At 44.5% G+C, this 142,796-nt stretch overlaps 2 protein-coding genes across 6 annotated transcripts; one reads left to right on the top strand and one right to left on the bottom strand.

Moving 5' to 3' along the window:
• Positions 1 to 1,082: 1,082 nt before the first annotated feature.
• On the top strand, positions 1,083 to 20,557 carry ATIC (5-aminoimidazole-4-carboxamide ribonucleotide formyltransferase/IMP cyclohydrolase). Its single transcript, XM_058840452.1, has 16 exons — positions 1,083 to 1,216; positions 1,679 to 1,805; positions 2,987 to 3,063; positions 4,044 to 4,110; positions 6,381 to 6,469; positions 7,718 to 7,869; positions 8,002 to 8,158; positions 9,352 to 9,477; positions 9,572 to 9,679; positions 10,899 to 10,984; positions 12,123 to 12,212; positions 13,010 to 13,138; positions 13,905 to 13,997; positions 18,639 to 18,821; positions 19,651 to 19,806; positions 20,236 to 20,557. Exons 1-16 carry the CDS (start codon positions 1,195 to 1,197, stop codon positions 20,353 to 20,355), a joined length of 1,782 nt encoding a protein of 593 aa, XP_058696435.1. The 5' UTR covers positions 1,083 to 1,194; the 3' UTR covers positions 20,356 to 20,557.
• On the bottom strand, positions 20,368 to 74,737 carry FN1 (fibronectin 1). 5 transcript variants are annotated; one of them, XM_058840450.1, is made up of 46 exons: positions 74,513 to 74,737; positions 74,158 to 74,286; positions 72,556 to 72,693; positions 70,634 to 70,765; positions 70,375 to 70,512; positions 68,119 to 68,277; positions 66,544 to 66,744; positions 65,890 to 66,069; positions 64,265 to 64,441; positions 63,677 to 63,829; positions 61,762 to 61,890; positions 60,126 to 60,269; positions 58,237 to 58,358; positions 56,843 to 57,020; positions 56,554 to 56,730; positions 54,865 to 54,993; positions 54,658 to 54,747; positions 53,939 to 54,133; positions 52,384 to 52,656; positions 49,173 to 49,439; positions 47,498 to 47,592; positions 47,018 to 47,186; positions 46,672 to 46,758; positions 45,718 to 45,909; positions 41,911 to 42,093; positions 40,547 to 40,636; positions 40,146 to 40,415; positions 39,669 to 39,785; positions 39,113 to 39,277; positions 38,305 to 38,460; positions 37,443 to 37,556; positions 35,543 to 35,812; positions 33,546 to 33,733; positions 32,412 to 32,499; positions 32,056 to 32,232; positions 31,740 to 31,829; positions 31,342 to 31,521; positions 30,727 to 30,816; positions 29,837 to 29,936; positions 29,470 to 29,701; positions 28,772 to 28,910; positions 27,752 to 27,916; positions 26,566 to 26,691; positions 25,889 to 25,995; positions 25,261 to 25,371; positions 24,103 to 24,966 (listed from the first exon to the last, which is right to left on the bottom strand). In XM_058840450.1, the coding sequence occupies exons 1-46, from the start codon at positions 74,667 to 74,669 to the stop codon at positions 24,892 to 24,894; spliced, it is 7,044 nt and encodes a 2,347-aa protein (XP_058696433.1). In that variant the 5' UTR covers positions 74,670 to 74,737; the 3' UTR covers positions 24,103 to 24,891. The 5 variants fall into 5 exon arrangements, with proteins under 5 accessions (XP_058696431.1, XP_058696433.1, XP_058696432.1 ...); XM_058840448.1 differs by lacking the exon at positions 24,103 to 24,966 and adding an exon at positions 20,368 to 24,061 and having other exon boundaries at positions 29,470 to 29,936; XM_058840449.1 differs by lacking the exon at positions 29,837 to 29,936 and having other exon boundaries at positions 29,470 to 29,804.
• Between the last annotated feature and the right edge of the window lie 68,059 nt (positions 74,738 to 142,796).

Here is a 142,796-nt window from a genome sequence, read left to right on the forward strand (position 1 = left end):
TTTGGTATTTCTGGTTGACTCTTCCTTACACAGACAGTACTGCCCAATCCCAGAGACTCACAAATCAAAACATCCAAGTGTCTGGGCCTTCCAGCTGCAGTTGCATTGCACTTCCCACCTTTTTGCCTGCAAGAGCTAAAAACTTCCATTTATTCCTTCTTTTTTAATGCTAGTGGAGAGCCTAATGCAGTCTGAGTGCTCTGGGAGCTGCAGGTGTACAATGAACACCTGTGTGGCCGATGAAAATGTGACAGAAGTACGCAGGGATGCCTCAGGGGCCTGCCTATGCTGACACAATTGCTGATTCAATATTACCAGGTGGGGACAAGGTTTGTGCTGCAAATTAACTGCAGAGTGCTCTATCTGCAAAGCACTGAGCTGCAGCTAAACCCTGCTGGGGTGTACAGGGGCACAGCACAGATTTTAACCATTTAAAGCTAACACGTACAGTCTATGCTACCTGTGAACCACAGGCTAGCAGGAAAACAAGCAAAGCTCTTTTGCAAGAAGTATCAGGAAATATGGAGACCCACAGAGGAAAAAGGTTCCCCCTGGTAGCTCCCTTTATGGAGACAACTAAAAAATAAATAAAGGAGTCGTTTTACTATTTGCAAAGTATTTTTTACCTCAGACTTGGTAAATGAGTGTTTTGCCTCCGCCCGTGTGGAAGCTCTGCGAGAGGACTTTCCATGGATGAAACTCCTGTCAGTAGTCCTGGAAAAAAATTAATGATCCTTACAGCACTTCCTTCCACTGTGAAGAGGTATTGCCTCGTCTGCACCTCATTTTTCACCTATGTACTAAACTGGGTTTCCCAGCACCTAAAATTCTGTATATGTGTGTGTGTCTCTGTATGCTCGGTGCGCCCACATCGTGCTCACACAGGCACTGAGCACAAGCGTGGCGGGAACACCCGCGATCCACGGCTCATCCTCACCCTCCAGGGCACCGCAGCCTCGCTGTCTCACCCCGAGGCCACGCGTGTGTCCCAAAAAACACGTGTGTCTGAAAAAACACGTGTGTCTCAAGAAACACATGCCCGCCACCCGACCCGGCCACCGCCGCCCCCCTCCATTCCCCGCCCCGCCCGGGCCGCCCCCTCCGGCTCCCGCCCCCGTGCGCCCAAATCCCGCCGGGCCGCGGCCGCTCGTTCTTTCCTTGCCTCCGCGCCCTCCTGCACCCACCGACGGCGCCATGGCCGCGCGGCAGCAGCTCGGTAACGCGGGGCGAGCGATGACCGCGGGGAGGGTGTCCCTGAGGGGTGTGGGGGGTGCCCTGCCGCCGCGGTGCCCCGCAATGGCCGCCGCTTCGCCTCGGCAGGGCGGCCCCGGAAGGCGCCTCAGCGCTGGTTCCCGCTCGGGGTGCCGGGGGCGGGCAGGCGCTGCTTGTGCCCCCCGGGCCGGCTGTCCCTCGTTCCCGGTGCGGGGCTCGGGGAGCGGAGAGGCGCTGAGGCGCCCGAGCCCGCGCTGGGTGCCCTGAGGCGCCCGCCCTGCGGCCGTGGGCTCGCCTGAGGGGCGGCTTCCCCTGAGGGGGACAGCGAGGCTCTGGTGCTCCCTTACCCCGACACCGCATACGCTCCTAAACTACGGAGCTTATAAAAGCTTCACTCGCTTAATCCTGTCGTTTTTTTCTGTTCCGCTGTTAAAACCTAAACACTCGTGCTCTTCCCGCCTGCCAGCTTTACTCAGCGTCTCTGACAAGACCAACCTGGTGGAATTTGCGAAGAGCCTGAATTCGCTTGGCCTGGGTTTAATTGCCTCCGGAGGAACAGCCAAATCCCTGAGGGATGCTGGCTTGCCTGTCAGGTACACACACTCCCCTGTACATCACCACCAAAAATGCTCTTTTGGGCCCTGAGGTTGCTTATATTGTTCTCTTTGTGAAGAAAACTGAGTGAAAACCGGTCTGAAAGCAAGTCTTCCCTTTGAAAAAAGAAAAGAAAACCCTGCCCCAAAGCAAACCTCAGGGCCTTTTTGTCCTGGGTTGGCTGAGGCTGATGAGTGTTACTGTGCAGAGAGGTGTTGAAGCTTTTTGTTGGGATTCTGCCTTGAGCCAGCTTTGTTTCCATGGGACAATCTGTTACTTTGATGTTCATAATCTGCCCTGAGTGCTACTCCTCACAGCCAGGTGAGAGCTGATCTTTGCCTGGTCCTGGGACAGCACTGATATGTGAGGAGCATGTTGAAGCTTGCTGGAGTTCACTGGTCACAAATAATTTTCCCAGCACAATCACTTAATGCAGACAGAGCCATTGAGTGTTGTGCATCCACTGTTGGAAAAAGGTCAGGTACAGTCACTGGCTGTTTTAGCCCATGAATCTGGGGAAATCTGTTCTGGTTTCTTCCATGCTGTGATTTAAAAAAGAGCTCTGGCCAAATAAAAACAGGTTTCAGTGCAATGGTGAAAAAAATGTCAATTATTTGGCAGGATAGGTGACTGACTCCATTTTTGCTCCCTGTGAATGTAGTGGTTGGCCCCTGAGACACATCAGCACAAATCTACACCACCCCCAGAGCTCACTGTTACCCAGCACTTGGTTGTGTCTCTCCAGCTTCCTTGGCTGTGCTGTCAGTGAAGCCTGAAGCGAAGGGTGCTTACATTTCCCCTTCTCTCATTATTATCACCCTAAAGAGTCACAAGGAGTGGTGAAACTAAGCTGGGAGGATGAGCACCTCCACATGGCCTTTCATTCTCTCTATAATCATTCTCTTCTATCATTCTTTTCCATTCTCCATTTTGACTTGGGGTCAAATCAAAATTACGTGCTTATTTTGGTTGTTCCAGTGTATTCAAGAAATAGCCGTACTGCTCAGTTGGGTGTGACCCACGAGCTCTGTTTTCAGCCATGGGAAAAGCAGTTGTTACCCCTTTGGCACAGGGAGGTTATGTAGCGAAATCTGTACAATTTCTTTGGTTTGGGTCATTCAGCCTCTAGATGAAGTCAGTATGGCACATCTGTTACTGTGCTGTTTTCTTCTTTGGGCAGAGATGTTTCGGACCTGACAGGCTTCCCTGAGATGCTGGGTGGGCGTGTGAAAACCCTTCATCCTGCAGTCCATGCTGGTATGTTTCTGCTAATACATCTTTCAGTCTGAAAGAGGGCAGGGAGGGTGGGAAGGAGTAGTTAACAGCTGCCTTTTTTACGGGTGGTGTGGAAGAACCGAGTAATGAGAACAGGTTTCCTCCGGGAACAGAAGGAGAGGTGAAAAGCCATGGGGTGAAGTGCAGGGTGGCTGAATTACCTCCTTGTTGCTATGCTGGCATGTCTGCAGTTAGCAGAGCTCTTTCCCCGGGGCTATATGTAACAGAGCTTCTCTGTAAATGCCTTTGCAGAGTCAGCTGCAGATGTGCTGGGGCAGGGAGCTCCACAGACCTGTGGGTGTGCAGCACAAGGAACACAACAGTGTAGGCTTTAGGGCTGATTTCTGCATGCTCTGATGTTCCCTGACTCGTCTTCAGCAGGGAGGATCTCTAAAAGCTGGTCTGCCTGCACATTAATCCATCTGCTCTTTTCATTTCCTGTTGCTGTGCTTGAGGTACCTCAAGTGGAACCTGTTGCCCATCGTACGTGAGGGCTGGAGACAATGCAGGACTGTGCTGTCACTCGCACTGTGCCAGCCTGTCAGCCTCATGTTTCTCTTGAGTTCTTAGACCCCACCAGCCACCTACACTGCTTCCCTTGTCTCATAGGGCAGGTGCCCTTTTTCTCCCCCATGAAGTCCTTGATGATGGTTTCAGTGTTTCAAGGGTAGCAAGCGAGTGCTTGGAATGTCCATTGTTGAGGTTGCTGGTCAGTATTTGGAATACTCTAGGATTTAGCTCTGGGGGAAGAACACCTGTTAGCATGGAATTTGAGCAGCCAAAGGTTCTGTAAAGTAGAATAAAGGAGCAGGGGCTGAGGGTGCTGTCTGAACTAAAATGAAAAAGTTAAGAGAGAAAGGCTCTGAGCACAGAAGCACAGTGTGAAGGGAGAGGTTGAATTAAAAACATCTGTTGGTAATTTAGTTATTTTTTAATGAAGATGCACTGTTTTTTGTAACTAGGCATCTTGGCTCGCAATATTCCAGAGGATAATGCTGATATGAAGAAACAGGATTTCAGCCTCGTAAGGTAAATGTTGGGCCCAGTCACCACCAAGGAAGGGGAGCAGCAGGGATTGTAAGCTCTACAGACCAGCAGATCTGCAGTCTCCTTTCTTTTCCCTGGCAGGACAGGCTATGGATTTAAAAATATAATTTTCTACAGGTGCCTCTTCACCACTTGTATTAAGAGAAAACTAAAACAAGAAAGTTACGTTGTGATTTCCACAGGGAACTCAGAGGTCTGAGTTTCTTCTGGGTCCCTGGGAATTCTGACACGTTATCCACAGTCAGGATAGGGCCATCTTACACGTGTTGCAGAGTTGAGTTCAGTACTTCTGAAGCTGGCTCATCTTCCTTCCCTCAGGTTGGTTCCACGTGTCTGATCAGATGGCAATTCCCGATTTTGAAATGCTTGCTTAGTAAATATACCCTTTGATATTTGCATAATGTTTACTGAGTTTCAACACATAAATAAAGAATAGACTTGGAAAATGGGTCAGGAACACAGCGTTTGTTCAGACAGAAAACACACAGATAAAGAGACAGAAAGCTTAAACTTTGAGAGCTGTCTTGGGAGCAAGTGAGCTGCATCCAGAAGCTGAAGTAACAGAGTTTGTGCACTAATGTACCAAAGTTTGGGGTTTTTTCCAGTTTTCTGTTAGAATGTGTTTACATAGTTGAGTCACACAGGGCAGTTGGGAGATGTATATAACTAACTGGTGTTAACACCCAGCTACTGCATGTGAATAACCAGTTGTACATCAGGGAGTAGCTCCTGGTTCAGAAACAAATGGCTGAGCTGGACATAGCAAGTTGTAGGTGTAGCCAGCGTTGGAGGTACAGTATGACTGTGGGCCAGAATGCATCTAGAGTTTTAAAATTACTTGTAGAAACTGATGGATGGATTTCTGGGCTGAATTTGAAAACCTGAAATTTAAAACCACAGGAATCCTCTTAGATGGCTCAGCAGTGGTGGCTCTTCAGAGCACACTGCATATTAAAGCAGGCTCTGCTGAATTGCAGGGGGTATAACATGCCCTTACATCAATGACTTATGATGCACTTGCATCCAGACTGATAATTTGGATTCAGGTTCTCTTGCAAAAAGCAAAAGTAGCTGATCCTCAGCAGGACTGCCTTTGCATAGTTGCATAAAATTTGCATATGCAAGTCAGTGAAGGAAAGCCTGATACCGATTGTCTTGGTTTGCACAGATAAAAGCGTTAGCAGTGTTAAAGTCCACAGATTCCTGATGGTTTGCTGCAGGTCAGGAGCATGAATGGATTGGGGGAGGAACGGGGCATTAGAAACAGAAGAGACAATGAAAGACATTGTAAGAAATTTAGAGACACGGGGGGGGTTCTGAAAGCCATACTGGAAACTTATCATCCCTTCTACTGGAGTTCACATGGAGTGGGAACAAAGGAATGCTGTAAGTTGGACACAAGGGTACTCATCACAGCAGTTCTCTGCCACACTGAGCACACCTTGGAGTTCGATACCTTCATGTACTCAGATCAAGAAAGAAAATTAATTCCATTGGATTAAAACCCCTGTTTGTGAGGGTCAGAACAAATCCCTCCTTTCACTGCAGTTGCTGTGGCCCCAGTAGGATGGGACTGGCAAGTTATTACATCATGCTTGCTGGAATACATGCTGCTTCTAGATCAGATGGAAAAACTAACTCCAGTAAGGTCTGGTCTTAGTTTGAGAGGGAAAAGTCAATTTTCTCCCCTGCTTTCATGTGCTGCAGAGGCTTTATGGCATTTGGGCTGCACACTCAGGTTCCATATATTGTTGGTATTTTAAAAGTCCAGAAGGTGACATGTAGGTCACTTTCTGTTCTTGGAAAAGTTGTGGAAAATTGGATTGATTGTACTTTGTTAGCAATGGACCTTTCTTGGATAGTTACTGTCTTTTGAGAATTGGTGGATGCCCATTTTCAGTATTGCTGAGAGCCCACTTTGAAGTCCTTTGAAATGGCTCAGGTTGTGCACCAAAATCACTAAACATTTATTATTTCAGGCACATCTATTTAAAGAAGCTCTTCCTTTAATCTGGTTGCTGTAGACTGTGGTTCTGACATTGTTTGATACACAGAGTTCAGCTGGAATGTCATAGAACACTACCATCACTTGCCCTTGGGCTGAGCACCACTCTTGGCCACAGGATTTTATGCTGGTCCCTGATCTGAGAGACGAGACCATAAAATCACTGGTGACATCTTGTGCTTTGCCAAGCCCAGTTTGGCACTTTTATTTCTTGCTGAATAACCCAGTTTTCCCCCTCAATCCTCAGAGTTGTAGTGTGCAATCTGTACCCCTTTGTGAAGACCGTGTCTTCTCCCGGTGTTACTGTACAGGATGCAGTGGAAAAGATTGATATTGGTAAGTTAAAGGGAGAGCAAATCTGCTTTCCAGACAGACTCTATGCTTCTGAACTCTGAGTGGTCTCAGTTCTTCTCTTTTTGTTTGGTGGTCTTTGCACACCTGTAAAGGAAGTCTGCTCGAGCTCAGGAGCTACAAGGAGCAGGCTGAAGGCATAGCTGGGTAAGCCTCCTTGCTTTTAAGCAATTAAATGGCAATAACAGGCTGGCAAGGCACGCTGCACGGGGGGCAAGTCATGCACTGCTGTAAAGAAGGGGCCTGAGGGCTCTGCTAGGAAAGGCCAGGTGGACCATGCTTCCTGCTGAAACATGGAGAGCAGACTAAACCTCTTCTGTAGCTTGACAGTGTAATAGAAATGTAAAAAAACCATGAGCTTTGGAGAGCAGAGCTGAGCCACTGAAAGTGCTCCGAGGATGGGTGAGAACTTCACTGCAGGAAGCCATTAGAAGGAAAGGGGTGAATGTGAGGGAGAGTACTCAGGAGCTGAGCTGGGAAGCACGGACACCTGCATTAGCATGTTTTCTCTTGCTGCTAGTTATTAACCCCAAAGGCTTGCTGTGCCTTCTCTGCAGCAGCTCTGCTTGGCAGCCTGTGAACAGCACGGGCACGGTTCTCTGCCATGTGGTTGGATTGGGATTGGATTTTCTTGCAGTAGTTTAGTCCAAATGATGCCCAGCAGAGCTCTCTATTAAATGTTTTATGGAGTAATACTCGCTCTGCGTGAACCAGTGCCAGCCTCTACTTTTCCTTTGCAGCAGCCTAGTATCCTGTATGATTTAAAGAGTTGCAAAGCAGTGCAGTCAAGACTGAAGGGAGAAGTGTGGCATTTTATCTCACACAGAGGACCTGGGCAAGATTCATTATTATTTGCAGGGACATTTGGGAACCTCTGTTGTGTGGCAGCGTGAAAGTAAATCTTTCTGCAGACCCAGTGTGCAGAGGATGGTGGTTAAGCCACTGTGGGGACAGACATCTTTGGGATGTGGCTGTGCTGTTGGAAGACATCCTTGCCCCAGTTGCATATCCTTTTCCCTCACCCCTGCAGCTCTGTCTGGGTCTGCCAAGCCCAGTCAGTGTGCACCTTCACCAGCAGATTGAGTCAAACTCACCAGCCTTGGGCATTTTGAAGAGCACTCTCACCCCTCTCTGTGCTGGAGGGAGGGGACACATTCATCTGGCACAAAGGATCAATGGTGCAGTCCCTTGTGTCCAGGAGGGAAGTGCTCCACGCCTGCCCCTCTCTTGCAGGGGGAGTGGCCTTGCTGCGGGCAGCTGCCAAGAACCACGCCCGTGTGACAGTCGTGTGTGACCCTGCAGACTACGCTGCGGTGGCCAAAGAGATGGCAGCGTCAAGGGACAAAGACACTGCCATGGAAACCCGGCGGCTGCTGGCACTCAAGGTTGGTCACGTTTTCCTGCCGTGAAGGGCTGGGCCAGGCTCGTGTTAAAAGAGGTTCTTTACATCTTTAAACATCACATCCTCTGTAAGTTGATGTTTCTAAGTTGACAAGTGTCCCCCATTGTGTCCCCAGGCTTTCACCCACACTGCTCAGTACGATGCAGCCATCTCTGACTACTTTAGGAAGGAGTACAGCAAGGGGGTGTCGCAGCTGCCCCTGAGGTACGGCATGAATCCTCACCAGAGTCCTGCTCAGCTCTACACCACGAGACCCAAACTGCCCCTGACAGGTGAGGCCTTGGGGCTGTGCTGGCCAGGAGGGAGCCCTGGGATAGCTGGGAATGGAGCTGGTTGGACATGTCTTTGAAACTGAAAGACCATGTTGTGCCTTAGTCCAGGGGATGGCCAGCAGTGTCTTCATAGCTGCTTTATTACTGAGTGGTGCTAACTTTGCAGTTAAAAGATGAGCTGTATGAGACAGGAAAGCTGCTTTGTTGAGCCCCACAAGACCAATTGCAGCTCTGTGTTCTCTGTTGCTGTAGGATTGTGTGTCCAGGATACTTTGAACAGATTTATGTAGTGTACTTTCTGCTTGACATTAGATCCAAACTTCGCAAAGGAAAACCTCATCATCCTTTTAAGATGTTTTTCTATTTGCCATTTTCCTTGTTTAGTATCTTCCCCATTTTTTTTGTGTCACTATTTACTCTCCCTAGAAACCAAGCTATTTTTCTCTAGGCCTGAATTGGTTGTGTTCCTTTTTTTGTCTTTCTTTGGTGGATTTGAGCAGAGGGTTATTACTTTGGGTTTGTAGAATGCTGCATCTGCTGATGGTGGTGGCAGGAAGGGATACTGGCCCCACTTGCAAATTTGGGACAGGTCTGATGTATCTCTCTGCCATTTTACAGGGTGTGCCACTTGCCACAGGATTGTTGTAGTGAGGGGAAACCCCTGTTTTGGAGGGAGAGTCTGGCTGCTCTTGTTCTTGAGGCTGCTTTGAATGTGTGTGGGCATTGTCCTGCTGAATAAGCAGTGAAACTTTGTGTTGCAGAATTTTTCCCATTTCAGCTCTGGGACTTCTTAGGAAGCTTTTCTGTTTCTGCACTGGAGGTTGATTTGCTTGCAAGTCTGCCTCCCGGTATGGCAGCAGAACAATGCTGTGCTCACTCCTTCTGGATGTGGATTATTGTTAAAATGATCTTTTCTCCTCCAGTCTTCTGCAATGCTCACAGTGCTGCCATGTCAGTACAAGCAGTTCTTCTTTCAGGGCCGGAGCAAAACGTTTTGAGAGCAGACCTTAAAATAGCCTTTTCTCTTGGTGTGGATTTCTGGGCACTCCACCAGTTGCTGAGGAGCCAGGGTCATTGAACAAGAAGAATTTGTAGTGATTTGAGTGCTCTGGGAGAAACCCTTTCTGCTGGCTCTCCAGGCTGTGGGGAGAGGGGTTTGCCTGCTTCAATGTGTCCATGTGCCGTGTTTGCAGTGGTGAATGGCTCTCCCGGGTTCATCAACCTCTGCGATGCCCTCAATGCCTGGCAGCTGGTGAAGGAGCTGAAGCAGGCGCTGGGCATTCCGGCCGCAGCCTCCTTCAAGCACGTCAGTCCCGCAGGTAGGGTGGGACGTGCTCCCCTCCCCCGGCTGTGTGGGCAGGTCCTGGGGCAGGCACCAGCAGCTGGAGTGCCCTGGCTCGTGTTTCCCACTAGGTGCTGCTGTTGGAGTTCCACTCAGCGAGGAGGAGGCCCAAGTGTGCATGGTGCACGACATGCACAAGACCCTGACGCCCTTGGCCTCTGCCTACGCCCGGAGCAGAGGTGAGGGCTCCGAATAATCACAGCAAACCAGCCTGTCCAAAGAGCTGAGCTCGGGGCTCAGTACCTGAGCAGCATCCTCAGCTCTTCCTGCTCTTCCCTTTGCACCACACTCCTCCTCCAGAGGGGTTTTCTCCATAAGGATCTTCCCGAATCCCTATTGGAAGTTGCTTTCCAAGAGAGCAGCCCTTGTATGTGGTTTGAAAGAGCAAAAACCACTTTGGATTCTGTTCCTTGGTGAATGTAGAAGACTTGTAAGATGATGTATTTTTAAATTTAGATTTGTACATACACACATACCTGTGTGGGGCTTTGACTAAAGAATCTGGATAAACAGCAGTGCTGGTAGCATGCTCAGCTTTAGGGTGCTCAGGAATATTTAACTTGAGATGTTTCTGTCTGGTATTTGGTGGGGTTTTCTTTAAAGCTTTTGTACTTCAGATCTCACCAAAAAAAAGCTAAAACAAGTAAACAAAACCAGTTTGCTTAGCTGAGATACTTCACTACATTTGTCATTTTCCAAGGTATTCCTAGAAAACTTGCACAGATTTCAAAAAACAAGGCAGACTTGATAAGGAGCATATTGGCTTGGGTTCATTCTTCACAGACCACCTTTGAATGTTGCTCTCACAAAACCATTGCATGATTGCTAAAAAAATAAAGCCTTAGAATGGCAGGGACAGAAGAATTGACCTTGCTGAGTAGTGGAGCATTTGTGATGGGAATTGATTTCACCTTAGCTATGCCATTAAATGGAAAATACTTACTTTAAAAAGAAAGAAGAATAAAAGTTGCTACATTTCTGGGTCTGCTTTCTTGCAGGAAAAGCCAGGTGGGAGTATAGCCATCTAAAAGCTTTCCTCTTTTTTTCCAACTGTCTCCCATCTAAAATCTTTCTGTGTGATCCTTGCCTCTCCTTGTCCTCTTGCCACCAAGGGTACAGCTGAGCTGCTTGCAGTGCTGGAGGTAGTCATTACAGAGTTAGAGCTTTGACAGAGGCAGTGAAGAAGGAAGAATATCTGAACTATGGGAATATATAAAGGTCCATGTGTTTGAGGTAGGATTTTTCATCCTTGTTGCTTTTATGGCCTCTTTTTTGGTTATTTTTGCTGTGGGATTAAAATCTTAGCTCTCACAGCAATTGACTGGACTGTAGGAGTGAAGAGTTTTCTTTGTCTGGTGTTGTAGAGTTTGGTAAATGAGTAAAATCAGGATTTTTCAGGTGCTGATCGGATGTCTTCTTTTGGTGACTTCATTGCCCTGTCTGATATCTGCGACGTGGCTACTGCCAAGATCATCTCCAGAGAGGTCAGTGACAGCAGCAAATCATTCCAGGGTATCAAGGAGAACCTTTTCACATGCAGCCATTGGTTTGTGACAGCCTTTTTGTTGGAAATTGACCCATTTTACCAGGAAGACTTTGACTGGGCCGTTTGTGTAATCCTCTGATCCAGAGTGCAGAATTTACACTGGTCTTTTGATGTGGGTTTTTTTTTTTCCCCCTACCAATTAGCACCTGGCTGTGTGCTGGAGCCTGTGAAATAGCAGAGCTGGCAACGCTGCTTTCCACAAGGTGCTAGCAAACCTCTGGAGAGGAGCCCTGGTTAGGCTGTCACAAGTGTCTGGTTGAGCAGCTGTCATGGGAGAAGTGAAGGACTGCAATGCTGATGGCCAGCCCCCTGCCCAAGGCAGGAATTTGGAAATAGATTGCTACCTGCCACTTAGATGTAGGCTTAGCCCCTTCCCAGGCTGTGCTTTTTCCTTAGAATCACAGAATCTTTTGGTTTGGAGCAGCCTGATCTAGTGGGAGGTGTCCTTGTCCACAGCAGGAGGATGAAGTGAGGTGGCCTTTTCCAAACCAACCCATTTTGTGATTTTATGATGTCAAACAAATGAAAGAACATATTCAGCTGGTTTGTGAGGGTAGCACTTGGTACAGTGCTGCTGAAAATGAAAAAAACCTTACCCACACTGTAAGGCACAAATGTGAAAGCTGTGTATCGCTTCACAGCACTGATGAATGTAAACTCTCAGATTCCATGCTCTTAACAGCTCTTTTTCCAGTGTTTTTGCTTCCTCAGGAGTATCACTGCTGAAATAAGGATTTATTGGATTTTAAAGCCATGTTTACTGTTAGGGCTGAGAAGTGGGGATGTCATGGTCAAGCTGTTTCCCCCTGGAGGAGGATATTACTTATTAGTTCCATTCTGATTAGAGGGATGTGGGGTGCTTTTTCCTAACTTCTGCCAAGAACTCACAATGCTATGCTGTTTTGTTTTTTTTCCCAGGACTGAAACCCATACTGTAACAGTGCTTTTGCTGTTGTAGGATACAGACAGACCCCAAGATAGGTGTCTTCAGTGAAGGAAAGTGGCTGGTGGAGATTTCAGGCTTAGACCCCATCTCATTTTTCTCTGGTAGAAGCTGAAATCTCGGTGTGTTGCAGGTGTCTGATGGTGTGGTGGCTCCTGGCTATGAGGAAGAAGCTCTCAAAATCCTTTCCAAAAAGAAGAATGGTGCTTACTGTGTCCTCCAGGTTTGTACCCCTGCTCCAGTCGTGGATGAAGCTGGAAGCACAGACACTTTGGACCTGAGATGATGCACCTTCACATGCTGTAGCCAGTATGCTTGTCAAACAATATTAATATTATGTGGTCAAGGCAGTGTCAGGTTGCCTTTCTAGTTACTGCAGGGATTGTTGGGAATCCAAAATCAGTTTTGGTGAACATGAATCATGGATCACAGATTGCTGTCAGGTTCTATTTCTGCTGTCTCTGAGAGACAAATGAGCAGAGAACCTCTCTGTAACATCACAAAAAGAAAATCCAAAGCTTAGCTGAAGTTGCAATTGTAGTGTAGCTGCCAGGGGAGCTGGAGAAGGTGGCTCAGGAGCTTCAGGCAAGAAAGAATGAAATTGCAGACAGTCATGGCAGCTGATTACCTCCTGGAATTCAATTAACTTTGCAAGGATGAGGTCATATTGGTGAAGCCTGCATCATCAGGGCTGAATGCAGAGCAGTGCTAAGGAAAGTTGGTCTAAAACATTTGATTGGATTAGGAAAAGCACATAAAGCATGTGCACGCTCCTCTTTAGTCACCTTAGTCTGGGTTGTTTCCTGTCTGAAGCCTCAGATAGGGCTCTCAAAAATCTGAATAAATAAATCATATTCACTGCTCCTGGAATTCCACAGAGGGCTGAGAGTTGTACCTTGAGACATGTAGGAAGCAGCTCCAGATATTCCTGCCTTCCTTTGGAAGGCTCTGTGTGTGTTTGCTACAAAGACCGTAGGTTTTGTTCCAAAAGTGTTTTATTGGCCTGTGTTTGGCTTTCAGATGGATCCTCACTATGAGCCCGATGACCTGGAGGTCCGAACCATCTATGGCCTGAACCTGATGCAGAAGAGGAACAACGCGGTCATCGACCGCTCGCTGTTCAAGAACATTGTCACCAAGAATAAAAACGTGAGTGTGGGAAATACATGAGCTTAATGACACCTGGAATGAGTGAACAGCTGTGCCTTCATCGAGGAATTTACCACTGGAGCTTTCCCATTGTCTCAGACTTTACCACAATGTTTGTAAATACTCTTTGGAAACAAGAAGCTGCTGTGTGCAGTTTTTTATGGTGAGACAGCCATGTGCTAAGGATCCATCACATCTCCTGACTCATTGTTTACATCACCCTTTTGTATACATGGTTTTGTATAAACTCTGGCCTGGCTGCTATTGCTCAGCAACTGGAGCCCACATCACCAGAAAGTTTTCAGTAATTTCTTTGTCTCGGATCTCATTGTCATTAGAAAAACAGACATTAATGAGCACATGATTAGTCACAGGCTCAGAAGCAGGTTCAGATATTGAGGTAATGAAAATAGTTTCCATAAATTAAGAATGGAACTTAAAAATAATACAGATTTTGGGAGCTGTTCTAATTGTTGTGGTCCTGTTTTTTGCCTGTGAGCACATCTGATGACAGTAAATGCAGAGTTTTTGGGCTTAAGGCCAGTGATGGAACCCAGTAAGATTGAGTCTTACCCCTGATCTCTCTGGGAGATCAGCTGCCAAACCAATCATTTATGGGTTTTAATCTAAACAAAATTTGCTGGTAATTGAACAAAACAGGGTATTTTTAGCTACCTTGTTTTCCCTGTGTGTGATTCAGTAGCTGTGATGGCTGGGGGTGTAGCATGGGTGTCAGGGTGGCACTGACAGTGGTGCTCTGTTCCAGCTGCCCGAGGCTGCTGTCCGAGACCTGATCGTGGCCAGCATCGCTCTCAAGTACACCCAGTCCAACTCTGTCTGCTACGCCAAGGATGGGCAGGTAGGAAACTGCAGCAGGACTGGGAAACCCTCCAGCACACAGGGAGCTGCTGAACAGGTCCAGAGGAGCTGCCCTGCACAGTGCTGTGCAGAACAGTTGTTTCTCAAGAGGCTGCTTCAAAACCTTGCTGTCATTTTTTCATGGTGGTGGCAGGGCTGGCTCTTTCTTTGGTGGGGTTGGAAAAGCTCTGAAGTGCTTCTGCACTGCAGCTTTGAGTCATTTCTTTCTAACTACTCTGTTCTTTAACATCATTTTTCTCAGGGAGTGTTGTAGTCAATGTAGAGCCTTTGGAAATTACAGTAGGTTTCTCAGCTGGTTTCTGACCAAATGCTTCTTTATTTTCACTTTTTCCATAGAAAGATGGGATAAGCTTTCTTATTTTCACCCTTCTGGGACAACAAAAATCTTCTGTTCTCCCTGATTATATTTTTTTTAAAAGCTGATGATGGATGTTGGAATTTATAGGGACATGATCAAATGTGCATATTGAGATTATGATTCATATGGTCACACAGTGGTTTTGGGCTAGAAAGGACCTCAAAGCTCATCTCATTCCACCCCCTGCCATGGCAGGGACACCTTCCACTGTCCCAGGTTTTTCCAAGCCCTGTCCAACTGGGCCTTGGACACTTGGAAGGGATGGGGCAGCCACAGCTTCCCTGAGCAACCTGTGCCAGGGCCTCACCACCCTCACAGGGAAGAATTTCTTTCTAGTATCTAACCTAAACTTACCCTCTTTCAGTTTGAATCTTGAATTTTAAAAATGTCCATTCTTTCCAAGTTGTCATCAGGTGTTCAGCCTAAATAGTTTACCTAAAAGTTGGTGTAAATGTATTGAAAGTTGTACTGTTAGCCAGCAGATCATTCTTGTAATGGTGCTGTTTAGCTGGCTCTTTGCTCTCCATGGAAGTTTTTCAGTAGGCTTGGATTACTTAAAAGAAATACAGAAGAAAAGTACAGAGAATGTTTTTGAGCTTGGTACATCATAAATGAGCAAAATGGATCAAAGAGTGAACCCTACAGGTAGAGACTGAGCTCGAGCTGCAGTGCTCTCCTTGCATTGGCGCTGATGTGTGTTTGTCAGGCTGTTTGTACAGCCTGAAAACGCTGCAGTGCTGTCTCACAGGACTTCCTGGGGTCGTGTGCTGTGTAGTTCCTCAGAAGATGTCTCTGGAGATCCAGCATTTGTCTTTTATTCTGCTTCATGTTAGGTTGTTTTTTGCTTTTAAATGATTCTCTGCACTCAGCAGTGTTAGATCTCATAGCCCCAGAACAAAGGTGTCGCTGTCTTTGCTGCTCTCCCCTCATCACAGCAGGAATTTCCAATTTCCCCGGTGCTTTTGCAAGTCTGGGCTGAGCGTGGTGCTGCAGATGTTTCCAGAGTGTGTGTGGTAATGGATGTACCATATGGAAGGGAGAGGGCAGGAGGGAGCAGGGAGAAGCAGCCTGGGCAGGCAGGGAGATTTAGCTGGCTGGGCTGCAGAAGTGGCTTGCAGATTTTCATGTGGGAAGCACCTTCCTCTTCCAGGATCTGACATGGTTTGGGTGGCATGAGCCAAGCCTGGGAAGTCCAGCTTGCATTCAGTCCCACTGATTTTGGTTTTCCAGGGGTTATTTCAGCCTCACAGCATCCCTAAGGAATGGGGATGCCTAGGAAAACTCTGGTGTATGAGACATCCGGAATGTTTAAGAGTCTGGCACCACTGGATTCAGGAGTGGATCAGCCCCTCCAGCAAGGCAGCTGTGTTAGTACATTCCAGGAAAGTCTGGAGTGGGAAGCATTTCTGGACCTGAGTGTCACTTAATTTGCAGGAAGCCAGCTGCCACTAATTGCAATAAACACTTCCACTTGTTCTGGCTGACTTTCAGCTTGTACCACGTTGATTTACACTTGCTTTAATGACACCATCATGTTTTAAATGAGCAATTTAAAATTATTATTTCTTTATTCTCTGTATGGTAGCATAGGAAAAACCTGTTAATTTACCTTATGCTTTCCCAGTGACTTCACTGTTTTGTTTATCTTCCCAGTGGTCAAGTCCTTTATTAGATTTTTATATTTCCAAGTGTCTTTGGGATTTTTGTTTTCATTCATGATCCAGGGAAAATCTGAGTAGACCCAGACCAGTCTGGATCATTTTGCAAGAGTCCTTTGGGCATTATCCATCTCATCCACTCCGTGCTGTTGCACAGCATTCCAGCCATGGATTGTGTTTGACTCTCCTGTGAACCAAAGTGTTTTTAGTCAAGTAATTCTTAATTTTCACCCAGTTTTTTTTTCTATTAAGTGATTTATTTTATTATTTTTTTCTACTCACCCTGTGCTGCTGTCTCCTTTCACTGCTCACACTTAATAGGCTCTGCTTAAGCACTTTTGGATTCCCAGGAGATTAAGCTCTGAAAGAAACATAATTAATTTTTGTGTAGGAGAGAGGGGGGGGAATGGCTCCTTTGTGGAGCATTTTGAGGTTTTGGCTGTGTTTTTGTGTGGGGGAAGGGGTTACCATGTGGGGCAGGGAGTGATGAGGTGTAGGAAGAAGGATTTTATAAAGTGGAAAAGACAGGGAATAGGTACAGGCCAGTGTGAGGGGAGATGCAGGTACGAGTCTAGAGGTTGTGTTATTAAATCAGAAGCTCAGCCTACTGATTTCTCTTCTTTAGACCAGAAATTCCAGGCTGGATTGAGGAAATCATCCCCAGCAGTGTTCCATCAAAAGCTGTGCTTTAAGAAAGGCAAAACAATGGCTTGAACCAACGTTACAGATAAACTTCTGTAGATGTGGGGGTGCTCGTGAAGAATTTACAGGCTGCATCACTTTGATCAACTGAAGTACAAAGTCCCTGCCATTTTGGAGTTTTCAAATACAAGCCAAAATTTAGTTATTCATCTCTTGACAAAATTTAGGTCACAGAAAACGTGAAATATTTTGAGTGGTTCACAGAGGAAAGGAAAAGGCTGTCTTTTAGAAAGTTCCTTGGATGCTGACAGGTAGCAGAGAACTCTGTTCCATCACAGGAGTGCCAGGCCACAGCTCACAAGGATGTGATGAAGATTGAGACACCTTTCTGGCTGGAAAAGGACACAGGGCATCCCAAATATTAGAAACTTGGCAATGTTTCATGGTATTTTGGCCCCTGCTAGCAGCACTCAGTCTGGGGTGCTCTCCAACATCTGCATCTCCAGCTAAAAATTCCTGCCTTAGCCTAACCTTGCTGGTCCCTCTCTGAAGGGCTGGGTGGCAGTTCCTGCTGTGCTGTGGGACACAGCCAGCCCTCTCCTCTGTGCAGGGAGGGAGGATGAACCTCTGTGGGAGTGATAACACATCAGTGTGCAGCTGCTGTCGAGCTCCTTTGGGGTTCAGGGTCCCCTGCAAGTTTAAGTGGGTGGGTTGAGAGCAGAGGTTGGACATCAGCAGTGTTTGTCAGGGTGCCACTAAGGTGTAAGAAACTGAATCTGTTCAGTGTTCATGCTACCACAAATATCCCTGTGGGTTTATTGCACACTGATGACTTCAGTTATGGCTCAGCAGATTATATCTGATAGCAGCCCAAGCCTTTCATTTGCTCCTTGGGGAAACAGGATCCAGCAGAACGTTTTATGGTTCTGGTAAGAGGTGAAGTCACTGTGCCTTGATGAATGGGAAGACAAATGAGTCATTTCTTTGAGGGCAGCCTGCAACTTATGGCTTTACCATCTGTCCCAGTCTGAGCTGGGAATTCTGAGGCACTGGCCAGCACCTGGAGCCTCAGCACCATGTCCCTGGAGAACAGTCTGGGGAACAGCTCAGCTGTGGCTGAGCAGGAAATGATGGCAGAGTCTTGTTTCCTGTCAGGTCTCTGGATTGAAGTGGCAGGAGCTCTCTGTAGGAAGCGGGACCCCAGGATGGACAAAAGTTACCAGCCCAAGTGTGACATCCCTGGTGGTTGGGTCTGGCTGCAGAAGCTAAGCCAGTGTTGTATTTTCATAGCAGCTTGCTTGAGATGGAACCACTGTGGATTTTGTTTATGTATGTGATAGAGATCAAGCACAAGTGCTATTAAATAGGGCTAGCAGCAGCTATTTCAGAAAGCCTGGATTCTGGCAGGTGGCAGCATAGGGCACGTGTGGTAGCTCCAGGGCTTTGACAATTCACAGGATGTAATGGTGCCACTGACCAGCATTCCTGAGTGAGCAGTGGGTTTACTTCCTTATCAGCCTGGCCAGACAAGCTGCACCTCTCAGCTGATGTGGTTAAGCTGTGTGTGCCTGACTCAGCGGAGAGATGATGGTGTGTGGGTGACTTGGGCTCAGACATTAACACTCTGACTTGAAGTGCCCCTTTCCAGAAGAGGCAGGAAGCCAGAATTGTATCACTCTCCTGGGGTTAAGGGTTTGACAGCTGGGGCTGTGGTGTTCAGAAGGGTGAAAGAACATAAATCTTTTGAGCGTGAGTGTCAGCTCAAAGGAGCTGTAGAAGTTAGCAGTGCAGACAGCTGGCCCTGTAAGCAATTGACAGGATGGGGAATGCAGGCGTTTCCCAAATTACCCCCACTAATTACCTACACTTTCTCCTGTTGGCTGAGGAGCAGCAGAACTGGGGGAGGTCTTTCCTAGCAGCCTGTGTGTACTGCAGCTCTGATGTTGTTGTCCCCGTGCTGCAGGTGATCGGGATGGGCGCGGGGCAGCAGTCGCGGATCCACTGCACGCGCCTGGCTGGGGACAAGGCCAACAACTGGTGGCTGCGGCACCACCCCCGCGTGCTGGCCATGAAGTTCAAGGCCGGTGTGAAGAGGGCTGAGATCTCCAACGCCATCGATCAGTACGTCACCGACACCATCGGAGAGGTGAGGGCTGCCCACGCCTTCCCCTGCAGCTCAGCTCCTGCCAAACCAGGCCTTTGTGGAGCGCTTAGAGCTGCTGGCTGTTGTAAGGGGTGACTCCAGAGATCCTGGGCCCAGGATGGTGATCCCCCAAGGTCATTTACTGGCCCCGTGGCAAAGTGTCCTGGTGTGCCCCTCCCATGCTGCACCCACAGCCCCTGGAGCTGCATCCTGCCCTGTGCCTCAGTGAGCAGCTTGGCTTCAGCTCCTGGTTCTTCCCAGCAGTGAGGATGATGGGGTAAAGCTCCAGCTGATGTTCCAGTTCTCCCTGCCCTGTCACTGGCACCTCCTCACATAGAGCTGTTTGTTTGTGTGGCACTTTGGATTCTCAGAATCCCTCTGACCTCCCCATTACGAAATAGCATGTCCTTTTTAAGTATCAAAAGCCAAGAGCTGGATTAGGAGTCTTGTGAATCACTGTGTGAGCAGTTGCTTGTTTAAAGGGGTAAGAACTGGATCAGTTGCTGTTTCAGAAGGTGAATCATAAACAGAGCTGCTGTAGGTCATGGGTTAAGTCATCTCCCAGATGCCTGCTGGCATCCATAAATTCCAAGGCAGAGCATCTTGGAATTCAAGAAGGGAGAGAAGGAATCCCTCAGGTGCTGTGGTGAGGAGAGGAGAGGAGTTAAAAGGATGCAGAAAGAGCTGATGGTGGTAGTGGTGGTGTTTTAAACCCCCTGGTATGAAGTTCCCAGCAGCAGAGTCACGGAGCAAGGACCATCACTCATCCCCCTGGCAGGGAAGTGCTGGCAGCCGTGTGCTCTGGGGCTGAGCTGGCATCTCATGCCTGCAGGATGAGGACCTGGTGAAGTGGCAGGCCCTGTTTGAAGAGGTGCCCAAGCAGCTGACGGAAGCAGAGAAGAAGCAGTGGATTGCCAAGCTGTCTGCTGTGTCCCTCAGCTCCGATGCCTTCTTCCCTTTTAGGGATAACGTCGACAGAGCCAAGCGGGTAAGGTCATGGCAGGGCCAGGTGGCTCCAGGGGAGTGGCTGTGCAGCCTGAGCTTTTCATTTTGTGTGCTCTGCTGAGCAAATCCCTGCACTGGGATAGCAGATCCTGGGAAGGATGTTCCTGGTGGTTACTGCTCTCACAGGGACAGTAATTACCCAGTCATTACTCAGTTTGTCGATTTGGGATGAACAGAGGATTAAAGTTGATTAAACCATTTAGGAATATCAAGCCAAGGCTTCCAGAGGAGCCATTTTTGGGTTATTTCTGAGCAGCAGAGAGAACTTCCTGCTCCCTTAAGGAGCAGCTTTGGGGATGGAAGCCTTTGTTCAGTGGGATGTGGATGAAGGACTGGGACTGCCAGCTTCTTCTGAGGGGGATTTTGGGTTTCCATCCTCTGATCCTTGCACTCCTCCTCCCTGTCTGTGCAGAGTGGAGTGCAGTTCATCGCTGCCCCGTCGGGCTCAGCTGCCGACGACGTCGTGATCGAGGCCTGCAACGAGCTGGGGATCACCCTCATCCACACCAACCTCCGTCTCTTCCACCACTGAGCCCTCCCTGGGCACAGCCTCACCAGCAGCCAGGACCTGAATGTCACTGGTGCAACTGGGAGGCTCCTGCAGCCTGTGCTTAGCAAGAGCTGGTCACTGTGAAGAGGCCTTTCCCTGTGTTCAGGGAGAAGGAAGTGGTACAGATTGGCTTCCAGTGTAGAAAATCAGTGTCTTTTGCAAATAAACATACAGTTGTTAGCTATGTCCTGTCTGTGTGGTCCCTGTCACACAAATTTAGGAAAAAGGTTTATTTTTGAGGTAGTTTTTATTGGTCCAGACTTTACTAATTCATTAGATGACCTGTGGAAGGGTGTGAAAGCCTGGCTTCTGCTCAGCTTCTCGTGGAACTGATAACAATCTGTGTTGTCCTGGTTTTTGGAGTCAGCAGGTGTTTCTAATCCATTATCCTCTTCCCTGGGAGGAGAGGGGAGCAGGTCCTTTGCACGAGGCACTCTGGGCTTTGGTGCTCTCAATCCTGCCCTACACTCTGTGCTTTGACAGTGCTTCACTGCTTTCTCCAGGGTAGGAGACCCATTGACAGGTCAGCCCCATACTGGGAGCAGAGTTCACAGGCTGGAATGGGGGAAGTGTCTGGAGCCACTTCCCTTTTCTGCTGTCTGCATTAAGCAGATTTGAACTCTTGAAGTTTGGGAAAAAGCAAAGTGAAAATCTGCAGCACGGTGAGAGAAGTGAAGGATGAGCCCAGACACATTTTTCCTGGCAATCACTGCGCCCATTTCAAAGGGGTTTTCTCTTTTTGGTTCCATTTTATGAAATCTGTTCAGTTTTGCCCAGATGCAGCCCAAAGTTTTTCAATAAACACTTCTGTAGGCTGAGCAGGGAGTGTGCACGTGTGCCCTTGGCTCAAGCTGGGCTGCCCAGGTGGGAGATGGACCTGGGAGGGGGGAAATTTGGGGTGTGCTGCTGGCTCTGCTGCTGCCTTGCTGTGACTGTGGCCATGGCTTTCATTTTACCTGTTTGATCCAGACTGGTTCAAATGGAGCAAAGCAAAGAGACATTTCCTAGGTGAGTTATTTAAGAGACCATAATCCACACACTGGTTTCCCTTTAACACTGTCATTCCATCTGCCCCTGCTCCAGCCTGAAAGGGAGCAGATTCCTCTCTTTCCTGATCTCTACAGTGAATTATTTTGTCTTTTCTGATCTCTACAGTGGATTCTTTCCAAGTGGATTAGACAAGACAGGGTAAGAGAGCATTCTGCCTTTTTGGTGTGGATTAAGACAGCAATCCAAAATAAAAATTGTCCATTTTTTCCTGGCTGGCCCCTTTGCTGTGCTAACCCAAACCCTGCCCTCTGACTTTTCCGTGCTGCTGCTTCCCATGAATTGTTACTGCTTGGAGTTTCACTTTAAAAGTTGGGGTTTGGGACTCTTCCACAGACAAGAATCCACAGTGTTCCCTAAATGTCTTCCCTGTGCTGCTGTTGTGGCTGGAACTGGCACAGACCCTGCCACGAGGTTCTCTGGGGAATCTCTGTCCATTCTTCACCTGCATCTTCCACAGCACTTCCACAGCTAAAACAGAGCTGGCAGTAAGAATCTGGCAGCTCCTGTTCTGTGTATTCCCCTGATCCTTTCTTTGCTGTCCTTGGGGCACTGTTGGTTTTACTGAAGGGAGTTAATAGGTACTGATGTTCCAGGTGAGGTCTGCACAAGACAGGAAATGTCTACCTCTGCTGTCTTACTTGTGCTGCATGACTTGCACACATCTCAGCACCTGCACAGGGATGGTTTTGCCTCCTGCTGTGCCTGTGGTAAGGTTAAAGGACAGACAGGAGTTGTCAGAGGGGGAAAACTGGATTGGTTAATGTCCCAAAGAAGAGTTCTTGACGATCCTGCCTTGCTTGAGTGGATAAAAGTTGAGAAAAATCTCTGGTCTGGTTCCAGGTGTGAGGTGACTTCACAGGAATGTCTCTGGGAATGGTTTGTCCCCTGGGCTGCTGTGACAATTCCAGCTAGCCTGGCACCCTCCCCCTGAAGGGAGCTTCCCCTGGAGCTGTGAGAGAGGCTGTAGGAAAGGGCTGTGGTGGTCTCAAGGTGTCCCTCCTGAACCCCACCGATCTGCTTCTACCTCAGATGTGGTGGGGATTAAAAGCAGACTCTGAGCTCTGCTTGGTGTCCATTTCCCAGAAGGGAATGTAGGGAATGTCCCTTCAGCTGGTGTGTTCTGAGGAGCAGCTGCTGCCAGGCTGGGATTTGTAGTCAACATGTGGCACCTTGCCCCTGGCAGGTCCTGTGCTGGCAGGACAAGAGCTCCCAAAACGTGGAAGTGAACAGAGAGCAGGGAGGAATCATTCTGGGCCTTGGCAGGCACTAACAGAGGGGTTTTATTTTTTTCCTTCAGCCACCAAGGGACTTTTCCCTGGAGCTCTGACTCTGGTTGTTCCTGGGCTCTACCCAAAGCTGAGCAGACAAACCCTGCAGAGCTATGCCCCCTCCTCTGGAAAAAGCTGCCAACGGCTTAAATTCAGCAGGGCTTGGCATAGCTGTGAGCACCCGTGTGCTTTAAGGCACAGACAAACCTCTGCAGGGAGCTTGGGGAAAAGAGCTGTTGAAATGATTTTATCTTGAAATGCTCCCCATTGTGCTGGGGAGGTCTTTGCTGCTGGTACGAGAGATGTGACAGAGGAGAGGAGGAAGGCTATGACTCTTCAGTGTGTTGGTGTAGTGAACTATTTAGTGACGATGAAAGGATTGTCACAGATTTGTGCTCTGGTCCAAAATACATGGCCCTCACTCGGGAAAACCAATCTAGTTTAATGGGAAATGACTCCTCTGTGTCTCTGTCTGGGCCAGTTTTAGTTCTCAGGTTTATTTGGGATGTGATTGGCTTTTGAACACAGGTGGGGTAGGACTGACTGTTGCTGCAATCATTCAACTCTTTGCAGGGGTTTTGGGTGCTCTGTAGACAGCAATCCCTGACAGCAACTTGAAGCCAAATGGTGTTTTCAGGTGATGCTTTATTGGGTCAGAGAATCCCAGTGACTGGAGCAGTACAGTGCGTGTGCAGCCGAGGGGAGGGGGCTGAGCAATCCTGACAGGACCTGTCCTGTTCTGCGTTTGCAAAGGCTGTACAGGTCCTGGCAGCGCAAGCAAAGGGACTCACTGCTGGCTTGGATCACTCTAATCAGGACTGGTTTTGTTTGCAAAAGGGTTGTGAGGAGCATTTTGTTTACCTCCCTCCCCTCCATGAGGTAGAAGCACAGGAGACAAAAAAGGGGCCAGTGCCTGTAACAGCCAGGCTCGGACCCAGTTGGTGCCCGCCTCCTGCTGGGTTTCAATGCTTGAAACACATTCAGCTTCACAGGTTTGGACAGCCTCACTAATTCTGGCAACTCTGCCACTGAAAGCTTATTTAATTCTAGGTATGGAAACAGCTCTAGCTCAGTTCATGTGCAAAGCAGGGGCTGTTTGCCTTTCCCTCCCTTCCCCTGCTGCCCCAAAGCAAGCCTGTGCCTCCTGCCCGTGCCATACCTACCCACTGTCTGCGCTCTACGGGGGCAGGGGTGCAGCTGGAAGCCTTTAATTAACAAACTGCTCTACCAATATCCTCTCCAGGTTTACTTGACTCTTCTTTGGGCTGTTTGTTCCATCTCGTGTCAAGGCAATGTTACTCCAGCTCTGAATCATCCCGCTCAGAATTATCCACCTCAGAATTATCCAGCTGAGAATAATCATCTTCATCCTAAATTCCACGGCAGCAAAGAGAATCACTTAAACTATATGTCTGGTTTGTAAATCTTTTTATTAAAAGAGTTGGTTTCTTTTCTTTTCCACAGTAGTAAAGCTTTGGCACTTACAGTATAAAAATAATCACTGATCATAATTACACCAAATTCCTCTTTTGTCAACTGCATACTAAGTGTCTTCAATACATTTTATTCCCATATAAAAACACTTGAAGGTCAGGGGAACAAAACTGATAAATAACAGTATGAGATATAAAGATACAGCTAGAAAAATACTAGGATCATCAAGAAAGAATTAGGACTGTGCATATTTTAAATATCACAGTGATTGGATTTGCTGTTCCTATCTTATTGCTGGCTGCATGCTTACGTGAAAGCAGAAGTGTTTGGTGGACTTTCCTATCCCTAAACCTCAGCATTGTTGTACTCAAATGTTCTTGCATAGCACAGGAACCGTGGATTTCTACACCCTCCCTCCCCCTCAGTATTTTGGTCCCCCACCAAATTTGTCACTTGGCACCTCTCCCCCTCCTCCCCCTTTTTTCTTTGCCCCCTTTAAATTTGAAAATATCGACTAGAATTCAACACTTTGAGCAAAACCAAGACAATCGCTATCAATCATGAGAAAAGTCTGAAACACTCCAAGAGTGGCGCTTGGAGAAGCTGTGAGTTGAGCTTAAGCTGGGAAAATGGCTCCAGAGCAGGGGGCCATTCTCACTAGATGCACTTTTGCTAGCATCACTCCAGTTTGGATGGTAATCGTGGCACACAGGGATTTATACTTTGGTTTGTCTGTTGCCATGGCCGCAGGGAGTCTTGCTCGAAGTTACTTTCCCCGTGGATGTTGTGTGTCTGCCTGTACATCTAGGGGCATGAAACACTCAATGGGGCAGTTGACGTTCTGTCAGGAGGGAAGGAAATCAGTTAGAGCTCTGTCCTGGCTGTGCTTTGTGCTGGGAAATCACTCCATGCACTACTGCCTCGGAGCATGCACGAGGCCGTGCTGGGACTGTGGCACTGCCGGTGTGTGTGGAGGGTGAGCTCAAGCAGGGGTGTGTGTGTGTGTGTGCTGGGGCTGTCATGCACTGCTGGGAGCACCAACCCGCACGCTGCTCCGGCCCTGGAGCCCTGCAGCCACCCCAGAACTGAGCCAGAATCACAGCAGGACGGGGCAGAGGAGGAAAGTTGTACTCACGGTGTTGGTGGCCTGGTGGTACCTCTGTGTGAACTGTGTGTAGGTGTGGCCAGCGGAGCCTTCGGGGGCCACCTCCACGCTGGGCCTGCGGCAGTTGTCACAGCGCCAGCCCTGCGGGGACAGAACGGGCCCATCAGTGCCCTGCCATTCTCATGGAATCCCAGACTGGGATGGGCTGGGAGGGAGCCTAAAGCTCATCCCATTCCACTCCCCTGCCATGGGTGGCACCTTCCACCATCCCAGGCTGCTCCAGGCACCATCCAGCCTGGCCTTGGACACTTCCAGGGATCCAGGGGCAGCCAGAGCTGCTCTGGGAAACCTGTGCCAAGGCCTCAGCACCCTCACAGGGAAGAATTTCTTCCTAATATCCAATCTAAATCTACCCTCCTTCAGCTTAAAGCCATTAATTCATGATCATTCATACATGAGGCTGGAGCCACCAGCACCAGTGAGGCTGCTCCTGTTGTGTTACACCACACACAGTGCAAGTACTTCAGCTCTCCAAATCACTTTTCTTCTCATATGAGCCCATTTTGGCCCTTTCCATGGTCTGAAACCCAGCAGCCTGAGAAGTGCAGCCCAGCACAGCCTCCCCTGTGTCCAACATAAGACATCCCCTCCTGCTCACCTGCTGTCCTCCGTAACAAGTGCAGGAGCAGATGGCTCCAAAGTACTCCTTCTGCCACTGCTCCCCAACGTGGTACATCTTCCCATCGTCATAGCACGTGGTCTCATCTGTGGAGGCACAGGCAGAGCTCAGGTGCAGGGCCTGGGCTTGGCTTTAAGCATTCTCAAAGCCTGGAGATCAGAGGAGGAGCCCCTGGGGAAGTGTGCTCCCCTTCTCTGACCAGAGGCTCCCTGACTGGCAGAGGAACATCAGACATGGTCACAGATCTCCAGACACTTCAACCCACAACAGGGGGGTATTTTCCTGACAAAAGCAATGCAGTTTAAGCCACAGAGTGAAGGCCAGAGGAGCTTGAGGCGACAGGCCCTGCAGGGAAGTCCAGCTGGGGTAATCCACCCCTCTGACAGCAGTGATGTGTCCCTGGTGTGTAACTCCCAAGGCCAGAGGCAGACAGGTGCTCAGTGTGCTGTGACCTGAGCTAAACAAAAGGTTTTCTTCTTTTCAAGCTCAGGAATGTGAGATTTCTGCCTTGATCTCTTGTGAGAACAGACTGAAGCTGTCACCAGTTCAGCCTGAATCAGACACACTGATAATCTGCTTGTCCCCCTGGCAGGACAGAGCTGAGATGATGAGACTTCCTGAAGGAGAGCTCAGACTAACAGCAGAAACACACTTACGAGGTTCACACTTGAATTCTCCTTTTCCATTCCCAAGGCAGGTGCAGCTCATCATCTGACCATTCTCCCCTTGCCTGTCCCACTTCTCTCCAATCTTGTAGTTAACTCCATTGTCATGGCACCACTCTGGAGAAAGCAGAGGAACGAGAATCAGGAGTTATCCCACATGCAGCAGGAGGAAAACAGCTTGGCATTGTCTCAGGAAAGGCAGGAGAAAGAATCTTCTCAGCTCATCTAAGTCCCAAGGAGGAAATGAGTTCAGCTCCTGCAGTTTTTAACTGCTGAAGGCTGTTTCAGCTCTGGCAAATGTGTAGAGGCTCTTGGGGAAAAAAGTAGGATGTGACAAAGAGTGGGGAGAGGAGGTTTGGTTCATAGGAAATGAAAAGAAATGAAAAGGAATTTAATACATGAGGGGCAGGAAAAGAGAGAAAAATATTTAAATGCTCTTTTTTGTGCAAATACCCAGCATAAAATTTACCACAATCTCACAAGACACAATGGGTAAGCCAAGTGTACCAAATAATGAAATATAAATATTAATCCTGTAAAATAAGCATATTTTCCTGTAAAATTAAGTGTCTTTACACAGACTCCTCTGAATCTATGCAAATTGCAGAAATACTCTCTTTGCCAAGCTTATTCCACAATTTAAAAGCCTAATTTCAATTAGCTGGGTATGTGTTGTGTTAAACTGCTCAATCACAGACTTTTGTTCCATTCCCTTATGTCAAGTTGGGTATTTTTCCATGTAAACCACAGTTCTGCAAAGAATAAAACTTAATGCCCTGGGCAGAAGTGTTAGAAAATTAGAAAACTGGTTTTGCAAGCTTGCTTTGGAAAGGCTGCCTGCAATGCAAACCAGACTTTTTGTAATACCAGCACTGGCTGTAATACCCACCAAAATCCACACTTTCCCATAGATTACCTAGACACATCTGGCAAGGTAAAAAAGCCTGTTATCAATCCAATGTTGATTGTTGCTGATGGCAATTCTAGATTAGCTTGCACAGCTCAGAGGTAGCCAAAGTTTTCCATCACTTCTCATGATGCAAAACACCGCTTTGGTTTAAGGACTTCAGATCCTGCCTTCGTTTGCATCATGTTTTGATCAGGCTGATTCTGTCAAACATGGCACAAGTGCTGGGGGAGAGTGGGGATGGGGATGGTTAAACAGCAAGCTACTCACTAGAAGAGTCACATCTGAAATGGCCACTGCCAAAGCCTAAACACTGGCACCAGAGCTTAAAGCCAGTTTCAGATAAGCGCTCCCATTCCTCGCCAATGGAATAGAAGGAGCCAGTGTAAGTATCAAAGCAGGTGTCGTCAGCTGGCTGGTTTAATCCTTCAGACACTGGAACAAAAAGAGGAGAAACAGGCATCACACACAGCAATGGGAACTGCTGAAAGACAAGAATGGTTTTCAGTGAATACACATTTTTTTTCTTCTTGTAATATCCTGGCAGTAATGGAGCTACCCCATGGGCATACACTTGATGGTTGTCAGCAGCCCAGCTCCCTGTGATTTATTTTCCATTTGCATGTGTCAGAGCAGCTGAATGATAAAAAAAATCTGACATGAAGGCTATTTTCATTTTGATTTGCCAAGTTTCAAGGAAGTGTGAGTTTTTGCATTTGCTGCTGGTGAGCAACAACTTGACTGCGCCTGTTTTTAGGAGGAAATGTGCTGTGAGATGCTGAGGAACAGCAGGGGGTTGGTAGCTGCATGGGCACTTTTTTGGGGTGCTGCAGGTTCTGTGTCATGGCAGGGGGAAGGGAGAAGGAGAGCAGACCCTGTTGCTGGGTGAGTGATTTGTCACCTTAGGTGTGTCTTGGCTTTACAACCACCAGTTCAGGGTCCAGAGCTGATGGTCCAGTCTATGACAGATACAAGATACCAGTGACTCTGTCTCCCTTTAAGCACAGATATACCAGACATCTCTTGGGGCCTTGGGGTGTGTCTGGAGCCTCAAAGCACATTCTCTGTGCTTACCCAGCAGCTCAGGACAGCTCTCATCCCACCATCAGCGTGTGTCAGTTACCCAGAGCCAGAGCACCTCACAAATCACTTGTCCCAGTGTCCTGCTGTGAACTGTCCTTGTCAGAAGTTTCCTTTCTGAACTGTTGTCAAGCTTGGCTACCAGGTAGGTTACCTTGAGTAAGGGGAATGAGGCAGGGGCTGCACAGGTTCAGCCAGGCTATTCCTTACCAGTATTGCCAACTGTGACCACCTCCTCCAGCACCTTCTGCCTCCGGTGATCCTTCAGGGCTTCCACTATGATGTTGTAGGTGGCCCCTCTTGTAAGGCCCTTGAGTGTGGCACTAGAGGAAGTGCCAGGAACCCTGAACTGCAACAAGAGACAATGCCAGGTCACCAGAAAGGTGGGAGGGAATGCCCTTTAGGTGTTACCTCTCTCACAGGAATGACAGGGTGTTTAGGATGACCCCTATGCTCTGTACCATGATGGAGCCAGACCACTCCCCTAAGATACTCTGAGAACTTCAAACAATACCAAGTTAGACTTGGCTGCTCTGGGCTATGGATCATGAGGGGTTAGTTTTGCTATTCCAAGGAAATCAAGGGAGAGTCTTGGAGCAGGAAGAGTCTTGTAGCTTGGGGAAGCAGCACCTCAATCTCTGAAACTCCCCCGCAGCTTGCTGCCCCCTTCCCTGGTGAAATGTCACTGCTGACAGCATTTCTAAGTTTTCTGGTTGTGCAGTTTTATCCTGCAGCCTTTTCCATAAAGGAGATGAGGGAGGCTTTCATCCATCCTGGTCTCAGCTATGTGTTCAACAGACTCTTTATTCTAATTCCTGCCACTCCCTTAGCACAGGGAAGGGTCTGGTACCCTGAGGGACCTCCCCAGGTGAGGCTACCCCATCCCTCTGCTGGGACTGCCCCGTTACCTGCAGCGTGTCCTCGTCCTGGCTGACGGGCTGGCAGGAGATGATGTACTCAGAGCTCTCCAGCAGCGGCCTCCAGGAGATGGTGGTGTGAGAAAGGGCTTCCTGCCCCACGCTGTCGTTGCGCGGGGGCCCGCGGGAGTGCGGGTACGAGGGCTCCACCACGATGGGCACCTGGTACCCCGGGATTTCGATGGCTTCATCCACGCTGGGCAGAGGCTGCCTGGATCCCGGCCTGAGGGGAGTGGCTGTGGTGGGTCCAGGCCGCCTGTAGCCGTGCTCCTCAAAGAAGACTTGCTGCCCCTGGTGCCCTACTGTCTGAGGATGCCCAGAGGAGCCTGGAAGTTGGATACCATTGCCATTGTCATACCTATTGTTCGTGAGGTAAGGGGTCCCCTCGTCAATGGAAGGCACATCCAGGATGTCAGGCTGGTTGGGGTGTGGTCTGCTAATCAACGTGGGCAGCTCATCTGGTCAAAGAAAGGTTAGAGGCCATCAAGCAAAGCGTGGCAAATCAAACAGCTGTGTTACAATACTCCAAGCATCGGATATTAGCAATTATCCCAAGATGCAACACACTTTTTATGACCTTACAGAACTGTAAAGGTAATTTCCCTCTGTCTTTCACACACAGGCATAAGAAGTGTGTTGGTATGAAATTTTCATACAGCTGAGCGATGCTTTTGAACACTGCAACCCAAAGAAGCCACCACCACTGCTCAAATTGAGAAGAAATAATTACAAGAGATAGCTGCAGGTGATCATTTTATGAGGAATCACTGGTGAGCAGGAAGAAACTTGCACCTTGATCATATTTGGATATCCAGCTGGTGTTTTGTTTGCTACAGGTATCTTAATCTTGTACTGTGAAAGTTGCAAATTAAGAGGAATGCAACAGGCAACAAAATGAATGGATTCTGCATTTGATGCCATCAAGTGTTAGACAGTAATGTTAACCCTGATTTAATTATTCATTAGGTACCCAAGCAAGAATCCAGCATCAAGCACATCTGTTGCTAGTGTTCAAACACAGGTAAATGTGATTAATATAAATTTAGAAGTGTACCTCCTGCATCCTTAAAAAGGAAAACCTCCTTACAAAGCCTATTTGACTCAAAGAAAAGGTGTGGCTAAGTGAACAGGATATTTTTAAAAACATTATTATTTCAGTCCTCCACAAGTGTCTCCCAGTGTCTTTCACACTGTATTCCCCAAGTGGAAGACATCTGTTGGCACACAACAATCCAGAGCTTTGTTTACCTGTCCTTTTTCTGCCAACCAGTGGTTCACTCTTCTGACTGTTCTTCACAGCAATGATGTAGATGATGTATTCAGTGCCAGGCTCCAAACCTAGGGAGGGAAGAAGGGCACAGAACAATTTTTTGACTTAGGAGTTGCTATTCTTTTATGATTACATGTGAGAACTAAGGCAGAATGAGAGGTGTGTATGGCTGCAGTATCAGGTATGTGCATTTCGCACCAGAGGTTTTCAGCACAGTGCAGAGAGCTCAGCCCCTCAGAGCAAGTTTGCAATCTGACCATGCCAGCTGGGATCATGGACCCAAACATAAGGGATCTTCAGCACTGGTGAGGTGCCAGAATCAGGGGTTTTTCTTCCTTCAAACTACAACAGTTGTGGTGACAGCAGAAACAAGCACCGGGCTGTTCAAATGTGGTGGCTGCTCTGATCAGTGAGGTGGAATGTGTGTGTAGGACAGGTGTGCTCACAGGACCACCCTCTAGTACTGGTAACCACAATAAAGGAACACAATTTTCTCTATTAGCTACTCATCAATGCATTTTATAACCAGGCCTTCCCTCCCTCTTGAAATTCAAGTGTTTCAGGTGAAGAGCTCCCAGACAAAACTGAGTTACCAGTAATGGTAGCCTCGGTGGTGCCGGGCCGGGGGCGAGGCACGACCTCCTTGACTGGTGAGCCAGGTTTCTCATATCTGATGATGTAGCCGGTGATCTTGGCTCGGGGAGGCTGCCAGGTGGCCAGCAGGGAGTTGCTCGTGGTCGTAAGGAAGCGCAGGTTAGAAGGAGCATCGATAGCTGGGTGGAAACAAAAGGGTTTAACAAGTCAAATGCAGAAAAGACCGGCATATTCTTCAGCTGAGCTACACCTGCCTGACAGCCTTCTCAAACCTACTGCTGTAAGTCACAGAGAATATTAAATTAAATTAAATGATCAGATACAGACAAGTCCTAGCTGTGGCCATATGTGATTACTGTGAGCTAACATGAGAAAAAAGGTCAGACAAGATCATTACCAGTGGAGGCATCCAGGACCACCGGGGAGCTGCGTGCATTCTCATTCAGAGTGTACAGGTAGATCTTGTAGTCAGTGCCCGGCTGCAAGCCTAAAATGAAGTTGAAACACAAATGTTAGCTGAGGAGAGGAAACCACCTAAGATGGCTATCAGAAGGTCTTTCAATAACCCCTTCTTGGAGCCTAGTCTTGATACCTCAGGTATTTTTTCCCACCTTTTGTTCCTATAGTATTTCTCATCACAGATCTTCAATTCCAAAAGAAGAACCCAGTGTACCTTCTGATATGACCCTGCAGCTGCAGAAGCCCTCACTCACCAGTGATAGTGTAACTCCTGAGTTCAGGGCTGATGGTTCTCTGAATGGGGTTCTGGCCACCTGCAGGGACAGCTTCCACCAGGAAGCCAGTGATGGTCTCAGTCTTGGTCCTCCAGGTGATGGTGATGGTTGTCTCGGTGACATCTGTCACCCTGGGCCTGCGAGGGGGACTCACATCTGCAGCACAAGGGAAAGGGGTCCTGTCAGTACAGTGGGGACTGGCAATCTCATCAGCCAAGTGTTGGTGAAGCCTGGGATGGAGCTTGGGACAGAGCCCCACCTTGGACACAGAGCAGGCTCCCGGCCTCTGCACCCACACAGCACTAAGTGGTCATTTGGGGAGGGTCACCACTTACTTTCAAGGGTTGTGACCACCCCCTGGGCTGGTCTGCTGGTCAGGGAGTCCTTCAGGGCATACACACTCACTTCATACTTGGTTGCCACCTGGAATGGACAGAGTTGTACCACGTTACGAGAAGGACCCGGCACAGGGGGAAATAATCCTGGCCCTCAGGCAGTGTTCAGCTCAGTCACCACTTACTGAAATACCAAACCTTAAAATTAACTGGGGAAGGATTGATGGGATAATTCTAATTATTTCCATCTGTAATAAAAGAGTAGGCATGGACCCTGACACACTGTGCACATGTGCACACTCAGGAGCAGAAGAAATCCTGGAGGAAGCTTATTTACCACCCATCATTTTAGAATCTGTGCTTCAAAGCTGATTCTTCAGAGAAACTCTAATCTCCCTCCTATTTTTCCCAGGGTTAATGGATGCCATTTGCTATGATAAAGAATAAAATAATGTGAATAAAAGAGAACTGTGAAAGGAACAGCATGAGGGGTTTTGTCCTTGGCTGCATCAGACCATGAGTCCACCTAGATTAGAATGTTTTTCAAGGCTCATTTTTGAAAATGATTCATAAAACTCCTTAAAAACAGATCAGTAGCTTTTTAAGATTGCAGGAACCATAAAAGCAGTTATTTTCAGCCTTCTCCAGTTCAGGAACTTCTGAAATGTTTACAGTGGAAAAGATGGCGATATAGCAAATTTAAGCCTACTCACGAAAGACTTGCATTTTTGACTTATATTTTGCAGATATCTTAAAAATAGGCAATAGACTGCCAGAGCTCCCATATCACAGCTTGAAATCTCTGCATTAGATCACTTTATCTGACCACTTTTGTGAAAGACAAGTAAAAGCATTTTGCTGGGTTACTTTTGATTGTGAACCTGGTAATTTGCATTTGATTAGGCATCCAGTCTCTCTGTGTTAGATAAGGAAGGGGGTAGAATGCAGCTTCAGCAGGCCAATTATTTGCCTTTTAAAAAAACTACAGCACTGAGTAGCAGCAGTCTGACATGCCCTGAGCTTCAGAGCCAGACCCTTAGGAGCTGTAATGATCTACTTCAACTGAAGCTCCTGACACAGGAATCTGAAACTTCTTCAAAAATCTCCTTCCCACAACACAAAGAAAAAAGTTACCATCAAGCCAGACACGACTGCAGATGTGCTGTCTGGAGAAAGGTTGATTTCTTTCATAGGACCAGTCTTTTCTTTGGGGTTCACTCTGACCCTGTAGCCAGTGAGGCGAACGTTGGGTGCATTCCAGTTGATGGTGAGACTGGTGGGAGTTACCTGAGTAAACTTCAGGTTTGTTGGAGGTGGAATTGCTGCAGAAATCCAGATTGGCACATGGTTACTTTAAAAAAACAGACAGTCCTGGATAAGACAATATTCTCTCCTGAACACGAGACAGGTTTAGGCCAGGGAAGTGCCTTGTGCAAAGACAGGCATAAAACACTGTGGGAGGGGACATGTTATCCAGGAGGAGATCCCAAAATCTACAGCAACATTTTTCAGCAGAAATAAGGAGATATCGATGCTTCAACCCTGAAGTTAAGTGAGCAATGACATTTGCTACAATATAAGGTAAAGGCTTGGGAAGGTGCTTAAATCTCTAGTAGGCTCATCTGTTTTAATTATTCTACCAGTGTCTGCTTTTCATCACACAGCTCACGGTTCAGTCCTGCTCCTCTTGCCCCTGCCTGTTCATTTCTAAAACACGATGGATGATTTACAAAAGTAAGTAGGAAGCAGGCTCAGGAATTACAGAGAAGATATAAAAACACTGCAAATGGAGAGGGGAAGCATTTTACAGCCACTTACACAGCGAGCAAGGCAATGGAAAAGCAGAGCTGTGGTGGCCATAAGGCTCATCACACCAGAGCCTGTTCATGAGCTAACACATCCACTATCCTCACAAACAAATGCTTGCCTAAAAACAGGAGTGTCCATTGAAATATTTCCTTGCCTTACTGTTGGTAAGCCAGGGGCTGTAAATAGATATATTTATACCTAAGGTACACCTCACCGTAAAGATATACCTTACCAAAGTGCCCACTATGGCACATTGCTGTCAAAGCTTTCCAGTTTTACAGAGTGGAAATATAGGATAATTCTTCCTTCTGGCTTTGCTCAGAGCTGAATCTAAAGCCCATGAGAGTCAATGGAAAGTCTTGAATTACTTGAAATCCATTTTTGAACAGCCCACAAAAGGTAAATCACAGAGGGTGGGTTTGAAAAAGTATTATATTTGCATTTCTGGCAGGTAGTCAGCCAGCTGTTCCATCATTACATCACTCTGCTTCAGTTTAGCACAGCAGATCTTTACACTAGGACCCACTGAATTCATTCCAGCCCTGGAACTAAAGTACCAACTTTTCAGCCACAAATGAATGGGAGACCTTTATTACACAGGTGCTACCTGTCTTTGTAATAAAGTCACATCTGGTAATGCTGGAAGCTTGCAATGGATTCCACATCACTGGAAGCAATGGTAAGCCAATTCCTTGCAACAATGTTCCTTTTTCATCAAGGAATTCTCAATGCATGGAACTGTAGCTGGATCGGCCTGGCACAGAAGGGACTCTCCTGTGGAGGTGATGAGGGTGCAGGGTGTGGCCATGCAGTGGTCCCTAGGGCAGTGCCAGTGAGGGATCTGCAGGTTCTGTGAGGCCTGAGGGTTCAGCAGTCTCCCAGCCCTCCCTGCTCATCTTTGGCTCCAGCAGCAAGGTCCCTGAGGCATGAAAGCTGCCCTCATCTGTCTGGTTGGTCACTGCCTGTGCTTTCAGGTGTCCCATACCTTGAAGGGCAGACACGAGCGTTGTGAGAGCGCTCACCATGGATCAGGCTCTGTGACCAGGGACAGGACACCACTGGACACCCCTCCCTCCTTTCTCTAGGATCTGCTCCTGCAATCCTGCTCTCTTGCCTGCCTTCCCTGATGTGTATGCAGGCTGACTCTGCTGGCAGGCAGCTCTCTGGCCCCAGCAAAGCCATCCCTCAGGAGCAATCCCATCCCCTGGGCTGCCCCCGGGGCTGTCCCGGCGCGGAGCACCAGTTGCACATGGAAGCACACTTTACCCCTCGGGGCAGAAGCCGCTGCTGCCATGGCCTGCTGGGGGTGGTGGGAGCTGTACCTGTGGACTGGGTCCCAGTGAGGGGCAGGCTCTCCATGTCATCGTAAATGGCAACGATATTGATAGTGTACTCAGAACCTGGCCTGAGGCCATGCAGCTCAGCAGTGTCTTCTTCGCCACCTGGGGCCGGCAATAGCTCATGGATTCCATCCTCAGGGCTTGAGTAGGTCACCCTGTACCTGGTGACTTGCCCCTGCGGGCTTTCCCAAGCAATTTTGATGGAATCAACATCCACCTCAGTGAATGTTAGTCCTTTAGGGCGGTCAATGTCTGTTAGGCAAATTAACGGTAAGAGGTTAAGTGATAAAAAGCAGGTCGTGGGTGAGGAAAATAAAAAGCATTTCGATTACATGCAAAGCGGTTTTCATGGCATGGCGAGGGGACACTGGATTCTCCTCTGTGCTGCACCTTGCACACATGCTTACATCCCTAGCCCTGAGTTTGCAGGTGCCAGGCAGCAGGAAGGCAACCTTGGCCTTGTTGAAACCAAAAGGACCTGCATTGCCACCTTCAAAGCAGCCAGGACACCAATTCTCCCGTTTTTGAGTACCCTTGGCACCAAAACCCCTTGCACACAACTCTAGTAGCATTAAGCTACCTTAAATTGGACAAGAGAAAAAAAAGAAATGGGAATGTTAAGACCCATTTCTCCCATGTAAATGGTTGCTAGTGCCAAGGGCAGCCAGAGAACCCACCTGGCTCTAAGTTTGGGTTCATGCTGCACTTGCTGTTTGCTACTGTGAGCTGCTGTGCAGAGTGGCAGTCCAAGGAGAATCCATCCCGCTATTTTCTTTCATAAATTAATGTCCAATTAACACACTCATCAAGAAGGCAAAATTACTCAGCTTATTACATTGTAAAATCAGTTAGAAACAAAGTTTTTTGTATTGAGTGCACAGGGAATGTCCACAGGTGCAACTGGGTAATATGCACACCTCCCAATTAAACCAGTTCATGGGATTTTCCTGGCAAGGTGGGAGCTCAGAGCAGGGGAAGTGAGCCTTGTTCCTCAGAAGTCTGGAGTGGCTATCACAGAATTCCACCCATCTGTTACACAAAATGGGAGGATCTGGCATGTAATTTTCACATTGATTCAAAATCACGCTTTTCTAAGAAGTTTCATCTTTTTCATTTGCCATGTTGTATTAGTCCTCAATTTTCTGCATTTTCTAGTTGGCAAAGGTGATTTTTGTCCAGGAATTTGTTGATTTGAACGTGGACTCTTCTCTGCAAAGCTCTGGAGAAGCTCCTGCTGTCTGTAATGTTTAAGGCTGAGTCATGTTTCCAGGCTTTAGCAGGGAAATAAGAATCACACTAATCCTACCCCAGAGGTATCCCTCAAAAGCAGTTTACCTCAAACATATCCCTGAATTAAAGTCTTTCTTTTGTCCCTTCTGTGACCAGAGCAAGACTGCTGTTTTGTACACAGCACCTCAGTCCTGGAATTATTCTTTGTTTTGCAGTGCTTCATCTCAACTTCTTGGTATAACCCATGTGGTTTCCCTTACTCCCTCGCACAGGGCAAGCACCCCCAAGCCCAGTCCAGTCCCCTAACAGCAATCACCTTTGCCACCTAGCTCCACACAAAGAAGATCTTGGCACATTTTATCCACTTGGATTGGCTGATGGCAAACAAAGGCCCAAAAGACTTTGTGGCTTTAGTGAAAGAAAATGAGAAGCACAGCACTTTGAGGGGGTGGGAAATTGCATTTTGGCAGTGTTTGAGGCAGAGGGACTGCATTTTTGCCAGCATCAGCAGTTTAGGTGCATGGTACTTCTCACAGGACAGGCCACCTCACACTCTCCTGGACACCTGGCTTTTGCTTTCCCTGGGAATGGGGTGGTAGGTTCAGACATCAATAGAAAACACGTGTTTGTTCCCATGAAGTGAAATACGTACTGGTGACAGCTGTCTCAACCAAGGGCAGGCTCTCCCCGTTCTGATTCTGAGCATAGACACTGACCATGTACTCCACTGTGGGCTGCAGACCTTCAATAGTCACTTGGGTTTGATCTGGCAGGAAAGAACACCACCATCAGTCAGAAAGAACAGCACAAAGCTGCAGAGAGCTGGCCTCAAAGTAGCCTTGAATTAATGGCCTGTCTAAGCCATACCATGAATAAATGTCATTAAAACAAGGTGGGACTGACAAATTAAATTTGCCTTTAAATTGCACCATGCTTCTCTAGCAGTGCACAACTGCAATCTGTATCTGCTCCAAGGCTCCACAGCTGAAAGGGCAGGTTGGCACAGTGAGTTGAACAAAGTACAGGAAGACAAGCTTTCATCATTTTTTAGGATAAGACTGATTATCAACTCAGCTGCATCACAAGCATCCCCAAGTGCTCTGCTGATCCCACAACATGAAGTTTTCCTGAGAGCTGACATGGCAGGTCCCACAGGTACTACACTACAAACCTGTAGTGTATGAACCCATGCTGTGACCAAGGGTCACAATATGTGACTTCCACAAGGATTTCAGAGCACGTTTTGCTGGATGCTGGAAAATCCAGTGGTATTTCTTTGAAATGCAAAAAGTGTGCTTTTCATGCACACTGAGGCTGCCAAGAACAAACCTTTGCAGCACAGTGGTGTCAAGTATGATGCTTTTGGGGCAAAAGTCTGCCTGAGTTCATCTGTCCTGGATGAGACAGAACTGAAAATCAGCAGGATGCCAAAAAAAGGTACAAGCAGCAGCAGGATTTCAGTGGTCACATCTTGCATTCTTTACAGATCCAGTGAAGGATGGCATGGCTCTTACCTGCAGGGACATTTTTCGTTTTTGTGGGCCCATGTCCCTTCTTGGGGACAGCAGTCACCCGGTACCCTGTGACTGGGGATGCTGAAGGGAGCCATCTGATGCTGATACTGTTGTCCTGGACATCGGTGACTTGCATCTGGGATGGTGTGTCTATTTCTGAGCAACAAAAATATTTTTTCTGAGGATGTTGGTACAGGAAACCCTCCCTCCACTGTTGTGTCCTGGCTGAACTTTATTTTGCACTTGCTTGGAAGAGAAAACACATGTTGCTATTTATTTGTCTCTCATGCTAGCCCACAGCAAAAAAGCCTTAATTGTGATGTGTGGGTGAGTGATCTCATATCAATGTTAGTTGAGGATTTTTGTTATTTTAAAGGCTATTAAATGCCTTTATCTGCAGCTACAGCAGGAGTAGGATTAGGCTATACCCAAATCAGGAGCAAGACAACAGTCTTGGCATTAGAAAGTTAGGTTTCCTCAGGATCCCAATCTGACAGTGAAGCACTAGAGTTAAGCCAGCAGTGACCCCACATTATGAGAGCCCAACAGGATTTCCACTCTGCAGTGAGCTGTTGAGCACTGCATTTATCCCCATCTGCACTCCACAGGCTTCCCTTTCTCCAAATCCACAGTCCCCTCCTGTGGCATGTCAGTTATCATGATACACAAGCCAAGATACACAGCTCCACTGAAACTGATGGCCTTGGCTTCTGGAAGAAAGCAGGGATCAGTGATACACATTTATGGGGAAATGCCAACACAAAGGTATGGGGTTTTTTTTGTCTTGTTTGGTTTAATCAGATCTCACCTGTTCTGTAGGTGACAGTGACTGGCTTGCTGCTGGCAGGGCTGTCTCCACGGCCAGTTACAGCATACACAGTGATGGTGTATTCAACACCAGGCTTGATGCCAGTGATGGTGGCAGTAGACACGGTGCCAGGCACTGTGAACTCCTGTACTGGGCTGCTTCCACCTAGGAAGAGTAGGTTAAGAAAGGCACGTGATGGAACTGTAAAGCATACATTTAAAATCTCTACAAAATGGTCTACAAAATTTAAAATGGTCTACAAAAACCAGGACAGTCCTATATGCATCAAGCTGAAGACAGGATCCTGTTGATTTCAGTGGCTGTTGGGTCGAAGTTGTTTTTACGATTCCAAGGAAAAGAATGAAATATGTACACAGAACCACTTCTAAAATTACTGGAATACTCCAGGTGCTCTTTCTTTTGGGTAGACAAAATATGATTTGCTCTTTTTTAAAAAAGATGTCTGCTAGAGCCCAAGGTGCCTTTACCATTTGCTTTTTAATGGCCTCAGAATAGAGTTTTTGGTCTGTGGCCAGCTGTAGCAGCCTGCCCTCACCTGTTTCACCATAAGTGATCCGGTAGTATCTGACTGTCACTGCAGGAGCATCCCAGGAAATCTTGAGGCTGGTTGGGCTGGTAGGGGTGACTTCCAAGTCCCTTGGAACATCAGACACTAGAGCAACAGAGAATTGAGAAGGGAGTTTAAACACAGTTGTACATCAGCTACATACTCCACTTGTACCGTGCTCCTCTGCTACTGATCTGTCTGTCCTTTGGTTCAGGGCACACTCCTCTCCAAAAAGACCTGTCTGGTTCAAAACCATATGGCATTGGACTGGATTTAATGAAAATAGTTCTGTAGGCCCTAGAAAACATCTGAAAGCAGCATGGGTCCTCCCAGCTTTTTTCTAAATCAGGCCCTACCTCAGTACAAAGGCATTTCCTCATGAGTGAAGCTGCTAGAGGAGATGTGGTTTAGCAGCAACTACTTTGCTAGAGGACCCTCCAAACCCAGCATTCCCTCCAGGCTCACCTGTTGTTTGCTGGCCAACCAAGGGCAGGCTCTCCTCCCTGCCATTGACAGCGATGATGCTGACCACATACTCAGTGCCTGGCAGCAGGTTGGTGAGGGTGATGGAGTTCCTGGAGGGGGGCACACGGTCCTCCTTGGGCCGGCCGCCGCCCTGCTCCGGCTGGTAGCGGATCCTGTAGCCCGTGATGGTGGCACGAGGAGCAATCCAGTGCACCGTGAAGGAGTTGGCCGTTATATCCGAGAAGTCCAGGCCAGTGGGGGAATCAAGACCTGGGTGTTTCAAGAGACACGAGGCTGAGCTCAACCAAGCTGCTTAAGGCATCATCACAGGAAAAGAAAGTAATCAAGTCCCATTAATGAATTCTCAAAGGATGGCATCAAGCACATGTGTGTGCAAGTACCTGTTTTCTGGATTCCATACAAAGGTGCACTCTCATGCTGCTCAGAAACGCTGTAGACTTTCACCAGATATTCAGTGCCAGGGAGCAGGTCTGTGGAGTTGAAGAACAGGAATTTGGACATGTTTCTTTGCTAACATCACGAAGTTAATCAACCTACACAATTTTAACTGTGTTTCTTAGGAGACAATCAGGTTTTGCTTGATGGAAGATCTGAGCCTCCAGGACGATCAAAAGTTTATTGGCATTATGGCTCCTTGCAGTGCTTTAGCCTGAAGGAGCGTGATATCCTATGTCATTGCTTCATTAGTTTGTGGAGATTGACTAGAAGCAATTACCTTTTTACAGGGTCCCTTCTAGCTATCTACTAGTTCAGTTATGCAGCAAGCCAAAGGTTTAGCTAATATAAGCTGAAATAGGGCCAAGGATTTCCAGCACAGCTGTTCTAACTCAGACAAGCTCTAGATTTAGGTTTTTTTATTCTGAAAACAGATCTTATCTCTCACTTAACCAACCAGATTTTTCTCAGATAGAGAAAAAAAACCCCAGCTATAAATACAACACAGCTTTTGCCCCAAAAATTAATGTCAGCTTTTGGAAAATGCCCACATTTTGCTGCCATGTCCTCTAAGGTTCCAGAAAAGGATGTGCTTTCTGGTCTGAGCATACAAAGTCAAAGGAGCAATGACCTTTTGCATATTCTGTTCCTCTCCCTGAACCTCTGCACTGCAAGTCCTTGACATTATTGGCAAACCAGGCGAACAACATGTATTTACTGTTAATACCTAACCAGGCTGCAAATCAATGCAATTGCCTCAGAGCCTGATTCATCATTGTCCTTGGATTGACAGGAAAAAACTTGCTTGTGGTTTGGCTTTAACTTGGGTAAAGCTAGAGGCCAGACCCCATTTGGTCTGAGTTTGTATGAGGCTACTTGCAACATCACTTTAGATCAGCTGAGAATTTGGCCAGCCACACTTAATTTTTTTTGCCTCATCTTGTGTCATGTGGACCTTCTCAGCCTCTACAACTACTTGAAAGGAGGCTGTAACAAGGTGGGGGTCAGTCTCCTCTCCCAGGTAACAAGTGAAGGGACAAGAGAAGACCTCAAGCTGCAATAAGGGAGGTTGAGGTTGGATATCAGGAAAAATTTCTTCACTGAAAGGTTGGTCAGGTGTGGAGTGACCATCCCTGGAGGTGTTCAGGGGGTGTGTGGATTGGCACCTGGGGAGATGGCTTGGTGGTAAGCACAGTGGTGCTGAGTTGATGGTTCAACTCAATGACCTTGGAGGTCTTTTCTCTTAGTGATCTTACATTTTTATGCTGCGAGGCTTCTTATGTTTGACTTACACAGGTAACCCACTTACTTGTTAAGATGACCATGTTGTCAGAGGGGGAGACTGTCACCTCTGCAACATCCTCGTCCTTCTTGGCGGGGGAGTAGCGCACCAGGAAACCGCTCAGCACGATGGAAGTCGGAGCAGTCCAAGTCACCCTCATGGTGTCAGGCCCCACATTAGTGAAGCGCAGATCAGTGGGAGGAGGCACAGCTACACAGCAAGGAACAAATTTACCTCAGTTCTGATTCATACTGACCAAGATGTCTGTTCAGGGAGTCAATCACCAGAGAAAGTATCTCATGCACAACAGACTACGGCATCAGACTCATGCGAACAAGACTTCTAAACTACATTTGGTTCTACTACAGTTAAGAGAAAAATGTGTCTGCACTACTGTCAGGCTGCTTTAACCTCTTGGCAATTCCTGATATGTTAAATGTACCCCACGGGGCTAATTTAAAAACAAGGTAGCAAGTTTCAGTAATGTGCTTCTAGCAGCTGGATTTTGTATTACAGATGTGGTGCCAAGAGAGGTTTAAAGTTGCCATACAGCAGCTTACAGACGGAAAAGTAATCTCATCTAGAATCCATACATGCACACACACAGGAGAGGAGAGGGTATATCGCTAATTTCCTATGACTCTACTTCTACTCATGTTGAAGGATTTACAGCCCCAGGACTTTCAAACACAACAGGATTTCATGCAAGAACCAGTTTCCAGCTCGCCTTCAGCTCATGCACTATAGAGACCCTTGGCAGTGTGGCATGGCTGTCACTGGCATGTACTCAGGGAGCGGTGTCCATCTGCATCCTTTGGGGCATTGTGGAAAGAGTGGGGCCACCACAGAAACAGGCTGCTGGAAGCTCAAACAGCTGTCAAGGCTGGAGGCTCTCTGCTGATCTGCTCCGCCCTTTAGCGCTCCTATTTTGGGGAATCACAGTTTTTTAAAGTCTGGCAAACACACAGCTCATGGTTTCAGGCTCTTGATTCCAGCTGGATGCTGGAATAGCAGAAGGTGAAGGAGCCTGGCAAGTCTGCAGTCATTCATGGTATTAAAATGCCTCCAATTCAGAAACGAGCAGCGCCACATCCATCCCCAGCTGCCATCCGGGCAAAGGAGCGAGCTGGGTCTGCCTGGCCTCAATCCCTCTTTGGACAAAGCCCCGGCACCCCGACAGCCAGTGACAGCCAGTGACACCATCCACGTCCCAAAACACAGAAGTTTTCAAAATTCACCCGTTTGCTGTGTCAGAGTGGTAGGGGCGCTCTCTCCGCCATTAATGAGTGTGATTACACTGATGTCGTAATCAATGCCCGGCTCCAAGCCTGTCACTGTGTAGTATCCTACTGAGGAGTCCACAAAATCTTCAAAAATAGGGACACTTTCTCCTGCTGCAACTACTGTGATGCGGTACCCAATAATGGTGGAGGCATTTAACGGGGTCCACCTCAGGCCGATGCTCGAGTCAGTTATGTCAACAAAGCTTAGGTCAGTGAGCTGGGGCACCTCTAATGAGTTAAAGAGCCAACGGGAGAGGCAGAGACACACAGAGGCAAAAGAAAGACAAGGGAGAGAAAAGCAGTGTTCATCACTATTAAACATCGACAGAACTCTGGAAGCAATTGAGGTGATATGCACGATTTCTCTTGGGGGGGAAAAAGGAAGGATTTTGGCGGGGTGTTTTCTGTTGTGTTTTTCCTTTTGCAGTTTTCAGTTTGTTTTCTTATATTTACCCCTCAATGCAGTCTGCAGCTGTTTCCCTGGGAAGACAGAAGCTGAAACACCAATCCCCTCAGAAGCTGAAACCCCAGTTCTCTTTAGATATGAAGTTTTCAAAGAGCCCTACAAGAGGCACTTAACTTGCAGTGAATTTACTTTGAGCAATGATAAGCCACAAAGACCCTCCATTTTCTGACAAAAATAGAAGCAGAAAAAACACAGCCCTTTTTTTGTATTTTACAGATAAATTACAAGAGATCAAAGTTTACTAATAACAACTCTGAAATAATAGTAGATTGACCCTCTAAAACCCTTGTTTTGTTCCAAAGGTGAATCTAACTTTTATCACTGGGATCACAAAAATACCAGCTCATTTGAAGGGGCAAAATCAGACCCTCAGCTGGTGAGAGCCTTCATGAAGCTCCAGGGTAGATCATCCATTGTCTCAACTACTTACACTGCACTTGGAAAAAAGCCTCAAATGCCTGCAATGGCTTGAGGATCTGGCCCAGAATTCCTCATGTTCTACTTACCAGCTAACTGCTGAAATATATGTGCTAAAAACAGATGACATGGAACAGTAAGTAATAGAACACTTCCTTGGAAACAGGGTAAATGGTTAAAAATGACCTTTAGATGGTATTAATTCTGTCAGAGTGACAACATCCCCGAATTCAGAGGTTATACCCAGCACATAATGTGGCCAAGAGCCTGACATACGTGGCTAAAATTGTTCAAAATCTCAAGTTTTAGCCACTGAATAAGAATGCTCTTTAATGACCTTTTAGATGCTGGCTAAATTTCTGTAGGGAAAATAAGTACAGCTGTGACTGTTTTCCCTATTGGTATTATTCCATTAGCAAAGGTGCTCATTTCCTGCATGTTAAGAGCAGCAGAATTGGGCAGGGAATGGGGAATTTTTGATGCATCTTTAATTGACCATGGCCAAACCTTTAGTTGCTCAAGTCAATAAACTGGTATTGATTTAAGCCACAAGATTTGGCTGTGTAACGTTATCAGGGTGATCCTGAAATTAGTGGAAACTAATGGATGCTCTTCCTCAGTCAGGATCAGACATCAGTGAGTCAAAGATGCAGGACTCTGTATCCATTGTGTTCATTACAAGTTAGTTTGAAAAGAAATTACGGGACAGAAATATTGCTTTAATTTAATTTAAGTGGTTATGTTCTATTTTGATGTCCCTCTTGGAAAACACTTATTTTACAGAATGGGTGCAAAAACCCCAAAAAAATCCAGTCTTCTGTAAAATAATTGTTTATCCACCTGGAATGCATGTACCATATCACCTTTAAAGGAGTTGTAAAAGCCAGACACATACATTCTTAGCTTTCCCTCACCAGAAGACGGTGAAGGGCTAAAACTATTACTGCATAACTGTGCAGCATCACAGTATTAGTTCACCCCAGGGGAGCACACAGCACTTCAGTGAAGCACAGAAATTTTAAAGCAGTGTTACAAGAGCAAGCAAACACAGTAGCTGGCATCATCTCAGAGCAGAAACAAAAACAAATGAAGCCCTCACAAAGGAAAATTAAATGCAACCATTTGGGGAAATGCATATTAATTTTGCTCTTGTGGCTACAAAGGCAGTTTCTGCAGTCCCCATAGATGTCATGTGAGGTGGCACACACCACTCTGTGACTCAAGTGCTCCAGTGATGGACCTTTCCATCTTGGTTTTCCTCTCCATTGTGCTCAAGTGATCTTCTGCCACTGGTGCTGCCAGAATTTCTCCTGTGCTCATTCCCCACTCATATCTCTGTTCACCTATTTCCTGTTCCCACCAGCTGTGCTCCAGATGCTGAGGCACTTCAGGGCTGAGTTAAATCCCTGCTGCTGCCCAGCTCAAGTGGACTGTTACAGCAGATCCATGTGCTGACCAGCAGCCTGGGACACACAACATGGGCTGCCCATACAGAGAAGTACACGGGTGTAAGACGTTCTGTCACATGTTGGAACGTGGCTATTCTGCTTCTTGAGACTGCATGTGAAGTCTAAGCCCTCTACCATCAGTCAAGTTCTGCAATGTAGAGCTCCGTGGCTCAGCCACAGGAGCTTGGGCAGCTGAAATTTCTGCTCATCCTTTCATTACCTGGTGTGATGGTTTCTGAGATGGGGACACTCTCCTGGTCGTCCTTGACAGAGTAGACACTGACGTTGTACTCCACGCCAGGGTTGAGGTTCTCAAAGGTGCAGGTGGTCTGATCTGCACCCACCACCTCCTCCAGGGTAGAGCCCTGCTGTCCATCGGTGGGAGCAGTGGTCACGCGGTACCCGCTGATGCCTGAAATACAGAGGCCAGTGTCAGGAGTCTCCTGCTGGATCCACTCACATCAGTCCCAAGTGCAACAGCTGAAAATGTCACCTGTGACATTTTACAAGTGATTTTCCCAGCAGGAAAGAGGCTGCTTTGTCAAGCAATGAGCTTCCCAGGAGCTAACCATGCCACCCTCACAGCATTTCTGTTCCTTGTGAGACCTCACCCAACTGAAAATCTCAGGAGTTTTGAGAGGAACTTCTCTCAGGACTCTCTGAGGAAAAGATTCAGCTCCCAACAGAAGTTTTCAAAAACTTTGAATCCACCTCTTATGGGAGTCAATTGTGCAGCTCCCATCAGCTACTGTGGGAGAAGAGTTCGTCCTGAACATTGTCTGAACTTCCACAATCACTATCCATAGCACAGACTCATTTGTCACTTCCAGAAATCTCTGTGGTCCATTCTGCTTTCCTTCCCTCGGACTACTTTTCAACCACTGGAGATACCTGAAGAAACCCTTCAAATCCTTAAAACAGCTGAAATACTCTAAACACATTCATGCTCCAAAACAGCATTTTATACAGAATGTAAATCCTGATGAGTTCTACAGCAAGTCACAGTTAACTGTGAATTCCAACCTTAAATATATCTAGAAACATGTACATTTTTTCTTTAAATTAATCAACAGCAAATTTCCTGACAAACTGCAAGACACCACAGAAGAAGCAGCAGAAGTTAGCATTCTGCTACAGAAGGATGTTTGAGCACAGAGTGAGTTCACATGGTTACCTGGAGATGTGCTTCTCTCCCAGGAGACTATCAGGATGCCAGTGTCAGGATTGGATTTCAGGCGCAGGCTGGTTGGTGGAGCCAGTGCTGCAAGCATTCAGACAAATGGGTCACTGATGGCACTGAGAATCATGCTGGCTGCCTCCCTGCCCCCACAATATCCTCAACCTTTGGAATTAGCCAAAAATACTCCCCTGAAGCTGTAACCCTGCACTGCATGAGGCAGTGCTACTGTCACCTATTCATCAAAAAGAAAAACCACAACAGGGAGGAAAGACCAGAATTGCCTCCCAGAAGGCAGTGGGGAGTGGAAGAAGGAATGATGGTGGAAAAGCAAGTGCCTTACGTGTGGTGACTCTCCTGACGATGGGGGTCTCTCTCTCCTGGCCATCCATCAGCACTGTGAGGCTGTAGGTGTATTCCACTCCAGGGGTCAGCCCAGAGATCACGATGCTGCCCGAGTCAGAGATCACCTCCCGAGGAGCCTCTCCACCCTGGCTTGGGCGCACTCCCAGCTGCAGGGGAGCGAGGTTTGCTTTTCAGTCACAAGCTATCAGCACCCTGGCTGATCATCCAACAGCAGCACTATGGACCCTTATGCTCAACTCCAGCTGTTAGTCCTGTAATTTGTGGTCTCAATGTTCCACTCGACCTGAAGCCCCGTGACTTCATTGACCTCTGTCACCTAAACCCACTCCCTGCGAGCAACAGGCCCTTTGACCTCCCCCCTTTGTGCTGCCACAGTCCTTAGGAAATGGCTTTAATCTGCCTTCCCCACCACAGTGAAACAAGAGGAAAAAGCAACATGGGACTCAGTTCCTCCTACCTTGAAACCAATCCTTGGGGCAGGTGTCCAGGTGATGACAATCGAGGTCTCAGTCACTTCTGTGTTAAAAGGAGGAACAGAGCCAGCAGGCTGATCTGTGGAGTGAATTGACCAGAGTTGAAGTCTACCTGCTGTAATGGCTCCAAACACTTTGAAAACCTGACCTACAGCAGCAGAAATAGCCAGAGGTATGAAAGTAAATGCTAAACTAGATCACTTCTTAAAATCCAGTGATTTGGGAAGGATCTGACAGATGCTTTTTGTCTGCTGCTGGGCTTGACAGACACAGTATGTAAGTGGTCTCATCATAGCCAGAGCTTTTGCTCCTGAGGAAAACAAAAATACTCAAGTGGATGCATGATCCTGTATGCATCCAGCCCCAAAAATTTGGGGAATTCTGGTTTTTGGCGTGATATCTAAAGTGTTCCTCAAAACTCAGCTGTTTTTTTGATTCACCCACCATATGCATTCCCATCAGAAGAACACTATGCACATCCCTGTCTGTCATCCAGCTGTCCCAGCAAGGACCACCTTATCCCTCAGCAACATCTTGTGAAGTCAGCAGAAAGGAGCCAACGTCAGTCTGAGGCATCTGTGGTCTCACTGATATCTGCCAGAAGCATCACACAGAAACCAAAGCCTTTGTGCATGCCAGAATCAGCCTAAATAACAACACTGAGCTTAATGTGAAATGGCCTTGTTAGTAATGTTACTAATGAAGAGGCATGGTTAATCAGATCTATAGCCTCAAACTGGACTGGGTTCATTCAGACAAACCAGAATTTGAAGGTAACATTAAATCTAAGATACCAAATCTTATACTAATTGAGGAATATTTATAGACAAGACTGTCAGCAAAAAGGACCTTGCCAATGTCAACAATGTTACTCTGATTAAAAGTCTGAGCCCTTATTTTAGTTTCACATTGTTCTAAAAGAAACCACATTCTCTTTTGAAAAGAGGATGTGGTTCTGGGCTCGGGTGGCTTTGAGTTTTGCTAGTTTATATGACGGCATCATTATTATTTAAACACTGAATCTATTTCTTCTTTTTTAGAAGTATGTGGCAGTTGTTACAGAGCTCCCTTTCCTTCCAGAATTTGTTTAATATTTCTTCCAAACCAGCATCACAAATACAGATGACTGAAATGCAAAAAAATGAAATCAAATAAAAAGATAGAATACAATGTTTGTGTCAGTTTGGGTAACTGCAGTTGAGCTGCCTTAGATGGTATGGCTGGGCTTGAGAAATGACTGCTTTCAGCTTTATCTAAGTACCAGACTAATTATTCCTTGCCCATTTTAAGAGAGTTGTATGCTTTGCTTATTTGTCATGCCAAACCCAAGCAATTAGGAAGATCAAGTAAAATTAAAGCTCTCTGACAATCAGTTAAGCAAAAAAGTGAGGTACCAGCAGTTAAGTTTTCCCTCTTATTTTTAATCATCAGGAAAGCTGAAATGTATTTTACTAAAAACCTTTTGATGCAAATAACTTTTTCCTGCCAGCGAGTTCGGAAAGAACAACAAGGAGCATTTCCCAAGCTGTTCTGCTGGAATGCTACTTCAAAAGGCTGCTCCTGTAAATCAACTCACAATAGGCACTTTCAGCACAAGTTCTGAAGCATGGCCAGGGTATAAAGGAAGAGCAGTATGTGATGTGTGTGTGTCTCACTCACAAGTGGTGAAGACCCCGGTCTCTCTGTTGCTCTGCAGGTCGCCTTTGACGGCCACGAGGTAGACGGTGTACTCGGTGCCAGGCTGCAGGTTCCTGAGCAGGTACTTGGTGGCCGAGGGTCCCACGTTGTAGGTGCGGGGCTGCCCTCCTCTGGTGGGCCCTGCTGTCAGCTTGTAGCCCGTGATCACGGCCCGGGGCCGCGTCCACAGCACCAGCACCGAGTGCTCCGTGGTGTTGAGGAACCGCAGGTTGGTGGGGGCATCGAGCTCTGGGGAGGCAAAGCACAACACCCATCAGCTGAATCTCCACCTCCAAACCACAGCTGTACACTGGGCCTGTACTTCTGATGCACTGTGTGAGGGGAAGAGAGAAGGTGGGACCATGAGAGAGCTGGGAAGTTATTTCACTTCTACAGCCACACCTGAGTGCCATCCATCAATACACCAAGACAGGCAGACCTGAGCGCTCTGGGCTGCACTGATTTGGGCTGCTGCCATCTCTGCATCCCATGGGGAAGGCAGCCTAAAGGTTGAGACAAGACAGATGACCCCAACACACTCAGGAATTTCAAGAGTTTCTCATGAGCACCGAGCATTTTTTAAAAACCAGCTCAGTTTAGACTTGTCAGTGTAAGCAAGGAAACCTAATTTTAGCCCTTTTCCATGAAAAAGATTTATTCTTTTAAATCCTTGCCCAGTCCTCTCAGAATCCCTTCCCAAAATAAACCACCCCTACTTTGTCATTTGAATGTCAAAATAAGTAATAGTCAGCGACTTTCTGCAGAAAACCAGTTCCTAGATCTACTTAAAAATATTCACACCATGGAGCTGACCATACAACAATTCCAAGCATGCTCATCTCTCCCCTGGGACTCAGGGAACAGCTCCTACCAGGCTTCCTCCCCCCTTTTTATCAGTGCCCCTGGGAAGCTGCTGAAGCTGATAACCCAGATAACTACATAAACAAGAGGCTGAGGCAGCACAGCTCCTTCACTGGAGCCACAGTGACTGGTGGAGATGTCACTGCCTTTGGCTGAGACAAGGTGAGGCTCTGGAAGGGGAATTTGCCCCCACAGCTGGCAGGGTAGGTAGCACTGTTCTGCAGCAAGGAGTTCACAGTGTTCACACGGCCAGCCTCCCCACCTTTTCTAGGTTCTAACCATATGTTGAAATGAAAGCGCAGTGAAGTTTCATCAATGCTCTTTTTTGCTGGCAAATGCTTTTTTCTCCTTCTGGAGAAGTAATATTTTGGTGAAAAAAATTAATGTTTTCATCAGTCTTCCAGTGATTCAGTGGGAAGATGCTTTTGTCATTTTTGTTTTCTTCCCGCTTGTCTTCTCCATTTTTGAGGAGGGAGGAAAAAGGAAGCAAGGTCTTCCTTCTTTCACCACTGGAAAAAAACTGGGGAGAACTCAAAAAGAAAAAGGATGAGTGTGACCTTGTTAAAGCCCATCTCCAACCCACAGGCTGAAAGTCAACTTTATCCCTTGCTGATACTTAGATCTGGGCTAAGTCTCATCTGACAAAGATTGTATCTTCCTAAAATGTGCAGCCTAAAGTCAGTTCCTTTCTGCACAATGTAATTTGCCAGCTCTATTAGGCTTTTATCACTTCCTCTCCCCATACTAGAAGAAAAAGGGCAAGATTGAAAAGCCCTTGGACACACACACTTGGAGTTTATTTGTGGACTGCTTTTTAACGGAAGGCCAAAAAGAGAATCACATTTACACCGTGGGAAGAGACTTTTGCTGCAGGGTTTTCCTTGGGAACCCTGAATGATTTCTGTTTCCCAGGACTTTCGATTACAGGATGCAATTTATGTGAATAGTTTCTGCAATGTGGTTTAGGCAAAGCAGTTAAGGGGATGATCACAGCCTATGGAAAACGATTCCAGACATTTGTGACTCGCACTGTGCTGTCTGAATTAAATGTCTATGCTCCAATGTACACCTCTGTGTGGAGTTTCAGAGGAACCCTACACCTAGCCCAGGCTCCTCAAAACAACCACAAAAAATTACAGATCTAGCTGGGAACTGAGCCCTTCTTGTTCTAAGTGCTTCCAAGAGAGTTCAGATTCCTAAGTCGCATCCTTGCTTTTGAAAGCCTCACTTGAAAGCAGGAGGGTGCTCACACCATCTGTGCTGTGCTCAAATTAGACACCTATGGCAAAGGACAGGCATAAGGATCCCATTCTCCCTGCACAGTCAAGGGACAGGCACTATTCATTGCTCATAACTTTGTGGATGGAAGTAAGGGTATTTCTCAAACAGCATGGCTATATTCACAGATTATCCAGTTTCCTTTCCTTCCCTCTCACATCACTAAGAGCCAGGCTGGGTTCTCAGAAGCTGCTCTTATTTACTGAAAAGTATCAGAAGAGCAGCAAACACACAAAGCTGAATTTTGTCCCTTTGAAAAAAGTGACCCAGCCAAAGAACACCACAAACACCCACTCACCCTTCTATTGCCCAATAAACAGGACCTGATCAAACAAACTATGTCCTGTGTTCTGCCTGATCCACTCCTCAGATCAAAAATGGAGATAACCACTCAAACCCAGATAAAACTCCTTCTCTTCCATCTGAAAAACAGCCACTGCTCCTCTCTCTTCTCTGCACTACTGCAAAGCAAAAAACAATGCCTGACAAAATGCATTTTTCCTCACACTGGTGAGGTGCTGCACTGCCACTAGGTCATTAGCAATCAGATTCTGAGGGATCCTGCATGATCCTTCCTTGCATGTGCAGGCACAACTACTACTGCTGCCAGGGAAGCCAGATAGGTATGGAGCTGTCAGAAGGGAGATGGGGATTTTCAGAGGAATCTCAGCAAGGCTTCTAAGTCATACTGAAATCTGCCCTAAGGTACCAACAGAAAAAAGAAAAAAAAAAATCACTGCCTGATCTGTGCTGTAAAAGAACTGCAGGGTCCATCAACTCTCAGTCAGTAATAAAAAAGTTGAATTCCAGCCATACAAAATTGTTTTAAAGCACCATGAGACTTAAACTCCCATTGGAAAGCCCTGGAGGAGGATAAATCTGCTGAAGAGATCATTGTTAGAATGAATGAATTCCCAGGTCTGTCATCCTTCTGATGGGATACCTCCTGGGCTGGAACTGTTGCACTTCAAGCACTCTGTTTATACATTTCTCCAAGCGACAGAGAAATACGCACTTCAAAAGGCTGAAAAAAGCACGGAGGAAAGACACTTACTGGTGGTTTGCTCTCCAGTCAAAGGTTTGCTCTCCCTGCCCTGGTTCACAGCAAAGATCTTGAAGAGATAGGTTGTTCCTGGGATCAGGTCAATGACTTCAGCAAAAGCGCTCCTGGTGATGGGCAGTCTCTGGCCGTGCTGGCCGGGGCGGTTGACAGGGATCACCTCCACCCGATAGCCCGACACTTGGCTCTGGGGTGGGGTCCACATGATGGTGATCTTGATGTCAGAAACCTCCACAAACTGCAGGTCTCTGGGGGAGGGCACCTCATCTGAAAGCACAGGGGTATAACAGTTGTCAGAGGGAGTCCTTAGCAGGAGAAGTCACAGGTTTCCATGGAAGGAAAAAAATTAAATTTTGCTTGAACAACAGCTAGCCCACAAATATTTACCAAATTAAAAAGTCAGGGTAACCTCACTGCAAACATGCCTACACACATTCCCTGAAAATATTCAAGCAGACTACAATTCCAAACATCACCATCTACTTTCAAGTATGCTATGTCTTCAGAAGGTATCTTGCTGTGACAAAGAGAACTGACAGACCAGGTGTAATATGCTACAGAACTTCAAGTATATGCAGAACCAAAGCCTGAGGGGAAAAAAGTACTCCAGGGCTTGGAAACAGTAACCTCCTTCTAAAATTAAAAGTGAGGGTTTTCGAAATCCACAGCATGTTCTGAATGTCTATGATTAACTTGAAACCCACCTTTCATAATTAAACAAGTACAGGGGCTGATCTGGCCTTACTATAGTCAAATGCAAAATGCAGTTCCCTCAGTGCTGGGCCACAGTACTGCCCCCTTGAATTCCTGTGTTTAAATTAAGTTTCTTGAGACTAGGACTGATACTGCCCTAAGGTTAACCAGTGCACATTTTTAGAAAATGCAGAAGCCAAACCATAAAATCATTGAGCTGAGTTCATTCCTGGTAAATTCCCATCTGCAAACACGTGCTTGCAACTTGCAGGACTGTGAAATTCCACTGCTTACCACATCAAAACCCAATTCTTTCACTATCCCTTCTTTTGGTTTGGTTATTCAGTCCAACTGGACACTTAAAGAACCCTGAAACCAGAAGTTTTTAAAATACTGAGTGCCTCAAGTTTAGATCCTATGGTTCTGGCACATCAGTCAATGCTGAGCAATTGACGACAAAGGAAAATGGGTAGGACTGGAGAGGGAAAAGTCAGGTGAACAATTTGAATGTGTGTTGTGGTGTCTGAGTACGTAACTCTGAATATCTTCAAGTGCTGGGGCAAAATAATACACCAGGAGGATTTCTCAGCAGAATCCCCCTAAGATAACTTGGGAAATTGATCTCTCTCCTGCAGACAATGCAAGACCTGCCTGCAGTCCAATCCCTAGGAATTACAACCCTCTTAAATGCAGAGTGATGTCTTGATTGTGTCAATAAGTATGACTTTACTACAGAACTTCAATACCAGTGAAACTTGAAATTTAGACTCACTAAACCATAACTGAGCTCACTTAAGCACTCACTTAGCTAAGCAACAGAAAACTCCGCGACTGAAACCCAGAAGATGAGCATTACCTGTGCGTGGGACCCCAGTGGTTTCCTGCTGGATGAAGACAGGGGTGCTCTCCTGGTTTTCCTCCACTGCATAGATGCTGATGTTGTACTGAACCCCTGGCATCAGGTCACTGAGTGTCACAGAGGTGGCAGTGTCGGGCAGGTTGAGCTCTGTGCTGCTGCCTTCCACAGAGGGCACGTAGACAATCCTGTAGCCTGAAGCAAGAGGAATATGCAACCCTCAGCACAAACAGTAAGCACAAAGAATGCTAGAAATGAGGGCTGAACTGATCTCTCTACTCAGCTTTGATAAAAATAGTCCTGACCTTTAGCAGGACTTGCAGCCTGCTCATGTCCCATCTACAGACCACACACTCACACCATCTTCCAAAGCACAATCTGACCTGGGTTAGAGTATCTCTGAGGTCTGACATGTGGATTTAGGCCTGTACTGTTCTCATGCTCACTATGGGATGACAGATACAAATATAAGGTCTTGGGGCTTGTTTTTATTTAACACAAATCCAGAAGGAATTGTTTTGCACCCAGCCTTCTGACTTGCTTGGTTCAGTCACTGAAGCCAAGAAAATGCTAAGCTGCCCATGTGCTTTCCAGCTGGTCTTTCGGACCAGACAGAATTTTGCACTCCCTTTGTCCCAGAGTTATATTTAATTTTCTTTTTCACCTACATTTCAGATTCTACCAATAATGTAGAATAAGTTCACTCCAATTGGACAAACCTGTGATTGGAGCCTGCGGTCTGCTCCAGCTGATGACAATGGATGTGTCATCCACACTTTCCACTGTGTGGTCGGGTGGTGCATCAGGAGCTGTTCAAGAGAATTAACAGAGGAGGACAGCAAGTGTGAGGATAAGAGGTAACAAAAAATTCTTGAGCAAACAGTAGCAACACCTTTCAAAGTGCAGCAACAGCCACCCACACATACCTGTAGTCTGTGAAGTAGAGAGGATGAGATTCTGCTCTCCTTCTTCAGAGATCTGATAGACATTAACAATATACTTGCGACCAGGAAGCAAGTCAGGGATGTTGACAGAAGTGGCTGTGCTTGGAAGATCTGAGGAAGGCAGGAGAGAAAAATTTGCTTTAGCAATTCTAACTTCTTGCTTTCTCTCCAAATTAAGTAATTGAGAAGTCTGTTCTAATCTGGGCTTGAGCAGAGTCTTCCTGCAATAAACAGTTTTTCTGCATTGTCTTTGGTTCACCTCAGAAGAACTGTGTGGAGAGCTGGTACCAGCAACCAAGAGCAGCAAGGCTTGATGTGGGATATTGCAGGGCAGCTTGAGCAGCAGCTCCCTGCACCCTGTAGCCATCCCAGCCGAACACTCATTTCATACCCTGACTGCTCAACTTGCAGTACAGAAATATATGGAAAAACTTTCACATGAGGAGGTTATGTGGAAACACTGACTCATGAGTGAAGAAGAATAACATTATGAGGGCTGGTGAACTTCTCTCCCTTCTCCCAGATGTCCACCTACGTGCCAGATGTAGAAAATTCCCCAGGAAGCAGCTCCTTGCTGGCCAGATTGAAGCCAAGCATCTTAGAGGAAATTGGGAATTGCCTTTCAATCTGCCTGTAAACCTCTGTCTATAGACAGATGAGCTCAGGAGCTGCTTCACAGCACAGCTCAGCTGTCTGGGCAGAAAGTAAAGTGGTGACAGTGCTGGCAGTCCCCACAAGAGCCACTTCTGCTCAGTGTCCAAAGCCTGTGAGCTCAGGGGAGCAACAGTCCAGGGAGAATTATTGGGCCAGGAGATTGCTGTTCTTTTTGTCACGTTCTTCTGCCACACTCATGTCCCAATAACTATTATAACCTCAAATATTTGAGGTGAGATATTGCTATTACCACCGTTAAGACAGGAAATTAGGAAAAAAGTTAAAATGAAATTACATGTAGTGGTGCCATGAGCTCTACAGTAAATGCTGGAGAAACAGTTTGAAGTCCTGTGTCTGAGTCCAGTGTCTTTAACCAGCTTCCCAGCTCAGCTAAATTGTCATATTATCAAAGATGAGGAAGATCTAATCCAAAAAACACAACTGACAGAGCACACTGCAACACGAGATATCCATGAGATAACAAGCAGCCAAGAGAAGGCATTTGGGAAAGATTTCTCTCTGTCCATTCTGATGGAAGGACAAAGGTATGCCAAAGGAAATTAGCCAGGAGGCAGGTTCAAAAAAACAGATTTGGTTCTCTTCTCATCTGCACTGCTGCTCACTTCAGGATGCTGTGGAAGCCAGTAACTTTACATGATTGTAAAAGAAAAAAAAAAAATCATGGAGATGAAAAGAATAATTGTATCTATTCAGAGTTATTACTCATCCACCACTCCTGGCTCAGGCAGTTTTCCTCTGCAGAATTCTGGGACAGTATTCTGAAGGGATATTGATATTTACTTGCCTTGCTCTCTTACAGCTATGAACGGAGAAAAGACAATGAACTAAACGAGTTTTTAATCCGAGCTGGTCCTGGACACTCTCATATCCTAATTGAATCCTGCTGAAAGGCAGGGAGATGCTCACTGTTCACACCAGCTCTACTGACTGCCACAAAGCAGTGGTGCACTGCCTGTGAGCAGTGCTTTGGTCTGGCACACTCCAGTGTTGTCTCACCAAGGTACTGTGGCTCGTCACCCTCCTCGCTCAGCTCATACTCAACACGGAATCCAGAAACAGTGTCAGAAGCAGAAACCCAGGAGACAACAAAGCTGTTGGATGTGATTTCAGTGACTGATTCTGAAGTAGCAACCACAGGGGGAAGAAGAGTTGTCTCTCCTGAAACAGTGTTGCCTACAAGAGAAAGGAGTTGCATTAACGATCACCACTTTTGTGTTAACTGCACAAAGCAAGGATGTGGGTGGAGGAGATCAGATTTTCCTGGATGTCCCCATGCCCCACTCACTCGTCACTGCTGTGGTGCTGGTAGTGGTAAAATCGAAGCGGGTGACTTCTTTGTGGCCGTACTGCTGTACACTGATGAGTTGTCCCTCATAGATCACACCGGGCTTCAGGCCTGAGATGGTGTACGAGTTCCGGTGGCCAGGGATGGTGGCTTCCTTCCACTGCCTTCCTGAGTTTTTCTGCAAGAAAAAGAACACTCAGATAGTGAGAGACTCCCTAGGCTGCAAGCAGGGGAATCTAGTGACCTAACCTGCTGTGTGGTTACTACTCACTGTGATATTCAAACACAGGCATAACTCAAATGGCTTTAATGCACAGACAGGATCAAGGCAAAGGAGATGAGAAAAGTATGCCAAGAAGCAGGACCAATGCCATTGAGTTATTAGGTTTTCCAGGAGAAAACTAAAAACAACCTAGGTATGAACTTTACCCTTTAAAAGGAGCATTATTTGTTATAAATTCAACTCATTCCCTCATCAAAAGCACAGTAAGCCATGAAGCAGTGACTGGAAAATAAAATTTTGAAGGCAGTTCATAGTAACACACTAAGCCATCATCTGAAAACAATATACAGATAAGTTCTTCCCTTCTACCCTCTGTTTGAACTCTATGGGAAGCTTTAAAATAATGCTCCATCCTCTGAGGTTTGTACTCCAGTGCTTTAAAGTCCATTTCATTCAGGCCTTCATCCAAGATACACTGAAGTCAGTAAAAAGACTTGAGTGCCTTGAATGGCTTTGGATCAGGGCCTTTATTGTTCTCCTAATAACAGGCAGCACTGAGGTACTAATGCTCTTAATCATTAAGTGGTCTTTTGTGAAGCTGTACTCAGGGGAGCTGGAACACAGCTCACCTGTGTTGGTTAAATCAAATCATTCCTCACAGAGGAACCAGCCAACAAGCAGTGGTTAACCAGTTCTGGTTAAGACTTTGGAGAAGATGGGGGTGACTGTTTATTTCATCCTACACTAAACTGTTTATGACTTCATATCCTACTCATTTTTACCTCCTCATTAACAGACTAAAATGTATCCCAGTATATGGGATATGCATGTTACTAAAACAGCAGTTCTTTGGATGAAGAAGCTTCCACAAGGATTTACATTCCTAAGGTAAGGAAGGATATAAACTTGTCTGCTTGTTGTACTGGTGCTTTGTTTAATAAAATCCTTTATGAACACAGCAACCAGTGAAGTTTGAGCAAAAAAAACATTAAGTGTTTATACAGCACTGGCTCTCCTTGATGCTCAAGAGTAGCTGTTGACCTCCCCAGGAAAAAGACACTGAATAAGCAACCCATGTTTGCTGAAATTGTGTCAGCCACTTCCTTCAGACATCAGAAAAAGCCAAATAAAGTACTCTTGAGAAACAAATGATGACAAATGTGGCACTCACCGGTCTCCAGCGCAAGATGTACTGAGTGATGTGAGATCGTTCAGGAGCGTTCCACTGGATGGGGTGGGAGTTTGGCTGATTTGTACTCTCTGTGATGATCACCTGAACAGGTCCAGTTGACCCTGAAAAAAAAAGAACTGCCAGTTTTAACATTCTGGGGATGTTGTGGAGCCATCAAAAAGCCAGAAAGCTGCATGGCTCACATAGTACTTCTATACATGGGAAATCAGTTCTGTTGTCTTTCTCTCCTTAATGCACCATTTCTACCTAGAAAACCAGAGACTAAGAATGAATAAATTCTGTGGGGGAGTTAATGTGCACTGCTTGGGTCCATTTCCTGTAAGCTATCAATGAAATGGAAAATGGGAGAGGTCCAGTACAGAAAGAGTCTGCAAAAAGTTTTGCTTGTCAAAGAGGTGGGGGGAACTTCTCAGCAAATAATTGTTTTCATCATTAATATCTTCTGCAATGGCAAGAGGGAAGCTGATAAAAACCATCTGCCAAATCCAGGTCAAATCATGCAGCATGGTGAGGGAAAATTTCTGATCTGACACTGAATATACCCTGAAAAGAGACACTAATCTTCTACTGTTCCACTAAATTTCTTCATCAGTTCATTTGAAACACTGAATTTTCGTGACTCTGTGGAGGACTCCACAGATAGTGAGACTTTTCTTCTGCACACAAACCCCACCAGAAGGGTTGGTGGAAGTCCTGAGACAAAACAAGCCCATGAACTGATGAAAATACAAGTTCTGCAGTGCTCTAATGTTTAAGGACCACTGATTGCATTGAGCCAGGCTGGGCTTAGGGCTATTTTCTCCAACAAGCTCTCCAGTAGAGAAGGACAGGTCTTATGATCCCATGGTTCTCCTTTCTGTCCCTCCTGACCCCACTGGGGAGGTTTCACTGAACACTCAGCAGCACTGTCCTCATGTTAGTTCTCAGAAAATCCCAGCAAAGAGATCCCTGGAATCTGCAGGAAAGTGTTTTAGCCATTAAATAGCTGCACCCTCACCCCATTCCCAACATTTCTAATAATAATTTATTTGGACAACCATGTAACATATATACCTGCTTCCCATTTAACAGGATTTCCAGAAAAACAAACCTGTGCCCACAGGCAGAAAATTTCAAAGCTCACCTAACCCCAAACCTACATTCAGAAACATTAGATTTGGTTTATTTACACATTTTCAGTCACTCTTGTGTATAAGCAGCCCAAAGCCCTGGTCTCCAGGCTGAAGGCATGCATATTTCACATATCTCAGGGAGGTGTTTGTTTAAGCAGTCCAACAGGAGTAAATGAAGCTCAGCAAGCCTTAATACTTCATCTTATTCAGATTAAGATAGTGGCAGTTGCAAGCTTAAACAGGAAAGTAGAGAGGCTCCCCTTATGTTCTGTTTGGGGAACTGAAGCTGAACAACCAACAAACAGGCATTGCCCATCCCTATAAAGAGTTCCTGGAATTGCCTGGACAAACAAGAGTTCAAATATTTAATTTCTTTGGGGCACAGGAAAAACTTTTTGTTCCATGGTGGATTACTTCTGTAATGAGTGGAAAAGGAAGAACTACACATGTGAGTTTCAGGCAACATAAGCTGAAGATTACACATGTGATGAGGCAATGTAAACCCAAATCGTTGTGTGCACTGAGGGTCATTCTCTGAACTAACCCTGGCCTCAGGAATAGCTGCAAACAGCTTGGGCCCCTCTTTATAACCCCCTGACATCTCTTGTGTCTGCCAAGAGACAGGAAGAATCTGTTTTATTTTAAAAGGAAGCCAAGAGGCATTAGGTACAGAAACCTGAAAAGGTGAGGGGTGGAAAGTTGCTTTTCCTCAGGTCTTACTCAGCAGATGAGTTCATTTTCTGTTGGGTTTCTTACCAGGGTAAGTCTGTAGGGGTTGGCAGTGCCATTCTCCAATCCCACGACCATAGCAATAGCACTGGTATCTGACCCCATGGACATACTTCTCCCAGGAGTCTCCAATTTGGTAGAAGGTGCGGGTTTCTGAGTCCTGGCACTGGTCTGAAGGCACAAGAGACACAGTTCACCTCTGTTACTGAAACCACAGTGAAATATCTACAAAGAGCAAGTCCCAAAAGACTTTTGCACAAAGAAATGTAACACCAATGTTTACTTGCAAAAATAGGTACATAAAGTGGCAACAGAGCTTGAATCTCAAATCAAGGTTCTTAATACAGCACTGTATGTATTAAGTTGGATATTAGGGGGCAAATTCAGCTGCGATGCATTTCAGTGGGGTGTTCGTTCTAGAAAGGATTTCATCCACTCTGGAGCTCAATTCTGCCCTGGCCAATGAGTTCATCTCTCATCCAAAGCTAAACCATGCTCCTCTCAAGGAGATCAAAGGCAAAAATTCCTCCTGCCTTCAGCAGAATTCATTTATGCTTTAATAGTCCCCAGAATGTTTTTATTTTCAGCAGAATCTTTCCAGATTTACCATCGTATAAACCAAAGGAGGACAGATCAGATCCTGAAATCAGCTTAACTAATGTAAACAGAGCACTTCAGTACACTTTCTACTCTGACAACTGCATCTATGCCTGGCTCAACAGAAATTTTCAGTGAGAACTAGCATTATGTTTGCCTGGATAAATAAGAGCTTTGTTTAGAGAGAGCTAACAAAATTAAAACTTTAATTACACCTATACAGATAGCTGAAATCGTCCCCCTGCCCCTTCCTTCAAACTAGTAATTTTCAGAAGCTTTATAATCTATGTTCCTCCAGTAAACACATACAGATACTACTGCAAATAAAGCAGAGCTTCACAACTAGTAATTTCTAACAGATTTTCTTGGCAATAGTTTGAAGGTCTCTTGGACTTCGTAATTGCAAACCAAACAGCCAGGTCTTATCTTCCAATCAAGGTTTGCTAGGGAAGAGGGGGAAGCAGAAGACATAAAATCTCATTCCTGCAGAGAACCATGATGGTTTTAGCTAACCTCCAGAGCACTATTAACACGTGTTCTCATCCTGAGCTTTCCCTCTTTGCTAGAACAAAGGGCAGACAAAAAATCAATTCAGACCAAGGTAAGCTAATGTACACTGGTGCTCCTTCCTCAGTTCCAGGAGAAAACTCTGAAAGATTTTAGGATAGAGAAAGGCAAGAAAACTGATCCTAGCATCAGTGCCCAGCTGCATGTTTTATCAGTGCTCAGGCTGAGAGCTCTGCTGACAGCTCAGGTGCCAGAATCCAGCCAAACCACCACAGCCTGGGGCTAACTGCCCTGCTACATTTTACAACACATACTCACCACAGTCATGGTTCTTCTGTGGCCGGTGTGATAACCCAAGCATATGTCCTTACATTAACAAATGCCCTTTCACTTACCCTCCAGCAAATGCAGTGCTGTTTCTGTTTTTGCTTTTGTACAATTCAGGACAGAAAGTGGACAGAGACTGGGCCCAAACTCACACACCAGTTTCTCCATACCACAGCCAGTTTGTACAGAGCCACAGAGGGTGTTTGGCAAGTGGGGGCAGCTGGAGACTCACCAACAGGATCACACTTCCATCTGCCCCGGCCCTGGCCAAAGCAGGTGCAGTTCAGCATGTGCCCCTCATCATGACGCTTGTGGAAGGTCTGGTTCACGTCATAGGTGATGCCATCCACGATGCACTGGTCTGGGAGAGAGAGAGAAGAGTTTATCAGCAATGTCTGAGCATTAAGATAGAGCCCTCCTGTCTGGAACATCATTCCCCCTGCCTGATCAGCACAGACTGACCATGACCAGCTCCAACCAAGCCAGAAAGGAGCCCTCCTGTAATCTGTGACCCCCACAGTGCTGCATACACACCCTTGCTCCCAAGTTCATCTATCAGCATTGTACAAATAAGCAACATGTGGCCAAAAGAGGTCTGTAGGACACAATCCAGCTACAGAACTGCCTTGTTGTTCCTTCAGACAGACCCCACATGTGAACAAAAATCTAAACCACCACACTGACTGTCCAACCATCTCCTCTGAGGAACATCTCAGCTGAAACTCCTCACTGCAACTACACAAAGAGAAAAATTTTATAAGGACACAATGAAGAAGTACAGCCATCCTCCTGATGTTATTCTGCTGGGTATCTCTGCTATCCTCTGTAGTAATCTGAAGGCAGAGGCAGATCTTTTACACACACAAGATGCTACTGGTGCCCACCAGTCTGCTCTTCCCTCATAACACAGTAACCAGACCCCATACTCCAGTACAACACTATCACTCCATTAGGTTCCATTAGGATCTGGCCCAGAATTCCTAAAGCCAGTCTAATCACAGCAAGGAGCAGAAAGACAAAACAAACATGAAAACAAGCCCAGAAGCAAGTTGTTTTGTTAAGTGGGACCCAAGAGACTCAAGTTCAGGTCTGGAGTCAATCCTGGACCAGCTGTCCTTGGGGAAGTGAGTCCAGGCTTTCATTTCCCATGATATTTTCCCACACCATGGGCACAGCATCAGGATAAACCAAGGAGCACTCAGACTCCTCTGCAGGCGCCAAGGTCTGGCTGCTGTGTTTAAACAGCTCTACTCAGATAACCTCTGCCTTTTGAAAAAGCAAAGTATCTCTACCCTCTACCCAACTCATCAAGAAAGACCACTTCAACTCCAGAATGGAACTGCAAAGAACTAGCTGTGTAAGTGAAAACACAACTTGCACAGACCAGAACTTTGAGCAGTGCCTTTCATGCTGTTCTGAAGGGAACACATTAAAAAAAAAGCTTTCCAAAGCCCTCGAGTGAGGCTTTCCCTATAAATTATATCCCATTTCAGCAGTGGTGTTAAGAGTCCTTTCTTGGCCTCTTGACAGCAACCCCCCTGCCTTTTCCAGACATGAAGCCAGTGCTGTGAGCTAGCTGTAGGATGATCAAATGTCTGTGCTTTTAAGTCTTCTTTTTTTGGTATTGCTTAAGTACTTCTCCACTTGGACCACTCACACAAATGAGTAAATAAATAAGAGTAATCTCCATGCTTTCCTGCCAGCTTTTCATATAGATTAGCCAGCAAAAGGCTAATCCAGCACAGAGGAATTGAAAATTTCACTGCTGAACAATAAAACAGAACAGCTCTGCTTTCAAACTTCAGACTAGTCTGGAGTTTTGTCTGTTCTTGAGGTGGGGAGGTGCCTATAACTGAGCTCTCTGTAAAGTCACAGTGGTGCCAATTCCTAAATGTAGACAAAAGGAGGGATACCACAATCAAGATAATCAAGGTTTGCTTCTGCTTGAGAGCCTGTTAAGGCTGGGATATACTTTTCCAGCACATAAACAAGACAAGAACTTTACAGTTCACTAATCCCCTTCCTACTCCAAGGAGTAAACTGCAGCTCTTGAGTGCAGGCTCAAGCTCACAATGGCAGAAAAAAGTACCAATGTCTCCCGCCTCCCACTTGGACTGAAGTGGTAATATCAACATGAAAATCAGTACCTCTGAGCTGTGAATAGGCAATGCAGGTCCATTCTCCACGGCCATTTCCTACACAAGTACATCTCATCATGTGGCCCATGTCATGCTGCTTATCCCACTGGTCCCCAACACGGTACATGACACCGTCATTGGTTGTGCAGATTTCTTCATGGGCTGGGTGAGAAGAAAGCAAGAGGATATTCATGAGGCCAGAATTCACAAGATCTTGAGGACTGGGACCATTTGCAAAGCCCCTTCATACTAGGTAGCAGTTTCTGCATCTTAACAAAGAAATTTTAGGCACACACTTAAATTTAGGCTCTCCAGCAGATCTACACCAGTTTGCACCAGCTGAAGAGCATGCCTATCACTGGCTTGTAGCAAGGAAGTAATGAAACTTGCCTTCTCCTGGCACTGCCTAAATCTTTGCTAGAAGTGGTCAATGGGGAAAAAAGAACAAAACAAAAACTTCAGAAACGCCTTAAAGGGCTTTGGGCTGAGACACAGCTCATTAGAAATCATCAGTATCTGACCAGCAACAGAGAGGTCTTCACTCTCAAAGAGCCACATACAGGTTCTCCATAACCCCTTTATGGCTCCCAGCCTTACCAGCCATGGGGCAGAAGCCAAACTTCTGGTCAGCATCGTAGTTCTCAGTGGTCCCACACCACTTCATGTTGTCCCTCCGTCCCTCAGAGGTACAGTCGGTGTAGTTGCGGTTGTTGTACAGGAAGGGGAAGTGGCACAGAGCACCATTGGAATTGCCACCACGTGTCTGGACCAAAACTGTACAAAAAATGAAAAGAGAACAGATGCAAATGCAGCCTGTACTCTCTTAGCATGCATGGAAGAGCTTGGAAAACAAACCACTAGCACTACTTTTTCCCACGAGTGCCCTGTATATAATCCACAGGCCTCTTTTCTTGGCTTTAATTAATTCAGATGTGGAAACATAAGCTTTGCACAAGGTCAGTTTGTTGCAAGCTTTGCTCTGGAAGGAGCTGCAGAGCCAGCCAATGGGGATTCCCAGGAAACAGGGAAAACCAAAGCTTACAGTGTTTGGGAAGTAACTTTGCAGTTCATTTCTCCCAAAGCCTAGGGAATGAAATAAACTCACAGCTGTCAGCATACCTGTGTTATCTCACTGAAGCTATTTCCCAGTGGTGCCCTTCAGCTCTAAGGGAAGCCTTCACCCTCAGGAAAGGGTTACAGCAGTTCAGTTATGTACAACAGGACAAGCCAAAACCTCTCTGCAGGCTGGAAACTTCATGTTTTGCAAGCAGCAGTGGAAAGAGGGCTGTAATCTACCTGAACTAATCACCTCTTGAGCAACTCTGCTTTACAAATATTGGAGAACAAGAAGACATTTACTGAGATTTTTCTGTATCACTTTTCTCTTTTCCACAGTGTATCACAAGAAGCCTCTCTAATGTGCATGGATGAATGTGTGTATGTGCAAAGACAGTGTTTGGGTGTTTTTTGGGGTAAGTTTTTTTGTTTTTTAAAAAGAAATTATTATATGCCCTGTAGAGAAAGGCTTGACTTTCATCAGGAAAAAAACAGCCTAAGTAGAACAGAATTTTTAAAAAAAGTCTATGCAGTGTAAGAAGCATTATTTTCATGTGAATTTCACATGAAATAATCTTTCCAAGGTCAGATCCCAAGAAGATGCCTGGACACTGCTCCATGGATGTCTGACAGGCATCTACACAGGTAGATAGAGCTTTGCTGTGAAGGGAACACTGACAATCCACTGACAAGAGGGAATGCTGCTGCCTTAGTCATGCCCCAGCTCTTGATCAGTGGCCACAAATCACACTGCTATATATGGCAGCCTGGCTAGATAGCCAGGATGGAGGGAGTGACAGGACTGCACAAACTGTACTCCATGGATACCCTCCTCTTTGCAGCCTAATATGGGCATTGCTTGAAACAATTCATCCAAGCAAAGCCAAAGATAAGCATCCTTTGGGCCAAGGCTCCACCATGACCAGGTACTCCCACCATTCTAAGGTTAGCTCAGAAGACAGAACCAGACTCAAAGGGCACATCTGTAGCACCACCCTCCAAAGATGCCAAGTGCTCTGTTACCAGGCAGCCCTCCATTCACAGCACTGCCTTGCTGCCTTGAGTCCTTCCAGACTGCTGGAATTGGTCAGGCAGCCTGTTCCTGTGTCCTCTGCTCCTTCCTCCATCCTTCACATGCATGTGAAGACCCTCTGAGAAGAACTCACCATTCTGCTCAGTACAGAAGGAGTATCTCCTGTCCTGCTCGAAGTTGGAAGTGGTGCTGCACCAGAAGTGCCCATCTGTGCGGCCCTCGGTGGTGCAGGAATAGAAAGTCCTTCCATCGTAGGTGAAAGGCAGAACACAGGGCTCTCCATCAGAATTGCCACCATATGTTTGGGTCACAGCTTCAAAAACAAAATCACAGCATTAGAATGTGGTTTAAAGCAAGCCCCAAACCTCAGGGCTCTAAAACAGCAACAGCTCCTCCAGGCCAAGTCTCTGGCTGCTGGGAACCCACACTGACTGCCGTGGAGCCAGGCCAATACACACCAACAGACAGCTCCATAGCTGTGGCACTCTTTTACATTCTTTTCCAAACATCTATTAGTGTGGCTCCATCTGAATGAAGTTATTAATGCTGTTCCCCAAGGGTTCTGTTTCCCCTCAGCAGTTTATATCTAGTTCACTGGGAAACGCTCCTGCCCCAAAGAACCAGGCTTCAAATAACCAAACCATTTCTTCCCCCCTTACTTTCTCCAGTACCTCTTCCTCAGAGGACATTTCTGCCATCCACACAAAGGGTTCTACTTGGAAATTAAACCACAAGACAGTCCTGGAGACCTCAGTGGAGCAAACAGGCACTACACACCAACTCATACCTATCTCCTGGCAGCTGACTCCGTTGCCCAGGCAGGTGCACAGCATTTGCTGGCTGCCCTGTGTCTTGAGCCACTGCATGCCCACCGAGTAGATGACGCCGTTGTCCGTGATGCACTGGCCATAGGGCTGGGGCTGGGGCTGCTGCGGCTGGGGCTGGTACAGCGCCGTCTGCACGTTGGTGATGCTGGGAGAGCCAGAGCCTGTGGGACAGAAGGGACATGTGGCACACAGAGCTCAGCAACAGAAGGTTGCCATTAAATGCTGAGATAATAAAACCTGAGGCACTCCGTCAGACGACACTTCAGCTTCCCGAGACGCGGCTTAATTATTCCACTTAGCAAATTTTGAAATTAGAAGAACAACTCCCCCTTTCTGCTAATGACGGCCTCTGGTTTCCATCCCTGTAGAGTGGCTTCAGAAACTGTTTTTCATACAAATTGTTTAGATAACAATATCTTTTGGGGAAAAAAAAAACAGTTGAAGGAAATGTAGAATAGAAAAGTCAAGATCAGTAGCAAAAGAATAAAAATTAACAAGGAAGTAGAAAGATGAGGCAGAAAGGATTAATTTTGAATTTTTCATTGAATGACTAGAAGAATAAACTAAAAATGTATTCTTTTACTCAGCAATTATTAGATATTTAATCAAAGCTTTTGGCACATTATCATTTGCAATAATACTGAGAGACAAAGAGGCTTGTTGTTGTCTACATCATATAAATTTTTGCTAATGATTCCCACAAGAACCTCCACAAATTCAGCTCTGGTGAAAGAAGGGAAGGAATAATGGAAGCAAAATACTGGTATCCTTTGTTTTTTTGAAGTTTAGACCTTCTGAGAGTGTTAAGGTAATCTGATGGCACCAAACAGTTAAAGGTTATTTACCAAGAAAAATTTAATGCAGGCACTGCAGAAAAACAGAAGTTCTACATTGCACTCACTGATAAGAAACCTAGATCCTTAAAATGACAAAAAAAGAATTTAGGAGCTGAAGGTTTAAACCTTGGGCACAAAAAATATGCTACCTGTAAACTAGGCAATATTTCATACAAAAATTACAAGCTATCTCATGTACATGTATTAAACAGCATTGTATACATTCCTTGACATTTTTTGGGTTTTTAAAGCTAAGCCATTAGTAGGTGTATTTATCATGTCAAAGAAACCAGATGGTCTCAGTGGGGTTTAAATAAAGGACATTTCCAGAAAATTACCCTGAGGCGAATACATAAAGTTCAAACATTAACTTGGAGTGCTGTGCTCCCAAGACAAAGATTGTTCCTGTGGATGCAGGGCCCTAGATGTGATTTACTGCCCTGTGATTGTGCAGGCAATCCCATCTGTATGTGCCAGCCCCATTTGTGCACAGAAACAAGGTATCAATTAATCTGATCTTCACAGGCACAAACAAGGAGCATCTTCTGAACTCTGACCCTCTTTGCTGCTGATCTTTCCCAGACAAGACTCTGAAATACTTGAATTAGGATGGAACAACTCAACTTCAAGTCCTAACCTGTCAAAACACACCGTTCCTCTTCCCTTTCCCTATGTTCCACGCCACGATGTCCCCCTTACCAGTGCTGGTAGTGTGCAGGGACGTGTGTCTCTCACACTTCCATTCGCCTCTGCCATTCCCGGTGCAGACACACTGCAGCAAGTTCCCACGGTTATCCTTCTTGCTCCAGTTGTCTCCAATCCTGTAGGAAGTCTTGGTGTCGTGGTCATTGCAGCGATCTGTGTGAGGAAAGTGACTCTCAGCTGGGCCTGCACTGGGTGGCTTCACTGGGCAGTTTCCAGCACTTGACCACTCATCCATTAAAGCCCATCTCATTCTCTGGAGTCCAATATTGCAATTCCTACATGCACTAAAGCCTGCACTAAACTGCACAGGCTGAAAGCATCCCCAAACCCTGGTGCTTTAGCCTAAGGAAAGATTTCCCTTCATTTCCATAACTGTGCTTTCACTTTGCAGCCATTGTCAAAATGAGCTATTCTTTAAAGGCATTCTAAACCCATTCTGTCTAGCACACACCTTTAAAGCTAAACTTGTTTTAATGACCCTTTCTTTCTTTTAAGAAAAGAAACAGGAGTCTGTGCAGCTTGGTCATTTCGTTCTACACACAGGGCTCTCTTTCATCTGTTTGAGGGCAACATGTAAAATCCCACTTCTTCCAAAAGAAGCCTGCATGAAGCTGCAGTGAAGTTAATACAAGCTGCTCAAGTAATACCAGGAGTAGCAGACTTTCTAAATCTCTTTAATAACCCACAGCCCCTGATGAATTGAGCAAATGGGTTCAAAGGACAGCACAACAAACTACTTTTGTCTGGATGCCAGAGCCACATGGATTAACTAGTTCTTCTTCCATTACAACATTTTACCTTCTTATTCAAGGGAAACTTGATACAGTGGCTCAAATATAATCACGGATCAATGAACATGGATTTATGAAGAACTGTGGAAGGACATATGCAATAAGCCAGATTGTCAATGAGAGAGCACATGGGACAGAATGTGAATGTAGAAAACATGTTACTGATTCACACTGCTAAGAATGACCAGAAACTGAGCATTTGCCAGAAGTATGGTAAATTGGTGAGGTATTCACCATGCAATTCTGCAAATGTGAAAAAAACATGTCTTATGGACACTTTTCTCAATGAAAAGCTGAAATGTCACTGAAGCAACCAGCTGTGATTCTGGAAAATGTTGGCCATAAAAAGATAAATAGCAGCAGCACACACTTGAAGTGTAATGTCATTTTGTGGCCTAGAGGTATCATTTTATATACATAAATTTGAATTTCTCTATTCAAATGTAATTGGAAAACAAAATGAAAAATGAACAGGTCCTTATATTGCAATTTCCCCCATGATACAACAGCACAGACCTGAGTTATGGAAAGAAAGCTACTGCCAAATACATTTTATTAGTAATAATAAGTCCTCCCAAATTCACAAACAACACATTCTGTTTTATTCATTCCCATTTGACAGCTAATGATTCTTCCCCATATGCCTTTAACAGACTTAATATTGTCAAGGCTGGGTTGATTTTTATAGCTTATTTCTTGACCAAGCCTCTTCAGATCTTCCATTTTAATCTCAACCCTCCTTAGTGTCTTATTCTTTACAGGTCTGTTGGTTATATCAGCAAAAATCCATTATTTGTGTGCCCCAAGGCAACTGAATATGAGGCAATTGAAAGGCTACAGAAGGGTTTCTCAAACCTTGCATAACCAAGGCGTAAGGTACAAAGTTAAATCTTCTTGAGGCAACTGGTGTAAACCTGAAGCAGAAGTAAGCGCTGTGGTAGAGCTAACAGGACTGGAACAGAAGGTAAATAAACAAGCAAGATTTTGGGTTTTAAAAGTCCTGTTTGCTCTGCAAATACAAATAAAATGGAGCATTTACGGTACTGTCCCTCAGTGATGCAAAAACTTTTTAAAAAAAAATCACCTGTGCTGGTGGAGCAGGAAACGAGGCGGGAAAAGTGATAGGTGAGATGGTAGAGCAGGCAAAACAAACCCTGGTTTAGCTAACACATAAATTAAACAGTAATAAAGAAGAAAAGATATTTTAATCTTGTAGATCCTGCTGTTGGAAAGGGTATTTAACTTAAAAATCACTCGACTGCCCCTCAGAAGGCTCCATGAAAGCACAGAAATGGACATCCTAGGCTAAACTCTGCCCTTTTGTGGGCCAAGCAATTTCCCTGACTTCCTGTGCTGACAAAGAAATAACTTTCCTTTCCCATGCAGGATGAAAAAGAAGTAAGAAAATACTTGAAAAAAGAAGTGAGATAAATAAAGCAGCTGCCAGGCTGGCACTTACTTCTGGAGGTGCAGGTGATGCGGCCGCTGCCCTCACCGAGGCAGGTGCAGTCCACCATCATCCAGCCCTGGTAGGGTTTCTCCCAGGTCTCTCCCACCACGTAGGACGTCCCGGCCGTGTTGTCGTAGCATCGCTCAGCTGTGAGGGGAAAGTGGATCAGAGCCCAGCCAGGGCATTCCCACACAGGGACACCTCAGGGAAGACAAAAGGCCCAGACAGCCTGACAGCGCTGAGGGAGAAGGGAGGAGCAGGCACTCACCCACAGGCTTGCAGGTCCACTCGCCCTTGCCATTGCCCAGGCACACACACTCCAGCATGTAGCCGCCCGTCTCATGGGGCCGGCGCCACGTATCGCCGATCTTGTAGGACTGGCCGCCCTCATGGCAGCGATCTGTGGAGGGAGATGGGGAAGCCGAGTGAGGGACACACCAGGGATGTGTAAGGTAAGGGCCATCTGGCCAGGGCAAAGGGGCAGCAAGGAGGAGGAGGGACACTGAGGAGAATGAGGGGGAAAATGGTGTAAAATGAGCATAAAATGGCGCTCAACATTTCCCACTGGCACCTGCCCTTTTCCATTGGCACCCACCACTTTCTGCACTTCCCAGGCCCTGTCTTCCTCCCTCAGCTAACTTCTCCATGTTCCAAAGCCTGGCTGGTGAAAAGGGAATGCCAGGGAGCGATGACACGATGTTTCTCCCTCAGACCCTGCTCTCAGTCTGAGGGCTGGTGAGAAAGGCTTTGCCTCCATCTTGTTTGAGGCAATGCCCCTTGGGCTTCCCTGTGGCCATTCATGAGGGACATGGTGGCCAGGACAGCATGTGGAGGGTAAGGAGGTGCTTGGTGTGACAGCCCAGTGAGAAATCAAACCTCTTTTGAGGTTTGGAAAGGCAGATTCCAGCCCATCAGTGCCCCACAGCTCTGAGGCAGCCCAGGCTGAGAGAGGGTAGCATGGTGCAGGGCCTGTGTTTGCAAACACAGGGTTTTTCTTTCGAAGAATCCAAGGGGGAAAAAAAAAATAGAAAGAAAGAAAAAAACACCCACATCCCATCATTTATTAAGAGCCAGTAAAATGTTTTGTGGGCTCATTTATGAAAGCAGGGAATCTCAGAGCTCTGAAGATTGATTCAAAGCCAGTCGCAGTCAGTGAGACTCTCCAGTGAGCTCTAAACCAGGCTGATGATGAGGAAACAAGGCTGCTCTTACACTCGCAATTTCCTTACTGACTCTCTTTCCTATAACACTTATCATCCCTGCCCACTGAAATGCCATTAAATTCAGAAGGGCTCCAGTTTTACTTGTTAGATTTAATGCAATATTTTTTTCCCATGCTACAATGATGGCTGGTTTCAGAGTCCTCTGTGGCAACACTACTAGGATCTGCATGTGTGTCTTAAACAAGAAACTGGATACTTTTAACAGCAAGACTTTTCTCAAAGGGTACCTCAGAGACTTTGAAATCTCAGTATAAAAATCCTGACACACAGCAATCTTCCTCTGTGCTCATATAAAGTCCAATTATGAACTAAAGGGAAATTGTGAACAATTCAGTGACTCAATAAGGAAAGGATTTCCAGACAGAGATGTGAAAGGGGAGCTGGAGAGCAAGGACCAAGGGAAGAGAGGGAAGAGCAAGAGTAAAGTATGGGTCAGGCTAGTGAAAAAGGAGTTGTAGAAACATGTTAAGCTGCTGTCTGGATATCAAATCCCAGTTCCCTTAGAGACAAGTGTTCAATGACATTTTTGGAGGATGAAGGACTGGCTCGCAGGTGGCATTCATTTATTATCATTTATTCTGAGTAGTCCCATTAATGCTAATGGTGTTATTTTGACCCAAGAGCTGCAGTGCAGACTTTTTTTCCCAGTCAAAAAACTACTTTTATAATTGAACCTGTGAAGGTGTAGCACACTCTTATACATAACAAATTACTAGCCTGTATGGCTGGACACTAACAGTAATTTTTGGCCTATGCTTTCTCACATAGCACTTGACCTCTTAAATAAAAGAGGAGTTTGGTTGTGCAAATGTACGCACGTGGGGCGAGGACTTTTAATTTCAAAGCTTTAGTGGGCTTTGGATTAAACCCCACAAAACTGCAGCTAATAGGCACTGGGAATAGTGTGCAAATTGCTCTGGAAAATATGACACTAAGGAACAATAGGAATAGGCCCTTAGTTACATACTGGCAATGGTGCAGCTGATTCTCCCACGTCCAGCTCCAATGCAAGTACAGTCCCAGATCATGGAGTCCTTGGGGCGCTCATAGGTCTCCCCAACTCGGTAAGTGGATCCAGTGTATTTGTCAAAGCAGGTTTCTTCAGCTAAGAGGGAGAAAAAAAAAATAATCAGCTTCATGTAACCACACCAGTAACATGTACAGTAAACAGAAACACATTCCTTGCCTCCTCACACAGATACTCCTTCTTTCCTGCGGGGGGAAAGTACCTAGCAGTCTTCTCTTTGTCATGGGACAAACAGCAGAGAGGAAGCTGGGTGAAATTTGCCCCCTCAAGGCCCCCATGATGCTCAACAACCTCTTCTTCCCTCCCCCAGGGAACCAAAAGTTGCACATGGCAGGCATGCCTGAAACCATCAATCCCAGCTGTTTGAAGCCAACAGTAGAGAAGACAGGAAGGAGCAAACAACCCCTGGAAACTGCGTGCTTTCTCATACTAATCCTCCTCACTCTGATTTAGCAAGAATTGAGTAGATTAATCCCAAATTCTGCAGCAGTCCCACCAAAGTCAACAGCAAAGTTCACTACTTGTGTATTGCTCACACTCATGCATAGGTAAGTGATTACAGAATATCAGTGCTGCCACCAGACTCAAGATGTGAAGCAGAACAACTTCCTTCACTGCTGGGCAGATAAAGCTCATTGTGTCATAAGGAAAACTTCCTACTGGACTTCAAAACTGTAAAACTTGGGAGTCTCTGCAGAGAAAGGAAAAGTGGATTGAACCCTCTTTTATGGAGTAAGGGAACTGAGTACTCCTTAAAATACTCCAGCCATGAAGCAGGCAGCGCACAAACCTCACAGAACAGATGGCTGAGATGCTGACATCGGTCTTACATGAACACTGTCAGCCAAGAACCAGTTTTTCATCTCTTCTACCTCCAGAGCAACATGAAGGAACTATGGCAAACCAGTGGCTTCAGACCAATAAATACAGATAGATTGCATCCGATAAACTAAACTACACCGAACCCTGGAGAGACGCGTCCTCCAGCAGACCTTGCATTTAAACTTCTTTCTGTTCCCTAAACTTTTTCTGCACAGACTAAACAATCTCATTTTACTCTCAATTATAGAAAGCTCACAGCACGGCCAGGAGGCTGTGGAAAGTTGCAAGTTGAAATATTTTTAAACAAGCTGACGACACTGCACAGCTATGAAAAGTTGGGGTGAAGCAATCAAACAAAGCAGAGCCAGAGCTGCAAAGTGACTCCAGATTTGAACTTCCCCGTGCAAGTCCAGGAGTCAGTTCAGTTCATTATAAAGAAGAGGCTGGCTCCAAAATTAATGTTTAGATCCAATCCTCCAGAGAGATGAGTGATGTTTGGCTCAGGGTTCTGGTGGCAGGCCCATTGCTAATGAAAAGCATTTCTTAAAATCCCAAGCCAGATCTTCAGTGCAACTGAGTGTAGATCCCATTACTGACCCTAAGTACCAAACTTCAGTGGAAAACCTGGGCTGCCAGCCCTAACTCGTACGAGGCTTGGCTTACTCGGCACCAAAAGCCGCGCTGGGGTCTCGACGGAGACAAAAGGGGCCACCAACTTACGTTCGGGCTTGCTCTCGCAGTTGAACCCTCGGCTCCCACCGTAGCAGGTACAGACCAGAGTGTTTCCCAGGTAAGTGCGCTCCCATTGCTGGTTTATCTGGTAGTACCGTCCATTGTCATAGCAGGTCTCTGGGGGGAGAGGAGCGGGGATGCGGAGGGGGGAAAAGAAAGCGAAGTTCGGCGTTACCGGGGGCAGCAGCCGGGAGGGAAGGGGCGCGGGGCGCACACGTGTGCGGCTCGGCCGGGCCGAGGGGCGGCGAAGGGCGAGCAAGGGGGGGTCACACAAAGCCCCCCGCGGCCACCGGCGCTGCCAAGCCCCGCTCCGTTCCCTGGCCAGCCCGCGGGCGGTACTCACGCTTTCCCTGCGCGGCGGTGCCCTGCGGCAGCGAGGTGGTTTGGGTCTGCGCCTGCCGCCGGCTCTTGCCGCCGGCTCCGCGGCGATGTCCCCCCGCCGCCGCCGCCCCCAGGCAGAGGGCGAGCAGCGCCAGCCGCCACACGGTGCGGCCCGGCATCCTGGCACGGCTGGACTCGGCACGGCTCGGCACGGACAGCCCGACGGACGGGACGGCGCCGCTGGCCGGGCGCTATATAGGGCGGGCTGGGCGGGAGGAGGCGGCCGCCGCCGCCCCAGAGCCCATTGGCCTCGGCGCCGCCGGGGGCCGGGCGGGGGCCGCCACCGCCCCGCCGAGCCCCGCCGAGCCCCGCCGGGGTGGGAGGCCCGGCCCCCCTCAAGCGCAGCGGCCGTGCCATTTTGTAGAACATCTGGCTGAACAAAATGGCTTTTTTTTTTTTTGGAGGGGAGAGGCAAACTTTTCCTTTTTTTTCCCTTGGAGCAGCGCTGCTTGTAAGCGGATACTGCTCCGTTCGGGAGGAGTAATGTTCTGCACAGGGGAAAAGGTGAGGTGTAACATACGGGTTGGAAATAGAAACCCTGAGTGATGTTTTATCTGCTGCTGGGAACTCAAGGTTAAAAGCTTTCACACCTCATTTGGAAAAATCGGTGTCATTGCATTTCATTCAAAATAAATTTAACACCCTCTTTCTCTGACTTTATTTCTTGCTGGCCAAAATCAACTCTGAGAACAAAAGAAAAGTAAAAAAAAAAAAAAAAAGTACTAGGTGTTGAGCCTTTATTAAATAGAAGGGTTCTTCAGTGTGATACCCTGCTGTACACAAATTTTGTCAGCCTCTTCCATCTGTGTTCTTCCCATGGGCATCTCTGCTGGTTTGGGGGGTGTGTGTGTATCTTTTCCCCAGTTTGAAGGAATACTGCAAAGCAGAGGGTGTGCACAGTGAGTGTGGCTCTCAGGCTGCCAGTGAGCAAAGCACGGTGCATGCCCCAGTCTGGTACCAGCACCCAAGTTCAGACCATACAGGAAGGTTGTGTTGATAACCATTTTCATGCTTCTCACACCTACTTTGTCTTGGCAAAGGGATTGTTAATCTGAAAAGTCTGCTGCACTTCCTGATGTATGAAGGCAACTCTTCAGACAAACCTGAGTGTGAAGTTGCTTACAGTTTTTCCAGACATCCTTAAGGTGAACATCCACAGCTCTCCATAAGAGTTCTTCAGCGTGTTGAGCACCGCGGTCTGGTTCCACCTCCTCCAAGCCCACTGTGTTCTCTTTACTGAAGCAGCAATATCACTCTTGGGATGAAGACTATGTCAGTAGGCAGAGTACAGATCCAGCATGTGCTCTGTTCCAGGAAAACATGTAGTTGTGATGCCAGCTATCTGTTTTCAAGGAAATTTCTTTTCCCCTCTATGAGGAGTGCCCACAGATACATTTACACAATCAACTCTGCTGAAAACTTACTGGAAATTGGAACCTGATGTGGCAATTGAGGTGAGCTGTGGTGAGCTAATTCCCACTCTTCCTAATTTTTATTTTTAGATCCACTGCACTGCCACTTTTTTTTATTTATCTATTTTTTGGAGTCACCAGACACACATTATCCCTCATAATATTCACAGAACTAAGGTCACCACAGCAAGGGAAGCAGAACACAACATCATAAACCAGCAAATACTCCATTTCTTGAAATGAGAACCTGCTTTCAGAAACTGTTCCTGCTTTTCTGAGACCTAGGATGTGATGTGTCATCCTCAAATTCCATCTCACATTCCACCTCATGTCTGGGATTCTCTGAAAAAAGCCAGGTGAAACATTGTAGAAAATATTGCTGTTTGAGTGTTGGATGTACTTTACCTAACCTGCTCCAAAGGAAGAATTAGTGAGTGGAAATCAGTAGAAAAGAGGAGTTTCCATCCTGGGAAACACATACATGCAATGAGGAGGCAATCTGAGGTAATTTTTCCAGTTACTGAGTATAGAGCCAATGAATGTGTGAGTAGACCCTGGTGCTGATACAAGCTGCTAATTAAGCTCAATTGGCATGGAAAAGGAAAGGGTTATGAGAAGTCTTCAAGGACAGCAGGATTATGATATATAAAATTTGCTCAGGGAAACCTGCTTAAATAGAAGAGCTAAGTACCTAAGGAATAGGATAATGGAACAACAGCGGAATAAGCAAACATGAGGAAGAAATACCTTTAGCAATTATTTGCAAGTGGCATTTAAAAAGTTCATGTATCAGGTATAGCTCCCATGAAGGCTAAATTATTGACATTTACCTCGTTTCTGTCTCTTTTAAGTCCAGTTCACGTCATTTTGCACTGGACTTAGGTCTTTAAGGGCAGTATAAGTATTTACACAAACTGAAAATTGTCTGAAATTTGAATGAGAAAAGACAGTGTCAGCAATTGTGTGACTGTGTCTAATGCTTTCCACAGAATTAGTTACACAAATACAGAGACAAATGTAAGATCCTTGTTTGAGAAAACATTACTGGAATAACACAAAACAAAATTATAATTTCCAGTGATGCTCAAATTAGTTTCTTGCATAGCCATCATTTACAAGCTGGCAGAAATAGCCTTACAAGTAGTATTTCAAGATGATTTGGAACAGCCTGATTTCTTTTTTAAAGGAATCACTGACAGTAATTACAACACAAGCATGTAGTAATTATTATATTGCATGCTGTTAAACTTTGTGAGATGTCTCTTATTTATTTCAGGAAATGGATGTAGCTCCTTTGTCTGTCCTTCTGTCAGTTTGTCCCTCAAGCTAACAGGAAATGAAAGGAAGATTCACCTGAAGTCTTCCTTCAGATGACATCAGCTTGCATTTATAAACCATCCGTTCATGGGTTCTTCATCCAAATAAGGATTAGGAATGTCCCAAACCTCTGCTTTAGCCATTGGTATTATGATTCATGTTCTTGGTCTATTCCAATTTTTTTTTTTCCTACTGAAATCCTACCTTTTTGATTCTTGGCTAGGAAAGGCACATCATACCCTTAAAAGGCTCTCCTGACTTTCGTTGCTCCATCGCATTGCTCTGCAGATAAACCTCTCCTCTTGATTTCCCTTACTGCACACACTTGTGGGGAGCCACATGTGTGACTGGGAGCATGGACGGCCCCTGTAGCCATTCTTCAGCCAATTCCAATAGCAAAGAGAGGATGAACCAGTACATAAAGGACCAATCCAAGCCACTTGTTATTCTATAAGCAACACTAGAAAAAAAGACCACTCGGGCTTAATTATCTCCTTCTAAAATTATTGCTTATAAGGAACAAGAATCATGAAGAGAAAAGGTCAGGATTCCTCTCCTTGACATAGGGAGACCATTAAACGCTTCCTGCAGTTCCCAAATATTTTGCAAGAACCCCTGTTGCGAGCTGAAAATTTCTGAATCATCACAATTTCAAGTCTGTGGTTTTTGTCAGGTCACAGCAAAATTCACTTCAAGGCTGCTGAGGCTCTACTGCACAGTGTTTCATTCACTGCTGAGTGTCTCGTCCAGGAATCTGGAACATCTCTCTTGGAATGAGACCCATTCCTTCTGCCCATTAGCTGCAGCTTCAGGGAGACGTAACTTTATGCCGGCTCTCAGCACAGAAATGAATTTCATCGGGTATAAATGCTCCGTGACAGGACATTAATTGCATCTTTGGCACTCTCAATGGAAATTCCTTCTCTTCTCCCTCCTCCCTAGCTCTTCCCAACGAATTGAATTGTTCGGTGTCATCAACACAGAAAAATGCGTTTCCTTTCTCTAGCTGTCCGTGGATTAGGGTATTTAGTTTGGTCTACCCAAATTGTTGTAGTTTGCCAGTGATGAGAAGTTTGCAGCCACAGCTCTTGTTTTGCATTAGAGTCTGCTGTACTGCCAGCCTCAGGCGTTTAACCCTGGTGAGCCACTCCCTGCAAAATCAGGGGAGCAGCTTTGGAGGGCGAGGGGGAAGAGATTTCCATTCTTTCCCAGGTAACGGAGTTCTCCTGGGGCTTTCAGGTTGGTTGTTTGTTTTCCTGCCTTTCAGTGAGGTGTTTACATCACATAGTAGTGATTTAAGAACAGAAACTGAGATCCTGACATGCTTCCTGTTGCCAAAAACAAAACATCAACAAAAATGAGAACTCTCATTAGACCCCCCAATAATGGGAAGGCAGGCAAGTGGCATGGGACAGTCCCTCATTCCCAGGTGAAGCTTCTGGATGGGCACCACCAGCTTCAAAGAGTGGAAAACCTGTTCTTCATCACATTTTGTTTGGCAGAGACTTTCACAGACGCCTGGATCCTACCCGTGCTGCCCTAAATCCTTTGGATGCCCCATCCTGATGCCCCTGCAGGGAGCTCTGCAGCACTTCTGGGAACTCTCAGGACAGCTCTGGAAGTCTGAGTCGGTGTTTCAGGATGTGTCATGAGCACTGCTGATTGGGACTGTGGGACCTGACTCGGTGTCCAACACCAAGCACAGTGGGGCTAGCTCTTGAAAAATGTTATTTTAGGCAGAGTTGGAATTATTTTGTCTCGAGGGCTGTTCCATCTCCCAGCTGATGTATGCCCTGCTCACATTCTGTTGGCTGTTTTTATTTAGTCATTACAGGTTTCTAACAATAATTGGACTTTTCACTAATAAAGGGTTTTTTCTTTTAATGAAAGGGCAACAGTCAGTTATGTCCATTTTGTTAGCATCACTTGCATCTCCCTCAAAGCCCAGAAACAGAGCTGAAACCTTCCCTTTTTCCACAGCACTTTTAAAAGCACTAAAGCAAAGTGAAATAACGCTGATATCACCATCAGCAGCATGAGGTGAACTTGGCCACAAACCCTGGTGTTTGAGTGCAATTCCTTTTATTCTCTCCCAGTAAATATGGCAAACCACACTGAGTCTTGTTTGGTTTTAGGCAGGCCTGGTTAAAATCCAGAAATAAATGCTAGTGCTGGGTTGAGCTTGGCTTGCTGTGAGGAAGTTGAATACACTGAGCAAGCAAACAGCCACATATTATGATGATTATAGGGGAGTGCATAAGGGGTTGAAATTCAGAGTCACAAAGGGCTGAACTGAGCCAGGAGCATGCAGAAGAGAAATGTTTTGGCTCCAAGCTGCAGTTTGTCCCCTATTTCTTTCTTACCCCTTCCACCCAGCATTACATGGAGCCAAGGAGTGTGGATAGTTCTTTGCTGCCAGTTTTGAGGGGGTTTTCTTTTTTCTTGTTTCCTTCTTCTTCTTTTACTGTAAGTAATCTGATTTTTTGGCTGTGTTCTCAGAGATGAGAGAAGCTATCACTTTTACTTGTTTTTCAGTCCTGCCCAGAAGTTCTCATTGCCTCCTGCTCTATACTTTCCAGCTTCTGGGGTAGAACTTGAGTCTCTTCCCTGTCTTCATTCTCACTTTCTTCTTCTTGCTTTTCCACCCTCTGCCTTCCGGTAGTCCAGGCCAGCAAGATGTTCCTTGGTTTCTCATGTATTTATTTTAACTTGGCTGTTTCTATGGCCCAGCAATAGTGTCACTTCTCCTGTGGGACTTTCACAACTCTTTCTCTTCTGTGGATGGGAATCCAGCCCAGAGAGAGGCCCAGAATAAGGCAGAAGGACTGTTTCTGACTTATTCAAACCCTCTGTGGAGGCTGAGCTTCTAGCAAGAAATTGTAATGAAGGACTGCAAAAAATGGAGTTTCATTCCGTATCAATCTGTCAATTTATATTTAGTCTGAAGCCAGGGCTTCTTACAGGTATGATTCTTCTCTGGGGAGCTGTGCCAAGGGACAATTTTGGTTCTTTATAGGCATCAGTATTGAAATGATTTTTACCTCCCATCACTTCCATTGGAAACCTCTAATGAGAGTCAAGCTGGCAAATGGAGCTACCTTAATCCTAATGTCTCATTGCTTAACTGTTTCTGGAGTGGCTTCGTGTTACCTTCTAGTTGTGCTTGGATTCATTTTGGTTGAAAGCTGGGCCTCATGGCAAAGGACTTCCTATACTGACTCAGAAAATTTCTGCTTGGTCATTAATCCTTTGAATTCCTTCTTTACTTTCAACTGTTCATTATAGTGGGTTAGACTTTTTTTTTTCTGGCACTCAAAACTGATAATAGTCTGCATATGTTTTTCGATTCTGGTTTTGGGGTTTCTTTGCATCTTGGACTGGCTTGGAGCTCATATTTTCAGTTTGTAGTGAGCTACCTATCCATGAAATCATACAGATTTTCCAACAGCTGTCACTCACTTCGTTTACCTTTCTGAGAGTATTTATAGAGTTTGAGGTGTCCTCACTCTTGAGATGATGAATTACTGTAATAACAATAAATACACATGGTTTTTTCATGGGCCATTTTACATAATTCTTTCTGCCATCTACCCTGGTACAGCCACACCAAAGGAGTTTGTGTGGAAATGAAGCTTTATCACTGATAGGATTCAACCCTGATGTGTGTGGGATTGGTTTAGCTAGAGATGCTGCAAGAGGTTTTCCACTGGGACATCACAAGTGAAAACAAGTCAGTTTGCCTGGAACAAGGAGCCATGCCCATATTCCAGGAATCGCCTTCCCTACTTCCAAACACTTACACACTGATTTAAAGCTTCAAAGTGTTTTGCAGGAAAGCTGGTGATTCAGACACATCTCTTCTCTTGCTGAATTCTCCTCTCAAGACCAGCCAGCATCTCTGAGTGCTGGGCAGAGGAATGGCTTCATAGTTTGGCCTATACTCTGTTGGCTCCACTTTTCCTATAATAGCATGGGAGCAGTGGCCAGGCAGGTACTTGAATGGAAAACTAAATCTCTTACCTTACAATAAGGTAGTTGCAGTCCAGCCCCTTGAACTGAGCAAAAAAATTCATATTTTTCTTAAAATGAGCAGAATTTCAGCCTGTTAACAGGATGATCTAGAGTAATGATTATTATTTCCTTAAGTATGGAAACAGAGGGGAAAAAAAAGCTGTATTAAAGGGGAAGGAAAAAAAGAAATAGCCTGAATAGTTTGACACTGTCTGAAGAGGAAAGTTTCCCTTTATGTTGTCCAGGATAGCTTCTGGCAACCAAAAAAGCTGAACATCATTATTAAGTGAAGTAGGAAGTGTTTCAAAGATGCATCATATCTTGTGGTCATATGCTAAAAACAAATATCCCAAAGCTCTTGATGATGCATCTGGTGTTTGTACTGATTGAATATGTCCCAAGCCAGCTATATTTATTGGAGGCACATTTTTGCTTAGCCAGGTCATGCAGAAATTGAAGTAAACATTACCTAAATATGTATCATCAGATTGGGGTATTAATCTGGCAGGGTTAGTATAAACCCACTTGCTGTCCATCCTACATCTGAAAGATTTATAGGGGAAGGTGGAAGCTTTAGAGTCTGGAGATATACATTGCTTCTGCATCTCATTATAGTCTCCAGATTTATACACAATGTGGAAGGAGGTCGTAGCTCACTTTCCAGGAACAACATTCACTTTTTCCATAAAGTGCATTAGTATAAAGTGAAGATTACATGGTCGTAAAATGAAGGGAAACTTTTGACAGAAGGTCTCTTCAATTAATTTACGGTCCAAAATGTCATGTGTAGCATTGAAGTTTAATGCTACACAAAGAATTTATCTCCTGATGGACTCTTCCTTCTCCCTTTTTTTCAAATTTTGTTTCAATGGTGCACAGGGACATAGAAATGGAAGGCTGCAAAGGGCCTGTATAAGTCTTGTTTCTTTAGAGAAAATTTTCCTGAAATTTGAAAAATTACTCTTTTTCCTTTGTCAAATAAAACAGCCTGAGACATTTCTTATAGGGAAGATGAAGTGGGGAAGAGAGACACCTTTGATAGGAATTTTTATAGAAGATGGAGCATCTGCACATGGGAAAGAAATCTTTTAGGCAACAAAATCCTAAGGATCACAGAAAAATCAGTAGTGTTTTACCAAGGTTGTTGTAAGATGGCTCTGTGGTAGAGCTTTGGGCTCTGGGGACTGGTGTTTAAGCCCCTCTGAAATGCAGGGGGCTCAGGCTGGCCTAAGGACATTTACCTCCCATGTGTTCATGACCTGACAGGCCAGGTCCCAGAGCCTGTGAGCCTGAATCTCATTGAAAGACAGTAAATTTTGGTGTCCTAGTGCCTGAATCTACACAGCCATGTCATTTGTGCCCCTGGTTCCTGTAGAAACAGTGTCTGGTAGAAACCTTGCCAGTGGGAAGCAGATCAGCTGGGGGAAGCTCTGCAAGGCCAGAGGCAGCTCAAGGCACTGAGTTCCTTGCTCTTGTTGGCTCTCAGTTTGGAGACCTGCGAGGGTTAGCAGCTGAAAGGCTCAAATTGTGACCCTACAAAGAGCAGTTAAAGTGTGTAGCTTTACCTGCTGCTGTTATTGCACAATCTGATTTACCTCATCTGTCACCTGAAGAAAGGCAGGCATGTGCTTTGTCTATCCAGAGCTCGCTCCCTGCACCTCTGTGAGCGTTTCCATACCTTGGGATCCTCAGCCTTGCCACTGGGAAAGTGTGAATGAATAAACTGCGTGACAGGGTCATAAATTACAGGGAGAGTAGAGCAAATCTTGGCAGCAGATCACAGCTGCTGGAGAGATGAGAGCTGTGGCAGACACACGAGGAGAGAAGCAAAGGAAGACTAATATTTAAGAGGAAGGCAGAAATTTTACTACTAGACTTTGTTCCATTGAAATGAGTCCATTTCTGACCTTGGTTTCTTTGGGAGCAGGCTCAGTCTCCTAATTTCTGTTTAATGTTTTTCTTTTTGTCTCAACTCTCAGGGAAGGATTGATGCTTTAAGACCATTAGAAATTCTTCCTCCTTTATAGAAAAGCCAAACTCAAAGCCATAAAGTGCCACTGATTTTGAAGCAGGCCAGGGCAACCTCACAAAAGCATACAAACTGTCCATGCCCATCTCCAAATCCATGGACTGCAGTTATATCCCTAAATTTTGTGTCAGCCTTCACAGGATGTGGGCCTAAATATTCTTCCCATGTCTAGTGCCTGTCACAAAGTCTAAGCACCATTACAGTGTAAAATTAATTTTTTTTCTTTGAAGTTTCATATGCTTACAACAATCTTATAAGTGTGTTTGAAAACTGTGGTGTGACTTTAAGATACGCTTGGAAAACCTTCAAACAATTACAAATATGCACACCAAAAAAAAATATCTGTGCTTGGATGAGGTAATTCACAAGAGGGTTTCCAGTTGGCCTTTTGAAAACCAAGTATTTTATATATAAATGTCAACGTTAATTAAAAATCAACACAGAACAGGAAATAAAAACCCGTAATGCTGTATTGGTTATGATCTGAATACACTGATTAGGTATTTCTAAGAGTTTATTCCTGGTCTTGGAAGCAGTCAAGCTTTTTAAAAGAAGCAAACAGATATGCACCCACTGGAGGATGCAGCCCACCAGATGATTTCATACTGAAACAAACATGTGGAGAAGAATTTTCAAAGACACTGTGGGTCCTTGCACAGTGCCTGCTTATTAATGAAAATGGAGAGTCCTAATCCTTTTGGCATCTAGAAAAATCCCTCCCATGATTTAAGCATATTGGCCAAAGCCCCCTCCCTGGAGAGCTGTGTAGGTTCATCCCATGAATCACTGAGAACTCATGAGTTAATATTTGTGTGCTTATGCTCTTAGCTGGCTTTTATGAGTGGTGCTAAATGGCTTTTTAGATCCACTTCTCAGATACACAAAATGTGCCTTCCAACACTGCTGGTTACAGCCAAGCTGCAGGAGGAAAGAGGAAATGGCCTGAGCTTAATCCATCCTCAGGACAATCTTAAAATGATTAATTTGTGGTTGTCCTTGAGTGCCACACAGCAGGTTTCAGTGCTACTGAGTTGTTCCAGAAATCTGTTTATTTCTTGGTGCTGCATACATTGCTGCCTTTTTTTAGGGACGGCAGGATATGCCAGAGCACCCCAGGCACACTTATGCCATGCTGGTGGGGCACACACTTGGAAAAAATTTGCAAGTCACAGCACTTTAAATCAGGGGTCATATAGAGATAAAATTAATTTTAAAGCTATGCCCTGTGGTGTGTTCAGTGCTGTGCACACCATTTGTTTTTGTGAGTGCACAGGGACACTGCAGACATGCCTCAGCTAAGGGTGACTGCTTGCATCTTTAAGTCCTTTTAGGTGAAATTCTCTCCAAAATGGTAGAATATAAATAAACTGAACTACATTCACCTCCATGGAAGGTAACACTTTCTGGTGTTCAAATACCACACTGGGTATCAGTCACTGATTTGTTTTGTCTTATTGAAAGAAGAAACTTCCTTTACAAAACCAATTTTTTATATTGATTTTAAATCCAAGCAGGGTTGCTGGGAATTTTGAATTTAGATTCATATTCAAATTTGTATTTATGTGTCTACTAAATATAAATTCAGTCTAAATGAACAAATTACATTATGTTTTTTGAGTGGGAACTAGAAGACATGGCCTTGTTAAACTGCTGCCAGAGAGCCAACACCAGGGAGAGCATCACAAGCATCATCTGTGAGGGATGAGTTCCCAAAAATAAAGTTTTTTTTTGTAGGGAAAAGGCTCAGCAAAGGTCCAGAACTGTCTGGAAAGGACCAGAAATCAGTCTTCAATCCTTCCTGCTGCAAAAGAATCGGAGTGAGGCTGCAAGCAGCTGCTGAATCCTGCAAAGAAGAAAGGAAACTTTTCACCTGTCACCATTTGTGAGTTGCCAGAGGCAGTGGAAATATAAATTCAGTAACTCACTGCAGTAGCAATAGCTTTGCAGTGATCTGCACCATCACCCTAAAGCCCTGTGTTAGATTATAAGGGTATGCTGTGCATGATGAATGCTTCTGGTTTAAAATATTCCAGGGAGAACATTTTTTTATCTCTCCCCCTCCTCAAGTTCTATCAACTGTGTTTGCATCTAATAAAGTCCAGATGCTTCTTGAAACAAAATTGTTGCTATGTTGGACCACAAAACCTTTTAAAATTAGGGTTGTGACATTTTTAGCAAATGTTCCCTTTTGCTGCAGTGGGCTCAGAGCAGGAGGCAGTAACAGAGGCAGGAGGTGTTAATTTTACCTGCTAACTGTGGTGTTATTGCTCTCTGGTGCTCTGGTGGTCAGGTTCTAATATGGCTTGGATCTAATACCCAAGATCTTGGAAAAACTTTCCTGAGAACAAGGATTTCTCCCAGTCTAGTGTATACTTGCCCCTCTTCACCTACACAATTTAAGAAATATACTATTTTCTGTCTTGATGACCAGAGGAATTAAACTAGCAGTATGCATTTGGAAATTTGGAGGCACACTTTCTAAGGAAGAAATTTAGGATGCTGTGTCAACAAAGGCTATGAGGCATCATTGTAATGGTTTGCAACACCTTTATGGCAGAGGGCCAAGCCAGACCAAAAGTGAGTTTATAGTTGGTCTATAATGTCTACAGTAATAACCATCTTTTATGCTGGTGTGACAGTCTGTTTTAATTTTTTTTTTAAAGTCCAAAGGCTTTTATGGGCAAACTCTGGCTTGCATATCTCTGTCTTCATCATCTCTCCTACCACTATAGTGAAATACCTTGACTCCTTGTGTGTTTTGTATTTTCAGCCATCCCTGTCCCGTTCTTCCAAGAGTCCTCTCTTGACCACAGCTCTGGTTTTGTGCAGATTTTCCCTTATCCAACTTGCAGCATTAAGAAATATGTTTCCTTTTTTTAAAGAACCAAAATACTTGGATTGCAAGAACTGTTCCCCCTGTGTTCCACAGGAATTCCCTTGTGGCCAGATGCTTCTGAAATCCTGCTGCCCTTTCTGAAGTAAATGCATCTCAGAGAATCACAGGTCGCTTTCCTCTAGCATCAGGTGCTACATGGAATACCATGACATTTTAGAGATAATGTTTCTGTTTCTCCTTCCACCACAGCCCCATCTTTACTGCACACAGTTTATATTTATGTGGTTATCAGAAGGCACCGTGTTTCATTCCAGCTGGACAGGAACCCAGTTCACTGGTTGGAAATGGTGAATGCACACATCAATCAAAACTTTTCTCCCTGACAATGTTCACATCCTTTTTCTACTGATTCTCATGGGACAGATCCCTTGCTATTACAGGTGCACTTCTTTTTCTCCCCAAGAATAGTTTGTTATGTTAATGAACTTTTCATTCTCAAGATGTTTTTGCATGGCAGCTTCCCAGGCCAGCTGCTAGCTACACTTATCCTGAACCATGATTTTACAAGGCCTTTCTTTTGTAAGGTTTTACCTATACGTGGTAACACCATGATGCTAACTATCCTCTTTTCAAGTTCTGAAATTATTTTCAAATTGAATTTTAAGTTCTTTTCAAGTCAGCAAAATTTGGCAGCTCTCCCCTTGGAAAATGTGAAAGAGGAAGAAAATCAGTTTTCAGGTCCATCTTTGTAGGGAAAAAAGTCTTATTGCTGAACAAACTAAATGTATCATTTATGTAAAGAAAAAAGAGAAATATTTCAACTTCAAAGTGATGACAAATTTTAGCAATAAATGAAAAAAATAAAACAAAACCAGTTTGATATCCATTACAATTTCTAGGTATCCTGATACTCACTTGGAAAACAATACTGAGGGGCTCAGGGGGGAAATATGTCAATGCAAAGATTATTCCCTGCAAAGGGCTATAAACACAGCTATTTGGGATGTTGTAAGTGGAAATGATATAATGTACAACAAATGAAAGAAAAGATGGAGATCTCTGCTCTGCAGCTCCTGATGTCAACCATTTAGTCTGCTAATTGGTCTGTGTGCATGCAAATACACACTGGTTTCTTTTCAAGGTAGAAAGAACATTTGGTGTGTCAAGTGTATTTAGATTTATAGAAAACTCACCCTTGGGAACAAATACAGAAGACAAATTGAGTCTTCAAAATAACCTCTCTGCTATGGTTATGTTATGTTATGTATGCTGTTATGAAAAAAACACTTTTTCAAGAACTGTCATTTCTGTCTCCAGTTTTATATATGTTCAGCTTTACTTGTGAAAGGATGGATGTGAGCCCTTCACAACAGAGAAAACTTGAACCCGCAAATTTCACTGGTTTTTTTGCCTTCACTTTCACAGAGAACATGTTGGGATTCAAAGCTTGAGATCTGGACTGCTTTCAAGTCTGGTGCAGAAGTCCCCCAGTTCTTAGAAGTTCAAGACTTCAACTATTATCCAAAATTATTATTATTATTTCCTTCCTTCCTTCCTTCCTTCCTTCCTTCCTTCCTTCCTTCCTTCCTTCCTTCCTTCCTTCCTTCCTTCCTTCCTTCCTTCCTTCCTTCCTTCCTTCCTTCCTTCCTTCCTTCCTTCCTTCCTTCCTTCCTTCCTTCCTTCCTTCCTTCCTTCCTTCCTTCCTTCCTTCCTTCCTTCCTTCCTTCCTTCCTTCCTTCCTTCCTTCCTTCCTTCCTTCCTTCCTTCCTTCCTTCCTTCCTTCCTTCCTTCCTTCCTTCCTTCCTTCCTTCCTTCCTTCCTTCCTTCCTTCCTTCCTTCCTTCCTTCCTTCCTTCCTTCCTTCCTCCCTCCCTCCCTCCCTCCCTCCCTCCCTCCCTCCCTCCCTCCCTCCCTCCCTCCCTCCCTCCCTCCCTCCCTCCCTCCCTCCCTCCCTCCCTCCCTCCCTTCCTCCCTTCCTCCCTTCCTCCCTCCCTTCCTCCCTTCCTCCCTCCCTTCCTCCCTTCCTCCCTCCCTCCCTCCCTCCCTCCCTCCCTCCTTCCCTCTTTCCTTCTTCTCATTCTTACTCTCTTTTCTTCCTTATCCTTTTTTCCCCAGATAAAACCCACTTTCATATCTGATCATCTTTTATTCCTTTCCTACTGCTCCCTTTACAAATTGTCCCTAGTTGAAAGGCTTCAGAACAAGAGGGGTGGCATCACAGCTGATGAGGCAGAGGATGGGAATCAGCCTCTGAGTCTTGCCTGCACTATTCTGCTTTTCTTCCTTCCTACTGCCCAAAGTGAGAATTATAATTTTTGGCAACAGCATCTCACTGATTTTTATAGTCTGAAGTTTTCCTTATCCCTTAATTCTTTTTCTGAGTTCTGCTGCTGAACCACGTAAGCTCCCTTTATTGCTGAGCGTTCTCCACTTGTCTCTATCAGATGTCAAATCATTGATTCAGAGGTGATGTCAAAGTCATTTGGGATTCTGACACTGTCCTTGAGAGTTCTCCTTGAGAATTCTTGAAAATTTTCCTGACTTTTGGCCAGACACAAATGTCCTAGTTATGTTCTATTTATTCTTGAGATCTGTACCAGGGAGCCATGTTTTAATGGGAATAATTTGAATTTTTAGCTTAATGTTGGTCCCTGAAAAAAGAGCATTCAAGACTGAAGAAATTGTAAACACTATCAGATTTAATGCAATTCCTATCTTATCTCTTCTTTCTCTTGAGTTTTGAAAGAGATCAAAGGAATGATTTATTCATAGTGTTTGTAAGTGAGCACTAGCAGTTATGTTCATTGTGCTAATAATGTGCAGCAGCAAAGCAGAAATGGAAACTGGACTATGTGCAAACGTTTCCCTTTTTTTTTCCCCCCATGCATTTTGATTACTCTCTGTGGACGTAGCATCCCACGAAATATGTGAAGTTTACATACAGAGCAACAGACAGAACAAGTTTCAACAAGAACTCCTTTCCTTCTGGCTGAAGTGTATAAACCCAGCAACTGTGCTCCCAACACGAGCTGCAGTTTACGTGCCTCCTGTCCATGTGTTTGTGTATATGTGGGGCTTTTCAAAACAAACTGGGCTGAATCACGTTGGAAAAGCTTCACAGGCTGTGTTGTTTGCCAAGCACGGAACAGCAGGCTCACACCAGAACCCTTTGCCTGCAGGCAGGTAGGGATAGCAATTGTCTTCTCACTTGCATGAATCAGGAGGGGGTTCTCCCTTCACTTTATGGTCCCATATGGTGATGCTTCTCCTGTTGGGCTCAGCTTCTTCTCATGCACCCAAAGTCCATCCTCTGACCCACCCCAGCCACCTCTGGGCACGAGATCCTGCTCACTCCTGTTCCCTTCTCTGGAGCCACACTCATCCTGCCTATCACACCATCCTGCATTTCCATCTAATTTTGTATCCCGACTTTTAATTACGGGAGATGGGCCAGAATTTCTACCGAGCTCTGAGACACAGAAAAAGTGTGTCTCACTCCTACAGTCAGCTGAAGGATTTGTGAGAGCTTAAGATGACTGACAGCATTTTGAGCTGCACTGAGGTGTTGGTGGAGGGATTACAGCATGTAAAACGATGCACAATTAAACACCCAAGGTATTTATTGGATCTAAGCTCATAGCAGATTATTGTCCTCTACATTTTTGGGGTTATTTTGACTAAACCATTATGTACTGGCCTAAACCCAGTCTCTGGAGGAGAAGATTAGCAGAACTATTATGCCATCTTGCCTAATACCTCTCAAGATTTATTCTCACTGGAAGCTATAAAAAAAATACTTTGTAGTCTCCTCCAGGTTAAAGACACATTGTCAGACACACCTCCCTCATATCAGGATCACCATTTCCTTCAGGGCTGATGGCTGATACTGTAGAAACAGAGATAAACTTGGCCCTTGGTGTATCATCAGTCTGATTTCAAAAGCAGTGATTTTTTTTGCATGAAGATTAAATGCATAAGCTTGCAATTTTGGGAGCCATTTATTCAGGGAATCCATGCTCTGGCTGTCCTGAGTATGTGAACCCCTCAAGAGAGGCTCTACAGCCAGACTGCTGTGCCCTAATTAATTCTCTTGTGCATTGGCATTTATAAGCAATAATTTAACTGTCTCTGTTTTATTAAAACACATATTGTAAAGTGCTCAGCTAAGGAGGAAATTAAAATTTCCTTTCACACCCAAGACTTTCCTGGTAATGCAAATACCTTGATGTTACAGCAGCCAGCATGTTGTGCACACAAAGCAGGGCAAAGTAGTCAGAGACAGATTTCACGGAGTGAATGATCAAGGATCTTTGTGGAGGCATGAACTCCTCTGCTGCAGAGCTGGGGCAAGAGGCAGGAATGAGAATGACCTGACCAATCTTTAGCTTGTACAGTTGGGAGTCATTTAATTGATTCCAGAGGAGCCACTCTCCCTGAAACAGAGTGGGTGGAAATCCTCAGAAAGGCTTGCACCGAGGACCTCACTATTCATAAGATATCTCTTACAGAGCTCTGTTCTTACCATAGGCAACTCTGAGAGAGGCTTGAAATGAAGGGGAAAGCAGAGAGGCCAAGGGTACAGTTATTCCAGCTGTTCCACAGTTGGGATGGGAGAATTGCTCCACAGCTCCACCTTGTAAGATCCTGAAGTGCTGTTATTTATTCACAAGGCTGACTATTCACTAGAATAATTATTTAGTGGACACACTTATTCAAGGGAAATAATCACTCAGGAGAAAGTAGGATCAGGAGGAATGAAGCAGCATATCCACGCACCATCCCTGCAGAGCAGCATTTACAGGAACAAGAGGGGAACAGCAACTTTTTCTGGTTCAAACCACAAGTGAAATTATAAGCAGGCAAAATCCCATTTGAGGCTAAGCCAGGGCTGTGGGCTTTCACTCCTACGATTGTGGCAAATGGAACGGGGTTTTTAATGATGAGATACAGTTGGTGTGGAGTGGTGCCTCCTGGGAGAAGCAGGAAGATCCCCTTAAATTAACTTTTTCTACCTCCTTAGTGGATTTTATCCTATGCCTTTGTCATTAGGTAACATCAAAAGTGCTGGGCAATGCCCTGTGTGTCTCTTAGGAATCAGTATTATTTCTTTTTGCTTAACTTAATAGCTATTACTTCTAATTCTTTCATGGCCCCAAGTATTGAGTGCACTCCTGGGTGAGAATCTGTGGGACTCAAATGCCATTATGAAATATTTTGCTATTGGAAGGTACTTTATCCTCAAAGTCAGAACTTCAGGAGTTTCAGCAAAATGTCCACAAAATTCCCAGACAATCAGATCCAGCATTTTAATAATATCAAATAGCCCTAAAAAGGCAGGAAATCTGATTTTTAAAAATTTATGCTAATTTGAAAAATTTAAAGAAAATTTTCTTTTAAAATCTGATATGAAAGTCAGATTGCTTCTGTTTTGATCAGAACCTTGACAAGAAATATTCCCATTTGATTTGGAATGAAAATAAATGCTGAAATTGCAGGGCTTTTGAAATGCCTTGGATATGAGTCTGCTCTGATTGGAAAGTCAGATTGCTGGTTTATTACCTCAAACACAGGTCTGTACTGAGCCTCAGTGACACATAAGAAATTCCAACGAGTTAGGGCTAACTTTTTGCACAGGTATGTCCCTGAATCTCTTAAATACTGCTTCTGTGTTACAGTCTCAGGGAGTCCACCAAAAAAAAAAAGCAGCTGTCTGCATTTTTTCAGGATCATTCAAATGGTGGAAACATGAGAACTCTGGCATTTTTTGCCCTTGCTCTATTAAATAGGAGTTGTAACATGCAGGATGGCCCTGCTTCCCTTGAAATCCCATACCTGTATGGGGTTTATCAGCTCCTGATGGATTTCCTGCATGGTTGGACTTCTGTGCTGCTCTCTTGCACAACCTGTTGTATCCCCTGCTTAGGGAAGCAGCTGGAAGTTCAGTGGGCTGATTTGAAAAATAAGGATAAAATGTGCTCTGAGCTGGGGTGCTGGGAATGGTGGTTTGGACTGAAGGGAGAACAGCTTTACCTTCTTAATCATCCCATGTTTGCTTAATTACCCCCAAGTATGTTTTCATTCCCCTGCCCCCTTTGAGAATGTGAGGCAGGCTTGTTGGGAGCATTAGGAAGTATGAAAGGTGAATTTCCCCCTAATTTAACCCATTTCCGAGTCCTGCACGCTCCCTTCAGAACACAGCTGCTTTCACTGCTGCTTTTTGTTTGCTTTTCTTCCAGCAGCTTTGCCTTTCTTTGGCCTGTTTTTCCATCTTCTCCTCCTCCTCCTCCTCTTCTGAGTCATATGTTGACACAACTCAGTGTTGGTCCCAGTTGTTAGAGTGGGGCATTGTTGCTGCATATAGGTACAAAGAGGGGTAATTTTCATGCTTTACCAGAATTCCCTTCACTTCTATTTCTTCAAAGTCTGCTATTCAGTGTCAAGAGGTTCAGCTGGTGCCAGTTCACTTTCAGCTCTGTCCTGGTGGACACCAGTTGGAGCTGATGAAGATCAGAAGGTTTTTGTCCAAAATGCCCTGTTGTCAGTGCTGCGGGAATGCCGAGTGTTTCCAGGAACACGCTGCTATGGAATGCCCTGCCCTGATGGCTGCTTGTAAATGGTGATGAAACACAGCTGAGAACTGGGACTGTGTTGTGGCACTGATTCCCACCTCAGGATAGCCCAGCTGGCAATCCTGTCCATGGAGCTACTGATTCTGGAAAACCTTGATCTCCGTGAGCACAGGAGTGCAGCTTCCTTGGGCCTCTCCTGTGTCCTGGGATAGCCTCTCATCAAATCCTTCCTGCTGCCTTTCTTATTTTCCTTATTGACATGAAAACATCACTGGTGAGAGACCAACCCGATGGGTTTACAAAACAGCACTTCAGTCTTTGGAGTAAAAATAGTTTGAAATTGAAAACACTTTTTAAGTGGCAGAGATCTATTCTTCCTGAAGGAAAATAACAGACTAGGGAGTAGTTGCACTGAGCATTTAACTCATGTCAGGGGAATAAGTGTGCTGTTCCCATTCCCTCTCCAACAACTCTTCAGAGCCTGGATTTTCTTTTCCTGTGCCTCTTGCCTTCCATGCTGAAGCTGTAACTACTTCAAGGCAAAGACTGTCTTGCAGTTTGTTTTACAAAACATCATGCTTTAGAGTTCTTGATCATCATTTTAGGCCTCGTGGCGTTATCGTAAGATATAAAATAACATTGCTGTCTCAGATATTATATTTAATGGAGCCTTTTTCTCCTTTAATGATGTGCTTTGTTTTTAGAAGGATTTCTGGCCTTTCTACTCTACTATTATTCTTTCCTCCGTGCTCTTCCTTCTTTGGGTGATGCCTCGTTGCTCTTCATTCTGTTCAGAAGACATTGTAAAACGAGCATGGGTTGTGCTCACTGAAATAAAGACACATGAATCTATATTTATTTTTTAAGAGAAACTGGGAGCCATATCTTCAGCTCTGAACAGCCTGATTTTGCTTTAATTTGCCTTGTGACCCCTTTTCTTTGCTTCCTCCAAACATCTGTCCGACCACTTTTATTTACAACAGTTATAAAACTGGAAAGGAGCATGTATCAAAAATGGAAAGGAAAATGCATGACACCCTCTGAAAGCATTTGCTCAGCTGTTTTGGAAGTTCTTTGTGGGTGTTGGAGTGTTTTAATCATTCAGTAAAAACAATGCCATGTAATTTAGCAGTTCAGAGGTCATTCACACAGCCTACTCAGTATTCTGGGGCTGGAATACATTCAGCTGGTCTTGACCACCAAAGGTCTGCTTCATACCTCCAAAACTGGCTTTATGAAGTTAAGTGGTTCCATTAACATGATTTTTAAGTGGAGTCCTCTCTGACAAGCAACTTGCACTCAGAAATACTGTCATATAACAGTTTTCTCCTGTGGGTCTTTCTAAAAGTACATTGAAAAATGTTTTACCACCAGTTCTTACACAGGCTGATTTAAAAAAAAGGGTTTGTTAGAGAGGAAGTGATTCAGCAACAGGAGGAAGGTTCTGAAGGGATGGACCCACACAAATGAAATTGCAATCCTCCACTGGGGTGAATTAGGCAGAGCAGAATTACAAGTGAAAACAATGCAGTGAGTCTCTGGAGGACCAAGATAACGTAAGATCAGAGAGGTAGGATGAGATGGGATGAGTACACTGGAGACCTTAAAACTCCAGGGAGTGACTCTTAATTGGATGAAATGCCAGATAAATGGATAGAAGTATAAAACCAGCCAATATGTGTGAAAATGGGGGAGATTTACCCCATTTCCTGCAGCAAAACATCGTTCTGTTCATGGCTTTGGGATCCTTAGAAGTTTCTGCGAACAAGGACTTGGAAATTTGCCTTTTATGTGGCAAAAATAATTGCAAAAGGCTGGGTCAAGATAGAACAAAAGTTAAACACTTTCTACAGTGGAAGGGGAAAAAAAACCCCAGGCAATAACATTTTGCTTTCCAACCAAGGACATTAAGCAGAATGCTTAATTTAGGTAGCTAGTGATTATTAGCAGTAGGTGTTTATTAGAAAAAGAGTGAAGCAATCATAGAAAAGACAGAGTTTCTCATTCTTTGTAGAGAAATATCACTCAGACACGAAGGGCAGAATTGGTAGCAGAGAGAAAAAAAAAGAGAAAGATTTGTAGGAAATTTTGTTGAGACAAATGGGTGGTGAGTTGAACGCTCTGAAGAAAGTCTTGCTCTTTAACATGACACAGCAGCTAGAATTAGATAGCTGCTTGTGAAACACTGTTTCCTTGGAAACCTCATCACAAATGTCTCTTGAGCAACAGGAAACCAGGATATAAATCTTTGCAATATTTATTTTTTAATTCAATAATACATGGGGTGATCTGCCTTTATAGCATGACTGTATTTAATATATTAAAGAAGTTAATAATGCTCTCAGCAGATGTTTCCCATGCCTCCCACTTCCCAAGATAAAACATTTTATTATCTGTCTATGCACTCATACAATAATATTAAAACATAACACATTTCTTTTTGGTTTTCATTTTGTTATGTTTCTCATAACATAACACAGAAATTCTGCTCTCAGCTTCAGCCTTGCAGTCATTTAAAGAGGGAATCATATCCCTAGAAAAGATGAGGTTGGATTACAGATTGTGAGATCTTTTTAGCTGTGTTGCCTACACTTTGTTTCCTTAGGGGATCATCTTCCTCTCCCCTCAACTTCTGAACCCGCTGACTAAAGCCAACCAATTGCACCAGAAGGGCAGAAACATCAAGGATAATTTTGTCACTCTAAGAGTCAGCAATAAATTGTTGAGTAGGACAGAAAGAGAGATCTTGTGACTGAAAGGAAAGATTGAAGTGTGAGCTCAGGTGTGAGTAAGTCTGAATGTGCCCAGGAGAGACGTTATGAAAGCTCCACTAATGGGGAAATGATTGAGAATCTCCATATCCGACGTGGCTCGGTAGCAAACCGGCTTTCACTGCATGTTGAACTAATAAAATTAATTGGGGGTGCTTTTGACTTGTGGCCTTGGAATCTGTAAGGTTCTCTGTTCTGCTTTCCTGCACAATCTAGCAGGGGTTTTTCACCATGAAAGTCAACATTGTTCTAACGGTCTGTGTCTTTAGAAGCTGAGCTGTTAAGAAAAATGCCAAATAAATTGAGATGAATGGAAAAATTAAAGGTGTTGACAGCACAGAAGAGGTCTTTGGAGAATCCTGGATTATAATGGTATGGAGATCCAGAGGTGATGTGCCACAGGAGCTCCATGAATCCATGAACTCTTAGACAACAATTTCCTGGTCTGAAATTCTGAATTCTGGGTAGGATTGATAGAAAAAAATAATGCTCTTTAGATATAATTCCATCCATTTTCCTATACCTTCTCATCAATGGACTGATTCTCCTGCCTCCCTGGATTTACTCTGAGGTGTCTCTATGCTTCCTGCAATAGCTGGAGTGGCTTCAGAGATGTTAAACCCTGCCTAGAAGAGGCATCTAAGAACCTGAGCAAAAGCTGTTCCTCCTCAGAGGAGGAGGCAGGTGGTACCAGATGACTTCCAAAAATCCCCTTGGATCTGGATCAGCCTGACCCTGCTGCTCATCTGAGCCTGGTGTTCCTACTCCTGGACATTGCTGGCTCAGAAAATCCTCTTCTTCCTCCCTACCTGCTGATGTCTTTAAAGATGTTTGATTAGAGCCCAGCTTTATTATTATGTATCTTTAAAAAAGAAACAGGAATTTAACAACAGGACCAGTCTTTTACCATGTTATGCAGAAGCTGGGGTGTTTAGGAAAATAACCAGATGTTGAAAGAACCATTAAAATAGCAAGAAATTGTAACATTTTTTGGTAACATTACTGGCAAGGACTGTCTGGGAGAAATGTGACAAATTTGATTCCAGAGTGTCTCTTTGTCTGATGCAGATCCTCTAATGTTTTGCTTCTAACTGAGAGTAAATGCATATTTCCCAGATCATTTTCAACTCTCCTCCATGGGGTGGTGGGGAATGTTACTAAAATAATAAACCCACCGACCAGTCTGAGGGGGACACACACAAGTTCTTGGAGACTGGGAGGAAAAATGCTGGCTGAGAAAAGTCCTCTGTGCAACTTCATTAGACACAGAGTATCTGCTTCTGCAATTCATCCTCATTTCACTGATGGGAAGAGGTGCTGGCTAAGTGGTTGGACTTGATGATCTTCAAGGTCTTTTCTAACCTAAATGGTTTATTACTGTGAAGTAGTAATTTTGCCTTGCACCAGATGAGTCAGTGACCTCAGTCCTCCCTCTGGTGAGGATTTCCTACGTTCTTCTGGAAGCAATCATTCCTGCAGCTCTGTGGATACATTCTCCTCTCAAAGCCCTTTTGTCTGTGCAGCCATGGGATGGGGCCCCTTGTGCAGCCTTCCTTTGGCCCTTCCTAGAGCACATTTTGGCAGAGGGTTATTTTTGTCTGTATTAACAAGCAAAAATCCCCCTCTAGATCATCCACGACCTATTAACCCTAGAAAATTTACAGCTACTTATTTTCTACCTGTAAAAGGTTCATGATAAAGCTGCTGATGGAGGTGAGGATGCTCCTTGGAATTCCCAAACTCAGAGGGTCTGATGTCATACCCAGCTAGAGCTGCCTTCCTCTAAAATGTGCCTGCCTTGGACCAGGAGGCTGCCACCCCCACATCTGGACACATCTGTGTGGCAGATGATGTGGGATGCTCCTGCCCCAGTAACCTGGAAATATCATCTGCAGCTCCCTCCCAGCCACGCAATCAACCCCCGTGCCACTGAAACAGGGAAAGTTTTGCTGTTCATCCCTCCAGGAGCTGCATATGCTGCTTAAAGGGTGATAGTAGTGTCCAGGAAAACGAATAAAGCTCTTTGTCATACATTTTCCTTGCTGGATTTCTCTTTCCCAGCTTTTCTTGGTGGGAGGATGGTGAAAAATCTGGCTGTACAGCTGTTTTCTTTTGCAAATGAGAGTTGTCAGTTCACAAATTACAATTTAATTTGGCCACGCCCTTCCTGTAAATGAGTGACAATTAAAATTAAATGGGTCGTAATATTAATAAGAGGAACGCTGATGGTTCTAAAGGGTGTGATTAGAAATAAATGGATAAATAGGATGCAAAATAAATTGGGTGAAGAGTGTGGTTTGAAACAGAGAGTCGCTTCCTGTTGCTTCTAATATATTCGGGGTAAAGGAAAACTGGTTGGAAATACCTGGTCAAAGCAGACTTTCGATGGAAAATGTTGATCTTTCCCAAGCCCTCATGGCTTGGCTTAGGTGGACAAACCCCTGTGCATGACAGGGGGCTTAGCAGAGCCAAAGGGAGAGCAGTGCAAGAGGCACTGAATGTTTGCCTCTGAAATACAAAATTTCAGCGTGTACTGAATAAAATCTGAACCGAAATAAGCTTTGAATTTACTGGGCCTTTTCAGTTTGAAAAAGAAGGGAAAATAAATTAATTGTCAGCCCGGAGCTCGGCGTTTCTGCAGCAGAAAGATGATGCTCGTCAGCTCATTAGCAAGCTCATTAGCAAGCTCATTACTGGGGTGACAACTGGACTGGAGGAGGGGAAGACTCCAGGTGGGTTCCATGGTAAGCACGACGTGGTTGCTGTTCACAGCCTTTAAATGGAGGAGAAGCTCTGTAGCTGCCTCTGTATAAGGGCGAGTCTCCTCTAGCTGTTGTCCTTACTGGTATAAAATTATCTGTGGGTGCTGGTTTGGAAAAAGGTATTCCTGGAATAGGCTATGGTGTCCCTTTTCCCTGGCTTTCTTTTCCTTGATCTAATTCCGTGATGCTTTCTCCAGGCTCAAAAGTGTAAAAGCTTCTCACAGTGAGCTATTTTTTTTTTTTTCAGAAGAAAAATTTGTGTTGTAGAATCTGCTGTGTCTGTGTGTGAAAGGGAGTTTTTAGATGCTGACTATTTTGCTTCGTTCTGATTATGCAGCACTCCCCTTAAAAACTCAAAAGTATTATAGAGAGCTGTGCTGACTATTTAAATCTCCTTTATGCTCAGGAGGATGTTTTAAATGGGGAATATTCAATCTCTTGCTGCTTTTAGTGCTGCCTGTGTTTTCTGCTGGGGTGACTGGAATAAACCCTTGGACTCTCTTTGCCCTGCTTGCTTTGAGTACCTCTGAAGTGTGAGACTGGCTAAAAACCCCTGTGAAGACCAGTTATGAAAATGATTTAAAGGTGATTTTTTGTGTGCTCATTTTCGATGTCTTCCTGTACATAAACTTACATTTGATATCAGCAAGTTCTTGACTATAGCTGTGTGACTGAACAAAGAGAGCAGCCTTAAAGCTTTTGGCATGTAATTCCTCTCATCAAGTTTTGGGTGGCCTCTATGGGATTTTTTTTCACTGTAGTTCCATGAGTTCTACAGGTAAGACAACTATTCTTGGTGCTGATGTGCAAAAAAGCAAAAAAAGCTGTGTAAATACAGTAAATACAGAAGCAGCTCTCCATGTTTTCATGTGGAGAAGCTGAGACCATTCATGGCACAGAAACCTGAAGACAGCATGTCCTCGTGTAAAAACATGAACAAATGGATGGTCAATGATTGACCATGGAGATATTGATTCACCAGAAACAATGCCCATGATATTCTTGAGAAACAGCTTCACAAATATTGGGTTTTTTTTCTCTTCAGCCCTTGCTTTTTCACTGGCCGAGTTAATGGAGTTATTTTCTTTGCATATTTCATGCACTGTTTGAAAACTTCCTATTATTAAACAGAAGAAAAATGAAGTTTATTTCTTTGTTATGAAAAAAAATTCTTAAGTTTTTGGCCTTTATGACAATGAAACAAATTTCTTTGAAAAACAAATGTGGAGTATAAATAAGTGTTTACAATATTTGGTCAATTATCCCAATTCTAGTGTTTTTTAAAAAAGTTTTAAACTCATTCCTTTGTTCTTGTAGGCAAATTGTGGAAATCTTGTTTTCTTATATGAAGAAGTGTTACTATTGCTGCAGAAACCACTGAGAGTGCTTTTATAAGGAGGTCTAGACAGAGTGATACTTCTCTTTTTGAGCAAAGCACAGAAGTTCAGGCTGGGACAAAGACTGGCTTGTTTTTGGACAGTGACACAGAGAGCAGCTGGAGCAGTGAAGGGGTAGAGGAATCCTTCTATTTCTTCTGTCCTCCACTCACAGTCCCACCTGTGTTGTCTGCTTTTTGTCCCTGGGGAACAGGCAGAGTGAAATCCCAATGTAAACCACTATTTCTTCTCATTCCTGTTGTTCCCTGCCTGTTTGGTGAACTATATATGGTAAAATTAAATAGATGATGGGCAGTATTTGTAAATAATCTCTTAAAGATGAACTGGGTAATTCCCATTTGGGTTATCTGTGAACAAGGAGCTGTGCTGCAAAGTCTTGTCCAAGTTTGTGACTCTTTGCTGGTGTTGTATTTGCCTCTAGTTGTGGTCATACAAGCTGGTGGGAAATTTATCTCAGAACTGATAGATTTTGGGCAAGAAATAAACTAAATCACCAATTCTAATACCTCCAATGTGTCATGGAGTTCTAGGATCCCTCCTGAAGATTTATGGCTCCTGGCTTCTACAGCTCTGGCAAGGCTGGCTGTTAAAGGCTCAACAGGAGATGAAGTGTGAACCATTGTCATGTTGTGTTTCACCCATTTAAACTGAAATGCCATATTGATATTTTTATTCCAGCCCAGGCAATTCCAAGTGCTTGTGCTGCCCTCGGCTGCAGCCATCAGTGTCCTTGGGCTTCACCCTGCAGCTCTCCCCCACGGTGAAATGGATCCTTGGACCTGCTGCCAGATGGTGGGGTGGGTTCTCAGCTTGGAGCTTTTGAAAGCAGTGTTCAATTCACAGCTTGGGGAGGTTATGAGCTTGATAAAATTATCATTCCTTTTTTTTTTTTTAATTAGCTGAGAGCCCAGTCTGTGTTGAATTTGGAGTATTGTGAGTGCAGGCTGGAAAAACAGAATGCACTGATGGCAAACTAAAACCTCCATGTCAGGAGATCACTGGGAGAAGGGGCCATGGTCATCCACACATTATCCCTGCTCCCTACAGCTGCCTGTGGCTTTACACCCAGACAGAAGATTTCTCATTTTCCAAGCTGTGGCTGAAATGCATTGTCCTTGCACCACACCCACAGCAGAGGCAGAAAGGCTGCACTGTGTGGCCCAATATTCCTCCTTTTCCTTCCACTATTTGAATCATCCCAGTCTTAATATTACTACTCCTAAATCTGTTAATTTCTTCTTTCTTGGCCATCCCTTTGGTTTTTTGCTTTGACATTTTTTTCTGGCTTATTTGCTGATTCTGTAACTTCTGTATCAAGGCTACTTTTGAATAAACACAAATTCCACTCTTTTGAAAGTTACCAGTGCAATTCATTCCTTTGCATATGTCTGAGATCTACCTCTTCAAGGCATTTAATGATAAATACAAGAGCAGAAGAGCCACCTCTTCTTTGAATGTAAGTATTTTAAGGTTCTAGTCCTAAGTTACAAAAAGGCAGCCATTTATGAAATGTTATGGATGCCTAGAACATTCTTCTTACCTGGCTGAAACCTGCAGAGCAGCAAACTGTTGTCTTCAATGGAGAAGTTGCCTGGATAATTACCACCCTGAGGCTTGGCTAGGAGAAACCGAGATGAGCAGCTTTATAAATGATGTATTTACAGCTTTGAGTTATTTTTTTCTTCTTGGTTTATTGATCAAAAATCATTGGGGTGGGAAAACCATGCAGAAACGGAGCTGAAGTAATAAGAGGGAAGCTGGGGTCAGTGTACGGAATATAAAGCTGGTGCTGTTGAACATTTATTGACACACAAACAATGATCTCTCAGCGGTGGGGAGGTGCTGATCTCTGGGAGTTCTTTTTTCAGCCTCCTGACTCCTCTTCCCAGAGCTCACTGCCCCACAGAGCCTTGCACTGGCAGCTCAGGAAGGGGCTCTGGAGAGCACATGTGGTAGGAATCCTTCTGACAGAGAGCTTCCACACAACTTGTTAAAATTTATTTTAACAAATCCCAAACTTTGATGGCAAAATGCTGGCATCGGTGTAGCTCTGTCATGTAAGCAAACAAAGATGAAGGATTTCCTTTCACAATAATGCTTTCACTGGGAATATGTTGAGTTACAGTATTAGCAAGCTTCAAAACACCATTGTTTGAACAAACCTTCTCAATTTTATTGAAATAGACTGTTTTATTTTTAAATAAAACATAGCAAAATAAGACATTTTCCTGAGATGGTAATTTAATTGTTGAAACAGAAAACTTCTCTAATTTGGGATGAAAACTAACTTGGAGGTTTCCAGTAAAATTGAAATCTCCAATTGGGAGTTTTGACCATGCTCAACATACGAAGAAAACCTTTAATGGCAGAGTAAGGAAAATGCCAAACCCAGTGTTAAACATCTGCTTCCAAGAATGTGACTTCCAGGAATGAATTCCTGTGATCAGTGACTCTGTGCCAATTGCAAGTGTCAATGCTATGGTCAGGAATCAGCCTTGCAGCTGAGCTCCTGTGAGTCTGAAGCTGGGAGAGTGCATTTGAGTGTTGGGTGAAGAAAACTTCTATACAAGGAATGGATTTAAGTTGCTGCTCCCATGGAGTTATGGGGGAGGAGGTCCCATGGGGGCTTTTTTTAGCCAAGTTTGCCTGTGTAGGAGCTGTGAGGGAAGCCACAAAGGTGAGCAGAAAGGGAAGGCACTTGAAGAGAAACCTCCAGGCTGAACAGGCGTTGCTGTCCATGATTGCTGAGCCCTCTCCCCATGTGCCATTTGTGTCCCTGGCCTGTTGTCCCAGGAGCTGGGCTCTCAAACCTGCTGGGGATGCCACAGCTGTGACTGCTCCCTTCTCCAGCTGCAGGATGAGCTGGCTGTTGCTTCATTCCCAGAGCAGCTGACTGTGACTCTGCTCCAGAGCATCATGAGTGGGGACAGCAAAGAAGAAACATTTCAGCTGTGTTGACTAAAAATCAGCCTGCTGACACATCACTGGAGCGTGGCAGGAGAGGTGGGAGCCTGGCCTTGCAGACCAGCCTCCTGCTGCCCTCAAAATACTGCAGTCAGCACCGAGGAGTTAATTCCCTCACTTAAAATATTCTGTTTGTATCTGTCTCCTTGGCCAGCTGTCTGCTCTGGTCTCTGCTTGTCTTCACTGGAAGGCTTCTTCCTCTTTGGACAAGTTAATTTGAGAGCTCTGTGATGCACAGGGAATGGCACATGCTGAGAGGAGTGAAGTTTATCACTTAAAGCAGAAGATGAGTGTTGCTTTCCTGATGATGTTGGGCTTTGCAGATATAATGGGGGATATAATGGAGTATACTGATCCATCTTACTGATGTTAGTCACAACATGGGAAGAATCCTGTACCTCTGTATCATATGAATAAACCTTGAGCTGTATCCTTCCTTCCCTGTCCTTGGCTTCTCCAAAGGAGCTTGAAGTAGATAAGAAATCTTCTGAGATGGAGGGAGCAAAGATAATTGTGTCCTAGATCACAAGGTGTGTGATGGACCAGGAACAGACTTGAGAAATCTTGCTTTATAAGTTAGTGTCCATCCTATCAGCTATAAAACTTAGGGTTTGGGCTGAGACAATAAGATCTGGGTGCACTCCTAGTGATACTTGCCTAGAAACAGCATTTTCTACCTCATTTTGCCCTGGCTCTGGGTGCTGTGAGGAGGGTGGAGTAGGTGCTGATGCCAGTCATGCAATAAAATATTTCCCCACATCCAGACTAATGGCACTTGGCTGCTTCTGGGTGTTTAGGTCACCAAAACAAACCAGTCCTACTGGAACCAGAGTGATGGGACCACTTTTGCAAGATTAGAGGTAAATGTCTGAGTGTACTGAATGTCAGTAAATGCCAAAGTTTGGTAGTGTTTGGATCAGGCCATAAATGTCACATCAGCCACAATCCCCTCCATGCCAGGATCTTAAAAACATGTGAAATCCTCATCTGCCAACTCCTGATAAAAGAGCAAATCTGTCCTGCACATTCCCTGCAAATAAAACTGTTTAAGCACTTCCACCCTATAATTTAGTGCCTTTTTTTAAACTGCTCAAAGCTGATGACTTTGTAACAGACAACTTCAGTAGACAAATATTATTTTTAAGTGGTGTAGTGGTGGTTTGTTATGGTAATGTTCAGACAGCTCATACTGATCCACTGGCTAAACCAGTGGAAAGTCACTTCCTAATTTTTCAATCTTTGAAGCCTTCAGGGTTGCACTTTCCAGCATGTGTACTGAGAGCATACAATAACTGAAAAACAATTGAACAAAGAACAATTGCACTAATTATTCAGGATGGGCCTTTTCAGAAAATTTGGAGCTTGATCTTGCTTTTAGGAGAACTAACGCTCATCCAGTTTTTCACAGCCTCTACCAATAATTGCTGTAATGTTCTGGAAGCAAGTATTTCTTGTGTGAAGGTGCTTTTTGCTCCTATTCTCTCTTGGAAAAGCTTTGAATAGGAACTTTCTCACACTCTGCAAGCCAAAAGTAATCTTGCCTATTCCAAAAGCACAAATGGAGAAAACATTCCAATCCAGTACTCTTTTGATGTCCAAATGTTTTGGCTTGTGTTCCACTCTGGACATGGCTAATATTTGAGGTGAGGAAGTTATCTGAGGACTGCTATGGAAGTGTGGCTCCTTGTCCCTGCAGTAATTGTACTGAAGTATCTTCTATTAACCATTTTTTGGGGAAACAACTATCTCTGGCTATTGTGCTTGTAAATGGATCCTTCCCTCTCATTTTAGAGCTGTTATCTCTGTGTTTGGACATGCAGTGAGCCACAAGACCTGGTGCAGGCCTGGAAGTGAAATTAAGTGGCAGGCACAGTCCTAGGCAGAAATGTGCAGCAGGGCTTAAACAGCACTAAGAAATGTTCGATGGTATGAAGGCAAAAAGCTTCAGTGGCATTCCAGGAGGCTCTCAGGGAAGAAAAATATGGCATATTGTGCAAAAGTTTCTTTTAATACAAAACAAAGAGCAATCCAAAGGGGCTGGATGATTTAGGTGTTCTAAAATGGATGTCCCAGACTTTAGAAGCAGCTGATCATGTATGGTATTGGTGTGAGTTTGTCACAAAGCCACCAGGATTAAAATCAGCGCCTGATGCTGACTTTTGAAGCTTTGTTTTCAGTTTGGAGTTTTTAATGGCTTTTAAGTTGTTGTTTGTAACTAGCTTGAGTCTGAATTTTCCTGTGTACCTTACACCAAGATATGTCACTCAGGAAATCCAACCTAAAGCCAGAGTACTGAATTTATTTTTGTTGTGAGGACACTGCTTGGAATAAGGTTCCTCACTGCATGGTACTGGGGATTTGTCCAATAGCCATTAGAATGGAACTTCTGAGGTTGGATCTGAAATCCAGGCTTGAAAACACACAAAAATGTCTGATCAGAAGCGGGGGGAGAGACTTCCTATTAGGGTGGAGTGTTTACTTTGCTCTGTGATGTGTTTTTATAGTGTTCTTTGTTTCTTCAAAGCTCTCTATGCAGTCATTTAAGAAACCCAAAGCTTGTCAGCCTTGTTAAAGACAAGTCCTGCGAGTGTTTTTCAAGCCACCTCTGATTCATCCAGCCAGTTCTTTCTCTGATATCTACTATACATGTAAACAGTTGATTTTTTTGAGTTCCACATTTCATGCTAAGACCCTGCTGCTGCATGTACTTGGAGCTTATGTTTTATAATGAAAAGGTTTCTTCAGCAGCAGTGGGGTTATATTTGTGCTCTGTCTGTCCAAACAAGATACTTTCTGCTCAGAACATTTTCTTAAACTGCTTCTGGCTTTGCTATGTGACAACCTCGGACTATAGCTAATTTAAGGCTGAATTTAGTTATATTCCCATTGAAAGAGTCTGTACAGGCCTGCTGCAGGCAAAGCTTTGAATGGTGGAAGCACCAGCAGCCATGGAGCAGCCTTGGATCATTTTCCATTGCATCAAGTGATGATGCCTTCATAGGGCATCCAGGAATTACATCCCAGTCCCTCTATTCTCTAGGTTACCAATTAACCCCAAAGAGGTTGTGGCTGAAGCCTACAGACCCTGTCTTCATGCTGTCACCTCTTTGCTTCCCTGTCTTGAATTCTTCCTTGATAGGATCATTTCCAGGATGCATTAGAGGGCATGGGGTAGATCTGCTTTCCAAAAGGACTAAAACCAGCTGCTGTGTGTGTGTACCACAGGCAACAGGACATCAGCAGGGATTAGGCTGTTGTTTTAGCTAAGCAAAAGATTCAGTCAGCTTGTTGAGCAAAAACCCTCCAGGAAATGTAAACTCCAGTGTTCTGGATCAGCTGATCCTGGCTGCTGACATCCCCTTGATCTTCTTATTGTTTTGGTCTTGCCCAGACACTGTGTGAGGGTGAGGTTAGAGGGGCTGGTGAGACTTGGCTCCAAGGTCCCCTGGATGTGGCAGGAGGCAGTGAGCGTGGTTATTTCCCAAACCTGGAGGCACACCAGTCATTCAGAGCCTGCCACTTCCAATCATTTTTCCAGTCAAACTGAAAATCCAGAATGAAAGCAGCTATTCCCCCTCTGAAACTGGACAAGAGACAGTGAGTTTGCTAAAAGGAAACACATTTCTATGTTAATGTATCTCCTCCAAGACTGATAGCTCACATCAGTGTGCAGAACTGCTTAGACAAAGCTGCCATAGGCTGTGGGAGGAAGTTATTGTTCCTCAATTCCTACAAAAAAGATGCTTTGTGGATAAAATGCTACCCAGGAGCAAGGATAATACAGGTGCACCTGCTGGTCTCTTCTGGCTCTACACACAGCTCCTGCAGGTATGTCCTAAATGCTGGAGAACTTGTTTAATGCTGGGTGTACACAACTTGCCTGCAGCCTTTAGTGGTTCTCAGTCAAGGTTTTTAAGAGCAGCCCAAGTGCTGGTGACGCTGCAAGGTTCCCAGAGCCTGCTGGAGTTCGTACAGCAAAAAGGGGAGGGATGACCCCATCCCTGCTGTCAGCTAAATCATATGACTGGTCCTGCTAAAGCCATACTGAGCCCTCGAGCCACTGCTGCAAATTCCACCTGCTTTCCCCATCTTGCTTCAAGATCATAATCTTCATTGCCTCTTTGTTCTCCTAACTGCAGGGGTGCTTAGATCTTACCTGTGGGCACTGTTCAGGCTGAGATTAACACGGTGATGGAGGAAAGAAAACCTGGGAGAGGCTTAAGCAGTGCCCAGTTCTTTTTCTGACCCTTGATTTCCCCCACCTGATAAGAGCTTCCTCAGAAAGCTCACAAACAGCAGCTGGTTATACAGTAATGGAGATTAAGAAAAAGGAATTTGCTGGAGATCTCCATGCTCTGGGAAGTCTCTTGTTAAAAGCTTGTTTTTCACTTTGCTATCATGGTTTACTTGAGTTATTCCAACCTCAAGGAAGGAGAAGGTCTGCTGCAAACTTGCAGGTCATTCATTTCCAAGCCATGCTGGAAGGTGCAAAGGTGTGCATGTTTTCCTTGGTGGTTTACTGACAACAAATATTTGTTTGGAATATGTTTTGAAAAGCAGAATTGGCTTGGAGCTTCTCATCACACCAGTCTGTGGTGAGGTGTTAGGGAGACTTTAAGGTTGTGTGAGACCCGCCTAACAGGCCATGGCAGCCATTCCCAGCCTGAGATTTACAGGATGATAACAGGTTCAGAGGGTTATTTTTATTTTTTTTTTTTCTGTCAGCTGTATGCTAATACTTTAGTAAAACTTACCTCCTCTAGTTACTCAGAAATTCTGCAGCCTCTGGGTTGAGGAATGTTTGAGCATGTTCCCCTCCAAGGTTTGCTGTGCAATAGCTCATCCCATGCAGGTGATGCTAATAGCACTCAAATCAGTGCCACTCTCCTCTGGGCTTTGCTAAATTAAGATAAACCACCTCTGAGATGCAAAGATTTAACTTGTGAACATATTGCTGAATAGTTTATATTGTGCATTTTGCCTGGGGAAATAGTGTGAAGTCTAGTCCTGGTGAAGTTTTAACTTAGGCTGTTGTGTTCTGCCTTCCTTGAAGCTGATGGCTTTATTTCTTCTGTGCAGAGCTGGTGAACAGCTTTGTCTTGCTGCAGAGATGTCTGCATTTCAGTGAGATATGAGAAACCTTTCCTGCACACTCACTTCTGCAAATACATAAACTGGTGACTAATTTTAAATAAATGAATAATCTCACTGAGTTGGAAATAGTCTGAATAAATGTCCTCAGGGTTTTCCTAGGATTTGAATGTGTTCCATGTGTAAAGCTTTTTGGGAAGAATGTCTTTGTATAAAATACAATTCTAAATGTTTGTTTGTAGTTAGACAAATCTGCTTTCCTTCAGAGTTAGAGGAATATCTTCAATTTGTAGCCTAAAGAGTGAAAGTGATTTGTTGTAGGGAGTTTCAGATATCCTATTTTCTATGTCAGTTTTTATGCTGTTACAGTTTCTCATGGTTAAAACACTGTTTTTCCCCCTTGTTGCTAAGAGAAAAACACAAACAGAAAAGCAAACTAAATACACTCAGATTAACTATTCATAAAAAAACCCCTTTTATTTGGTCTTTCATTTAATGTCTCTTTCTCTTAATTTTTCCATTTGCAATACACACATTTCACAAAACACTAATAAGCTTTTTTTAGCAGGACCATAATTAAGAGCATGCACTTTAAGACAATGAAAAATTTGGTTTGTAGAATTTAATATATGCCTCAGAAAATGGTATAGCTGTGGAGTTGTGCAGTTTTATGTCAACTCTCTATGTTCAAAACCATATCCCAGGTTTTATTATTTGATCTTGAATACTATTTTACCTATGACAGTGTGGAATTTATACATATCCCCAATGCTGGTCTGATCAATGTCATTATAAATAAACATAAGTAAAAGGTTTGGGTTTTTTGTTTTATTTGTATTGTGCACTTCAGACTTAAAATAGGACACCCCACTGGCTTTAGTTACTCTGCAAATTGTGTTTTTTCAAGTAGACAGTGGTAAAGGCTTGGAGGGAATGTTGTGTATCCACAGTTTTATCTGGAGTTTGTGGGATTCAGTGTTAGATCTTGGCAGTCAACAATGAGGGCTTTTCATGTGGAAATACCTGCTGCTTTGAAATTCCTATGCCTTTAAAAAACAAAAGCCTTAAAACCATGAAACCCTAAAAATTTGGTCTGAGAGGGCATCTTCAAGAAAATGTTGTAAAATCATTGTAAAAATTATGTATAAAAGCAATAAATTCTTGCCCCAGATGTGCTGTGATGGACATTATGGATTTATGACAATACAGGTTCCAAACTGGCAATTTAGATTCACCTGGTTTTTGTTCAGATCAGGTAACTAAAATGAAGCATTTGAAGAACGTTTTTTTCAGCTTTTCACTTCTGAAAATCATTGATTTCCCGTCAGATAAAAACACTTTGGGAAAATAGAAATCAAAATAACTGTACTTGCTGTGCTATGGCACAATAACTACAACCATGCAGGTCTCAGCCATTCTTCTGTGTGTGTCAAATATCCATAATTCTCTGCTTTTAACCAATGATTTAAATAAAAAAGAGAGTATCTATTTGTATGATCTAGAAGATAATCTTATTTCTTGGATGAGATGATTAACACTTTGCACAGAATTATTTTCTAGCTCCTGGGTGATCATCAATGTGAAGGCTCTTCTTTTCTGAGGGATAAACTATATTTTTGGAGCAAAGCATTCCCAGTACAAAAGCTCACCACAAGCATACATATTTTGATGAAAAGCTTATCCCAAATGACCTCAGTTAAGGTTCTGCTTTAGAAGCTTATAACAAGATCTATATCAGAATGGACAATCCTGTAGATGAGCCCAGTGTTTTGGGCACAGCAAAGTAGAGCAGAGATCTGAATAAAGATTTCAAATATCCCTCAATGCCTTATCCACTGAACCAAAGCAAACAAAAATGCTTATTATAGCCTTTTTGGTAAAACATTCCTTCACTCCTGGCTGCTGCTCTCTGCCAAAACTTCTCATCCGGGTTTAGTCATCACTTATGACTGTAAGACTAACATTTATCTAAACACTAATGTAAAGCCTTGTACTATTGCTTTGGTATGAAGCAAAGTACATAAATTCTGATTGTCTTTGTTAGAAAAAAGTGTGATCCTCATAAAGAGCTAGAAACATTTTAAGTGAGATTTTTGGGTTTTTCCTATTTTCCTGTGCAGCTGTGAGAAAGTTGCTGATGGAAGGGAAACCTCACACCATTTCCAACCTCTCCTAGACCTTTCTCTTCAAATACAATCAGCTCCTGCCACCCTGCTGCTTCCAGGGCTGCACCTCGACCTGGGCATCTCTCCTGAGATCCTCCCTTTTGTCTTGTCTTACAAGCCTTCAAGTGACAGTGTCTGAGACCTTGTGCTGTTTCTCATCTTTATTTCATAGATCAGGGTGTTCCTTCCTTGGCTTGTCATTAAATATGATTCCAGCTGTTACAGGCATTTCTCCAGCTCCAAGCACTTGCAGAATAGTCTGTGTATTCCATAAGAAGTCCAAAGACACAGTGGGTCCAGTCTTCCTACTGTTGTTATGTAAGGAGCAAAATAGAAAAATATCAATAATGATGTTGTCTTGTTTTTTAGACCATGTTCCAGAGGGTTTTGATTTCTATCCAGCTATGGTCAAATAATCCCTTGTTCTTGCAGATGAGCAGTGAATTTCCAGTAGGGATGATCTTAGGAGACTGGTAAATCCACACGTAGTTTCATCTGTTCCACACATTTCTCTTTGCTTTCTGCCAGCCAGTGTTTCTCTTGAACACTTGGATTTTCTGTAGAAAGCCATCCTTGTCCCATTCCTAAGCTTCTTGTTTTTCTTTCCCAATCTCCAAATGTTTCCCTTTAGATATCATACACTGTCTCTTTTATCAGGTGCTTAAATCATAAAATAAGGCTCTGTTCTAAAACACTGTATTATCAGTTAATCAAATTGCTGATGTCTGATCACTCTTTAAATGTGAGTTTTGAATATTTCTCAACATATGTGGAGCAACTTACATGTAAACTGTAACCTCCTGCTCAGAGGATACTTGGGAGTTCCCTGCTAGGATGAGCTTTTTGTAAGTGGTCCAAGCTGAGGAAAAGCTGCTGTTGAAGCTAAAGATCAGATTTTTAGATTTCCAGGCTAATCAAACATGAAGCTGCTTCTGTGCATACTTGGGGACAGTTGAAATGTTTCATCCTGGATGCCCATCTGCCTTTAGATTCAGTATCTATCTGCTTTTTATTTTTTGAATGCTCTTAAAAACACTTGGCTTCTCCTAAATATGAAGATCAGTTCCATCCTGTGATCAATGGTATGGGTATGTCAAAAAGTTAGTGTCCTTAACTAATAGCTAAATAATCAAACTTCAAGAGGGATGGTTTGGTGGGTCTACACCCCTGGGGCATCTACTGGGTTATTTCCCTGTCCTCCCTTTGCACTCTTAGCTGAGCTGGCTCCAAATCTTCTGCAGTACACTTCTTTTATTAATATTTGTGGTGCTCATATATACTTAACCAGCATATTACAGGCAAGACTCCTTTTTCTGTAGCACTCATGGTAGACAAATTATGCCATATTCAGAGCCTGGAGTCTTTATTTACAGCACTTCTGTACCAATAAATCCCTGTGTGATGCTTAACTCTGAATTAAGGAGAAAATTAGCTTTCCTTTGCAGTAGATGCTGTCAGAGTGGCTGCTGAGCTGTATTTCATGCAGAGAAAGCTGGCAGTGGCTGGGTGGGCTGAACAGCTCTGTTCTGCTCTGCTGCCTGGGGCATGGAAAAGGAGCAGTGCAGGGTTTGACCCCTCCCACACCATCCTGGCACAGACAGCTTAATGTTTGACAGCAAATTGTAGCAGGTGTTGATAAAACAGGCTGAGGATGGCAGAGACTTTGCACCAGTCTGTCAGCTCTGCCTTGGGCATCTCTAAATGCACTGACAGCCATGACTTTCTTTCTTTGGGTTAAGCTGTTCCTAAATGTTTGGATTTGCAGGGATACCATCCAGCTGTTGCCTACCCCCTTGTCTTGCAGAGCAGCATGTCTCTCCTCACAATGTTCTTTTTCAACAAGATATCAACAGTCTGAGAGCAAGAAAAGAGGAGATGCTCCAGATTCCCCCATTTCTGAGAACTGTTGCGATACACACTTGCATAACACGGGTACATTCAAAGTCTATAGGGTATTGTCTGAATCTGGGAGGGGGAGAGATCCACATGACATAGGATGATCTCATCTGGCTGTCAGGATCATGTTTCTTCCTACCCATCTGCTTGCAAAGCCCTTGGGTTAAGAATTATCTAAAATACCCCAAAAAACCCAACTGCAGAGTGCCCAAGATATGAACTGGTTTCATATGTGACAAAGCAATCACTAGAAAAAAAAAACCAAATAAAATACTTTAAAGACAGAGCTAGAGTCTCTGAAACCACATCAATATTTTGGGAGAAGTTTCCAGACTGGCATCAGCACTCAATATTTTTGATTTCAGTTGTGATAAGATGTGGCTGAGAGGTCAGAGTTCAGCTTGACTGTTCTTAGTAATGTCAAATATCACAGACTGCTGTACCAGCCTAAAGATGAGCTTGGGATTTTAGCTCTCCTTGGTTTTCAGTTTTTGAGCTGAATTCTCCTTTTTCAGAAAAAATAGACAAGCAGCTAAAGCCTCCAGACTTTTATTGCTAGGGAAGATGGATTTGGAATAAAACTTGCTTGTGAGATCTTGATGTCTCCAATTCAAATGTCAGAATAAAGGACTTCAGCGGGGTGAAACTTCCTGACACATCCCTCCAGAGCGGGTGTACTTCGTGTAACAACAAAATAAACCAAGAAAATTCTCAAAAAGGTCCAGCTATCCAAGAGAACAGTAAGAGAATACAATTATTTAGTGCTCATTTCTACCTGTATTTTAAACAGAAGGCTGCTCCTCAGAGGTAAAAGATGCTGTAGCAGGTGAAAGTGGTTTTCTCATGTGGTAGAGGATGCAGACAGTATTTTGAATCTGAAAAAAATACATAATAGTGGCATCAGATAGCTTAACTCTGAACTGAGGAATTTAATCTCACCTTGCTTTAGCCTATGTCCAAATATGAGTGCTCGCAATTTAAAATGGGAAAGGAAGCTATTGCATAGTATTGGATATACTGAGGGGTGTTGTGGGGTCAGACTTCCTTGAGAAATCCAGAAAGATGTGGAGCAAAAGCAGCTTTGGAGAGTCAGGGCTTTGCTGAATTCATCCACTTCTTTTGGCTTCTATTGCTGGAATTTCACTGCTTGCTAGAAGAAGCAAGTTGTTGTTTTCCACAACTGGGATGAGAACAAACATACTTATCAGTAAAAGTCTTAACCCTTAATAATGTTTGATTCATTTTAATATCTCTTTCTTCCATCTTGGTTAGAAATAAAACTTTTTTTACCCCATAATTCCAGCAGGATAGATTGCCCTACTTGTCCTTCCCAAATATTTGTTGATGGAAAAAAAAAAGAACTTAAGGATAATTTTCAAAAGAGAATATGTGAACTGCTCATGTAGCTCATATTTGACAAATTAATCAAATCTCTACTTCTAATTACCTCCAAGGTTTATAATGAAGCTTCACATAACACTTGAGAAATGCAAGGACTGACAAATGGATATTTTTCCGTGTCCAGCTGCTTTGCTGCCTCACAAGAGCTGTTGGATAAAGTGAGGGACAATGTGTGTGTCTCAGTAGGACCTGATTGAGCTGTCACAAATGCTCATTAAATCAGAAGGTGGGGAATAATACACAATGAATAGCTGGTGTTTGAAACTATTCAAGTTCCATCATTACTTTATATATATATATAAACTTGATAACCGCTGTGAGACTCTGGTGATTAATTTCTATGACAGCAATTCTGTGCCCTAAAGAGAGGTAAGGGATATCTGTTGTATTAAATAAAGAGGGGGACAGAAGTGTTGCCCTGGTGCTTGTTTGGAGCCACAGAAAGGCAAATTCCCCCCTCTGTTGCAGTGCTAAGGTACCACTGTAGCTAATGAAACCTCTATGTTTGATATTTTTTTTAAAGGTCAGCTTTTTTTTGAGAAATCACTTAGTGGTGTCTTGAAGGGGGATTTTTAGAGCTGTAATACTCTAACTGGAACTAAATTCAGACACTGAAAAAACAAAACCCAATCAGTACCAAAAACTTGGTATTGTGAAAGCATTGAAAAGCGCCGAATGATTCAGAACTTCGGTTGAAATGAGCTCAAATCTTTTGGCTGGATGTTCTCAGCCTACATCTCTTCCCTGTGATGACATTCTGTTTCCAGTTCCATCTGTGTCTGGAGCCCTTTCCTTTGAAAGATATCCCTCACTTGAAGAATGAGGTGTCATAATCCATGGGTCTTCCAGCAAAACATTGAGGCTGCAGCACTGCAGATTGCAGCTTGGAATCTGAGATACCTTGGGACACCTCAAGCCTTAGATCTGTTAAATGTCTCACAAAGTGCAGGGATGATCCTGTTTAAATGGGAGCAATGCACAGTTTGAGCACATTTAGTGGATTGCTCGACAGGAGAGAATATTCTGGATGTTGGTGATACAGAAAACATAAAAATTAAGAACTTCAATATATCTTTTGGCCATTTCAAACCTGCTAAAGCATCCTAATTCTGGTAGCTACTGGCATGTTTTAGGATGTAACAGTGGCAGGGAATTAGCTTCCTTTAATGTGGAGAGTGTTGTCAGAGTGCTGGATGTTTTGTGGACACCAATTTGGGAGCAGACAAACCCTGTGTGGACAGAGAAAGGCAGAGGGTGCTGGAATATTTTCTGTTCTCATCCCCACGTTTTCATGAGGTAAGGGGCAGGTTGGTTTCCCCTAGATGATATGGGCATTTACTCCAGTGGTCTTGGCAGGTATGTGAATAGCTTACAGATCCTGGGGAAATTTTACCTGCTTGAATATTATGCATTTTCTCCTTGAGGTGAATTGTGACTTAATTACAGAAGTGTAAATCAGCCACATGGTTGTGGTCCCACTCATTTGAGGCATGAGCCAACTCTTGCAAATGCTCACGGTGATGCCAGGAATGTCCTGCTTCCCTTCCCATGAATGACACCACCTTCTGTGGAAGGAGGAGGGCTGCTGGGGCATGGAAAACCAACTGAAGTCTCCCTTTTTGATGGTATCAGAAAGATTAGCAGGATTGATGTGCTAATTTGTTGTCTTTGACTGAAAGACTGTGGTATCCTAATTGGCGGCACTAATTTTAAAGTGTTTTGTTTCTTACATTTCTGCCAATTTGGGAATATTAAGCAATTTCTACTTGCTTTTAAAATCTTTTTTTTATAGGTCTGGTGTTTGCTAGGCTGAATGAAACAATGATCAATTTGGTCTCCTAAAAAGGAGTATTAGCTTTTAGGAAAACAATTTCTTGTTTTCCCTGTAACAGGACTTCCCTTTCATTTCTGTTTGTTTCTCTTTCCTAGCTCCTCTGAAGTTCAGAGGTTTTGTAGTGCCAACTGATGGTCATTTGGGAAACTCTTGACAGAGTTAGAGGTAGGAGTTGAATATTTCTATCTCTGATTAAATAAATTTCTCTAATTTTTTCTTAATGAGAATATCTCTTTGTTTGTTTCTTTGTTCCCATCTGGGAGAGATTTTTGAGCAGTGACGCTCTAAGAATGTATGGCTGAATTATCTTCTGCTGCTGCTCTGATTGCAGTGGAGTTGGGCCAGCAGAGACTTTGGCCCAGTGTTTGTCTACATTTCCCAGAAATGCTTTTCTGAGCAGATTTGCATTGTCTCCCAGAGAAACCCTAACTCCATTTTGTGCGTTAATTCAGGCGAGTTTGTAAATGCAAGAACCACATGGCAAAGTGTAACATGGGAGTGAAGGCTTTGTGTTGTATAGTGCATGAAACAGTCAGCAGTAACCTTCTATCCTCAGAAAATTGGGATACAAGGATCTGTTGGTCTTGTTTGCTACCTGAACATCTCTTTAGCCCCTGCAACTTTTTGAGTGCATAACCCAGCTTCTTACCTATCCCAGGACTAAATCAAGTAGTTGCCCACTTGGATTTAGCTTAGATTTAAACCTGGCTTGTGGGCAGGTGCTCACTTTGCAGTAGCTCACTTCAGCTCAGCTATGAGAGACTTGTACGTACATTATAAAAATTCCATCATGGAATGAGTAGGCTGAAATCTGATGCCCACTGCCTCATTTATTCCTACCGGTATAAGCGACTTCAAGACACTTCTTGGAAAAGTAATAATCTGTTATGGACAATTTGGAGGGATCTTTGTTCAAATCTGCCTTAAAAGGTCAGCTGGGAGGGGCTTGCATGATTATTTGCTGCTGTTGGACACTTGTAGAGCAAAGGAGTCTTGCCATGCTTTAACTGCGAGTGCTAGGAAATCTGTGGGATATAAACATTGGTGATCCTTCATAGTAAAGTTGTGTAACTCACCAAGCACTCTGTCAAGTGAGATGAGCCAAACTGGGATGCCAGGCCCATGTTATTGCATTTTCCTTGGACCAGTGTTCTTTACTAGTCCCCAGTGGAACTTCTGTGCCTTGTTACAGGATGAGGTGCTTGTCACTGGATGAGGTGACCTGCTTGGGCTGAGTCACAGAGAGAGCCTCTGTCCTTGGAGTGACAGAGGAAACTGCAAGAGGTTAAACCTCCAAAATGGATGGGACACAAGCAACATGTTAAGCTCTAGAGCATATACATATCTGTAGGGATCTGACTTCCTTGGAGCCTCTGCTTTATACAGGCAGTAACAATGCAGGAGTCTGGTCTCCAATCCTAACGCACAGCTGAAAATTCGGCTTTTGGGATCAACCAAAAATACGTATGTGGAGGATTCCTTGCATTACTGCAGCTTCCAGACCTTGTTGCAAGTGTTGGGCTGGCTGACTGCATGCCTTCCTGAGAACAGAGTGAGTTGCTGGCTGGTTCAAGTGCCCCTTTTTGCACACTTGGCAGTGAGTCTCTGCTTGCTCACTGGATGTGGAACAATTGTGCCTCTCCCTGCTTTGAACAGAGGCACAGCATGGCCTTGTATCCCTATACAAATGGCCCCAGCCTTTCTGACTACATGCCATCACATGAGTCACTCCAGAGAAATACTATTCCAGACTGTCTGAGCAGTTGTGAGATAGGTCCTGGTAGGAGCAGCTTTCAGAGTGTTAGTCCAACTGGATCCATCCTTTCCTGCCGTTTCCCAGCATCTGATGTTGCAGGCAGACTTAAGAGCAGCTGACTGCAGAGAAGGATATTTCCTAAATGCTCCTAAAAGAGAGACCACCTAAAATTCTTGCCTGAAGATAGGAACAGGAACTAGGGAAGAACTTTTTGTAGATGAGAAGCAAGGTTATGGCCTACTCCTTAGAACGACTTTATTCTCCTTTTTCAGAAGCTGTTCTGGGCTATACGATTAAAAGGTCCCTAGAACATGTAAATGAATACCAGGCACAGATGTGTCTGCAGCTTTTCTTTCAAAAGAGGAGCTGAACATTTCTGTGACCCAGCAGCTCAGAAGTTCTGGGGAATGAGATGACAAACCCATCACTTCCAGTACCTCTTTGGGAAGGTTCAGGAAGAGATGGTGAAGGGAGAGTCACAATGATGGGGACAATATTACGCTCCAGTGACTCTGGCCATTAAAGTGCTATTCTCAAGCAGACTGGGTGGAAAAATCCCTTCTCCTTCAGCAGGACCAGAGCAGACAAGGCAGAGGCTATTCCTCCTGCACCTGTCCCAGTTCAAGGACAGGAGTAAGTCTGACATGCCAGGTCTGTTTGTCCCAGAACACCGTAATCATTTACCATAAAACGCCAGCCAGCGACGCTTCCCTGAAACACACGCTGAATAAATATTTTTTTTCTCCTTCGTCTATTTCTGTTAAAAGGTTCTTTTGATGAAAATACCATTGGTATGTTTGAAAAAAACCCAACCCCTGAGTAGTTATTTACTGAGTCCTTAAATACACAGGCTCAGTAGTTGACTGCTGTGAATGCCTTGTCTGCAGTGGCAGTGCTGAAATGCCCCATCTCAGCCTGGAGGCTCCAGACGTTTCCTCCCCTGATGTGGCTCTGTTTGCGTGGGTGCAAGGGGAGAACCTCTGCCACCACTCCCTGCCTGAGCAGGGCACAGCCAGAGTCTCAGCCTTGAAAGACAAGGGACACTGAAACCTGCAGAAGATGTCAAAGCGCCTTGGGAAGTTTCAACACGTTATTTTTCTGGTGGTGCAAAGAGCTGGAGTCAGTCTTGCCCTTCCATATCATCTAGCAACAACTTTATTAAAGTTGAAGGGGTTTCAGTGTGGGTTTTGTACCTCTCACATCTCTGGAAAGTGCCAGCAGTGTGGAGATGCTCCTCTTTCCCCATCCAGCTGAACATTCTAAAACCTCAGGGAGTGAATACAGGGCTCACCATCCACATCAAGCAGCACAGTTGTCCTGAGTTCCTGTTCCAAGTGAGCAGCATTGCAGGAACTACAGCTTGGGTGGGAATCTGAACAATGACTGACTTGGCAAAACTGTCTCAAAATATGTTTTTCACTAAACATGACTGATTTTGCTGCAAGCCAAATATAAATATACATAATATATATAAAAAGGTGTGAAGTTGAGAGCCTGATGAAAGGTTACCTTATAAGCAGTTGATAAATCCTTGACCTGTTTCACATCTTGATGAGTTTTTTCCAGACTAAGGAGCTGTAAAATGTCTATGAATCCTGATGACCAGCAATTCACATGAATAACCAGCTCCTGTATATAATAACCACTCACTGGAGAGTGAAACAGGAGCCAGGAAATGGAAATAGTCTTGGTTTCCTTCTGTTTTTGCAAATATTATTTTCAGTCATTGTGTGTATCTTCTATAATGTACTAGGAATGCTCTGAGGTATGGGTTATGACCAGGTCTCATTAGCCAGGAATTGCTCCTTTTTTTATCTTGTGTTTGTCCTGATTTAGAGAAGGATGCAACACCATGCTTATTCTCAGATTTTAGCTATAATTGTGCCTAATATTCCCTGAAGTTTAAGCTAGCTCAGGTGGGGAATCCAAAAACAATAAAGAACTAAGTGTTCTGTTCTTTATGCATCTTCAGAGAGAGACTAAAATAGTATTGACAATAATACAAATCACTTAATCTTCCAAATCTCTGAGATGCTTTAAAAAATTTGACATACTTTCACTAAGAATTTAAAAAAAAAAGAATTTTTTAATCAGTGTCAGTCTGCATCTTAGTGTGCCTAGAGTAGCTCCTAACTTGGTCGCGTGCCTAGGAGCCTTTAGGATGTTTACATGTCTGCCACTGACCTCATTCAGTCGAAAAGAAAATGAAACCTTGAGTCTCAAATCAAGTGGTGCTTTCTCACATATAACCTCTTAGCCAGCTGGTGTAAAAGAAATCATAGTGGTCTCACTGCAGACCTCCAAAAGCTTATTCTACTGGGTCCTTCTATCATGGATAAATAACCAGATTTATCTAGAACCAGAACAATTTTGTATTTGATTTGGTTGCCTGTCTAATCATTAATTTGTGGTTGCTTTTCCTGTTTATCATTAGTCTTCATTTATTATTCAGCAAGGCTTCGTATTTTTAAGATAATCTTTATAATGTAATCTAACTGCTTTCTGCACTAACCAAGGGGTGCACAAGTCACCAGAAGCTACTCAGTGAGTCTTGTTCTGCACATGCAAACCCAGTATGGATGAAAATGTTGGCTATGACTGTGCTGTTGGAAAGATGATGGGAATATTTTATGATCTTCTATCACATCTATGGTGTCTTTTCTGGGACACTGGTATTCCTGGTAAAAATCTATCAATATATCACTGTCATGCATCTGTTGAAACCAGGAGCCTTCTGAGACTGAATGATGTATGAAGTGTTTCTGCATGATTTTGGGGAAGATTGCTGAAAAGATCCCTTTAATGCTGCCAGTGCCATGCAAAGAGCTGGGTTTCTAAGATGGAACTCAGTTTCTCACATTTAAACTTGAGGAGGGGGTGTTCAAACCAAACCTCTTTTTATAAGTAGTATCTGACTTATACCTGAAATATAAGCTTCTTCAACAGCCTCAAAATCCATTTAAATATGTGCCTGAAGGACTGAAAGCCTCCAACTTTCCATGTCCCAAATTCATCTAACTCCAGAGCCAGATTTGTGTGGGTAGGAAATGCCTATTTTAAATACACTTTTGAAATGTGCTGTTTAAGGGCTGGAAATTGTGCCTCTCTTCTCTTCTTCATCTTTCATATTTCACATAGCTCTCATGTGTCTTTATAGTATTGATTGTATTTATATGCAGTGTTAAGGGGAGGGTGGCTTTATGTTCTTCTCTCCCTGGCCCTTTTTCAGGCCACAGTGGAGGGCCAGCAGTGGCAGCACAGTGACTTTGCCCTCCAATGCTGTGCTTGAACACTTTGTTTATTTTAATTTCATGTTCATCCAAGCTGTCATGCAGACAGCAGTCATTGATGTATGTATTCATATGTCTGCCTGTTCTGTTGCTGTTTCCATGAGAAAAGAAGATGCTTGGTGTGTTCAACAGCCTGGAGAGCCACATGTCCCATTCCTAAAGTGAGCCCTTTAAGCCCTTTTAAGTTACCTTGAAAATTTCTCTTTTGTATTAATACAGCTCATGTCCTCAAGTAGAAAATGGCACAGGATCCTTCACATCCAACTTTCTCCTTGCACTGGCACGGGTTTCCCAGAGAAGCTGTGACTGCCCCATCCCTGGAAGTGCCCAAGGCCAGATTGGACAGGGCTTGGAGCAACCTGGGATAGTGGAAGGTGGACCTGGAAAAGCTTAAAGGTTCCTTCCATCCCAAACCATTTTGTGATTCCATGATGAAATTTGATGTATACATGTACATTTTGTGCTGACATTTATCACTGTAGACAAAACTAAGCTGGCCTAGGTATTATGTTTAAGGCAGAGGTGATAATAATCCTGCCTATGGTTACAGGCTTCCCACAGTACAAGGGAAACACGACAAATCCAAGCCAACTATTCCTCCAGATTTTGTGCCAGAGTTCAGTTTGCATAGGTGGCAGTATTGGAAACTATCCAGAGAAAGCTTTTTATCTGGCCATTCATTTCTATCAGCTCTTCTCATCTTGAATCCCACTCAGGCTGAGCCTAAACCTGCCATGGCTGCAGAAGCCAACCACTGTGCTATCCAAAAAACTCACTCGTTTCAAACCTACCGCAGAGCGAGACAAGCAAATCTCACATAAAGGCCAACCTGGGCTTTTCCATTTCCTCTGCTTATCAGAGCCAAAAGCCTTCTTCTAACAAGTTGAACTCATCCAAAGGAACTAAAAGGAGAATATGGATTATTGGCTGCTTGCTTTCTACACAAACATGCAGTTTTCCACCATTGCCATGGGGAAATGAAATATCACGTGTTGTGATGAAGCCCACCCTCAGGTGGGTTGGCAAATGTGAATTTGCTTGTGGCTGTTCTTAGTTCTTCTGAGGCAGGTTGGAGGTGAGAGGGGAAGGAGCTGGGAACAGTTCCCTCTGCCATCAGGAGTCGTGTCTGTGCCCTGGCTGTGTGACTGACACCTCTGAGTGACAGCACCAAACATTTAATAATAAACTGGGATGAGATCTGACAAAGGCTCTGTTGTAGTGAAACTTTGGGAATTTGGGCTGTTGTCCAGTATCTGAATATACTGAATACTCTTGTTCCACAAATAACAGAAGAAAAATTCTGAAGCCCTTCCATAACATAGGTACTCTTCTACAATATACACATATGGGAAAAAAAATCCCACTGATTTTTGAGCAGTTCTTCCAACTGGCCACTCACTCCAAGCCAGTGCCCTTATGGGAGCCAAAGCTCTTGGAAGTTGTCTTTTCATCTGGGGAACTCTTTTACCAGTCTTGGAAAAATGACCTCCTCCTTTCAGAGCTGTGTCTGCAGGGAGCCAACAGGAATGGCCACAAATGAGGTCACCTCCCAAATTCAGGGTAATAGGTGGGTGAATCTGTAAGCAGCTGACAACAAACAGGGCCCCACAGGTCGAAACCTCTTCTGCACTGTGTCTTGAGAGCAGTAGTTAGTCCTAAGCTCTCCTAAAATTCCTAAAGTCACCAATTATCTCAAGGCTTGAACAGCCTCTGAAAATCTTTGACTCTTCTATTGGAAAGCAAAGGAAAGATCAAAACCTCGTGATTAAACAAACTCAGGATACTCTCATAAACATTTTGATGGCCAAGGTTCCCCTCTCCTCCAGAGAATATTAATACATTCTGCTGAGTTTTGAAAAATCAGGTGACACCAAAAAGAAGAGCAGCTAATGGCACTGGGTGGGGTGGCTGATGTCAAATGTGCAGAATATGCTCCCATGGGATTCCCACTGACTGCCCTGTTCACTGGAGCAAGACAACTCCTGTATTAGGGTAACTCACCAGGCTGGATTTTAACTATCTATGAAAAGGTTTCCTCTGTTCTTAGGCCAGGAGAAACAGGAGCTGTGCAAAGCTGGAAGGCACAGCCAGTTGGAAGTAAAGGGACACCTCTCATTAGAGGCCTCATGAGCCTGGGGTTAGAAAATTAAACTGGAACATATTAAGGAGTATCAGCAGAAGGTGGAACTTGCCAGTGCAAAGTGAAATGCTGACTAAAACAAATATCCTTACAAACCTATGCAGCTGGATTGATTGGCAAGCTTGATTACTCATCCTTTCCTGTCTAGACAGAGCTGGTTTTTAGATTTCATATAAAAAGTTAATTCTTATCATGTTCGATGGCTGTCTTGGTGCTGGCATGAAGCTCCATGAATTACTGTCAGCTTGATTGGAAATGGAGTTTGGGAAGGCATTAGTAAAATGACCTTGGCTTTCTCTGTGTCTTACTGGAAGAAACCTACTTTTCTCTGTGGGGTTAGAAAAGAGAGAACCTTTTCCTGCCTCCTTTTTGGAGTTCAATTACAGCAAATGCACTTGACCTATCGTAGGCTGCCATATTTGAGAAAATCTTAGTCCATTTGTCCATAAATAAGAAATACTGCACCATGCCAGGTCTTGACATAAACCTGAACCAAAACAAAGTTGTCAAAGGTATCAGATATATGGAGGAGGGAAGTAGATTAATTTGTACCTGGCAGACTTTTATATCTTAGGGATAGCATGGCTTGTTCAGAACTATAAAGGCAGAAGGTGGCCTGTGTAATCTGGGCCCCAGGTTTTACACTGTATAATGATGATGAAGCTTCCAAATACTTGGTGCATGCCCAGGCAAGACAAATTCCTTCTGATGCTCTGTTTGAAAGTGATTTCTCCTTACTGATGTGGAAGAGTGGGGATGAGGAGCCCCAGAGGTGGCTGTGTGCTGGGCAGTCTTTAAAGGGAGCAGGTTTTCAGTCCAATCAGTTGCAAATGGAGCATCAGAGCTGATCTGAGCCAGTGCAATGTGCTTTGATGGACTCCAATAGGTCTGAAGGAAACAAACATGAGAAATAGCTTTGACCTTGTCAAAAAAACGTGAGTTTTGTTGGACAAAGGGGGTTCACTCAAGGCCTAAACAGGTATTTAGCCATCCTTTCATCTTTTATGAAGCACATTACACTAAGTGCTCTTTGGCTGCTGTTTTGGGAAGCTGGCCCAAGCAGTGCTAGGGAGCTCATTTAAATAGAGCTAGCTTCATTAGCATTCCAGATGCTGAAAATGTGAACAGCTGGATCCCTACCAAAAAGCAGGTCTCTTCATCTGTGGCTTTCAGCTGGTCTAAAAATAAAGTTCAAAGTGACTTTATTAAAAATCTCCCTATATGTGTACCTATATAAACATATGTATTTATACATACATAAACACACATTATGGTCAGGCTGATGTTTGCCTGTTGCCTGCCTAAAGGATGAAGTCCTGCCCTGTCCTTTGCTGGTGGAGGTGGTGTCAGATTTCCAGAACTGTGTGCACATCAGGTGTGACAGGTCAGGTTGGGATGCTCTGTTGGTTCCTGAGCTCAGGGAGCTGTTTTTACATCCTCCAGACCAATATGGCTTTGTCCCCTGTGTGACCAGCCTGGGATTTCATCATCCATGTGCATCTCCAACTCCTGGTGAGTAGGAATGTTTTGAAACCCAGCTTTTTCCATAAAAGCTGCAATAGGTGATTGTATAAAAATAGCCACTCAGCTGAGGTAAGAAGCAGATCAAATGATTTTAAGAACTATCAAAACATAAAACACAATAAACTAAACTTGTGGCAACGTATAGATTCTCAGCACATCATTCCCTTAAGGACTTTGTGTGCTATTTGATACCCAAAAAGAGAATAAAGTATACAGAGAAGGATAAAAATAGATCAAGGGCGCAGAATGGCTTTTGTGCAAGAGGTGACTGAAAGTGTTATTTGTTTTAGCTTGAAGAGAGGTACAAGAGAGAACTCTCTTTATCTGCATGACCTGCAGGGAGGAGATAAGCAGGGCAGGTGTAGTCATTCATGACTTAAGAATCAAAGGCTAAATTTCTAGTTAGAATCTTCAAAAAATTTTCCAAAAAAGGAGTCACCTATGTTTAAATAGTGGTGTACATCTTTTATGCTCTGTGTTATCAGCAGAAAGGAGTGACTTTCTCTGGCTACTTGGTGAAGGTCTCTCTTTACCACATTCTGCCAATTCCTGGGTTTCCAGACATGGGAGTTTCTAGCTGGGATTTTAAAAATGTCTCATCCATCTACCTGAGCCAGTCACTCAGTGACACAAAGCAAATGAGGGGTGGTGAAGGCAAAGCTTCATAAATCACAAATGTGAATGGGATTGATTTTAGGGGAAAAGGAAGAGTAAGAAAAAGCCCAGCAATTTTAATGCAGACCAAGACTGTGAGAGATCAGTGTCAATGCATATAATCCAGGAGGAGGAGGAGGAGTGGTGGCTGCAGAAGGTCAGCAGAGTGCTGGCAAGTCACAGCTGTGTCCAGGGAGGAATGAGGCTCCTGAATGGTGACTTCAGTTTCCTGGAGTAATGCTGCAACATTGCAGGCTTTCCAAGGATGTCTGAAATGGGAAATATCTGTCTACCATTTGTTTACCTGTACTCCATGGCTCACTGTTTGCAAATGATCCCAGTTCCCAATAAGGTGATGATGTTGGATGTAACCACTGTTTTCCAATCATAGCCTAGTTCAAAGTTGGTCTTGTGGGTTTCTGGCTGTCTAGCTCCCTCTCAATACTGGTACATGGAGTCATTTTTAATTAAATACCCACCATTTAAGGAGCTAAAAACAGTCCAAAAAAGTTTTGTTGACCAAAGACTGAAAATATGAAATGTTCTTTGGGGGGTTTTGGGTGTGTATTATGAGGCACATTTTAATAATATTTCGTATGTCATCTTCAAGCAATGTTTTTAAACCTCAAAACTCCAGGGAAGTTCTGTAGGTTTTAGCAAACAGATGTTAGCAGTCAGGAAAGAATTATGATTCTTGCCCAAAAATATTCCCTCCTGCCTATCAGGATATCCTGATGTGCAACTCTTCTGAGGTATGCCTCCTACGGAAGCAGGGATGCAATTATTCTGCAGGTCTGTGAATCTAGGGATGAAAAAGAGGTCTTGAGTCCCTCCTTATCAGTCATCAAGGCAGAAGCTCATTTGGGATATCCCAATTAACAGAGGGTGTGTGTACACCAGTGCACACTTTGTCCCTATCTAGTAGCTGCCTAAAGATACTTGACTCAGCTGCTGCTTGTAAATTAACAGTCTTTAACTTAAATAACACAAAGATCCATAATCCTGAGTTCTGTAACCTGTTTCATGGATAAATGGGAGTTATAAACTATGGATCCAGACTCTTGCTGTTATTAAAATTGGAGAAGGATTGATCCCAGAGATCTTGATGAGGACAAAAGACAATATCTGATTGATGGAAATGGTTTAGCTTCACCTCCAAGGATTTACATCCACTTCCTATCACTTTCTGTTTAAAGCTTAACAATTAAGGTACACAGAGGTTCCTGAGACAGCAGGAAACCATGGCTCACAGATCCAGAAAGACTGGAATTCTCTGCTGTTTTACCAACAGTATGAAAATGTCTTCATGAAACTGCCAAGCAACATAGGTGTAGCTGTGTGAACACTTGAAAGGACAGTGAGAAACCAAAGGACTGTTCCAACCTTCCCTCTGCAGAGGCACCACATCATGACACAGCTTCATAATCTAGAGTTGGTGCCACTCTGTGCTGCATCCTTCCCACAGGAGAGCCTGAAGCATCTCATCCCCTTAACTCTCCAGAGCTTGCATGCTCTAAGATTTGATGCAGGCACCTGAAATTGTCTCTTTCCTTTATAGCACCCCCAGAGTGGTTAACATAAAAACTTGTAGTCAACCTGCCTGTGAATGCAGAGGTGGCAAGAATTAATCCTTGCAGATGGCTTCCCGGTTTTGCTGTATTTCCATTCTTTTGTGGGCTGTCAAGACAAGGAAAAGGAGGGATGAAGGCACTGTAAGAGGAGTTCTAGCACTTGTTGGCTGTGGTGTACACTCCTGCTAGTTTATATGTTACTCTCTTGTGTTCTGCTGGCAGTACAAATGAATGTCTTTCTTTATCTTTGTTTCCACTCTGCATTCCTGTTCCTGATGTTCATTGTGAGTTCCAGCCTGATGCTGCCTTTTAAATGTTCAGGGTTTGTTCTTTAGGTCTAAAGGCAAAGCCAGGCACCTAAATCCAAAGATTTTAGGTTTCCTTTTAGTTCTTTTGTCAGTGGGAAGCTGAGAATGCTCCCTGGTATCTTCTCTGCTCTTCACTAAAAACATCAACTGGTTTTTTATTTCTCTGGGAATTCAGTGTCCAGTCTTAGGGCTGAACTGATGTGCCATTTTCTACCATATATAACCAATGGATCCAATTATATATCTCCCCTTTTATCCTTCTGCTTGCTAACACTTGCATAATCATTCTTTCAATGAAGATGGGAGTCCTGATTTCAGAGTATTTGAAGTTCTGATTTTTGATCTTATGGTGGAGTTTATTAATAATTTAAAATGGGGGAAAAATCACTCTTTGAAATAGCTCCACTTAATGTAAATACTAAATTTAGGAGCATGTTCTGCCAATATTTCCTTTCATACATATGCCCACCCTTCACATAAAGTTTGCCAGGCTTTTATGTGACAGTAAGGTGAAATTGGCTGCCTGTGAAAAGTAAATATATCTGACTAATGCACACTCATTTTATCTGTGTTGTATTTATATGATCCCTTCATTCATCTTCAAAAAATCTTCCTGTGTCTGTACTATATTGTCTCATTTTACAAATGATTCATCCTTTGTGGTGGTGGAGAAAGGACAGGGGATTCCCTAGGAAAATGCTGCATTAGCCATAGCTTTGGTTTATTTTTCTCCTGTGGAAATTCATAATATTGTGCATGGAGCAGCTTTTTGGAGACCAGCCCAAACCCATTTGGGTACTCGACTGAAGTTCCCCTTGATTTGGGATCTGTGTGGGGGAACCATTACTTTAAGAGGTGTTAATTAAACTTAAGAGGATTATAGTGTCTTAATTATGTTCATGTAATCACTACTACTTTGGAAGGAAGCTGTTGGGAAGTCAATGATGAACCTCAGCTGGAAAAGTACAGATGGCTTAGGCCAAGTAACTCTATGACTAATGAGAAGGAAAAGAGATGTTCCAAGAGCAACCTTAATGGTGGTATTTTTGCCTAACTCAGTGCATGAAGAGTTTGGAAAGGCTCCTTTTTATACTCGACTGGGCTTAGGACATGCTCCCAGGGCCTGAGGAAACTCATGGACGTGGTGCTTTGACTGAACATGAAGCCAGCCATGCTCTGCTGCTGGCAGGTTTTCTGCCTTAAGGTGAAATCCCTTACAAATGGCTCCATCAAAAATCAGAGCTGCAACCTCTTGGTACAGGGAAGTCCATCTTCACTGTGGTTATAACCTCCTGCTGTCTGAGCCACTTAGAAATGAATGGCATGCTGAAGAAAAGGAGAACTCACAGGTTTATTTATTTATTGCCTTCACTTCTTCACTGGCTGGATGTAAAGATACATTGTATGTTTGCAAGTCCAAGAAAGGCCTCACTGGGATGTTTTTGAAAGCTTCCAGAAATAGATTCTGATGAGCTTGGATTGAAAAGTGTAAAATTCCAAGCACAGGAGCTCACAAGTTTTGTTAGAGGCAGAGAAGTCTCATGTTTATAGCTGCTATAGGCCTGATTCAACTCTTGCTGGTGTCAAGGGAAAGGCCTTTGCTGGAGTTTTTCATCAGCAAAATTCTCAGCCCTGAGTAAAAAACAGATTTATGGAGGAAGGTGTAAATGGGCACTTGACACTGTTACCCTGTTTAGCAGAAGGAGCTGCAGAAGATTAAACTGCAGCTATTTTGCTGCTGAAGGCATTTGAACCGTGAGAAGAAGCAACAGTGCTGGTGACGAGTACTCAGCTGCTGTCATTGCATTTCCAGGGTTTTCAGAGAGTAAGCAGTGACTGCTCAAGTGGTCAACTTGGGAAATAGTGTCTAGTTTGGTTTGTTAGAAAAAGCATCAGGCATTTCTTCCTTTTTCAGAAGACAGGGTAAAGTACAACAGCAGCAGCACCGGGGCACTGGAGACAGGCCAGATATACGTATTTGGTTGGGCAAGAAAAACAACCATCTGTCTAGAGAAGGATGTAAACATTAAGTGTTAACTGTCTCTCTCAGCCTCTTCTGTGGCAGAAAGGCACAGAAGAGTCTCTTGTTGTCTCTTGAATTATTCTGCTGCAAGCTACTGTAATGCAGACTGTGTTGAAAAGGAGAAATTTAGGATAGAGTTTTTCTTTTACTGTATTTTTCCAAAGGATGACTTTTTCATATAGGTCCCTTCTGATCCAAGGAGGGAGAAATAATTTGGAAGGAAATAAATCTCTGCTGATGGCTACTCAGAAAAGCAGCCAGTGAGCATGGGTGATCTAAGATTAATAAATGCCATGGATGATGCACTGAGTAACTCCTCAGTTGTTTTTGTTATGCTATAAAGAAGTTCAAATTTAGGCTTCCAAAACCACAGGCGCATTTTTTGGGGTATGTGCATTGCAGTGAAACTTTGCCTGGAGCATCAGCACAAGGAGTGAAGGAGAGACTGCAGTAGCAAACTGTGATTGTGGCACATTCAGTTTGTAAGGCTGGAAACCCACGGAATGCAAAGGAGCCTTGAACCCCTTCAGCCGTGCAGGACTCGGGCTCGGGGGCTCCTGGCCAGGGGCCTTTGGAAATCAGGGTAAGTCCTGCCCAAAGAAGGACTGACTTGTTTGTTAAAACAATTTATACTGATGCCTGACAGTATCAGACCATTCCATGAGGAGCTGACCCATTCCATGCATGTTGTCTTCATGGTTCTCCACCCTCAGTTCCAGACTGAATTAGGTTGGGTGCAAGCAATCTTCAAATACTCAGGACCCCTTTCTGCTGTGACTGATCCTCCACCTTGTGTCTTCTCCAATCCACCATCTTCACCTCAGGCCCTTTTCTCACATCTTGTTAAATATAAATACAAAACCATTTTTGTTCAACCCTCTGCTCCAGCCAGGAGCTGGAAGGCAAATCTAAACCTTAAATCAGAAATTTCTAAACAGTGGTGCCTGAAGATTTTTATCATGGAATTTTATTTGTTGTCACTTTTTCCTTCTGTTGTATATGCAAGTTGGGTAACTATCAATTAACTATAATTTATGCTATGTTAGGAAGCTGATTTAACAATTAATAGAGGAAAAGTTCTTCTCAATATAATATGGCAGCTTTAATTTAATTAAAAGGCAAATAATTAAACTATCTCATTCTCACTGTTGGACTTGAGTCTGCAGGGTCTGAAGAACATTGGATGGGATTTTGAGGTTATTCTGTGCTATCAAACAGAGAATGAACATGAAAAAATACAGGAGAAGTTTGACTTCTGATCATCGAACTAAAATCTGAGGACATGACAGAGGGAGAATTGGAGGAGGTATCCCAGTGCTGGGTTATTTTTGGGGAAATACATGTTGGGAACACAAACACTCCCAGGTCCCAAGGCTTCTAAAGCAATGCACAGGCTCCCACTGGCTCCATGTCTTCACCCTGGAGCAGGCTGTTTCCTCTGTCCTCCACACCGAGCCTGGGGTTTGTCCGTGTGACTCATCCATGCTCTCGGAATAGGAGCCTGATGCATCTGGAACAGCGAGAGCCTGGCCTGCTGCCTGCTTGGATTTGGTGAAATATTCTTGGCAAGTACCAAGCACTTTTAAACCAGGCCTTCATTAAATCTGTTTTCATGTGCCAAAGTATGCCAGCTTCACTTTATATGCAAACTACTTGAAGGGGAGAGCTTAGTGCAGATTTATATTCAGGATAACAGCAGGAGCTGTGTTGCTACAGCCAGGCTGGGCTGACAATCCCAAGAGATGAGAACTGGCATTTGGTGTCAGGAAATGGCATTTGTCATCTTTCATCCACCCCACCTATGTAAGCCCAGCTCAGGCCACAAAATCTCAGTCCTATGGATTCCTGCTGACTTCTGTGGGGCTCTTCTGGCATGAGGGGCTCCTCCAGAAGGAGATCCATGCCCTGAGGCCTCACAGGGCTGCTCTGTCCCATGTGTGTCCCAGCTGGTGTCTCGTGTGCGGTCACACAGCAAGTGATGGCAGTGCTCTGGTGGCTTCCTCTGCCTCTGGGGAGCAGACAAGCAGATTTAGGAAGATATTTTTAATTAGCCAAAATCACTGTCCAGATTATTTTATAATACTGGCAGGAAAGACATAAATAGCAAATTTTGTTTTCCAAATGTGTTTGGGAATACTGTGTGATTTGGATCAGCACTCACCTTGGCGTAATACTGGTGGACTTGCTGGCATTGGAACCTCTAGCATCTATTATTTTGCTGTTTAGCATTTGCATTGCCTTTCCCTTTGGAAACTTGATATCAGGGATTTGATAGAAATCACCTTTACAAGCTTTCCTGCAAAGGAGAGGAGGAGCCAAATGCAAATCCAGTCAAGAATCAACTTTGCAGCTTGAGCCTGCTGTGAGGAGTCAGTGTGTGGATGGAGTTTTGGGAGCACAAGAGCACAACCCCAGAGGAGGCAGGGCCATGGGCATGATCCTCTGCACCCCTCAGCCCAGCTCTGCGAGTTCTGGGACAAAAGGCAGGGGGCAAGGGAAGGTGTCAGGGCGGTGTGAGCCCCACAGCCTCTTGGTTGTGCCTCCTGTCTCATCCATTCTGTGACAATCTTCATGCCTTCTGGAGGGGCTGTGTATTTACAGTGATTTCCAAGCCCCTCAAAGCTGTTTCATTGCTGTTGTGTGCAGAGGGATGCGTCACTGACTAACAATTGACATTTCAAATGATATTTTATCTCTTTCCTTCTGGAAATGCAGTGTTTCATTTGACCCCAGGTGGGAGCCGGATGATTTCTATTTCTTGGTGCACTCAACCTTTTTAAATCATTTTGGATGGATCTGAAACAGAATAGCATGTTTTCAAGTCCAGCCAGGGAACTAAAATGTAATTATTTGCACAGCTGTAATCACACTTCAAAAGAGCCATGACTCTTCCTGGGGTCCCAGGTGCATGGAGAGGGCATTCCAGCCCTCATGAGCTCTGCATCCATGGAAATGCAGGACTGACCACTGCCCTGCTGTTTAGCTGCTGGCTGTAGCATCCTGACCAATAGACTGTATTTTACAGTAGGAAGCTCCAGGTATGGCTTCACTGTTTTGTCAGGAAATGCAGCCAGATGAGGCTTTGTGGAGCTGAAAGCCAAGGTGAGGATGCATTTACCCCAAAAATCTCTGCATCCAAATTCCTGTCTATAAACAGGAGCAGCTTTTCTCCTGTTAGCAGCAGTCCAAAAAATTATGTGAAAATCAATGAGCTTTTTAAAACCAAAATTTTCCACAGAAAGGCACCTCTGTGAAGTATTTTTTATGACAACTTTTTTTTTTTTTTAAGTTATAAAACTTCCAGCAAATTTGTTTTTCAAAACATTTTTCATTTCTGGTAGTCAAAATGTACTCTTAATATTTGTCTTAAAAATTTGAGGAACATCCTTAAAAACCTTGGGAAGGCTTGAAAAAAATAACGTCTGCTTTAAGTGCTTTCAGAAAAAAGAAATTCAAGTTCTGTTTATTTTTATACCAGCAAAATAAGTTTATATAATCTAACTAGCCTGTCCCTTTGGCTTCCTCATGCCTCCAGTTTGAGCCAGTGTCCCAAGGGATGTGGGCAGTAACAACCTCAGGAGGTTCATGCTCATGGGGAAAGGTAGAAGTTTCTTCTGCTCTGTCTGGACCTGATCAGCCTTATTTAAAACAGAATTCCCAAGGGCAGGCTGTATTTTAATACACATGCTTAGGGATTTGCTTGATATGAGTATAAAAACATTATTTTTTTTGGTTTTTTTAAGACATTTTTCTTCCTTGCAGCTCTGTCGCAGCCTGTTCTGTCCATGATGCTGTGATGGATGGAACCTGTTTGATCCAGTTTGTGTCTCAGGACAGGTTTGTGTTCCTTGCAGAGGGAAATGAGATAGGAGGGGCTGGGAAAAAATTAGGGAAGGGGACTGAGGGCTAAAGATCCAGATAATTTGTTAAAAGCCATGTGATTTGATATGGAGAGCTGGGCCTGTCCAGTTTGGATTTCAGTGGAGATGGGGGAGTTGCTGAAAGGATTGCAGAGAGCACAGCACAGTGAGGCTGTGGGGCCTGGGAACATGGGAGAGAAAGTTTACCAAGTGAAACCCGTTGCATTTGCTTTTTGCTTTATTACTGTGTTCTAGATCTGATTTTAATGGGTATTTATTCCCAGCTTGCTTTATAGAGTGGCTATTAAAAAAACTAGCCTCTTAAAACTTATTAAAAATGATGTTTCCATTGGCAGGGAACATTTTTCACAAACAGGGTATGTAATTACTTATTGAACTAGCAAGGGACCTGCCATTTCCTTCGGTCACTGACAGCATTGCCTCCTTTTAATGCCTGGGTGCAGAGACTTTATTGTTAAAGTTATTGGGAGACTCTGGCTTGGAGACTGACTTCTGGGGCACTGAATTCTCCAGCAAGGTTGTTTGAACAGCTCTGTGGTCTGGGCAGATGTCCAGCTGGATGTATTGATACTTTGCTGGAAGGAAAGTTTTGTTGCTAAGTTATATCTTGACTGGTGTGTCCTGCTCAGCAGTGATTTGAAATCTGCCCAGCCTGAGCTTTTAGCATTGATTGGGATCATCTGTCCCACTTAAATCTGGGGCAAGAGGGAAAGGTGCATTGCAGTCCAATTGATAATTCCACTGTAGTTCCCAAAGAAGTGAATCTCCAACAAAGGGCTGAGGCTCCAGTTTTTGAGAACTGTGTACATAGGTTTCCCTTAAAGGAAACAAGTTATAATTTGGGAGCAAACATTTAAAAGCTCAACTTACCCTCAAATTATTTTCTCTGCTCGAATCCATTTGTTCTGATGCTGCACTCTTAAACACAACAGCAAACACCAAATCTCACATGGGCTCAAGGAAGACCAAGGAGGACATGTGCCAGATAATCCCTGCAAGGGCATCTGGCTCTGGTTAAAGCTGGGACATCTGCTGTGCTGTGGAACACCGCTCACTTCATCTTCCTGCTGCCACCCACACTCCCACATGTGTGTCCATCCACCTGCCCTGGCCTGATGTGTGCTCTGTATGTCTAGACAGGAGTCTGTGCTCAATCACAGCCATTCTTCTGGATTGTCTGGGTACCCTGGAAATGCTTGCTCTGGGACACAAACATTTGTGGCTTACCTAGAGCCGTCTCATAGCCTCAAACCACAAATACTCTGTGTGCTGGCACGAGCTTTGCATTTACAAATGTGGTGGCTAAGACAGCCATGGAGATGGAAGCCAGACACCTCTGTGCTCCCCAGGCTGCAGGGATGAGAGATCCCCTTTTCCAACTCGTCTGCACAGATGGTGTTTCTACACTGGCTGCTCCTGTAGCGTGTGCAATTCCCAGCTCCAATGGCTGTTAATTAAATGGTAGGCTCAGTGCCCTCAAGCACTGGCTTCTGAGACAAGGACGTAACAGCCCTGTGTTTATGGCCCTTAGCAACATGTGTTCTGTTTTGAGAAACTCATCAACAGCGTGATACCGGCAAATTAATGGGGTTTTAGGGAAAAGAGCATTTAGAAGGCTGGTACAGTGACATTGTCACAGGGAAGGTTTAAATTTTAATTACAAATAACAGAGCAACACTAAAGAGCGTCTGTCTGCTAGTGACTCCTTAGTTCAAAGTGACAAGATTGCCCCAGAAGAGACTGAAGGCACCTGAATCCAGAAAGGATTCCCACATCCTCAGCAGCTGCTCCTCAACCCCAGGGGCAGATCCACTGTTCCCTTCCCCACAAGCAATAGCAGCCTAAAGCATTCCCTGTGTCACTCCCTTCACCTGCTTGCTGTGACCCAGTGCCTGGCATGCATTTGGCAAGCCAGCAGGTAAATTGGATCAAAGTGAACTGCTCCAGGCTATAAAATAATCCTAGAAGTGAAGTCTAACCCGATCTGTTCACTAGTGCTGTGTCCTGGCAAGCCGTGGGGTCAAGAGGGCTGTCAGAGCAGAGGGACTGATGGATGGGAGACAGGCAAAGCTGGGAGCTGTTTAAGCTGGCCTAGGTGCTGAGACCAACCTGGGCTGACTTCACCAGCCACCCAAAATCCTGCTCACAGTGAGGCATGCCTGGTCTGGGCAGCCAGGCATTGCAGCACTTGCTTCATCCTTCATCCATAAATTACCTCTGGTTTGCCTTAAGCACAGGGTTCAAACTAGGGCACCTTCCCACCCCTCGCAGGGCACACTGCACACCAGGCACAGGGCAGCAGTGCTGCTGCCCCTTCCCAAGGATTTATGGTTGTAGCACTCTCAAAGGATGACCATAATGGCCAGGTCTTCTCTGGTGAGTCAAACCTTCACACATCATCCTCATCCATCTCCTGATGTTTTTTGCTTTGTTTTTTACAAGCTAGTAGCTAAAATTTGGATGGTGAGATGGAGTAGTCCATTTAATTTGACTGCTTGAACTTTAGTATGTAAAAGTGCAACTCTGCACTCTTGGTTAGTGAGGGGTAATTATATTCTTAAATACTTACTATTAATTATAGGAAGTACCAACCTTCAGCTATGTTCAGTGTTGTTGACCTATGTGTGATTGATCCTCCTGCTCCAGAAAGGTCTTTTTGACCCTGGAGCATTTTTGCAGCTTCTTGAGATTTGCTGTTAAAAACCACTTTATCAAGATCATGCCTGGCTTGTAGCAAAGAGTGGTGGCCTTGCTTCTTATGGCTTGGGAGGAAAAATGAGAGGGGATTCCAAGAGCTTTGGCATGGAAGGCATAAAAAGGATTCTAATGACTTCATACATTCAGCATCAGTCCTTAGCTCCAGTGGGAAATGGGCAGAAAGACTAAAATCTTCCTTTTACTCCCCCTGATAACTCTAACCTGTGGCTTTTAAACCAAGATATTTGATATTGTTTTATCACTGTTTAAAGTACCCAACCAATCAGACCAGTCTTTTTCCACATGAGTTTTATCTCAGATAAAACATGAAAACACTGGTTTGCTTTGCAGTTTTGTAAACAAGTCAAGTGGATTGTATAGAGTAGTTTTGTTTGGGGCCTGTGTGCTCTGAGATTCTTTGAAGATGCTTTAAGTAAACACCACTTGCTGCTAGCTTATTATCTAGTCAAACAAAGAGATTTTGTGGTTTGAGGCTGTAGAAAGGGAAGAATCAGCTGCTGTAAATACCAGTCAATGGATGAAGGAAAAAGCAATATTCTTTGTATCCATGATTGTCAGAAAGCAAAACTGGGACTTTGTGGAGTATCTGTAAAATCCTCAGCACAGGTATAAGTGCAACCATCACAGTGGGGCCTTTACTGAAAAGTTAAATTCTGCTCAAGGGTTTCCCTGAAAATGGACCAGTCTTTGAGTTTCTTGATAAATATTTAAGAGGGGCATCACTGTCTTAGACCTTCTTGTGCATCCAGAATACCTTAAATTGAGAGCTGGGATAAAGCTTAAAGAAACCAAATAAATGGACAAAGAAGCACACAGAGCCAAATTCCTGCTTGGCAAAGTTCCTCCAGCATTAGAACATTTGGCAGACAATATTTAATAAAGCACTTGTATCCACACTTAAAACTTTACACCATTCGTGTTCCCTGCCTCTCTTCCTGTCTATTGTTTTTCTTCAGATACTGTTGGAGTTAGAGAGATGACCATAATAGCACTTCAAGAACTTGTGTTAGTAAAATGAGGTGTTGGGGTGTTTTGGATTTGGGGTGTTTTGTTTTGGGTGGGCTGGTCCTTTGCTGTACAGAAATAATTCCCTCTCTTAATTCCAAAGGGCAGCAAAAGGATAGAGTTAAGGCAGGTAATGTTTTCTCCTTTTTACCTAGGGATTAAAAAGATCAGCACTTGCTTCTTTTTCCTTGCCAGAAACTTGGAGATTATGGCTAAACATAATTTTTTGAGGTAATGTTGTTCACAGGATAAAAAGGATGTTGTTTTTTTGGAACTCACCAGTTTGAGAGTGAGATGCTTGGGATCAGTTGTACATATAGGCAATAAAGTGCATTATTTTTTTCCCTATCTTTTGCAGAGTGTAACCCAGAGCTCTTGCCCGTGCTGCTTCATGACCAAATGTCCCCAAGGGAACAGCACTGGATATCCCCCTTCTCTTCATTCAGAACCTGGCTTTTGTGGGGAAATCCCTTCAGCCAAGAGCAGAACACTAATAACTCTACTTTACATGCTGAGAAATTTAACTACGATCTGTGGAGTGCTTTGAATGCACATGAAATGTTGTTTCTAGCTCTGCTGAGAGCCCAAGCAGCTGGAATATGGCAAGGAAATAGTTAGCCAGTGGTTGGGAAGCCTCAGTGGGAATGAGGAGCCTCCCCATCTCCACTCAAATGATGGCAACAGGCCACTTACCCTGTCCTCAAAAGCAAAACATTTTACAGATGTCCATGAAGAAAATTGATCTGGGCTGCTTTATCTCATGGAGCTAAACAGGGTTAGGAAGCTGTGTTTTCCTATAAGAAATTGTTTTGTTAGAGGATAGTTTGTGGTGCAAGCAATCAGGTTTGAAAAAAGGCCACATTGACCATAAAGTACCCAAGGCAGGTATTTTCCCAGTTTCATAGGGCTGGAAAACCTGCAGATTTTCTGTAGTTTATTGGTGCATGTTCCTCTCCTCTTGGCTTGTTTTGAGCTCTGCAATATTCAGGAGCTATATCCTGATGTAGACCTGTACTACAGCACACCAGACTCTTGGTAAGGCATTAATCAGAAGAAAAAAAATAGGGGCAAGAAAGAGCAAAGTAGAGCTTATAAATATTTGGGTTTCAAGCATTATGGTTGCTCAGAGCCGAGGTATTTAATTTATCCCATTGAGAGGAATGGATGCTACTCTTTCCAAGTACAAAGCATTTCCAAGTATTTCTCTTCTCCATCCCTCACTGTTATTTATTTGCACTTTATTCCTTTTGTAGGGATGATGAAGGGTCATCTCTGGGTGATAAGGAACCTTTCATTCTTTGCTTTTCAGATGACATCCAAAGACTGGGACAGGGTCAGATCAAGTCCTCTGTCTGTACCACCCTTGGCTGTGTTATTTATCAAAACAGGTCCTGTCCTTGTGCCTGTATTTCTCCAAGGGGCTCCCCAGGCTGCAGAGCTTGATTTCTCTCCATGCCCAGCAAACTGCCCTGGTTCAGCCCAGCCATCCCTTCCCTGCTCCCTCCTGGGCTGAGCACTCGCTTGCCCTCGAGTGCTGCTCCTTGCTGGGTGTGGATTTGTTGGAAATGGAGCAAGCCAAACTTTCGGAGATGTTTTTCCAGGGGCTGGGAGCCGTGCCCTACCTGCTCCACCCTGGAAGCTTCTCGTGGCAGAGCTACCAAGGGAAGATGGGGAAACATCAGTGGCTCTGACATTCTCAACAGCAAATGACAGGTCTGAGGTTGTGCAGCCCCTTTTCTCTTTAAAACTTGAGGGGCTCTGAGAAGTGCAAGCAGAGATAGTGACAGGAATTGTTTTTCTGATTTCTTAGAATAAGAACTAACAGCAGTTTGACTGAGGAAATTTTGTTTGCATTTCTCCTGAAAATCTGGAAAGGGAGGACTGGTGGGGATTTTGTCAACAGAGGAACCATGTAAATAAAGCTGATGAGTCAAGAAAGGAGTAGGTTTTAACCCAAGTTGTTTGTGCTGAGGGCAGCCCCACACTGCCTTAGGAAAGCTGTGATAGGAATCCCACCTGGGAGGTCTCCAGCACCAGGAAAGGGGAATGACCTGGTAATTGGGGATTTTGCTGGCTTATTATCAGAGTGGCTGAGGGAGAGAGAAGGCATTTACAGTCACAGGTTGGTCCTGCTAAGGGCAGAGAGCCCTCACACAGATGCCCTGTCTTGCTGCAATCCCTCCAGCACTGCCTGCTGGGACACACATGGTCACTTGGATAGATGCTATTCCTTGCTGCCACTAAACCTTGCCATGGAGAGGTGCTTTTAGGAGAGGAAAAGCAAAATTCCAGGTTTGCTGGATGAGACAGAAATAAGAAATCCAACCAGCCAAAACTTTTGCTACCTGGCAGCCCAAAATGTCCGTGCCTCATCCCATACTTTTCCTTTGAGGGCTGTTCTCATGTTCCTTTGCTCATGGACAAACCTTGTTGCTGTACCAGCTGCAGGCCTGCTGCAGAGAGCCTCATTCTTCCTTTCCCCACCGCTCCTCTTTGCTCTTGCTTCCCCCTTCCCCAGGAGGAAGGCATCTGCCTGCCAGCAGTTTTGCTTCACTGACAGAATCCTCCACTTCTTTATTAAAGCCAGGAAGTGTTTTCCAGGCTTGAGGTGACTCTAGGTCTGCTTGTCTCAGGCTTTCTAGTGACTCATCTGTCTGCAGCTGATACGATGCCGTCTGATGGATATTTTTTTAAAGCACGACAGCGTTATGTGTTGAGATATTGAGAGGCTGATTTCTGTTTTGACTGTTGTCATGTTGGCTTGCAAAGCCTAAGGTATGTGTCAGTTTTGAGGGTTAACCACTCTCATTCAGGGATTTTATTAATAGCTTCTACGCTCATGAATGAAAAAAAAAAGAAGGGGAACTTGTTGAAATTGGAAGGAGTAGGAGGGAACTTCTCATTTTTTCCGGTCTGCTGTGAATTTCAAAGGCTTTCCCCAGAAAGAGAGAGGGAAGGAGGCTGAGTTTCCTTCTTCCTGAATGGAGCCTCTGCTGATCACAGCAGATCTGACTCTGGCTGTGTTATGCTACAGAATATATTGAGACTTATGAATGAAACCTGTTACACATTAACACGCTAAATATACACCCACAATGTCTGGAACTGTGTGGTGGTAGCTTCAAAGCTTAGAATTTAGAACAAAAATAAGTTGGGCTGTAGATTGTGTTTAAGTTCATAAAATAGATAAAGGTAAGATGCAAATTAAAGCATGGAAAAATCGATTTAAAAGAATTGTCTGAGACAGTTTGAAAGTATTTTTCTGGCCACTGACTATTAACTCTAACCTCAGAAGTGAATGATAACAAACATGCCATTTTTTTTTAGAGGCATCTGTTTCTTTTTGGTTTAACTATATTTACATTCCCTGAGCCTTCTGTGATTGTTCCTCATCTTTTTGAATAAAATGAAGCAGTTAAGTAATTTGAGTGGCATTTACAAAAAGCCCCACAGATTCAGGAGCTGTGCAGCTTCCAGATGAATGTTTTATTAAGCCTTTCAAGGGTGGTCACATCTTATGTCCTTTCATCGCTGGTTTGGGGCATTTTCCACCAAGCACAGCGTCTCTGCAGAGGTGATGAGCTTGGAAGGGAGAGGATTTGAACAGGACTTTCTTTTATCACCTGAGTAACCTCCAAGTTACAGCTGGAGTGGACATGAAGGTGAAGAGGCTTGGAGGTGGAAGAAAGCTTCAGCTCTGCTGTACCTGTTCCTGATCCAACCCAGTGAGAGATTCCCTCCACTCCAGTGGGCTGCAAATGACACCTGGAATTGTTGGTCCTTAAGTGCCCCACCAAGAGATTGATCCACACAGGGACAGAGGAGATGGATTAGTTGGTTCACACTGAGCATTACCAGGGCTGCAGGAACAGGCAGACAGGACTGCCTGAGCCATGCACTTACCAACAGATACTGGAGGGTAAACAAAGCATGGGAAAACAGGGAAACAGCTGAAACTGTAGAGGAACCCCCCGGAGATCCTTGCAGTTTAATGAGAGGGTGTTGCATTCCTCCCTCAAAACAGAAGCCCCTAAGACTGAAGTAACAGGAGAAAGCAGAGTCCTGCTCTGAAAGTCTTAGGCAAAGAGGTGGAGGGGCTAGGTTATCCCTCTGGAATTTTTATTGACTCCAGCTGCTTTTCTCCAGGCTGATTCACCTCTGTCTCTAAGGAAACACGGGGAAGAAATGACGTTTCAAGCAATCTGGAGGGACTCACAATGTGCCTTCAGGGCACTGGGTGTATAAACAGAAGAATGTGAGATCAATTACCTGTGCTGTTTAGGTTGGCTATTCCCTCCCCTTCCTTTGCTGACCTGGAACAGAATTTGTACTGAGGTGATTGGTGCCCCCAAATTCTCTTGGTTTCTGTGGAATACTTTGCAAACAGCACAGACACATGACATAACCAAATCAAGTGTGCGTGCAGTGAGAAGGTTATCAAGGAGCTGGTCATGGGCTACCATGAAAGTTTCTTAATTGTCTTTTCATTCACATTAGTTAATTTGCAGTAATTAAGAGGATAAATATTTGTAAGCTACAGAAAGTGCATTTTGGGCAGTGATTCATGGTACCATTGAAAAATGATAAAATGAGGGATGTTCAAAGGTCATCTAGTCTGATCCCCCTGCAATGAAATGAGCAGGGAAGTGTGAAGAATACAAAGAATAGAAAAGAGATTCTTCTTCTGAGGTGCTTCTAAAATGCCTTTCACTCAGGTGCTGTGAACAGGTACAATGAAAGCACCTGGTTCCTTCACAAATACTGCTGCTAAAAGTAGATATTTTAACCACACAAAGACCAGAAATTCTGATAAATCAGTGTCATCCTGTTCATTTTGACAGTGATTTTGGTTTAAACCATCTACACCCTTAGCTGCATTTTTCTTGACCAAACTAATTGGTCCAAAATTCTCCAGTTTCACCCAGCTCTATTTACAGTTGATCCCTGTCAGTAGATTATATGAAAGAAGGCTCTAGAAGCCCAAAGCACTTACTAACAACTCGAGGGTTTATTGTTAAAAACCACATCCAAAGTCACATAAAGAAATGATCAGCACCCAGAACAGGGCACTCAAGGTCTTGATTCAATGTGTTCACCAGATTTGTTGGTCCCAAGTACATCTTTAGTCCATACTGCCTCCATTGTCTTTTAGTCAAATACATGTGCTTTTCCAACTCAAAGGAAAATCTGCTGAGGAATTATGCAAAGTGCAGCTTGTTCTCCCAGAGCTGTGTCTCAAAACAGAGGTGGGGTTATGGGGTATTAAGTAATTCCTGAACAAGGCTGGATTAGGGCAAAACAAAGGCCAAAGGAAAGATTTTAAAGGACTCCCCAGGCCCACACAGGTCTGTAATTACAGTCACTGCTGGGGTTCATCCATGTGGCACCTGGAGGAGTAGGAGGAAAGAGGAGCTGTTTGTCTGTACATTGAGCTCCTGTTAATGGTTACCTGAAAGCAAACTCACAGCTGCTCAATGGGACATTGTCCTGTAGCCCACTTGTACTGGAGGACAGGTGACCTTTTGTGCCTGGCTGGTGGAGGTCTGGAACTGGGAATTGCCTCAGCTGCTGGACAGAAAAATGCATGTGCAAACCCTTTTGGAATTTCTCAGCTCCTACTCTGGAGCCTACAATATTGATTGGATCATTGAGGAGGCCCTGAGACTAAGGGAATTTCCATTCCATAAAACTGATTTTCCACTCTTATGAAGTATGTGGATGCACTTGCTTTAATTCAAAAGCAACGCCACTGCTCTCTGCACCATGGAGTTGTGAGGATAACTTGCTCTAAAGAAGGGCTGAGTTGGCCAGTGCAAGGTGAACCAGGTGGGATGGGAGCTGAAGTTACAGAATATCAAATTTTCAAACTGTTCTATCTCCCAACTGTTCTATCCTGACTTTGTCCTCAATCATAGGTGGCCCCAAGGTAAATTCATGAGGTCAAGACCAGCTCCCCTCCCACTGGTGATTTGATGGCCTCTGTTCAGCAACTGGAGCCACAGCCTCCAGTCTGACCATTATAAGGGCCAATAAACACCTTTGGGCTGAGCACAGTTTGGCCCCAGGTTAGTGGGAGGGAGCAGGTGGCCACAGAGGACATGAAAAAGGAGCTTATTGTGGTTCACCTGTGCCCTGATCATGGGATCCTGCTTTGAAAACCACAGGTCAAGTCATGGGCCACAATCTAAATGTCTTTGGACAATGGCACTGGGGAGCTCAATTTCATCTCTGTCTGTCCCAGCCCTTGTGCCAGAGCACAGCTGCAGATTCCTGTGCTGCACCATGCTGCTTTTGCATGACTTATAATTTCTTACATTAGAAAAATTATCTATAAAAGCAGAAGAAAAAAAATCCCTCCAGCAAATAGTCCTGGTTAAGTTAAACAAACATGTAAAATTATGGTAAGCCCTATGAACTACTGAGAAATGTCTACTAAGGCCCATAAATGTGCTGGCTTTTAGTCTCAGGCTTAATTAGCTTTGCTGGGTGCTTCCAATGTGCAAAGAAAATACATCAGAGCTGGATATAACAGCTGCTCATGTGCTACAAAGATCCATCCTTTTGGGAAAAGATATCTATTTAATAATTCTGAACAGTCTGGCCTGTGTTGATAGCTGGCTTTCATTTATTTGCTAGGATCCTATAATTCCTTCAGATCAAATCTGACACCAAGCAAAGTGTGAGCACTTCTGTAGATGGGAAATTGTAAACAAAATTGCAGTGCTGCTAATTTTTGAATAAACCCGACTTCTCCTTGAATACAAGCTCTTTATAGCAGGGCGGGAAGTAAAGCTGGTTCACCATTGATCCCTAAAGAAATCTAAAAACTCTTTTTTTTTTCTATGAAACTGTGTATTTTAAAGTCTGGTTTAATTTCCTCTTTTTTTTTTTTTTTTTTTTTTTTCCCCCTCTTTCATTTGTA

This window comes from Poecile atricapillus, chromosome 5 (assembly GCF_030490865.1).
Source record: "Poecile atricapillus isolate bPoeAtr1 chromosome 5, bPoeAtr1.hap1, whole genome shotgun sequence".
Lineage (NCBI taxonomy): Eukaryota > Metazoa > Chordata > Aves > Passeriformes > Paridae > Poecile > Poecile atricapillus.

Coding starts and splice junctions, on each gene's coding strand:
- ATIC (XM_058840452.1), top strand. CDS start 1,195: ATGGCCGCGCGGCAGCAGCTCG. Junction 9,680..10,898: donor TGCCTACGCCCGGAGCAGAG/GTGAGGGCTCCG, acceptor AGGATTTTTCAG/GTGCTGATCGGATGTCTTCT. Junction 12,213..13,009: donor GTGCTTACTGTGTCCTCCAG/GTTTGTACCCCT, acceptor TTTGGCTTTCAG/ATGGATCCTCACTATGAGCC.
- FN1 (XM_058840448.1), bottom strand. CDS start 74,669: ATGCCGGGCCGCACCGTGTGGCGGCTGGCGCTGCTCGCCCTCTGCCTG. Junction 68,278..70,374: donor CATCACCTGCACCTCCAGAA/GTAAGTGCCAGC, acceptor TTCCTCACACAG/ATCGCTGCAATGACCACGAC. Junction 33,734..35,542: donor CACTGGGACCCAGTCCACAG/GTACAGCTCCCA, acceptor GGATTTCTGCAG/CAATTCCACCTCCAACAAAC.